This window comes from Clavelina lepadiformis, chromosome 1 (genome assembly GCF_947623445.1).
Source record: "Clavelina lepadiformis chromosome 1, kaClaLepa1.1, whole genome shotgun sequence".
NCBI lineage: Eukaryota > Metazoa > Chordata > Ascidiacea > Aplousobranchia > Clavelinidae > Clavelina > Clavelina lepadiformis.
The window spans coordinates 20,537,365-20,673,814 of NC_135240.1; the positions used below are offsets into that span (position 1 = coordinate 20,537,365).

Consider the following 136,450-nt stretch of genomic DNA (forward strand, 5'->3'; position numbering starts at 1 on the left):
AACAGTTCCCTGTATGCATTTCACCTAAGGTTGATTTGTGATTAGGCGATCATACCATTAGCTTTTGAAAGAACGCAACTCCGTAATTTTGTTTCAAGATTTAAGGGACTTCTTTGACGCTTGGATAGTTTGAACTGAAACTCCTATTTAACTTGTTCTCGTGCGAAAGAGAAGTGCCTTGTGGGAACCTTGCATTGGAAATTAGTAAAATATTTGCAGGGTTTGATTTAAAGCGGTATTAGCTGCATCCCAATTCGTCAAGGACCTTTGTGTTTGCGTCGGAAGCGGTCTCGCTGGTTGGCAGTGTGTAGGATCGGGCAGCACTCCGATCGAAACCCGATATCCCTTCGGTCGATTGCTGGTGCCTATTCGATTTTCACACACAATTAATGGAACAGCAAGAATGCCGAAATGACATATTTACATAGTGTATCGACACTGTAGCTTAAAATTTAATATTACAATAGTTAATAGAGCAATACAATACAAAGTAACACCATAAGAAATGCGGCAGTTTTTCATTGAAAACAAATGCATATAATAATACAAACATTAGGCATTTATAGAACAACTCTCGTTAGAATTTATGGCGTATACGGTTCTTAGGTATGGTGCGTTGGAAATATTTGCCATTGTGTGTTTAGGCGAGATGCTTTCAAGGCTGCTACCAGTTGTGCTTAAATCCACGACAGTTTCCTGATGGGCTTCAGGGGCAAGATAGTTTTCTTCTAAATATAATAAAAAACAATTAGCCGCTGTCTGATCAAAACTGTTTTGCCTTGATAAATATAAAAATTAGAATTCGACATTTCCGTTTTAAATTAGTATGTAATATAATTTACACACTTTTGGTGCCAACTGCCAATGTATATTGAAACGATATCACGAAAAAGACACGTTACAATGAAAATCAAAAACTATCAAAATGGGTAAACAAAGTTCAAGCGACTGCGTTAAACAAGTCAAAAGGGTTTGTTTTATTGGAGTAGCGAAACATGACATGCTAATCACTTCTCGGCTGCACGGTTCATTTGAACTCAAAGCATGAGGTGAAATGATAACGGTCATGATATCACTTGATGACGTAATTTAATTTGACCGCAAGCGTAATAAGAGTTAGATATATCTCGAATTCAACCTTCCATTGTCACAGTTTCCGTTAAGACCACACAACTTATTTCAATACTTATACGTAATCAATGGAGAAAGGTTTATCGTTTTATTTGCAACGCTTTTTTAAAAGTTAGTATGTTGTAAAAGTCTTGTTTTTTGTATTGTTAAAATAAGACACATATATTTACTCATATAGGTTATATTATAAATTCATATGTATAAATGTTTTACAGAAACTGAGGCAAAGTGTTATTTTTGTATAACTTAAAAATACACACGGTTTATCGAATATATCTATATGAAGTACGCTTGTGCAATTGTTTATATAAGGTTAGACATCCAAGCATATAATTATTTAAAGGCCGAATCTCTTGTGTCTGATGCAGGTGTCAATTTGGATGGCAAAAGTACCAACGAATCAACAACTTGACCGCAACACCCAACCCCATGTACAATAGTGGATTTATAGCGACAGGCGGTATAATTCGAAAAAACATACCTGTGCCTGACAGCCGCGATCCTTCTTTTTCAGGATACGTCATCCACATTGAACAACTTTCTGGGTTGTATATTGTATATTGCTCAGATGACAAAATGTTGTTGGATCCTTGAGGAGAATGCTGCCGACCAAAATCGGAGGAGTATGACTCGGAAAACTTGCAAGAGTAGCCGGCAGGAAGACTCTAAAGGAAATGGGAAGTTTGAAATTGAACTGCTATATGTCAGCGAGGAAAAAGCACTTGATATGCTGCCAATGCTTCCAGTACAAGACAATTGTTGTTGTCGTAAGTTTAACCTTCAGTATTTATGTTATTTTAGGATGTTGATTTGGCAGACAGTTAGTCTCGACGTTTGTCTGTGATTGGCGAAGTAACCGTACAGGATTAGACGGATGATTAAAGGGAGACGTTTCTCCGTCAACAATAGATTTCATATACCTGTTCTTGTGAGGAGAAATGACATGGATTGCTGTAATTTTCTGTCGATTTCGTTTTCGGTTTAGTGCATCGTCGGTTAACATGAAATCTAAATAAAGTCATAAAACATTGTACAATGCACCACTACATGCTTTTTCGTTTCTTTTATTTTTTGTCAAATAATCTTGCTTACCGACTTTAAAATAACTTAGTACAAACCTTTTATGCGTAATTGGAACTTTCAACCTGTCTTCAAGGTCAAATACGAACGGACATTCGGTCACAGATTGGCGGGAATGCGAATGACCATTTGCGGCCATACATTCGATGTCAGGAATGCCACCAGTAGCTTCCAAAAGATGTTCTAGTTGATGTATGTAATCTATTGCTCCTTGCAGTGTGTCTACTTTGCTTGGTTTTCTGTTTGGTGGCACCTATTCATTACGATATTACATTAACACTAAAAAAAATCGACATTGAAGTCATTAAACTAATCACTTAATTATAGTACCTACATGTGTTAGTTGTATATTAAATTAAATTATAGGTACACAGACAGATTGCATCTTTAAACCATTTTCTTTATGCTCTGTACTAAAAAGACTATCATATAAATGCGCACTCGTGTTTAAATAACCTACTGTCGGCAGAATTCTTCGAAGTTTTGCAAATCCTGAATTCAAATTTCGCACCCGTAATCGCTCCCTGGCGTTTGCCTCTCTTCGCTTCGACAAAGATTCAACGACATTGTTACGACATGAAGATGATCCAGGATCCATAATATCGCTGTCTTCGATTGGCAGCATGCGATGTGAGAAATCAAAAGCTAACGGTGGGATATCTGCTTGTAGAAATTCTCTTATGTAAGTATGCTGTGGGAAAAGAGGGCCGTACGGCGTACATAGAACAGACAAAATTAGCAGCAGTATTTCATTATAATGTGAAAAAGCATGTAGCCCTTGTTATTACCATGTAAACAAGGGTATTAGTCACAGTGATTTTCTTATAAATCTTTTGATTTTATGTTTAATAAAATATGTTAATAAAAAAACATGCCGTTTTCAATTGATCAATAACCAAGTAAAGGAAAGCAAACTAAAACAAAAATAAATAAGAAAAATGTTAAGATTATTTCTTATTGCAATTAAAATATTACTACTGTATATTATCTTATATCATACCCTTGAAACTGATCGGGAGTAAGTTTGTACTTATACCTGGAGTATTGCCATAAAATCCTCTTGCTTGTTCTCGTAACTTTGCTTGTCGCCTCCTTTTTCTCGAAAGTTGTAAACTGGTCAAAGAACTGGACGGTGTTTGTGTTTCGTTTAAGTCCTGCGTCATTCCAGATACATTGCCATTGCAAATGTCGCCTTTTGATCCAGTTAACTTACTCATTTGAATTTGTTTAAATAAGTAAAAACAACGGTTTTGTCATACCTGTTTGGTACATGCATGTATTTATTACAAAGTAGAATTACTAAATTTACTATATATTGTACAAAATTTCTAAACTAACCTAAATACTTTAATATGTAAAACAATATTCATTTAACACCTACGTTAGGTTTTAACCGCTTCAATTTTGGTTACATTTTCCCTGCGGTTCTTTGCTGACGTTCTTATATACTAGCCAGGGTACTGGCTGAAGAAATGGGAAGTGTTCACTGAAGTTTCAGGTTGCGTCCCAAACCTTTTTTCCGTCATTGCCTACCTGGTGATACAGCACTGCACGTAAACTGCCTTTGCGTGAAAATGGCGCGCAGCAGGTGAACCTTGTTAGATGATATAACTGTAAATTATAATTAAACTTACAAATAACTTCAACACTCAGTTACCAAAAGATCAACAACAATCATTAGACAACCAATAATCTTAAATAAAGAGAAAACGTATGATCAAATTGCAAACTTCAAACTCACGAATAAACTTTACAAATATTCATATGCAGCCGACAGATTAAAACTATATCATTTTGCTTCACTGAGACGAGTTATTATGTCCTATCATTCATGTAAAGTTGTACACTTCTACATATTTTTAGCAATACGGTTTAAGGTTAAATTTATTAATTGTGCTCTTTACAATTTACAGTTTCAATGCTTGTCGTCTTCCAGCAACGTCCTTTTCCTTTTTTGATTATTTTTAATTTAGGCTAAGATTGCAGCAACCATGAAATTAAATCCATAACTCAACAGAAACTTTTTTATTTAACTTTTAATTTAACTTTTTTATTTAACTATTAAATCCATAACTCGACAGAAACAAGCTATATTATGATGTCGTTGTGCAAAACAGGTCATGCAAAGTATGTTCGGCACTGGATAAAGCTGGATATAGGATGTAGTGCGCAGTATAAAGTGCCAACTGGCTGCCAAACCCGTTATAACTTACCTTGCAACTTTGGTTTTTAATTTATGCCGGTCGTTGTCCCAATTACAGTACGTTTTCCTAAAGCTATAGTTTTATGATATACAGTACCTTTAAATTGTTTAAATAATATATATACTCATTATACAGCTAATATGTAAGTAAATTCTGCATAGATTTTTAGTAGCTTACTTCAAAAGTTTTGTTGGCAACACTTACTAGCCTCTCTGAACTTCGTGCAAAACTGTTGTGAAGACCGGCGTGAAGCTGACGAGGCCTGCTCTTTATGTTTTTGTTTATTCATTTACGACTCTAATTTGCAGATAAAGTTGATGAAACAGTGCGTATGAAAAATATTTCAACTTTGCTATCCCGGCTAGGGGCTCAGTTTCACTAATCTTTTTGCGCTTTATTTAACACGTTTGAAATTTCCTAGAGCGGTAAATGCTATGTTTTGTTAAATCTACTTCATTCTTTAAAAAATACTATAAAGGGCCAAAAAAATATTCATCAACTTTCAATTTTATTCCTATATATTTTAACTCGTTTTCGACCAGACCTCATAGCGCATCTCGTAAATTGTAATTTAACAAAAGAGCAAGGCGCGTTGGCATCGCAAAAGCAACCGATCTGATGGGGCACTATTATAGTCATGCTTGCAACATGTCATTAACCTGCATTTAGACTATACTGTAGTAGGCTGAGGAAAACAACACGAGTTTCAAGTATTTTTTTTGGCCACATATGTATAACCTGTTATCTGACCAAGTTATCTTTAACGTAAACGCAAGATTGCTGAAATCGAAGAAAGAATTACAGAGATAATAGAAATTTCCAAATTTATTGCTCTTACTATCAAAGGGGATAATTCAGTTCCAGTTTTATTGCTGTCACTGCTGACGTTCATAGGAATAATTTTGGTCATTCATGACAATGATGATTTCAATCGAACATAATCAAGGCACACTTATCAGACATGCTGGCAAAATACACGAGAAGGCATCAGTGTTATATATAGAAGAATATGCTTCAATAGAAAAAAAATGGGCGGGTGAATATATCCACAATTTACGTATTTTATATAGGAATCCGTTGATTACCAATGTCGAGTATTTCTTATCACTAAGAAACGCTTGAGAAAGAAAACGAAACTAAAATGAAGAGCAAATGCGCTTAATTTAAGGCACAATAGAATACATTTACCTGTATGAATATTTACAGAGAATTTACTGATATAAAGATCGGGCTCGTATCAACGTATGTTGAACGAAAGTATATTTACTGGGCACAATTCCCTTAAAAGGCAAGTCATTTGCTGAAGTCACAAGTTAGCAAAAACAACGTAGTAAGTCGAATGCACAAACACGATGGTTAAGTATTTAAGTTTGCATTAATACTGGGGAAGAAAATGAATAGACCATTAAAAGAAGTAACAGGATAAAAACAAGATATTGAAAAGGAAATACAGTACATTAATAAAAAAGATATACGGAAAGCAACGCAAATTGAGTTTTTGCATGCTTAACATACTGATGTGTGGTGCATGTATGAAGAAAAAAATTGCGCACAATTGCAAAAATAGGACATATAGGCAATTTAAAAAGAAAAAAGAAGATTGCACCATGACGTTAAACAGTGCAGATATATGTAAAACAAATAAACAGGATTGAGAAAACATTCCCGTGCATAACGCGGGAATGTTTTACTTTGAAACAGATCTACAAATCTTCATCACCGATCCCCTCAAATGATCTTCCCGTTGTCATGGAAACGACAGGTGTCGCCAAAGTGCTATCCTGACTAATCTCGTTGAGAGGAGGTTGAACCTCCGTGGATGAGGAAGTTTTGGGCATTATTGACACGCTGGAGAGCTTTTCCTGTTTGGAAAAAAACAAAGTTTATGCAAACTCAATTATTTGAAATTTAATACAGAGCTATTTTGTTTAACAAGTTGCCATTTTTTAATTTTTCCATGTTGTTTGTTGATTCCAATGTTCATTGATTGGGGAAAAGTAAAATAACAATACGCATTCAAGTCATCGTATACGTTAGTTGATATACGTTACAACTGCTGCAGTAAGTGTTTCACAATGCAAGATTATAAAACGTCTACTGGCAATCGTTGATTGATGAATTAAATTATTTTATCAATATAATACAACATATACTATAGCGTAAAATGTAGACAATGTTTTCGCAGCAAAAAATCAACAATAGAGATGAATGCATCTAACATAGTTGGAAAACTCACGGAAATCTTCTTCACAGACTCTTTTGCTTTTTGAATTCCAGAAATATCAGTGCTTTCAATCTGAAAACGTAAACGTCCATTTAAAACTAAATGTTTATCACGCAGTTATAAACAGCTCAAAGTGGACGGTAAGTGTACAGCGCTTGACAAGAACGTTCAAAATTACTTTCGTTTATGCTAACACATGTCATACGCACCTCTACGTCTGTGGCATCAAACAAGGCTTCTGTTGTTTTATCACGAGGTTTGTAGGTTGGTCGCACGCCAGTAGAATCTCGATCTGCGGGCTGAAAAACAAAGTTCGCTACACATTATCAAGTGTGGTGACACTGCATGTACGATAGATTGCATTTTTTCCGCAATATCGCGTATCTAACGTAATATGGCTATAACATAGTCTTCCAATTCGTTCGGCGATTACGATTGAGGTCAATAATAATTAATTATAATTAATGAAAATATAGGTATTTCGAATAAAGCAATCGGCTGGCTGCAGACATGGTACACTGTACAACTGGTAACAGTTACCTTTCGTATGCGTTCTCCTTTTCTTTTTCTTATGAGTTCATCCACCATAGACTTGATGCACATGCTTATCACGATTGCCTAAAACATAGTACTGTAGTAACAGATTTAGTTAGCTGTACAATAAAAAATAGATTCTAAATCACTTGAAGATAATACTACGTATGTATAGAAAGCAGGTAGACTCAACATCACTTATTACCTGGTCACTAAGCAAGCTAACCCAGCGCAGATTGCCCTTGCTTACTAAATACTCGAAATTTAACTGCAAAAGTGGGTTATCAGACTTTTCACTAGAACTTTTCAGGCCATGATTAATATGAGATGATATCTGAAAATAAAGCAATAATATAATCAAACAGTATGAATGTTAGGTAGCTTTTAGCAGTGTTACCGTTAGGTTAGCAGTTGGCACTACACTGCCGTTTCATGCTCTAGTTTTGAGCATTTTCTGGTAAAATCTGAATTATTTTACATATTCCTGCTGGTACTACTGTACAGTTATCACTGTTAAAGACACCGCAAATAGATGCAACAATTTACTTGTTTATTGATGAAACCAGCAGAAGTACAGTTACATAACAGTTATATTATACATTACCTTCCAGCATTTTATCCTTGTTACTAAAAAAGCTTTCTCTTTAGTTTCGTTGTTGTTTGACAGAATTCTATAAAAAGAATATGTAAATTCATGTAGCCAATGCACAGCGTTTGTAGAAAACAAGAATACTGGACTATATAATGGTGGTACTTTTTAACAAACAAAATCATTCACCTAAACTTTAATTCATAATTTCCAGCACTGATAACAGCTCGGCTACCTTGACTTGGAAAATCAGTAAGGCAAGGATGAAACTGAAGGTAGCCATAGTTTTGCAATGTTTGACACAAATGGAGGCACTGCAAAAATATACAAATTTTTAAACATACAAAAATTGGTACAGTACCGCAGAGTTTTCTGGTTTAATTAAGAGGACAGAAGATCAACCTCCAATTTTGAACCTTTGTTATACAATCTTTTCAATCTTTGTTTTGCCTCATCAGGACACTTTGTCCACCCCGTGGCAACATCACTTTGTGCCTAAAAAATTATACCCAAGACAAAAATGTAATGTCTGAATTTATCGCAGCAATATCTCCAAATTCATATCACATAAAGGTTAATGCGATATACTACAGTTTATACCTGTACTACAAGAAGGTTTAGACCAATATGATTCTTTGCAACTGTTTCATCAATGCTTTGGTCCCAGTAAGTTTTCCTAACAAGAACTTTGTAGGAACGTCTATCTTGCAGACTTTTCAGTGATATGTATGGACATTCAAACTCTTGCAATTTGCGAACGACTGTATAATAAAATAAAATTTATAATAGCATAAAGTACTAAATGTCCGATGATTATAGTAAACATATTTATTAAGTTCATGATGGCATAGTATGTACATTCGCTAGTTGGGCCTATACTTCTATTTTACATAACGGTAAATTGAATTAAAATAAAAAGTGAGAGATGTTTCTCATATATTTCCAAAGACACTAAAACAACATTAAAATAATCCAGTTGGGACCTGAATAATTGCCGTCCAAGTCACCCTTAATTAAAAACAGCCCAAAATAATAAGTGAGTTCTTCGGATAAGCCCATCACTGACATCACATTCTGGTAAAATTCAACAACAAATAAATTTATTACAAGGGAGGAAGAGGATATACACACACAAACGTTTTAATAATCCAACTGAGTGAAAATAAGCTAGACCTTTTAATGCAGTTATAAGTTAACTTTTAAAATCAGTTGCAGTAAATTTTACAACCTAAAAGCAAATAGTATTTGACATCAATAACGTTACGATAAAATAAAAAAGCTACAGTAATTGATTGTTAGAGCCAATGGCTAAAGGCTCATTGAATGTATCTTGCTCAAACATATAAAAATGCAATACCACAGATTTTGACAAAAACACAAAACGTTGTCAATGGCAAGGTAATAAAAACACAACACATGGATGATAATTCTTGAATAAGCAGCATGCTTAAGTGCTAGCAGAATAACCTGAACATTTCAACTGAAAGTTGTTTTTCACCAGTTAAAGAACACCAGCCTATTACATAGCAATATGCATGTCATGAATGAAAGAGTTCTAAAGTTTGATTTCATTATTTAAATTATATCACATACAAACCTCAAGTACGTCGTCTGTTTTATCAGTGGAGTTAATATTCACTTTAAGCTTAGAACCATTCATCAAGGATACTTCAAAAGATACTGGAATTGATTCTTCCTGCTGTGTTTCCTAAAAGTAAAAGTGCATTACATGCAATACAATCAGGTGGTTTATTTATACCGTGTTTGTGAAACATCATTGAATTAAAATATTTATCACGAAGCTGCAACTTCAGCTTAAACCAGCTAGGTCTATATAAGTAATATACGAGTAAATTTGTCATAGCCTATGCAATCAGTAATAGCATACCTGTTGTGCACGACAAAGAAATGTGACAAAGCTTTCACTGGAAGACAAATTTGAATCCTGGCTTACTATAAAATGAAAATTGAAAGAAATTGGTTGGAGTCATCACATGTCCATTAGAATTGTAACGAAAGTTACTGAGATTTAAAACTACTTGCAGTGTAATTAAAAGTACCTTCCTGAATATATTTTTCAAGCTTTAATTTTCTATCTTCTAGATCTATGCCTTTCAATGAAAAAAAATGTTTTGGTGGAAAGGGAGGGATGTTAGCCATTCCACACTCTTGCTTCAGCTAAATGTTGTAAATGGCTCTTATTATTACACCAAATGTTACAAATCCTTGAGTTTGATCCAATGCCACACAAATATTATGTTATACTACTTTGCCGGAAACAATCGACACACTTACCTGCTCGTTGAGAGCATGCAACTGGCTGTATCGCACAACACAATGCAGACCTCCATTGACATACAAGTTGAATGCCTACAAATATTAATCAGACCGAGAGTAACAATCAATTATTTAGGTTTAAGATGATATACATTTGCATAGAAAGAATTAACAATTAGTCCAGATCTGTGTTTTTAAACTCAACTAACTAAGATTTACTACCAACAGCCATCACAATGCCCAATTATCTGTATTCATGAGTATAAAATACAGAGCAAAATAAAACATTACCATATTTTAAAAAATTGTGAAAAGCATATGTAACCTTGTAAGTTGTGCCAGATTCATTTTTCAGTTCTTGAGTGTCAGGGATTGAAAAATGCATGCTGTTTAGTAAAGTTTTAATCTATTTACCTTATAGAAAAAAAAATAGGCTATATGTTTCCAAATCCAAACTTATTGCTCTTCCATTACGTTACATATTTTAGCACTGCAAACAACACTGCTCTTACAAATGCCTAGTATTAAGAAACATAAAATCTGATATTATCAAACTAGAAAAAAAAAATTGTATTACTTTCAAGTTTCAAACGAGGCTGTGCCTAACTGAAGAAGATTCAGATTTGTGAGAACACATAAATAGGTTTTGAGATTTGCGTAAATCCAAATCTGGTGAATCTCATTTCACTTTTTCAAAATAATTAGATTAGGGGAATCATGGCTAAACTTGTCACTTAGTTGGTTTTGGTAGTCTATACAAAAATCAACATATATATACAAATAAAACTAAAAATTCCCTGACATTCCCGTGTTTTTACAGTCAGTCATACAATTGAAAACTTAAATGTTTTGCTGGTAGTTTTTTACTATAGATGCAAAATAAAGGTTTTGGCCCCAGTCTGTTCGTAAGATTCAGATCCATAAAAATAACAAATTTCGTGATAAATTGTGAGTATAATTCAGAATCGTGTTCGATTTGGTGGACGTAGAACTTGCTGCTGTTTACTTAACGGTCGCTTTTTGTCATCTGTTCTGTGAGTCCTTTGCTGTTACTAGCCAGCCGTATATTTGTAAAGAAGTTTTCTGTCATTACGTTGTAGCCTCGCTTATCATGGGTGTTATTTGTAAGCCTCGTGACAACATCTTCAGCTAGCGGTTTGCCATTTCTTTGTTCTTTCTCCAGGGCTCCGAGGTATGGAAAAATGTTGTAGACATACTTTGAACCAACTTCTGTCAATATCCAAAACTTCATTCCAAATTAATCTGGTATATTAGGCACATAGACAATATACGGCGCCTGTTTTTCATAAGAAATAATTGCTCATCAATTGTTAGGCTCCATTCTGGGATATAGTTGAATAAGCAATTGGCCACAAATGTTTCAAAAATTTCACGAATGTGTAAAAAAGTGTCCTCTGTGAGCCTTTGCCTTGTCTATCCTTATTATAAACCTAATAAACTTGTTGATTTCAAAGAAATTGTCTCTAGGCATGGCTTCGTGGAATATGCTTGGTCCATATGTTTTATTCCACAGGAAATGTACAGAGTGGTGCTTTCCATAAATTCCTCTGGCGTACTGAAGTGTAATGAAAGTCTCTAGCATGTCCATTGTAAGGCTAAAACTGGGATTGGTTTTACTTGCTTCTAGGTTGGTGTGTATAGTAATGAATTTCAGTATGTTATTACCGATGAAGAGCTTCCAACATTCGTATGAGCTAACACCTGCTCTTCGGCGTATAGAAGGGCAAACACCAGCTCTGATGTGGAAAATATTAGCTGTTGATAGGATAACTGTCATGCAACTGAAACACTAATGTCGAAATCGACACCTTCGGAGTTCTAGGTATAACTCAAAAAAACTTGCTACGTAAATTTTATATCCTAATTATTGAGCTGAAACTAAACTGAACAGAAATTTGTTCGACAGCGTAAAATCTGAGAATCGCGAGCAAATAGCAATTGTTAAAAATTGCATATTGAACTTATAAAAATGTTGAAATCGAGATTGCTGGAGTTCTAGCGTTAATATGACATAAACTCAGCAATAAATCCTCACTCATCTCCTAAAATCTAAATAAATTGTCCTACTATTGAAAGGCCGATGGATGTATTATTATTCAATAAAAATTTACCAGGCTATTGAATTTTTTTTACAGACCTAAAATCACATGTATTGAAAATATAGAGGCCCTTTGGAGTTGGAATAAATATAACAGTTACACTCCATTTTATCTAAAATGGCTATCCAGCATGGATGAATACATTTTTATAACCTTTGTGCATTATTACAGTTTTCAACCGCAAGCTGCTGCAAAACTTATTCCATCTAATTATAATTGAAAGTGACTATTTTGCAGCAGTGAGTAGGTCTTTAAAGCTTTTCCATTTACCCCAACTTAAGAATCCCTGGGATAGGAAAATGGGCATGCAAAACGTTGGTTTTAGCAATTTTGGGTTAGGTTTCTTGAAGGTAGATTTAGTTTACAATATTATAGAATTTAAACAAATGTATGTAGCGGCCGTTGGGTGTTTTGTTTTTTTGTCGCTGGCTTTCGCCCTCACAATGCTCCCAGCACATGTTGATTTAAGCACTGCTAGTTCGTTTTACCGACTTTTTCCGTTTTGCACCGCTTGTGCACAGGACGCAAGATTGAGTAAAGGTTAAACTCAGAACCTCGTGTTCATTTATTTTAATATATGAGCGAAGGACACAGAGAACAGAAATAGCAACCTTATGAGACAAGGAGTCAACAACGCCGCATCGTAACAGCACGCAACAACGACCTACCTTCGTCATAGGCTAACATTAACAAAAAATGTGAAAAATAGCTTCAAACGTTTGATTTTCAAAAAGCCTATACTGAGTACTGAAATTTAATTTATTTTATTATAGGCTATTACTTACAGTTTCATTTGTTATCTGTTTTTACAGCCCGAATGTAATAACAGATGGAATAATAACACAAGCACGGTACTGAAGACAAAAATTAATGGCTAGCAGACCTAAAGCGGGTTTCTTTTCACCATCCAGCTGCACTAATCTTAACCAACTCATTGTGTGTTGTTGTTACCGTGTTACTTATGCGTATTTCTACTGTCAGCTTTCAATTACCACATTGCATCATTGACCAAATTTAACTGTAACATTTGCTTTTTTTCGTTTGTTTATTGGTAGGCCTATTTGCACGTTGGGTTTAGTGGTCATGTTAACCATTGATCGAATTTATCATATGTTAACATCATTCTTGCACGTTTTAAGCCCTTGGGCTTACTACTTTTTCCCACCATTGTCTGCTGGCTGAACTGTGATGTTTCTACTGTATAATGGTTAACATTTTATTTTCTGTTCTCCCACTGACGATGACGAAAAATAAATATCAATACCATACGATAACAGAGATTTTGGGCTATTGTATTAACATTGCTCAGAATAGATAAAAAAGCAACTCTTAAAGCACTTTGACCGTTTGGATCGTTTGGACCACTTGGATATTTTCCTTTTTCTGCTCGAGTGATTTTGAACACCTAGGCGAGCAAGATTGGTAATTGGTGGAGCTTTTTCCGACCATTCTGAGAAAGACTTTCTTTCTTTTTTTCATAGTCTGAATTGTATTGTTTATTTTTCGCCATTATCTGTGCGAAGCAAATGATACTAACCGTTGTAGTTATACAGCACAATTAAACACATGCTCACGAACAATTAACGAGTAGGAAGAGTGGCAAAGCCCAAGGGCTTAAAACATACAAGATAGCAATAATAGAATTGTGCTATAAGACGTTAGGTTAGTATGAGTAAAGGGTTCTATTGTATCTTTTTGGAATAGATCCTTTGCATCGGTTAATGATTATGAACGAATTCAAAATGGTTTACTGGTTTACAATGGTTTACAAAACCGAATTACTGTAACGGAATACTTTTTCAGTATCGATACCGGTAACGTCGGTACTTTTTGCAAAAAGTACCGAATCTCTGTACCGAATTCCTTTTTTCAAGAAATTTCAGTCGGTCCCGGTACTCGGTACTTTTCTCGTGATAATTTCAAAATTTTAACAAGTATGTTTTCAAAAATACATGTTAATTAAGCCTTAATACCAGTTTTAGCATCTGTTAACCTTTTTTAATCCAGAAATGTCAAGTAAAATTACAAGTGATTAACATCGCATATGTTTTGATCTGGAGTAACCTTTACCTGGTGCATAATAGCTGAAAAAATTGCATTTGCAGCAGCGTCTTTTACAAAAAAAGTACCGGTACCGGAACCGACAATATACCGAACTACTTTTTTAAAATAGTACCGAATACCGAAACCGTCAGTACATTTTTTTGCCAAGTACCCGTACCGTTATCGACGGTACTTTCAAAGTAATGACTGCCCACCTCTGGCTATAAGCCTTGCCTGTAGCTGTTTGACATGCGCCGCTCTAATTTTCGGTTAGAATTGTTCGTTTGTAGTGATTTTTCTGTTGTAATAGTGAACTAAGCCAAAATTTATGTTGATAAAAGCTATTACATAAAAAGCTATCTCATAAAAAGCTATTACTGAATTCTATGTTCTAATTTTTGTATTAAGTTATTCATTTTTCACCGTTGACCTTGAGAGCGAAGAGTATGGTGCTAATCTCGTTGTAAACTCCGTATTAGTGTGCATCCGTATTAGGGCATGCCAAAAACAACTGGCTTGATTTTTTCTTCTCCGCCGCGCTTTTGACGAAAAAAAAACAGCTTAATTGAATGATCAATAAAGAAAGCAGCTGACTCGTTACGGCAAGTAAAAGGCAAACGGAATAACAGTAAAAAGAGGAACAAAACTTGTGTTTGACTATTGATAAGAAAACAACCTTAGGGCAAATTGATAAATGTAACTGATTGCACGCCATCACAAAGCAGAAGTAATTAATCAACAGAGAGAACGTGGAATATGTCAATAGAGTTTATTGTTTACGCGACATAGAGGCTGAGATGCTAAGTTTAAATTGGACTAAAATTTGCATTGTAGTAACAGTAATAAGCTTACTATGTTAATCTTATATGTAATAGGCCTAGCTTATGTAAAAAAACACAAAGAATTGTATTATACAGCTATTGTTTAAATTAAAGAGAGTTTAATCGAACACGACACCATAAAATTATCATCACTATTATAACTATAACAAATAAATTCAGGGAATAGGTAACTTATAAGCAACCAAAGCGCGAATAAACGCCATGTTTTTGCATGAGCAAACGCCGAAAACCAAAGTTGTAATCAAGAAACTGCCGAATGGGAATAAAATCAAACCTTTTAGTATATAAGTGAATAGTATAAATTAATTGAAACAGACCAATTTTATGGGAACTTCTCTAACAACAGGAGGATCGATCTCCTTCTCTAAGTCACATTCGTGAATATGCCCTTTGCGCCGGTTTAAAAGAATGTTAGTTTTGTTAATTGCACAAGTTACCATCGTCACGAGGAATCTTAAAATCAGCCATTAAAAACTTGTTTAATGAACCAAAAAAATACGCAGAATTCATCAAAGGCAAAATCTTTTTCCTGTTAGTCTGCATAAATCCAAAAAAACGCCACATAAGCGAAATTATCTGGCGCGGTTCTGGTACTTGTTTTGAAAACCGCTTTAGCTGTTTCTTAACATTTACCACAGAAACTTTTGCTGAAACAGCAATTTTTTTGCAGAAAGCGTTAGTCCCCTAGCGTGACAAGGGGTTAGACAGGCCTGGACATGGGGGATTTGCGTTGTTGCACGTACGGGAAAGGTTAAATTTACCTATACCGGAATAATTCCACAACACAAAAGTTAGCAAAGTAACACTTTAAATATTACGTGTCGACAATTTTAATATGTTTCAATTCTGATGGTTTGGGATTAGTTTGAGCAGCAGCGGTAAAAAAAATTAAAAAAATTGCCAAAAATATATTTGGTAAGGATTCCTATATAAAACTAGGTACGTTAATTTGGATTAATGTAGGATTGGGTTAGGATTAAGACATTGGTACCTGTATATACACTAGAGATCTTGTGTTGACGTTTGTGAACTGCATCTAAGTTGTCTTCGCGAATCAGGTAGACGGATCAAGACGTATATTGTATTGAGCACAGCATTAATTCCAGATGGAACATTGCAAAGAAAATTATCGACAAGTTTCTTCAGTAAGCGCGACATTTCCGTTTTGCTTTTTTTCTAAGTAGGCCTATGTAAAATAGTACTTTTTTTTCTCTAAATGAAGCATGACGGCCTTTATCGCATTGGCACTGAGCGGCCTATGTAAGCTAGAGACAAAGAGTTCAGAACGCAGATAATTATTATTACCCTTCAAAACAAAAAAGTAAACAGAAGCCCACATTATTTTCCTTAAGGTAATAAAATCAGCACATAGGAAGAGATATAAAACTATTGAAATGAGATTATAACTGAATGGAATAAGATTAAGACCGTAAAATTAAGTATGCAGAAAAGATAGAAAAACTTATTGCTTTGATGGACTTATTTAAAGCCATTTCTTTTGAACGTAGCCCAATGTGGATGTTATTTTTCTGTTAATGATATAAAAACGAGTCCCAGCATAAAAGGTAGTGTGAAGATATTTAAATCTTATCAATACAATGCGAATCAGCTGCCTATGGTATAAACGATGTTACTTGTTATTTGAGAAGCGATAAAATATAGCGTAATTTGTAGAATGCAAAATTACCATAAGTGTTCTCACCTGACAACACTTCATGAAATCATAAATCAATAATATTACCAACTTTCACGATAAGCCTATTGCATAAATTATATTATTTTAAAATTATTGTTATTATTGTCAAAACGTAATAAGTAAGTTTTCAGTCGGACGCAGATTTGAAATAATTGTATAGCAGAAGTTTTACACGTTAACTAACCAAAGCTGCAGCCATGGAACAGGAGAGCGTGGCATCGGTAACCGCAGAGGACAAAGCTTGGGAAACTCATGATGGTGAGTGTTGGCAACAAAATAGAAATCTAGAGCAGCGGAAACTTTTAATGGTTTCTTTTTCATTTCCCCAGGCTTATTGCCTATGGTTTTAAGACTTAATTTATCTGCATTAAGTTTGACTTGCCACATTCATTCTTACATTTATTTTGTGATGCAGTGGTAAAATTAATATTACCGTAAACTCATTCACTTTTAAGAGAAATTTCTTGTTACACTCATATCTAATGCTGAATAATGCTTTGTTGTGTTTACAAAATGACTCTCCGAATGATTGACTTTTATAACGAAAAGTATAATATTGCTCTCTAGACTTGAATAATTGTATTCCCAAAGTATTTTTCCAACAAACTGACAGTCAATGGTGTAAATTAAAAATTCGAGAACTTAGATGGTGGTCAAACTAAGCAGTGAGCAAAAAGGATTTGTCCATAAACAAGTGAAGTTTATTTTTTGTGCTAAATCGTTTGCAAAATAAGTTAACATCATTATTTAGTTCGCATCTATGAATCATGTCAGTAATAAAACGTGTTAATTCAGCAAAAAGTGTTTGTTTGTTACTGGCAAGCTGCTTTATGATTGACCTTTTATCTTTACTGACCTCAAACAATACCTGTAATTAAATGTGGAATTCGAACTTCTTTTCAATTGCTTTCTTACTAAATTTATCAGTCATTTCAAAACAAAATTTGCCGTTGGGCAAAAAACTGTTTAGTTGTCATAAATGTATGTCAAATTTCTGTAATGCCTGCTTAAAATGCCTCAAGGTTTTGGCCATTCTCCAATCCACCGATGTGCCATATACCGCTTAATCACAACATCTGAACATTTTGATCCAATATACCATTCCCACACGACACAAAATTGCGGTGAAAAACAGTGCAAACTGTGTTTCGAATAATGGTCAAATATCCATTTGTAACCTGCATTCAATGTATTAATAAGTTATCCAAAGGACTCTTTTCTAAACTTTTCATCATCAATAGTCTACAAGAGCAAATGTAGAATTTCATGAAACAAAGCGACATTGGTCTTCATGCTTCTACGTTGATTCCGATATTGCGTGGGGACAAAAACACTGGCTTGACGCCAAGATTTGGCCAACAAAAGATATCACATTTGCCGACTTAGTCGTTGAGCCTTGTAGTTAATTTGCTCGCTATATCCAACGAAGCCATGCCCCCTGTTTGAAAACATAATAAGCTGAAAGGCAAAAAAGTTAGGCTACTTGCCCGACGGGCAAGTAATAGCCTTTAGTTTACTTGCGAGCCACAAAATCTAGTCTTCTCGGAAGACCGAACAAATGCAAAAGTCGATCTTGATCTATATAGAGCTTTTCGGTGACCTGTGATTAATCGCAGAGTCGTGTCGTCGTATTGTTTAGTTATGAGATATTGAGCACTAAATACTGTCTACAAAAAATACCATAAAATATATAAACAAAGCTTTCATTAAAAACCAGAACAATTTAGTATGTAGCATATGATCGTTATTTATTCCTTTTTTATGCCAGAAATTACATCAGACCTAAAAAACTTTTGCAGTAAAATGTAAATATACAGTAGGCTACTTCTGTTTTGGCAAACGTATTATAGGATATAAAACCTTGAAATATAAATTAAATTCAAGATTTTTACTGCCATAATAACAACCACATATAGCTAGTTTTGATTTTGTAAGGTAACCGGTGTGTCATTTTTATATAAAATGGCTTTTTAGCATTAGGCATAGACTATATATAGAACTATTGAATGGCGATCAATGAAAGGAGTTTTTTTCAGCAATACCCGTTTTGCTTACATTGCAATTTTGCGGTAATAATCTACAAGACGTAGGTCTGCAAAATTTTGCTTTTTCAGCAAATTGGTGTCCTTTAGCTTAAGATAATAAAATGAATAGAACAAGCCAGGGTAAGAAGTGAACCGAAAATTCTGACAGTCACTAAGCCGAGTATACTCTTCTATTTAAAACGGTGATTCACTAAAACGGAATTTTGTGACTTGTTGTACTGCTTTGCATGCTATAAGATGCACAATTTGGGCTATTTATGCAAATTATGTAGATTTGTGTTGTATACTGCAGTTATTAACGCGTTCTTCCAAAAAGTTTGAAATCAAAACAATTTTGCATGAATAGCTATATTTGAGTATCAGCGTAAACAAACTGTGATTTTGTTATACATAAATTTTATTTTTAAAGATAACTATATTCCATGGAAGAAGAAAACTACTAAAGAAAAATTGAAAACAGTCTTGGTCGGACTTGCAAAGACAATTTTGTTACTGATATGCCTTTACTTGTTCATTTGCTCATTAGTGCTCATGGCAGAAGCATTGAATGTTCTCGGTTTGTTCCATAATATATATTTTCCTCCATACGAAAACCAAACGTATAGACAAAAAGTATAATGGCCCTTGAATGTTGTGAACAGCTGGACGCGTTGCTGTAAATATTTTCACAAGTGACGTGTTTTTGAGCAATCCTGCGACCGGTCTCATCATAGGCATCTTGGTCACCGTAATCATTCAAAGTTCTTCAACAACTACGTCAATCATCATTGCTATGGTGGCAACAGAGGGTAAGTATTTGTATTACAGATTGTTATATACTCATAAGAAAGCACCGATGATAAACAATGTAAGAAATAACCGTTAAATATTTGACTGTGGCACGGTAATATTACTTCGTGATTATATAAGTTTCTTAAAATTCATCTAGAATAATTTGGGCAACCCTACAGCATATCAGTGCGAACGAGTTTAGCAATTTACTATAACCATTGTTTTTGCAGTTATTTCGGTGGCAAAAGCTATACCAATCGTTATGGGGGCTAACATTGGAACTTCTGTGACTAACACAGCTGTCGCTTTGACGCTTTCCATGAAAAGAGAACAATTTAGGAAGTAAATGACATACCAAGGCTTACAATAAATTTTCATAACTTACATAAAATCATTTTTAAGTATCGTTTCAAAATAACAAAGTTAAAGCTTTGCCTGTACAACAGAGCTTTCGCTGGGGCAACAGTGCATGACTGCTTCAACATTTTGTCGGTTGCAGTTTTTTTGCCCATAGAAGCAGCAACTGGCTACTTGGAGGCGTTGACCAAAGCAATTATTTCCTCAATCGGGAAAATTGAAGGAACTGGGGCTCCAAGATTTCTTCGAGTACGAGTTACTAATGCCACACTGTTAACTATTCTGCTTTGAAGCAAGCGATTCGTTGTAAAACATCCTGATGTTATTCAAATGTCATTTTAACGAATAAATGTTTTGCCAATCTGACAGACCCTTACCGAGCCCATTGTAGATCATCTCATTCATGTTAACAGAACTGTGCAAATAAGAAGTTCACGAGGTCAATATCTTGAAGATGACAACAGTTTGGTTTCGGTTGGTTATGCTGCATATCTGTGTTTGGTTTTACATAGTTTATTTCTCATATTATTTTTTTGTTTAATAAATTAATCAATTTAGATATGGTGTGAAAGAAGCGAAGAAATGAATAAGACATTTATCGTCAACACAACTTCTTCGATGGCTGTATCAAATAATACCGTTACAGCTACTGCCGTTGCCGCCAATTTCACTGGACAAGTGACAACAGAGAATAGAACTGTAATAGTCGGGATTAGAAAATGTAAGATCGAACTTCTTATGGAGGGGTTATGTTATAACATGTACAGTATACAACAAAGTTGTTTTGACAAATAACTAACGTTATTTTGGCAAAAGAAAATATAAAGAATGATTATGGATGATGCGCGGCAATGCATTGACAATTGCCGTCTTGTACGAAAATGTTTTGTTGATGTTTTAACGGAGTGTAAAAAGTGTTGTCAGAGTGTACAAGTACTGTATTAGCTTTATGGGATGACGATGTACAGTTTCCATGTATGAATAAAATTAATTAAACTAAAGCGTCTTTGACATCGCCAGCAAAATTAACCAGTGTTTAAGTAAAGTTAAAAACGATTTTGATTTAGGCGACACAAGCGATTTTTTGTTTGCCGCTACCGGTATGTCGGAAGCTGCGGTTGGAACAATCCTTTTCATCATATCATTGGTGGTGCTGATTGGATGCTTGCTAGGAATGGTGAAGATTCTAACATCTTTGTTGCAGGGTGCCTTCAAACAAGTGATTCGAAAGGCTGTTAATACTAACTTTCCAAAACCATTTGGATGGCTTTCGAGTAAGTAAACGTGGAAACGAGAGGTTACGTGTGAAAACAGACTGTAAACTTGAACAGTTCAGACTTTTTTGTTTATTTTTAGCATTTACCCTTTTGCAGGTTACGTTGCTGTGCTTGTTGGGGGAGGTGTGACCATGCTTATACAGAGTAGTTCGGTGGTAACCTCTACATTAACACCATTAGTTGGATTAGACGTTGTTAAGCTGAAACGTATGTATGCAGTTACTGTCGGTGCTAATATGGGAACAACAACCACTGCAGTTTTGGCTGCTCTTGCTACTGGAAGTTCAAATGCTTTGCAAACTGCATTTTGTCACTTTTTCTTTAATGTTTCCGGATTTATTATATGGTATATTCTTCCATTTATGCGGAAGGTTCCATTGGAAGCAGCCACCGGTCTAGGTAATATAACGGCTAAGTATCGTTGGTTTTCGGTGTTTTATATTATTACGTTATTCTTCATTATCCCTGCGATAATCCTCGGCCTTTCTTTTGCCCCTCTCTGGTTCCTGGCTACAGTTTTGATAACCGCTGCCGTTATTATTGTCTTTATTATTGTAATTAATGTGCTACAACGCAAACGACCCTCTCTACTACCCGCTAAACTAAGGACATGGGATTTTCTTCCTCTCTTTTTGCACTCATTCAAGCCCATGGATCGCTTCATCCAAAGGTATTTTGGATGGTGCCGATGCTGCAGATGTTGCTATCGAAAGGAGGAGCAACTGATGGAAGGAAGAGATAATCCTGTATACGAGAACGGTGACACGAAAGTTTAAAACACTATGCTTATATATGGTTTGCTAACATAACGCCAATAACTTTCATTTCACCAAAACAATTAAGAATTAGGCAATTTGTAAATTATCATTTTGCAAGCTCATTATAACGCTGCTACACATTTAAAATAACCAAGCAGAAAGTATTCAAGGTGTATTAGAGGAAGATTGCCAGGCTTATGTTTTTGCATGTCTATACTTTCACAGTAACCAGAATTTGCTGCCTTTTTGCAAACTTGTATAATATGACTTAAATCAAAACGTAGATGATTTTAATATTCAAACAGTAAAAATACATACACAGGTTATTAAAAAACAGACGTGTAACTTCTATATTTTGCACATTAAAGCAATGGTTTACAAATCGTCCGCTTTCAAACAGAGTTTTGCACGATTCCATTAACCCGATGCCTTATTTTTGTCGTTCAAGGGTTATTTCAAAAGGCAAAAATTTACTTTTTTGAGAAATAGTTCTAAAGAGTGAAACAGAGAAACAACGGATCGCGATCTTCAAATGTACTGATTTGTTGTTTTCCTTTTTACGGCAAAATTCTTGCGTAATAGCTTGCCTTGTAGTTGTTATGTCGATGGTTGGATATTGCGCCGCTGTAACTACATAAACTAACTGATTAATAAACTTGTAGAAAAGCTGGCTGACCTTTAAGTTTTGTCTGTCTGTCATCGAAAACGAATATGTACGTTTAAAGAAAGAAAAAACTTTAATTCAGAAAAGATGCCTTAATGAAGAACGAAATAGTACAAAAAGCATTTGAAAAAGGCAGACAGTGGCAGTGAAATAGCAACGAGTCATGTATGTTGCAACAAAAAACTAATGTTAACATAAAAGCAGAAATCACATTAAGCAGTGGTTTAACCACAATGCAGTTGGTACCTTAAACGGTTACAAAGTACAGGTATAAATCGTGTATACAACATTGAGCTAAACTGAACGACAGACATGAAAACACGGCTTTAAGACGGCTGAATCGCTTGCGCGTAAAAGGTAACGTTTTAGAGTGAACATAAAACTATTAAAAAACTGAAAGGCAATATGTAACCACATGATCAAATATCCACAGAGGTAATACTCGGAATCATCAGTTTCGCTCAAACATCTTCTTGCACATATCACGTTCGGCGGCCAACCAACGCGTTTCATCATGGTCTAAGATTTGCAGCTCTTTGAGGACATCTCTTGAGGAAGGCATGGTGGCATTGGCACGCATTAGATAAGTACTAAATTACATAAAGTAAATGAATTTTAGCCGAAGTGCTTATCAAATATGATATGATTTTGGTTAATAATACATGCCAAAAAGTATAAAGCCAAAGTAATAAAGTATAAATAATACATGCCAAAAAGTGCATGCAAAACTATTACAAAGAAAGTGTCAGCCACTATAATGAACATATCTGACCATAACAACTATGTCACATTTATGAAAGAAAAATTAAATGAACAAAATATTTTGCAAATTACATTAAAGATCGTTCTCAGCATACTCTGAAAGTATACATGCGTTTACCGTGCAGACTTAAATTCACCAAGGTGATGTAAAGCTTTTCCACAAATATACAAGGCTTTAGGGTGCTCAACTTCCCACTGGAGAACTTTCTTTCCAGCTGCAATTGCCTTCCCGAAATGGGCAGCTTTTAAATGACATAGAGCCATGTTCAGATATGCTTTTATGCAAATGTGAACCACATCCCTTTCCTGCTCTTCATTTTGCAGCGTCACACTTTCCAGGGTATTGATAGTACTCATGTATCTAAATGTGCCACGGTTAAATCAGTTAAGCAACTGAAAGGGCTAACATTATAAGTTGCAAGCTTCAATCAAAGACCTGTGTAACCATTACACACGGCTGTTTTGTGTACTACTACTACTGCATGAGCGCACGCGCAAAAATACAGCCTCCGAATTCAGATGGCTTACTTTCTTGTTGCTTTTCCGTACTGCTGCCTCTTGTAAAAATCATTTCCTTCAACATTGTGTAATTTTGCCACTTCAAGTATACTGCAATAAAACATAAAAAGGTAAAGAACATACTTTAACATGCAGTGAAATACACATCTTTCCAGATTTAATACTTGTCTGGAGAAAGGACAAACCTTTGAAATGGGAGACCCCTTTTTTCTTCTTCTGATAACTCCTGATAGTCATCTAACAAAGCCGAGTCAGTAAATCCTAACAACTCCACTTCAAACAAAATTGTAGCATTTCCTGGAATTCGTGGTGGACATCCCATTCTCCCATAACCATACGAAGGTTGGATGAGAAATCTAAAGCAGATGATTGTAGATTACACAACTCATAACTTTATCTATTATTGAATTAATTAAACATATGATTTTTGCACAACTCAGACAGATAATTTCATAAATTGGTTGTTAAAACATCAACCATTTACTATTACCAAGACATAACGTACAATAAACTATAAAAATTGCATTTACTAGCTATACACAATTACTCATATATATATTTTACTGTATTACACAAAACGAAATGCTAACTTTATTTGCATACAGTTGAGAGAAAGTCATTGAAACACAGGTTCTTATCACACTGAATACATACCGAGCCACTTCTTCCTTTCGCATGGATGCTATTCCAATATCCAATCCGAGCACAATTTCACTTTTGCCCAATGTTACCTGCACATTTAAAGAAATTTTCATGTAGGTTCGTTTCCTGATGTATACTATGCCTCAGTTTGTAACCACCTTTAACTCAGTGCTGCACCAGGTTAATAGCTTTGACCGGTAATACTATACACATGTGACAGTAAACTACAAATAATAAAATAATCTAACGGTGTGTATTTAATATTTACATGTGGCATCAGTTTTATTAAATGTCAAACCTGCAACTCTTTGTTTCTCAGTCGACTTGAATCAAAAGGTTCATCTAAATCTTCCAAATACCTAAACAAGACAGTTTAACACACAAGTCCTATCAAAATACACCCATGCACCAGGCATATTTTGTTTCAGAGCAACTGCGTTTATGTGCAAATTAGTATTTGTTCGAGCAATTGCTACTATGCCTTTAATTTTGTATGTTTGCATTTAATATCATGTGTGTAGCAGTGCCTTAAATGTTATCGTAGTGAAAAGCAGCATACATTGCCTCACCTTCCAGTGATTTACTCATATTGATAACACGGATGTAATGTTTTGTTTAAATACAGGAAACTTGAAATACGAGTGGCATTTATAAAATTAGGTGTGGAGACATGACTATGACGAAATATGCTATATGCACTGGTACTTCAAAAACTTAATTTACAAAACATTCGTTAAGATCTTTAATTATCAAAATTCTATATAGTAACAACTGCAAGTGGCACAATAGCATCGTCAGTACGCTACAATTAAGATATAGATATAGGCAAACACAGATAGTCTGTAGCTGTAGGTTTCATACATACGCACTTTTTGATTTATGTAGTGACATTACAAAGTGAATATAAAGTTACACATATTTCTATAGTATTTTAGCATAATCCAAAATTATCCATTCACTGAATGACAGCATCGCGTGAATTACTTTTTGCTGATTTGACAGTTGTATTCAGCATTCATTTTAAAATGTACAATAATGTCAAAAAACACACCCATTGTAGTGGGCTCGAATTTTACAATTTGCAGGAACAACACTTCCGATTCCTTCCTTCTTAATCATCTTTCTCACTCCACCATCTTGAGTAAGATTCTGCACATTGGTAACATTTATAATTAGGGCAATTAGTATTTCCGAGAAGAATTTCAGCCCAAAGTAATGAGACAACTAAGCCACTTCACTTTAGATTACATAGCAAAAACTCCTGAAAAAATAAATCTTTTACGCACACCTTACACAAGTTTGCATAAATCTACGTGAGTGTCCACTGCAACTTTTCCAAACAGGGAAAAAATTTCAAATTAATGCCAAATTGAAAACTGTCAGCTGTAACATTATAAAAGTATGTACCTCATTTGAGTTTCTAGAAGGTGCCAGATGCCAATGTAACAAGCATCTTCGCACAAACATTTCATGAAAAAGAACTTACACGCATTTTTAAACCAATACGCTCAAACCACGACAAAGAACTGTTGCCTTCTGCTTCATTATCAGAGTCTTGATCAAATAAGTATGAAAACTTGTCCACTCCCTCTGCAATATAACGATCATGCCAGAAATGTTAAGTTATGAAAACATAAAAAAGCAGCCACATCTAACCAAAGTAAATTTTGTTGCTTTCTATTTGCATATCTTTTAACTCATCCTCCAAATGATCTGTCATAAATTCAAGTTCAGTTCCTGAAAACAAAGTGGTATGTAAAACAAGGATAACAGAGGCTGGCTTTTATTACAGTTTGCAATAACCACATCTGAACATACTAAGTCAAATTATAAACTGAACATACTGAGTCAGACTTAAGGATATATTTATTTTGATTGACGAATTAAGTTTAATTACTAAATGTTTTACAGAAGTAAATGTATGACAATCTTCCGGTAACCTACGCAATGCAATTCTAAACAGCTGGTGTTAACTTATCTTATAGGACGTAGGTGAATACTTAGCGATTGTTAACATGATTGTTTGTGGTGTTACACGTCGCAACAACAATAACAAATCAATATTCGAAAACAACATTTTGCTCTGTAACAGTTAGAGTATGTCATCTAAAACCAACACTATATTTGGTGAAAAATAAGAAAATTGTAAATAAAATTCAGTTCAAGAGGTTTCTGTTGTTGTCGCGTGTTGTCCGGCAAAAAAAAGTCTAAGGTTTCCAATGCATTGCCTAATTTGTTAACTATAGTAAATACCGCTTAATACATCCACGGTTAACACAACCAACCGCTTATTACATCCAAATTGCTTGGAACGGAATATTCCTATACCTTTCCCATTATAAAAACCTCGTTTTATACATCCGGCCACTGCTTAACCCTTATTAGCACATGTGTTGACATTTTGTCAAAATCGATTTTTTGTGTGACATTGCTCTCGTAGCTTATGCACTAGCTCAGCAAGATCCTGTGACGATGGAGAACTTCTGAATAGCTTACTGCTGTAGCGATTTCAAAACGTTAAATTGTTTCCACTATGAGTTATTTGCGTTTTAACTTAATCGGCAAATCGACAAAATGTCAACAATCAGAAACAATAGGAGTTTGGAATGTAAAGTCACTACATAGTAGTTAGCTATTATCACAATGTGATAACCGGGGACTTACAGGAGAGTTGCACGTGTATTTAGTCAATCACTGTCTGACTAGAAGGAGTTAGATTGCCAGTTGATAACTTGATCGTCTAAGCAGTTGTGTCGGAAACGTTTGCCTTAGCTCTAACTAGCTCTTACAAGCTCTGCGCAACGTCTACATTCCTAGGGAATCCTTGAATGTGGATGAACAACTCATCGGATATCGAGGCAAAAATGCTGGAAGAACATTCATGCCATCGAAACCAAGGAAATATGGTGTATAATTCTTTTGGCTGTGTGAAGCCACATCCGGTTTTGCTCTAAATGGCATTATTTATTCCGGAAAAGAAACCGACTCGGCTCCTGACAGAAATCTTGCAAATGATATAGTGATGAACTTGTGTTTTGTTTACTTTGGTACTGGTCGTGACATATACATTGACAGATATTTTACATCTCTTGGTCTTGTTTACAGTCTCTTGCTTCAAAAGCTTACATTGGTAGGAACAGTAATGGCTAATCGCCGTGAAGTTCCATCGCAGCTCAAGTCAGCAATGAGAAGAGAGGTGGAAAGTACTGAAGCATTGTATGACCATTTGAACAACATTTTGCTATTGTCATATGTACCAAAACGAAACAGGAATGTTCTCATGATGTCTTCTTCACACTCTTCTTTTTCCATAACTGAAACTCACAGGAAACCTACAGTTATCATGGATTACAACAAATATAAAGGTGGAGTTGACAGTCTTGATGAAAACTGTGAAGAATTCAATTGCTTGAGGAAAACAAATTGTTGGCCAATGGTTAATAATTACAATTTGATAAATGTTGCCAGTAACAATGCATTTCTCATAATAAGAGGCAATGGGAAAAGTAACAAAAAACAGATTTTCTAAAAAACCTTAGCTTTCAGCTTGCTCAACCATATGTCATCCAAAGAAAATTGGCGGTAGAAACTAAACTACTTTCCGAAAAGTTGAGGTTCGTTGATGCTGCTACTTCAAGCACTTTCAATGGCGCAGTTCAAGGTATCAAACGGGGAAGATGCTACAGATGTGCAGAGCATAATCGATCTGCATGTGTAACTTGTAGCCGACGGGTTTACCCACGAAACAGAAAACTTCAGAAGAACAAATAATGCTGGGAATGCTGAACAATTTGTTGTAGTGCTCCACGTTTCTTCGTTTTTGTGTTTGAAAAACATGTGGCAAAATTTTTCTCGTTAAGATTTTCTTGCATTTTATCTGAGAACTAGTAAGCTAAAACTATGTACTGGGAAGACAGCGGACCTCCCAATTAGGATTAATAATTTTTTTGTTAAAGTTTTATCAACATCAAATCATCTAAAACAACAACTTCACTTTGAGACCAGCGCATTTGTATCGAAAAACACAAGGAAATACCATGTTGACAATTTGTCAACAAATGTGCCGATTAAGTTACCTAAAATCCCTGTGCTAATAAGGGTTAATGCATCCACTTTCGATTCCCCATGCAGGCCAATTTTTTTTACTGTGTACAAATAATGGGTTATGGCATGTTGTGATGAAACAATAGCCGATCTTGGACTGTATCTATTCAAACCGATGCTTAGTGCTACGAAAGCAGAAGTAGATCGTCATTTGAGGAAGACATTCCCTTCTAGACAAACCTCGTTGCACAAGCTTTTTCTGTGCTGAATAAATACAGAAAATTCAATGATAGCATTTTACAACCAGAATGTTGTTTAGTAGCATTGTTTGTTTATTCGGTTATTACAACCACCGCTTATTTCATTCAAAATCAGCTGGCCCAAAGTGGATACATTAACCAGTGTCTACTGTATTTGCACTTCAAGCTACTAACTAATAAATTGCTGACAAACTTAAATTCAGGATTTGTGACAATTTCTTTGCATATTTATATAAGATGTGATCAAAAACTTTAGCAGGAGGTTACTGTACATCGTTAATTCCTGCACTTTGCAACATCACAATACAAATTCCAGTATGTAAAACTCAGTACTGTACACACCTTCTTCAATCTTCCGCATATCAAGTCCATCTTTTAAAGGCAAAGTTGGTCCACATAAACCAAAAGATGACAACTTTTTTAATCCTTGTCGAGTAGACTGCATCTTGTATTCATAAAATGCTAATCAGGACGCAGACCTGAACATTAAATTAACACCGTTTTCTATCTATGCAAACCGTTTCTTAGATATAAACTTGGTAGTAATTCCTCCCAACTAGGATATCAATTACGAGCTTGTTGTATTTTTGACAAAATCATTTTTTCTTCAATATATTAGTTTTTCGTCAGATGGTTCGCTAAACTGTGGTTTAACCATTACACTACAAACCGGATCAAGTTTGTAAATACTATACATGCCAGTTTAATCATCATGTTTTTTATCACGCTAATCTTCAAAGATTGTATCCAAATGTCTATTTTATAGCTTTCAAGAACTGGGAGATATCATTGCATTATTGCATCATCAAATATCTTGAACTCAAATTTAGTTATGTATATAATATAAGAACTCAAGAATTAAACTAGCAATTTTGCTGTATTTAGTAATTTAAACCTTATACACAAGATACAGCCATATTCGTAGATTTTGAAAAATATCGTAATATTCGGACATAGGTTTCAAAACAAATTCAAATCACTTTTGTAAATAAAGTTTTAGCTGTTATTTTGTCTGGACATGCAGGCGTGAGATAGCACAGCACAACAGCGATTTCAGTAACTTTAATTGCAATCAAAATGGATTAGTAAATATAAATTTTTAAGAAACTGATTATGGTTATTAAACTGTGAAAATAAAATATAAGCGGTGTTGAACTGGTTAACAATAATCTTAATTAGATTTTGAAAAATTTTTCTGGTTTTAATGATATACAAATTATTAAAAGTAGGTGATATTTTGCTGTCTTTTTTTAAGGTAGCGACAAATTAAGAACAGTTTATTTCAACAGTGAGAAAACAACACTTTGAGCATAATGTTATAAATTCAATAAAATTGAGGGGTAGAAAGCTGGAAGATTATAATGATATAAAAGTTAACAAACTTCTTTACACCGACAGTATTATACAGTTTCTGGTGCAAAAACAATTATCTTAAAAAAGGAACAAACTCGGTATTTCATTTTTCACAAACACATCACATCACTTTCACATTTCCTTTCTTCCTCCAAATATTGAGACGCACAAAACAACAACACCGTTTATTTCAGATTGTTTTCAGAAAGTATATATCAAAGCTATAGTTTTAATATTTTATACCGATTATTTATTATAGGAATAATTCTCTTCTTTCCTCAATGCTTCTACTTTATATTTTGAATGATATTGAAATTGTCTTACCCCACAGGATAAAATGTCGAAATTTTCAAAACAAAATTAATGTAGGAAATTCTAAGACTGATATTGGAATAAAGAGGTGAAAAAAATGATGTTTGCAAATGAGTACTTCACGCTGCAAATACTGGACGACGACAACCAGACCAACTGAGGATTGTTTTTCAACAGGATGGAACTGCATCACACATCAGCCGTGTCAATCACAGCTATCAAGAAGCTTCAAGAAGAATTTTAAGCTTCATTAACAAAGATGAATTGCCTTTCCAACCTTCGATAGTTTGCAGTGATGGAGACGTACTTTAAGAGAAAGTTTATGGTGGAAGGATGATCGTTTTTAAAGAAGCGACACTAAAAAACGCAATCACACATAACTGGAGAGATATGCTAAAGAAACTGTGAAAATTAGCTTTGAAAACACAATTTTTTCCGGTGAAATAATGGCTGCCAAAACTTTATTAGCAGAACAATACAATGTCAACTCATTCGAACGGATAGTTGTATGAAATGTAGACTAATGCTGTGTTGTTAAAAACGCAACCCTTATAAAGGGAGGTAATCAACAAAAGAATTTAAATTAAATGAGAAAAGGAAAAGTATAAAGTAAAATTTTCCAATGGGGTGGAGCGGCCGCCCCAAATGTATTAAAAACAATTTATTCTTTGGGGGTTCCTGTTTTCTTTATTTTTTCAAATAGCCTGTGACGATATTATAATGTTTTGTTTACGGAAACCGCCTTCATGAAACGTGACATAACAATTGCGCATGCCTATATTACGTGAGTCAGTCGCAGTCATTCAATCAATTTGTGTGTTAAGTTATTAGCTGCAACATATTTGCAGCTACAGCAGCCTTGTGCTGTAGCTGCTGAGTCAATGTTTTATTTAAATGTAATCGTTCAAAGAAGCTTCAATATAATCAGAATATGCCGTTGTCATTCCTGTGTAACCATTCTTGAATTCAATTTTAAGAAGTTCAGTGTCTTGTTAGACAAATTTGTTGTCACCTTCACAAGACAATAATTCGTTAAGGTGAACAATTAATTCTAAGATTGAGAAAAGCAGAAAAAGACCTTTGAAACTCATATACCATCGAGCGCAATAAACAATTCTACTAACAAACATTGTAGTGAAATGGCATAACCTTACAGGTTAAGGTACAATAAACAACCATTTCATTACAAGCCTACACATCAGTGGCTGTAAACCGAGGTTGGCATCAGATCAAACCCAATCCAGCCAAAATTCATAACCACACCCTCGAAATTTCAAAACCTAACTTACACTGAACTTAAAAACGAAATCCATGGAAATGGGTTTTGAAATGCTGTGGGTTCCGTCGTAAAAGCTATAATATAAGAATGCTCCAGAACATTGTGGAAACCGTTCACTTCTAGAGACAAGCCAAGAGGAAAACCACATGACAGCCAAGGCGCGCAGAAAACCCCCCAATTTAAAAATGTGTTTTAAATCATTTTCACATGGACTACTTCTACAACTACCAGTACTAAAGAAAAGGAGAATTTTTTAATAACCATGTCTTGTATACCACGATAATTTCATAAATAATAATTTTACAGTTTCAAACAAAAAATTTTGACTACACAAACTTTACGAATTGCTGTTACCATTTTTAACAAAATTATCTTAATATGTGATAAATCTCTGCTGCTTGTAGCGGCATTGTGAGGTAGCTATGACAACTGAATGGGATCTTCCTAATGAAACTCAATAGGTTATGGAATATGCTTTTGTGGAAGGAATGATACCAAGAACATGCCTGGACTGTTATAAAAAGAACTAGGGAATACGATCAAATGAACTAAGAATGTATTCAAATTTTTAAAGAATCAAACCCTTGTTATGCCGTTTGGCAAAGCATGAACGACTCTTGCTGCTGTTCAGTCGTTAGTCTAGGCTAGAGAAAACACAGAACAGTTCCAAATTCGGTCAATAATTAATAGAAATTAAAAAAAATAACTACTAAAATGTGTGTACGGTTATCGGGGCTTGCACAAAGACAAGCTCGGCTTGAACCATGGCTTGAACGATAAAGTCAATGGCGAAAAATAACCATTGATACAAAAACAGAATCATATAGGGAAGATTAATTTTTGCCAAAACTTCGCTCAGTTGGCATGCCTATACTTTTACTATGATACTAGCTGTGCCAGCCTATACCTTATGCTTATGCATTGCAACCATTGATGATACGATTTATCGACTCGGTAGCCGAGTGGTTTGAGTACTGGCCTGGCAATAAATGCGGCTCGTGTTCCGTGTTTGATACTGTACCCGCTTTTCTTAGGGGCGCTATACTGTTGTAATGACTGTAAATTAAGATTGACAACTTGCAGTTTCAAATGCAATGCCTTCACATCGTGACGTCACCAGACGCGCTGAAAGGCCTTCCCTCTCTTTGTGGCTTTGGTTCTAAGTATAATTTGGGGCACTGAAATTGTTTGCGGTACAAGAAAAGAGAAAAACGGAAGAATAATATTACAAAATTACAAGTTTAATAGATTTTGACCTAAAAAGAAGACCTAAAGAAACAATTTGACCGTATTTTGACCTAACGTACCATTTTGACTTTATTTGACCTAATAACTTCTATACCACACGTCGTACAAAGCTGAAATTTGTTTTGTGCTTGTTTGATAGCATTCTGAGCAGGTTAAAAAAAAATTGACCATATTGACTTTTGGTTGCCCTAGTGATGAGGAATCATTGCTTGGTTTAAGTTGTGCAAATGAATGAACTCATCATCAATTAATCTTATATTTGATGCTCTTATCTGTTTTTATATTTTTTGTGCAAACTACTTGGTGTGTATATAGTTCAATATATTACATCAATGTACTTAAAAGCTATCGCTATATCTTTTTCCACAAAGTTGATGTTGACTGAACCGTGTTAACCAGATTTTAAAGTAAAATAAAAAACAGGTTATAGTTTGGCACTCTGAACGTTAACTGTATATTTTTCTTGAGACAACTTTATATCTTTTTCATGATACAAATTTGAATTTTCTCCAGACTGCAAATTTCCAATTATGCACAGAGATTGCAATTTCCAAAAATAAAAAAATGTGCTTCAAGTAAAAGCTAACTGTGTATTAGTTTTACTAAAACAGGTATGTAGGGATTAGCATTGTATTTTTTTTAACAGCATAGAAACAGAAGTTTATTGACAACAGTAGACTGCTCATGTTTGCTTGTTTAGTGCTTCTGAAAAAGGTAACAGATGTCCAGGCAAACTGCATCAAGATCACGCACAGAGAAGGGTGCTAGTCGTGGTGGTGCTGGTTCGCAGTCTGTCACTGCACCAGCAGTAACAAATGATGTTGTGCCAGGTCGATTAAGCTATGAAGACTGGACACAGCTTATGCAAGATGAGGAAGACACAGGTTTTGTTTGTTCACTTGTGGAGGAAATTGTGGACCAAGCATTAGAAGGATGCTATCAGAAATACATATGGGAACAAGTGAGCCTTTAAAGTTTTGACTTAGTTTGAACACACCTATGTGTTCCTTTGTAGTTCTCTTTGCTTATATGTCAGTACTAATGATAATGTACTGATGCAGATGTTGCCCTTCACTGTGCATCAAGCAAAAGATGCATTGCTTCAAATAGTCCAGTGGCATTTTCTGAGCAGGGATAGCGGAGAAGTTAATATTGTCAATGATCCTGGCTGGAAAGAAGACTCGGTATGGTTACAGGAACTGCATCCAGTAGATTATTAAACCTAGCTACGTGCACTTTATAACATATTGAGTGCAATAATTGCATCAGAAGCTAAACAAATCTATATTATTTAGTCTGATTTTTAATCAGACCTTCTTGTTTGCAAAAGGAACCTGAAGCTGGAGTCATTGATTCCTGGGCTCAAGGCTCAGTGCCAGTGGTAGTTCGGCGTCAGTCATCATCGGTCCCATCTGTTAGTATGATAAGTGAAGAGCAAACATACTTACAAGGTGTTATTCCTATATTTAATTAGGGTGATATACAAACAATATTTGTTTTGAAATCAAATCAGCCTTTTAAATAGTCGCCAAGATTACCACTATTAAGGTAAGCCATTTAAAAAGTGTGTTTACATTGTCTCTGCTTGTCAGTCAAACTGCTGCACATTATGAAAGTAAAAAATACAGACCTAAAGTTCAACTTTTTCTCATCTTTACAGGTCAAGGTGATGATCCAAATTTCATTGCTGACTCACTTGTGTCAGGGACAGAACCTACAGCAACCACAATATCGGATGAGCACACTGATAGCACAGAAAAAACTGTCGAAAAGGAACCAACTGGTTTGTAGCTGGTCATTGTAGTGTGATATTGGTTTGCAATTATGGTAGTTAGTTTTAAATGTTACGCCTTTCTGTGCAGTGGCCTATGTTAGTCCACAACCACAAAATGATGAAAAAAATACAGTGGAGCCAGATTTGGACAGCGTTAAAGTAATTAAAAAGAAAAGACCTTCTTACAAGGTTTGCAACGAAATTTATCCTTAGGAATTATTTAAAGGAATTGTATTATACATAAAAACAAATAAGAATCATAGTTTGTTTATGATATAAAAAAATTGTTCAATCCCGCTTTACTATTGACTTTATTCAGTGGTGGTTAAAATTTAATAAACGCGAAAAGTTTATCATCCTCTAACTTTAAGAACTAATGAAATAATTGATATTTAAATCTTTTCAGAAACATACAGGACGTCTTCCACCACCTCAAGTTACTGATTTTGAAACTGTTCCTAAACCACGGCCAACATCTGATAAATCAGAGAGCAGAAATAAATCAGGTAATGTAGACGCTTTATTCATTAAAATCTATTGAAATTGCATTCTTAAGAGTAATTTAAAGTGAAAACCAAGCGCTAAAATGAGACAAAATTAAACATCTCATGTAGTTGACCAGAAATAAGGACAATTTTGTTGTCCTAAGACTTAAGTGCATAACAGGAATATCTTGCATTCGTTAGGCTTAATATTACTTACAGTTGATATCTACTGGTTGAAGACAGATGCTAAGTAACTATATGTCAGTGACCTCAGTCTTGGGATTGGCTGTTGGTGGTGTCCTAGTATGATACCTTTACCTGCCAGCATTGCCTTTGTAGGTACATGTCACATCTGATCTTTCTATGTCGAAAATAAACAACTCCTGCAGCTAATCCCCTATATGCGAGAATAGCAAGGTCATATGCAATTTAAATGCAAGCTGTAACATCCACCTACATCCATAGTTGATACAATTGCCAACCGTAGCTTATGTTGATATCACATTGTAACATTTACTTCAAATTTGTGATACATTTTTGGCAGCATTTGCTTTACTACTAAATGTTGTTGAAAAATTTGTTGTGCGGTGTACAACTTACTCACAACATTTCTTTGGCTTGAGGTGTTTTTTGGCACTTGCCCTCACCGGAAGATTGATGTTTTTAAAGTGTGGTGTGCTTTAACACTTTAACGCTCTTTTATGGGTAATTTGTCTTTTTAAGCACCTCTGAACAAAATGCTTTTTATTTGATAGATGCTCACCTATCACCATCACAAAAGACACTTCTCAAGGTACAAGCAGGTCGGCCGCCAGGAAACAGAGAAGTTACATTTGATGAGCGTGGAAATGTTGTTGGTGTAATGAAGTTGAATGCTCACACTTTGCCGATGCATCGGGTAATGCAGTAATCGATGCAATACAGTAGTCTGAAATATTTCAATCCTTGAAAATTTATGAAATGACAGTAAAGAAATGTGAAATGAAACATCAAGCCAGATGTCTGTTCACAAAAGACAAAAAATGTTGTAATATTGAGTATGATACTGCACTTGTTACAGGTTCGTGTTCAATACAGCATAATAGATCCTGAAGCAGAGGCAAATGCACAGCGCTTAGCTGCCATGAGAACTGGTCGAATTCGAAGGGTTACAAAATCAAAGTGGAAATCAGATGATTCATCTATTATTACAAGGTAACATTCTGTATTATTATTTTAGGGTGTTTTATAGTTATGTTTTTTTTTCTATGAATAAAGCAAACAGCATCTAAAGTTTACATAATCCTATCAACATAGCCAAAAATATTAGTGAAATCATGTAATTAATTCCAATTTAAATTCTTTACGCAGTAATAATTTATACATAAAAGTAATAACGTTTTACAGAAGCTCAGAGGTGGATTCACATAAACCTATGCCACCTGGAGTTTCAGCAACAACTACTTCATATTTTGCCAAAAACACAGTTATCCATCAACAGACGTCAGGTATGCCGTATGTTTAGCAAATATAAAATAGAAAACATCGAAGGCTTAGAAGTAGGTATCCTCGGACTAACTGAAGTCTTTGCCCGACCTAACCTTAGCAATGATTCTTTACCACTTGAGCCACAATTGAAGTTTTTTTTTGTGGTTTGCTTTGGAACTGTTCACTGTGCTAATTGTCATAATTAGCCCTTATTCCTACGAAATTCTCTTGCACATCTGATGATATTATAATGTTATTTGTGTTCTATTTCGTGTGTTTATCAACAAGCGTTGTACTATAGTTTGACCGTGTTTAGTATACACGACCCGGTTTTGACTACTTCCGAATTACGTCATTTGTACTACAGCGCTTAACGCGTTAGTTCTGATATTGTCAGTCTGATATTAGAGTCTGTGATTTTACAGTCTACCGAACGCAGCTCTATTCTGTACTCTGAAAGCAGTAACTCGTTCGTCGAAAGTCAACATATGTCAATATTCAAATAATTGACAGTTTAGCATTTGGCATTGATGCGAAAACGTCTCTGTTATGAGTTCTGTCAACCAGTAGACGCTCAGTTAGCACACTGTCACCACTCTTTAAGTCACTGACAGCAATGGATACAACTCAGACTAGTTCAGAGTCTGAAGGAGATGAGGAAGACGATGGTGATGATGATTTGTAATTAAATTGATTAATGGATCACTGAACTTTCACGAACCAACCAGGAGTTTAACGTGGGAACGGAAAGACTGGAAGTGTCACATACACTGCAAACGCGTCAACCTGATTTCCGACAAGCTGTGTACTACTCATACCAAGATGGATTTTTGCCAAATTATCGTTAAAACACTCGTTTTCCTGTTCATTGAGGGACTATCTGTCCCTATGTCGTGCCATCAGGCAATGACATTATGCTTCAGTTTTTAAATGACGCAGGACAGATCTACCGCCTAGTAGAACTTCTTCTCTGCTAACTGAGCGTATTGTTAAGAACTGTTGAGAATTATTGCTTGATTGATTGTTTGCTAATCTGACTCTATAAATATCGCGTTCATTTACCCCTGATAGTGTAGTACAAATGACGTAATTCGGAAGTAGTCAAAACTGGGTCGTGTATACTAAACACGGTCAAAATATAGTACAACGCTTGTTGATAAACACAGGAAATAGAACACAAAAAACATTATAATACCATCAGATCTGCACGATAATTCCGTAGGAAAAAAATATGCTCGCGGTAGAACCCCATGTGACATTACTTTAGGCATCACACAAAAATAGCATGCTTGGGTAAATAGATTACTAATATTTAGTGTGGTAGTGAAGGTACTAGGTTATATATAAAAGTTAAAAGTAAGGCATCACAAAAAGACACATATATCATCACGAACGCATTTAAGAGTAACAAGAGGAATCAATTTTTTTCGATAGATTGAGGTGTTGCTCGTTTCCGAATGTTTGTCGCTGATAGCGAATGTGGCCTAGTTAGGTTATGGTGAGGATTGCTTGGCGAGCGACGTCTTTAAAAGATTAGTAGGTGGCGTCCTTGTCGTCCGACGCTTGTCTGGGAAGGCTTTGTTATCCACCCGCTCGCATGGTGTGCTCTATAGAGAGAAGTATAGTGTCTCGTAAATGCGGTTTGTAGATTCTGCAAGCGAAGTTTGTCAACAGGGGGGAGGCCATTTCCTCTGTGATTGTGCTTAGCAGAGTTGTTGGTGAGTTTGTTGCATCGTTGCATTTTGATTACGAATTGCATCACACTATGACATTTTGTCAACGTAGTCCGACAAACAGCTTCTCAATACACAAACACATAGCATTTAGTAGGACGCGCCCACACGTAATACGAACATGCTACTTGTTGAAGGGCCAGAATGACCACAGAATGCCTTACATGAGCAAGGGTCGCTTATGCATTGCCCACAAGCATTATAACAATAGAGTAGCACTGACCACAGTTTATGTACCTCTGAGTCCTAAACTCTAACCACTGGGTTACACTCTCATTTTTTTAATTCATCTGTTAGGTGTTTATAATACCACTCATATAGGTGGGCAGTACCGAATTACTGTACCGCGTTACTTTTTCAGTACCGATACCGTCGGCACTTTTGGAAAAAAGTACCGAATCTTTGTACCAAATTCCTTTTTTCAAGAAATTTTAGTCGATCCCGGTACTCGGTACTTTTCACGTGATAATTTAAAAATTTTAAGATATATGTTTTCAAAAATACATGTTAATTAATCCTTAATACTAATTATGGCATTAGTTGATCTTTTTTAATCTAAAAATGTCAAGTAAAATTGCAAGCGATTAACATCACATATGTTTTGACCTGGGCTAATCTTTACCGGGGGCATAGTTGCGGCAAACATTGCATTTGCAGCAGCATCTTTTACACAAAAAGTACCAGTATCGAACTACTTTTTTATAATAGTACCAAATACCGGTACCATCGGTACATTTTTTGCCAACTACCAGTACCGACGGCTCTTTCAAAATACCGACTGACCACCCATTATGCTGATGATGGTTACTATTTTTGGATTATTAAATTTCTTTACAGAGTCTGTTAAATTTTCAAGGTGTGTTTACAAATTATCAGCAGGTCATCATTTATACTGTGTCGTTTCTAACATTTGGCTTCAATTTATTGGCCTATTAGCACCAATTTTTTATGTCAACATCAAATGATAAATCAATACACAAACACATAGCTTTTAGTACGACGCCCCCGCATGTAATACCAACATACTACTTGTTGTAGGGCCAGAATCATCTCCAAGGAATATTCCTTCTGCAAGTCAAATCAAAAAATCTCGAGAAGCCCGAATTGATCCGTTACCACCCTCTCTTATTGACACGATCGATGCATCACCCGGGGTCATCATCAGAGAAGGAGATCACGTCAAAGAAGGTCCAGATGAGAAGACTGCAATGAGAATAGGTCCTGCCGATTACCACTTAAAGGAATGCAAGCAGCCAGTCCTCCGATTGCTTGGCAGGAAATCAGCAGCATTGCGTCCTACTATAGACCCACAAGATGTTGTACAAAATGTGACGACCTCAAATACAGTTTCGACATTAGCTATAAAACATCCCCTTCCACCTATTGGGACTTCTCAAACAGCAGGAAATTAAAGTGTTTGCCAGCGAATGAAAATTTCTTGGCGATACTGTTGTGTTGTATTGAATAAGTCATACACATCAGCTTTTATTGTTATTTTTATATGTGTAACCTGGAAGATAGCATATATGACTTATTACTATTACGTTGCCTGATTTATTGTTTACACTTTTGCACAATGCAAATTAATTGCATACGACATCGCATTTATAAAAAAATAAGTAAACCATAAGTTATATAAATAAACCGAGATGTACTGTTATTGTATTGTGAGGTTGGATGCCATTTTTTTATCTTCAAAATCATAAAATATAATTTTGTATAATTGACATAAAAACATAGTCAACAAAAAACGTCGCTTTTAAGCTTTTGTAATGACTGCTACCCTACAGGTGTAACCGTAATGGCAAAGGTGGGTAGTACCACGGTATTATAGTACCGAATGACTGTACTGTGGTACTTTATGGAAAAATTACCAAATTCACTTTTTCAAGAAATAGAAGTCGGTCTTGGTACTTTTAAATTGATTACTTCAAATTTTTGCGAAGTATGTTTGTCTAAACTTCTTAAAGCCAATTTTACCACTTTTTGTTCTTTTCTAATCTACAAATAACTAATAACCTCGCAAGGAGTGGGTTCACATCTTTTTTGACTTAAAATAACCTCGCTGGGTCTTAATAGTGGAAAAAATGCACTTGCAACAGGATCTGCTGTACAAAAAGTACAGGAACCTAACTACCTTTTTGAAATAGTACCGAAAACCAGAACCTTCGGTACATTTTTTGCTAAGTTCTGGTACTTGGTACCAACGGTACTTTTAAAGTACTGACTGCCCACCTGTGCTAAATGGAAAGTACAAATACCAAAATGATGAATTTTTTTTGATGTACAGTAAATGAGTAAAGTAATACAAATAGATTATGGTACTACATTAGACATAATTCCTTGGCAATCTAATGTGCAGAAGAAGGGCAAGTAGGTAATTTAAAAAAAATATTAGTTGAAATGCCATCTTTCCATAAATTTTAAAGTTACCAATTAAACATGCAATTGGTTCTGAAGAATAGTAGGTTAGCTATTTGCATACATCGCTTGTTCTGTATGCCATGAAAGCATTAAAATCGAGAAAAAGGATTCGTTTTGAACCTCAAACTTCAATTTCTAATACAAGGGTGGGCAAATATTTTTGACTCTAAATCCCAGAAAAGTAGAGTTACAAAAATATCACATGGTGTAAAGACAAATTAAATATAGCAACGAAGAAAAATTCTCAATTTCTGTAAAATAAAGCCACAGTATTTCCCTTACACAACATAGTGCACCAAGCTAATGTAAAAATATTTAACGGTAGCATAAAATAAAAGTGGCCATTTAATAAAATGGTTTATAAGTCCAATGATCTGCTATGCTTGAAAATAAATGCAAAACATACTATTTCAAAAGTGCAAATTACTGTTCTTTGCTTGAAAATGGCTTTACCAAGAACTCAACCTAAAACGAGCTAGAATACTTAAATATTCAGGAGCAAACTTAACCTGATCCCAGCAGTTAAGAAACATTTCATTACAAACACAACAACAGAAAAATATACACAGAAAACACAGGTCCAATTTGAAAAAATAGCAAAATGATAAAAAAGTGAGTGATAAAACAATGCTATAAACTTATTGCACCGAACGAGAGGCGACATTAATTGAAGATTCTTCCATTTCTTCATATCGGACAGATGTTAAGTTTGTGGATGTTTTTTTCCTATTCATATGAGATGAAGCGTCTGTTACATCCTTCGTGTTGCTAACATCCTTTGCCTCAATTGTACAACTTGCATCTCCATTCTTTACGTCTTTCAAGACAGGTTTTGGATCTTCCAGCATTGCATTCCTGATCTGATGCTGGATTAATGGCTCATTAAAATCAAAATAACATGGCTCTTGTAAAATAGAGGATGGTTCTACGTAACGATAATCTTCAACTACAAAGTGAGGGACTTCATTGCTTTCAACAGCTTCTACATGAAACAAAAATTGGGCATCAAGGAGTTTTGTATAGTGAAGGCTAGGTTACTTGCTAAAAGAACAAATTAAAATAAAACTGATATCGTTATAAGTATTTCCTGGAACCTATTAGGTTAACAAGCTATCACTGTATTTTGTGTAAAGATAAACCTTTTTACCTAATGAAGTCATAGTTACATGCAAGAATAGTGTAAGCAAACTGTCACAAAGATTTTAATTATATCAGAGTTTGGAAGATTAAAAATTAGTGTTTCACAGTACTTGTATAGAATTTTTGTCATACATTGCTGTTGTTGCAAGTTGCATTGCATTGTACTAATTTGCAATCAATGTTATTAATAGTTGAACTCACCAGGCATGAGTTGGCTGGCATCCAACTTGTTATTTAATTCTTTCACTTCAAAGAGCAATGCTTCATTGTCATCACGTAATGACCTTTAATTTATTAATTACGGAAATAAAATGATGATGATGGCTGAACCGTATAAACCCAGCATAATCAGTACATAGTAAAAAAATTATAGGATGGCACTCTAGGATTAACTTTAACTTTTAATGCCTCTACACAAGCTTTTGCAAATATAAGATTGCTTCATCAGATGTACTGATCTTGCTTTTTTATTTTACTATATACAAATAAAATGGTATCTGTTAGTAGTAGAAATTTATGTTAATGGTAATTTTACCCTTTAAAATTACGACGAAAAATGCAGAAAAACTCAACTCAAGATAGCTGAAACCTAGGCAACATACCGATTCTCTTTTTCAAGCCGTTCCTTGTCTTTTTGAATGTCTAAAACAATTCTTTTGAGCTGTTCATTTTGAACTTTTAATTCCTCAATCCTGTCTACATCTGCTTTGGGATATTTTTTGCGATGCTTATTATATACAGCCTCTTTTGGTGATCCATTCAAAAACTGTAAAGAGTATACGGGATAAAAAATATGTAGCTTAATGCAGATAACTGCAAATACCCACCTAATCATAAAGGTAATAGTAAAATAAGATAAGAAACAATAAATGCATTAAATTTTTAAATCAGCCATAATACAAGAATGAAGTGTAATAATATAAAAAGGAGTAAAATACATAGAAAAATAGAATACAAAAATGCAGTGTGATAATATGTTAAAAATTTCATTAAATTTTTGGATTTCATACTCCGATCAGGAACTAAAGTGATTGTCTGACACATGTTGATTATGTACATACTCCAAAAAAAATTTATCCCTTTGTTGTATTAATTACAATAGTTTGGCAAAGCAAAACTAATTCAACACTTCCCATGTCAAATCAGAAACTTTTGCTAGAAGTACAGTATTAAATATGAAAAATTCGTTTAAACAAATGGCATCTTCAATGTCATGGATGATATCAAACATTGTTATTATGCCCACCTAAATCCACCGACAGAATTTCCAAGCTACCCTGAGTTTAGTTACTTCCATGGCACTGATGGAGAAAAAAACCAACTTAGCTTTCCTCAAATTATTTAAAACGTCTTTAATGATCACAGTGTGATTTTGCCTTTACAAATTAAAACACTTAGAAAGCATTTGTATATTATTCCACCAGTTAAAAAATTTCATTCTCTGTTTACTAGCTAGCTAGCTTTTAGCAAAGTTATTTCTACAGAGAATACAAGCTTTTGTTCACTGCTAAAATTGAGCAGCAAGGCAAATTAGTAAAGCCTATAAAAAACTTAATGTTTTTGTGAAATTACAATTTTGGTGAGTTGTCACTGAGTGTTCTTAAATAGCCAGACTGGATGATATTAATACCTGTTACAGTACAAGTCTTACTTGCAACAATGAATCTGGTTCTCTTTCTGTGAATTCATGTGAAAAATTATGATCTGGCTTAGATTTTTCCTTCAGATCTGTCAGTGTCTGTGAATTGAGTTGTACTTCAATGAACTCTTCCTTTGCAATATTTTGGTTTAAAGCCGTACCAATTACTTCTGTGAAAAAGGCAGATAACAACAAAGTTGAACTGTATATGTAAAACTCACACATACAAGAAACACTACAATACAATCCCATCATTCCTATTACCTTGCTCTATTCTGTTTAGTTCTACTTGACGACCACAATGGTTTAAAAAGTAATCATATTGAAGTTGCAGACACTGTAGACTCTAAAATCATGTAAAATCAAATTAGAATGTTGAATGAGAATGATTGCACAATTATTAAACTTTCTTAAGGCGAGGGGCAGTCACAAAAAGAATTTAACTTCAAATCAAAAACAATTTCTGTAATAGTCTACTATGCAAACATTTTTAATAATATTTAATTATTAATTACCTATTACCAAGACATTGTCGCAAACTATGACGAAAATGATGGTAGTCACAGTAAGTCACTACACAATTATGATGTCACAATGTAAAATTCATATTTATGAAAGGGATACATAAACTTCCCACAATATGTCATAATTTCTTTATCCCTGGACTTAGGAAAGCCTTTTACATGACTTAAACTCAGTGATGATTCCTCATTGCTCGAGTTCCAGATACCGAGCTAACCTTGGGCAAGTTCTGATAGACACCCACACACAGCGGGTAAAATTAGATGTTAGGCTTCATCTCACTGAGATCAATCTTCGCTATTGCTGATAGCCTCGACAGGTAATGAAATTTTCCATAAGGATGAAAAAGTTTCAATAATAACACTCATATGCGAACTGCTATCTCCTACTGTATGACCGTTCTATGTTAAACGTACAAATCGCCTGCAATTAATCATCTATATGTGAGATCATATTCAATCCAAATGCAATAGCTAAAACTTACACATTACAACACGTCCACGATTCAAACAGCAGTCAGCACTAATATTAATTTCACATTGAAACGTCATAATAAGTGGAAAATTTGCAACACGTTTTTGAAAATTATTGCTTATTGTAGATACTACTATATATACATACTGACAATTTTTCTTTCATTTAAGGTTAAATTGCTTTAGTACTTAGCCTCCCTTAAAAACATAAGTGCAGCAAACTAGTAGCGTATCCTAAAGAGTTTTATTTTACTATCGCATTTTAAAAACAACTTATCATAAGCTTCAGCTTAAGCTTCGTTGTGAGTAAATGATTATGCACTGTGTTTTTCAAAATAAATAAGCAAGGGTTTATGAAGAGTGTTCAAATTCAGCAAGTGAAATTAATATAAACTAAAAAGATTAAGAAAATTCTATCAATCATGGTGCAATCACTTTGACACAAGATGTTGTTTCCATTGCCTTTGATATAAAATCACGTGCAAGTTGATAATACTTCAAAGCTCCATCCCAGTCGCCACTTTCAAGACACTTTTGTGCTTTTCTTTCATTCAAGTGTGCCTAATTAAAGCAGCACAGTTAACGAAATAAATAAAAAATGTTGATGACTACAATGGATAAACTTCTAATTTTTATAGCTGGTATGAATGTAAGAGAAAATTAACACTGCCTAGTCCAATCAGATGACTGGGGATGGGAAACTAAAGACTTCAAACCATGATTATAAAACTAAAATGTGAACTTTACTAAACTTTTAAATGAACCGTAGTAGAAAGTACATGGGATATAACATGAGTCTTTTCAATGTGTCCAAAGCACATTGATTGACAATGCACAAACAAATATAAAATCAGTTTAATTTGATTTTAAAACAAGATTTTAAAAGTTTGCACAAAGAGTTTAACACTCAGTACAGCATTAAATGTTAACATTTGCTTGTATAGCTTCCAGAAAAAAACTGTTCCGTAGACTGTAAACCATACCAGGCCGGATAATTGTGTATAGAACCTTACCTTATTCAAAGGCATTTCCTGAAATTCATTCATGACAAAAATATAAGCAGTTTTACTGGTTATACATTTCAAATCTGCAAGCCATTCAAAAGTCGTAAGTGTAGTTCAAACAATGGCAATAAAATTTGGTGTACAATCTATTTCCAAAATTAAAACCATGGGCAGTTTATAACAAACTGCAAGTGTACTGACAGATTTGTCACTAACTTTTTGGTGACAAATCCAAACAGTAAACTGATACACTGTATTTCTTTTGAGATAGAAACGAAAAAGTATATGCCTATAAAATTATATTAGTGGCAAATAATGGAATCTTCAAAGAAGCTGGCCCAAATACGATCGGACATCTGCTTCTTAATTCAACATAAGAAACTTGACGTCATTTCGAAAGGACTTAAAATCAAGAATCCTTTACAATCTACACATCACACTAAACAATCTGATAACCTTTGTCGAAAGCTTTATATTAAACTAAGAAGCCATTTGCTCAGCACCATGTGATACAAAACAAAAGGTAACAGTTAAGAAACTTACGGAATAAACAATTTAACTGACCCCAGAAACTCAAGCTTTTCGGGAAACTGCTACTAAACTTTATGAAAAGAAATATAGGGCGCTTAAAAAAGAAAAACAAACTCTCAAAAACAAAGTCTCTGACTGCTTTGAGAGACGACTCTCCTGATGAGATGAAGACTATCAACTCCAATAGCGCTGCCATAAAAAAAGTTGTTAATTTATCTACTTTAAACCTCAGTTTGACCGAACTATCAGCTCTATTCAAGGGTCTAAGTTTCTGGCAAGCTAAAAAGGTCAATGAAGTAGGATTCTGTGTTGATTTGGAAACTTTCTTCTGACGACTAACACTCAAGGAATTCTTCGTTGATAAAGAAACACCTGATGACACATCTTCCTCTTCGGCAAGTCTAAATCTTAACAAACAATCCAGTACTTTCAACTCTCCTGAACAACACAGCCCATACCAAGATTAATAAATAGAATGTTTTGAATGTATTGAATGTATGTAGAATAGAATGTATTGAATGGAAGCGGGCGTATTTAGAAATTAACAAAAAGATACATAATATCCAATGTTCCCACTAATTTTTCACGATTCTGAGCAAACACACTAACTCCCTGAGCAGTCTCTTGGACCACTGTGAGCAACATCAGACGTGCGCACTGTGGCCATTATTATGCGTTTAATTTATTTTCAATTCAGGTTGGATTTTTTTCTTGTGCGCGGAGACCATGTCAGCAGTGTACATTTGCGCACGCGCGAAGCTTAGAGGGAACATTGATAATATCCCATCTGATTTTTTACGCCAAACGGTCAGCCTTTAAGAAATTGAAATCCAACTGTAATGCAGTGCGCAAACCGCAAGCCTGCAAATGAAGAAGGAGCTGTAGTTATACTCAATTGAGATGATTGCATTAAAGACCTTATATCTTAAGATAAACTTGTTAATGATCCACTGACGTTTCCAAAAAAGTACTGAAAACATTTCTTCGTAGTTTACAAAGCACAGCCGTTACACCTGGTCACTTGGATTTGAATATAGGCTACCCAGTAGTGTATACTGTATAGTGACCAGTGCACTTTGACATTATGGTTGTGCACTTCCAAACCAAAGCTTGAACTCGTTTTAGACAAATCTATTGTGTGATTTGATTTCACTCAACATTGTTATCGCTATTAGGCCCTATCTTCATTTGTAAATCTATGTTTCTTAAATATATTTACTCGCCAATACTCCTGCATAACGCCGTATTATCCATATCCATACCGGTATTCTTGTAACCCGCAGTCCTATTCACCTCACTCCCGCGAAGCCTCCTTATCTTTAACTGCTGATTTTTCCTTATACAGTACTTCCATCTGATCGTTTCTTTTTGCAAGTTCATTCGTGGTTGCCACCACAAGCTTTGCATGACGTCAGAAAAACACAAAAATGTTGAAAATAGTAGTTTTGGCAGGTTTCCATTTGACCAATCCAAAAAGATTTAAACACTTAAATCTGTGTTTAAATCTCTTTGATTAACGCAATACAACCAAAACCTGCTCATTGTATGTTAAGCTGTCAATATTTCATCGGAAAAAATCGTATGCTCAAAGCTATTTTTTAGGGTTTCTTGTCATCTTAATTTAATGTTATAAGTTATAACACAGCAACCTAAACCAAACCTTCCTTCCTAAATCCTCCTTCTAATTTAAATTTAACTTCAATTAAACCCTAAATAGCTTAAATCGACTATTGCAAGCCCATTCTCTAAACCTAACCGTCTATAGATAGACTCTATCTTTAACTATCTGCTTCGTGATCTACTTACGGTGAAATAATCACGCTGTTTATTTAAACAAGCCGAAATAATGATGGCATTTTGTAATGAACAATTTTGAAAAACCTTACACAACAAGTTTGTAGCCCTGTTTAATATTCTGCTGACTCTTGTATGTGTTTTGCAAAAATCAGTCAAGTGTTTCGAACTCCCATAAAACATAAGCACTAAATGTTAATTAATAAGTTAATGGCGAAATATAAACAATACAATACAATAAGTAGCTATGTAGCTTGTATTGGGTAGTAACTACATTCATGATATAACGAGCTCTGTAATTTCTTTTCAACAATCAACATCTGTCTTAGACAAAATAAACAACTCTACTGCACCTCAACAACTACATATGCGATTTATTTTAGGAATTGAAACAAGAAAATGCAACGAACAAAAAGAAATAAAGATGCAAAACACCTGTGGGTGGCCACAAGGAATTGAGTTCGGAGGGGCTCTGTCAGCCCTTATTTCTTACAGATGGCGTTTAAAACATCTTCTTCTTGTGTTTGAGACGGCAAATAACACGTATTTCCGTCCAGTATCAACAGCCATTGGAATATCTATTTTTGGGGAACGCTGTTAGCCTTCTTTGGTCCACATATCCATCTCAAGGTCATTACATAGAGCAGCGTGGTCCAACTGCAGGCCCGCGAGCACCGATTTTTGGCCCGTCAACTGATAGTAAGCTTTGATTCAATCTGGCAACATAACTTCAATTTTTGTTTCTTTGTTATTGTGTAATAATATTGTTATTGACAAAAACTTTGTGAATGATCCTTTGTAATGCGTAACAATACCACTTTGTCCAAAAAGTTCTCTTAGGTTTTAGTTACACGCCTTGTTGTCCTAGCCCAGCTTGGTCCAACTACAGCAGGCCCGCGGGCCGCAAGTTTGTCTCAAAGGAGAGGTTTCCCCTTTTAAAAGATGCTGCTATGAAGCTGTACTCTATGTTTGGAAGTAGGTACATACATTTGTGAATGTACGTTTTCAGCAATGAACAATATTAAAACAAAAAATCGAAATAAACTTGGAAACGAGGCTCTTCAGGCTTGCCTTCGCATGGCCACAACTACGATTCCCGTGGATACCAACGCTATTGTCGACGAAGAACCTCGACCGCAGATGTCACATTGATCAGCATTTAATAGCTAAATTTTGAACTATTCTAATTTCAGTTTTAATAAAAAAAGAGAACTTTTTTCAGTTCTAATATTAATGTCACATTGTTCTTCAGTTCTAATTTAAAAACATTGGCCCGCAAGATAAAAAAAATTTCTGATTTTGGCCCGCGATGAAAAGAAGTTGGACCACGCTGATATAGAGCATTGATAGTCTATTAATTTTTATAGTTAATTTGTTGTCGCATAATTATTATTAACCTTTCTCAAATAGGTTTATCAAACTATAGGCTATCGGCTAAAGGTATTTTGGCTGACCGAAAGGTTTATATTATAACAACGTGTCCATAAATTGCATGCACGCTAAACTATCGCGTAAAACATAGCTCTGTTAGCCGAACGGGTCATTATTATACGCAGTTATAAATTGTGAAGGTGTTCGTAATTTGTGTACGCGTTCACAAAAGCAGTGTTCATTGATTGTCAACACGATTGCAATTTACAAGCGTGTATAGTGAGACCATAGTGAACTGTTTGGCCAACACAGCTTAATTTTTATGCACGACAATTGAGGGTGCTCGCAATTTGTGAACGCGTTAGTATATGACCCTTTTGACCAAGGAAAAAATAAAACCTACGCGTGCGTAAATTGCGATTATGAACCTTTCAACTAGGCAAAATATCTTACTTAGGCTAGGTGTTCCTAAATTGTGAACGTGTTTGCAACTTACGAACGCGTTCATCGAAGCGAATTCTGATACATATGGATAACCATACATGACTTTCACCTTCCTTTGGATAAACAAAGATTGCAATATTTCAACTCCGTTAATGTTTGAAACATTTCCGCTTTCTTACTACCTTGGTCTAAGACTGCGTCCATTTTATTTTAACTTCTGTGGTACAAAATGCTTGGTTGAGTAATGATTTTATGTGCCTCGTGTAATTGTTTGCATAAACAAGCTACAGCCAGGATAAGCCAGCTGTCTTTCATTATACAGGGATCAAAGATGTTTTAATACATACTGTAATATTGGTCTTTTCCTAGCTAGCTGAAGAAACAGAATTAAACAGGAAAATTGCTGACAAAATGCTTGAAACTGTTAAGGCATGCTACAGGTGCGGTACATAATCTTACTTTACAAACATATAGAAAAGATCTGAAGAAGATAAAAAGATATTGTGTTAATACCAAATACAATAATAGTCATACTTCAGTCTTCCATAACGTAAATAATTATGATTAGTTGCAAAGTGGAAATGACAGAAATCAGTCCTGGCATACTCTTGCAAATTAATGCGATTTGGAGATAAAAAATTGATAATTGCACTCCGGCATAATCTCAATGGGCTATTAATTTCTAAGTTGCATCACAACTGATGCAATGACGTGATGTAATGAAGTTACAGTACAAAGGCAAAAGCATTAAGACGTAATATGGCGGTACATATTCCAACGGCTTTGATAAGACAAGACTGTCGTGTAAGAAAAACCATTTTGGTCAGGGTATGGACGTAACAAAACGGCATACAATTCACAATGAGAATCTGTTAAGTGCACACAATATATCATTCTAAGATAATTCATGTAAAACTTAAATATTTCCGTTTTCACACAATGATGCAACACTGAAATTACTGGTCATCAGTGAAGAAAATTGAAGTCACTTATTGCACATTCATACACAAAAGCCGAAGATTTGGGTAGAATTAAATATATAAAAATTGAAGAAAGATTTTAATAAAACTGGTGCTACGTTTCCAGTTGGAAATACACCATGTAAGCGTGTATATCCATCAAAAGGACTTATAATTGGCCGTTAGTTACTTTTTATGTAATAAAATCACAGAAAATCGAATAGGCACAAGGCGAAAATAATGCAAACTGTTGCTGGACGTACACTGTACATCATTGAAAAAAATGGTGATGGGCTATCGCGCAGTAAAAATGAATCTTTAGTCAATGTAAACTATGCGAAAAAGCAACCTTTTACTATGTATGCACGAGCAATTGAGCATACATACAGGTGTATGTATACACTTTTCCATGCAACTTATAAATCACAAACACCACACACACAAAAAGATTGTACTAACAACAGATCATAGTTGGCAATACTCATGCAAAAGAGTTTATCTGATCAAGGCAATGTTACTTGGTTATTTAAGTTTTACCTGACTTTCACTAAAAAGTTTGTTCTGCTTAAAAGTATCCATGCTAAAGGAAAAGTGGTGTGGCTTAGACTCATACAATCCACAACAAAACGTGGAAGATAAGCCATTGGCAATCGATGGTTTAATTACGCTGTACATGATCATACACCGCATCTTCTGCAGGGTTTCCGTCATACCTTAAAATGCATATGTTGAAATTAGGATATAAAATAAAAATATACCTTCCTAAAAATACACATCCAAATTCATGTCTAAACAACGAACATGTTTAAACTATGTGATTAGTACCAACGTTGTAGAAACTCAGGCTTGGATTGTTCTACTGCTAACAAACCTTGAAAAGTCGCCGGTGGTGGCGTAGGTTGCATCTTGTCCAGGTGCTCCAGTACTCCACTGATCACAATGCGATAAAGAGTCATAGTCAGCCTCATTGTTCATTCCACCAATATTGAGATGGCTGTATTCTGATGCCAAATCTTCACCAATTTTCTTTCCATTTGTATTTGGAAAGGATAAAGCTTCAGAGTAGGTTGCCTCTGACACCATAGGGTTTATCTGGCGTGGGGGTTTCTTTGGACCTTCAACCGGTTTCTCAAATTTGCTGGCTCCTTTTGGTTTCTTCTTGCCATCTCGAACTAAATATACACATTAGCAAACTAAATATACATATCAGCAAAATTTTAAATACATTTTGCTACCATGGGCAAAAAAGTGTCAGCATCACAAAAGAGTATTATCATTTAACACAACTTACTTATCAATGACCTCGACGATGTTGGTGGAGGTTGTTTGTTCACTGGTTCATTGTACATGTAATTGTCATCTGCAGTGCTATGAGATGGCGTTTTCTCTCTTCTTGCATCCAGTGGATCAGCATAAACATTTGTATCAGGAGAAAAATGTCGTGGTGAAGCTGGTCGTATAGGATCAGGTGACTGGGCATGTGGCATTACAGGATAACCTTTTGCTTGGTTTGATAAACTTGAGGTACCTTCACAATAAACACAAATCACATATTTTCAGATTGTTTAACAATGATAAATGTTGAAAGTGTGGCCAATAAAGAATAAAGACAATACCAAGACATACCTAAAATTTAAAGTACATCATATTGCATTAACACTAGTATTATAAAATCTTACCATATTTTCAAATAATAAGGGGCTTATACATATTTTTTGAAAGGGGTAGACTGCTAGGGAATATACAGTATGTTGGAAAGAGCTTATTGCTCCCATCTGTCTCATGCAGTATATCATAGGTAAATGCAATTTAGTTTATCCAGGATCTTCAGACTACCTAGAACAGGGTTTCTCAACCAGGGCCCCATGTCAATGGTGAGCCTCTGGGAAAATCAGTTAAAAGATAACGATTGCATGCATTTTCCCACATTGAAAAAAACACAATCCGACTTCTTGTACTCAATATGCTTTGGAATGTTCAAGTCTCTTGGAAAATTTTAAAGCTAGATTTCAAGATATCAAAAGCAAATAGCTGGAGCTTGATGTCTTTTCTATCCCCTTCAATGTTACACCTGCTTCTGCACCCCCTGAGCTTCAACTCGTACTCATAAAACTACAGAGTGATGAGATGCTGAAAACGATGTATCTGAACAAGCTGTTATTTGAATTTTATCGTGTTTATGTATCAAGCAAGAGTTTCCAAACTTGAGAGCTTACGCTCTCAAATGGTCATCTGTTTTTGGAAGCACGCACCTATGCAAACAATTCTATTCTAAAACGAACATCACAAAAAGTCGTTACAGGTCAAGGCTGACAGACGAAAATCTTGGTATGCAGTTGAGAGTTGCCACATCATCAGTTCGACCTAATACTAAGCACTTAGTAAAGCAAAAATGTTTCCAAAAATCACACTACGCAAAAAATTTCATTAAATGCTTCTTTGTTATTTTTTAGTATTTTATGCTTCAATACTGCATTAAATGACTTCAACTGTATGGTTCGCATGGGTTTTTATTACTTTCGTTTGTTGTTCATTACTGTTGATGAACAATTTCATTTTTCATTTGTAAAAGATTTCATAATATGACTAAAAAGTTGTGCGGCCTGCTCACTCAGCTGTAACTGACAAAGTGTCTCGCGACAGCGGATAGGTTCGTCACCCCTGACTTAGAGTAAAGGATTGATCAGATGATCAGCATACCGCTGTTATTAAAAACAATTGAGCTAAGTTCACAAATTAATAAGATAGTTTTTTTTACAGTATATCATATTAACTAAATTGCAACCTGATTTTTTATTTATTTTTTTGATAAAAAAGATGGCAAAAAAAGTATGGTACATAATATAGCAAATTCCATAGCAAAGTGATGGCTAAAAGGTATGATACAAGACTGTACTGAGACTTCAAATTGCTACTTGCTGCCTTCCACTATGATGTAGGGCTTATTTTTGAGGGCAAGACTTACATTACAGAACCCTGCAAGGGTTCACGTTCAAAGTCAGTCTTATAATACAAAAGTATATTACCTTATTATTAGGTTTGATCTGCATTATTTATGGCTATGACTAACTAATTTAAAAATAAAAACAGCTCAAACATACTTGCTGCTCTACCCCTTGACGACGCAAGACTTTTTACATTGTTTTCAACTTCTTTAAATATAGCATTATAGTCATTTGTAATGAAATAGAACATGCCTGGAACATAAAAAACTATGCGTTACGCATACCAGTATAACACATACATTTATAATCACAATCATCATTAATGTACGTTACCAAAGTAAAATAAAATGTTCATTGCCAACAAACTAGGTGTGTACCGAATCCTGTTTTTTGAATGCAGTCCGAAACCGAATTTTTTATAAAGAAAGAAACCAAGCTATTTTGGCCGAATCATGCAATCTAGGACTGTAAATATTCATATTATATAAGTGAACAAAAGAGTACCTACAACTTACAAGTCACGGCTTATATAATTGTGTTATTACGATAGCTTTCTAACACAAGATTCTTAGTTATATCGTGCAACAGAAAGGTGAGTAAATGACATAATTAGATTTCCTGTTACGTGCAACAACATTTATATCCGTGGTTGTTATAGTTTTCCTGCATTCCTGCAGTGAAGGAGTTTTAAAGAAGTTTTTAGAAGTATTTCAAATATTCGGTTATCGTCCAAATCACTTCAGCCTGCGAAAATTTCGGTGCACCTCTACCAACAACAACAAATTGAATAATATGGTAAAGAACACACCAGGTCCAGAAGGGCATCTTCGACCAGCTTCTAATGAAAATTCTTGTTTGTCTCGACCGTATCTAAGTGTATAGAATTGTTATAATTATACAGTAAGTAAGTGAACTGCTTAAATTGTAAAAGTATGTTTTGTATAGTCAGTGGTATACATAAAAGTCGAGTGAAGTTTTTTTTCATTAAAGCAGAGAAATATATCAAAAGTATAAAGTTCTATGTATTGTGGCCATGCTTCTTGATATATAATTAACTCATCCTGTCAAAATAAGCTGCACAGCATTTTCAATAAAAGAAATGAGTGTTGGCATTTTCCTGTTTTGTCATGATGATTTACTTGTTCTAAATAGAGGTGCCCCCACATTAACTGTCAGATCTATGTAGTGACTATTTTTAGCATGCTGTTGTAGCATTAAACACCTGCGTGATTCAACTGTGAAGAAATTTGTTGAAATGCTGAAGCAAAGAAAATAATGAAAGTTGTAGCTAGGGGCTCTGATTACATATAGTGGTACTATGTTAAAATGAATTTCATTGCATTTTAATCACTATATTTACTATTATGTTAAAAGCTAAATCTTGTAACTTAAGTAAAAGTTAATGTTTTTAGAAAGTAAGTTGAAACATATATTAAAAGGAATTATACATATCCATCGAAATGCATCCTGACATATGCATCACACGCTACATGTATGCTGACATATACATGAGGTCATGAAAGTGTATGCTGCTTGAAAGGCTAACAAGATTGTTTCCTTTTATGGAGCAAACTGTTCTAAGTGTACCTTGCAAAAGGAAGTCTACATGAATCACTATCGCTGACATAATGAAGTGACCATTTCATAGCACAACTAGATCCAGTAAAGAAAGCTTTTCATACTAGTTTGGCCTTAGTGCTCTGATTAGCCAAAATTTAGTCCATTTCACCAGACAAAAACATATTACTTACCATAATGTCTAAAGGCGATGTTAATTTTTTGTACAGTGACTTCAAAAAACTAAGTACCAACCAAAGACTTTAAAATTCAAGCAGATTTGAAGTCCATGCAATGCCTTACTTGCGCAAGTAGTGTAATGGCCACCGAATGATAACTTTTCTAGTGCTTTTATCCAACAAGTGGATGTTTTCGGCCGAAACTGCTAGGAAATAAGATCCATGCAGATCAAGCTTATCTGTCACATCTGTTTGTTTTATCTGAACGTCGAAAACCACTATAGAACAAAGCAAAAACAATGTCAAAAACAAAGCCAACAGGATGTTAAACACTAAACGCAAGTAAAAAGTAAATCAAAATGCCACCACCTTCATCAGACATATGCTCCGTTCCTGAATTCACTTTAAACACAACTGAGCTAATAGCAGCACACCATTTTTCGCGGTCATCTTGTGCATCAAATGATAATATCTAACATACATAATCATACTACACTCAAAATGCACTTTCACAAATAGTTCACAATTAATGCATAAGCACATTATTTAAATTGGTCAGCTTATAAACACTTACTGTAGTGCATTTGGTCCTACTATTAATTACCGCTTTTTCTGATTAATGACTTGACTAGATTTACAAATAGAAACTTAATTTGGCAAACATTATTCAAGTAAATACAATAGCTACTACACAGTAATAAAATTCGTAAATGCAGTGTTTGTTATATTTAACCTGTTGCTTTTCGTCCATAAAATTAATCCGAATTAGATATTCAGTTTTTTTCCCGTCATTGGTTTGGTCTGTTGTGATATTTGCACATTTTTCCAAACTAACCGTATGCTAGAAAATGGTAAGACAAATAGCATGATGTTAACAAGATATCAGACTTTATTTGTTTTTGCTAAACTAAATCACTCATAATATGTCATCTATTGTCTCCACATGTAAGAAATAAAAACATCTACTTTAAAACCTAAATTGCAATGGTATAGTAGCGGTGCAGCAGAAAAGTCCCATTTGCAACCATGGATATGTTTATAAGAACACTCATAAGTTAAGCGCACTGATGTGACTCAAAATGGGAGAGTACATAATCTTATCTTTGCGTAAGCCAGGCAATATGAAAACTGTTGAGTAGGCTTTGTTATTGTGATATAATGAAAGTGCAGTGAGGCGGTTGTCACACTAATTCTAAGGCTTAACTGTTGTGTTATGAACTTACAGAACTGCGTTTTATGCTAGGGTATATAGTAGATAAGTCATACAGTAAATTGCAAAATTTGAAAACTGTCACAACAGAGGAATGGTTAAAATGTTCATAAATACCAAACCAAACAATCTTGGTTTTTATAAAGGAGTTAAGAATTTTGCTGAAAAACAAATGTTGTGTTGATTTAAATATGAAAGTCAATGGGTTTGTTAGCTTATCACTGGTTTCTGAGTTCATATACATATCACATGCAATGGTCTACACTCTACATCCTGATAATATTCCATTCTCTATGTATTCCACTGCAATTCTGTAATGGCCGATTCAATAATAAATGCCATACAAGGTTGTCACTGCCATTTTTGTTACCTTTGTCAATGATAGCATTTGCTTATAGTGACACTTTCTCAGAAGCCACTTCCGTTGTCACTATAGATGATTTTTACTGTATTAGATTGGTGAATTCAGTGTTTCACTAGTGTTTCCCAACTTTTTTTGGCGCTCATCCCAATTTTATTTGTTACAGTATATACGTGTATATACTGTAACAAATGCATATATATATATATATACGTGTATATACACATCACAATACAGTGCCTATTGTCCATGATTCGCATAGGTCGGAGGTGTTAATGAATATGGGGGCAATGGTGATAACAAAATGTTTAATTCAGTCTGGTATTCATGAACATAAGCTGACTTCGCATATTCAAACTTTGGTTAACTCAATGTAGCTTTCTTAAGCTAGGAGTTAATAAGTTTTACTTTGTTAGTAAAAACTTAGTTAACTGCTAAGTGACATCACCTTTTTGCCACTTCTATCTCTCTTATCAAAGCTGTCTTTAGAATCAAATAGATCAAGTCGAGGTAATCCATGCATTGACCTTTTGTACAAAGCAGCCCATCGCTTTGGCTTTGTCTGCAATATAAATATGACTTGCAAAACACAAATTTCTCTGTATATTAACTTATGTACAAATACATACTTATATATATAAGTATATACACATACTTGTATTAACAATAAGTATTTAGTTTTATCACAATATTTCTCAAGATACTCTGGTCTTTCCAACTCTGACTACTTTTAAATAGGAAATTATAATGCATGCAACCACAAATGATCACATCAAGAACATTTGCGGTTTACTTTTACTAATCCTGTTGACTTGCGGTGAATCACAGGGCCATTAAGGATTTCATCCTCCATCCTGGAGCAAGGACTGAACTTTCAGATGAGTTTTTACTTACATTTAATTAAGTCACATATGCTATGCAGTAGTTACTTAAATCATGGCAGTTAAACTAAAAGCAACTTTCTGCAAAATAAAAAATGAAGTTCATCATAATTGTTGTTATTTCAATGTTAAAAACCAAATGGCATTTTTAAGCTGCTGTAAACAAATTTTATACAGTATAATGCCATAGCCTCTCATCAAACGGACTAGCTATAACAAAGCATTCCACAAAGAAATCCTGACAACAACTATTACTGACATGCGACACCAATCAACATACATTACAGCTAAGGAAGTATAATAATATATTAATACCATTTTATACTGATGGTCTGCAAATTCAACTCACGGACGATTAAACCCAGGACATTTTAAACCAAGAACTATTCAAACCACAGACATTGGTTGGGTCGTCTTGGGTTTAATGTCATTGTAATGGGTTGAATCGACCTGAAACCGTGTATAATAAATGCCCTGTTATCAGGGAGCAATTTAAAATTTTCACTCATAATAACTCCTAAAAAGGCAATAAAAGTACAAAATACACCAATCAAAACAAAAACAAAACACAGCAAATAAAAACACTGTCATAAATTTAAAGGAATCACAGGCCAATAATTTGGATGATAGTTTAATAAGTTTCTATCAAATTGTGCCTGGAGTTTTGTTTCCAGTGATAATATCGTGCCAGCCCCATTGCCATATAGTTCTTCCATATCAGCTTCTCGAACTTGTCCGGGATGCTTATTTGGGGCATGGTGTGTTCTTGGCAGATCTTCAGCAGGACCTACATGTTGTAATGCAGTACAAATATTCACAGATATTTACAATATAAGTACATCATACGATTAGAAAGTCAGCCAATATCAAAAACAAATAGTAGCCATCAATGAAGTTTTGTGTAACCTTGTGTATCCATAATATATTTGTTTTCTTCTTCTTTTCTCTTCTGTTTTATTTTTTCTGTACATCAAGGAAAAGTAATTTTCGATAGAAAGTATAGACAATGGTGAGACAAGCAAATTAATTGTCACTGATATTGTGAATATTGTGATTCATCACCACAACACACACAAAGTGTAAATGTCTATACAATAACACAACACACTTCAAAAACAGATAGTACTTATTCAAAATATAAGTCAGTGTTTCTCAACCAGGTTTCCGAAAGACTTCGATAAAGGGTCCGCGATAAAAGGGTGACATGTGACAGCAGCATAGTATATTACAACCTGGCAATTGATACAATTATTCACTTTTTGAGATCTGTTGTTGTGTTCATCTTCATGTCTGTTTCAATGGGTGCAATTTTAAGTTGGTTTGGTTTGTTTTTTGTTGTTTTATCTGATTTGAGTACTGTTCACCAATATCCATAAACGTTAGACAATGCTTTGCTTTGGAGCATTGCCGTGATAGGATAGCTCTGCAAAGAAATCATGTAGCTTCAATACAGTAAAAGCAATAACGTTCAATTGTTTGAAAACTAAAGTGCATTCTTAACACAATGTACTGTTTACATTTTCCACTCACATAAGTTGAAAGTCAGGAAGTGCTTAAGCGTAAAGCTCATTTAGGTCAAATAAATCAACCAAGTGCTGTATTTTGTAGAATGCGCACCCTACATAAATGTTCGGAACAAAATAAAAGTATTTCTTTACCAAACTTTGGTGAAATGTGTGTGCATGTTTATATGCCTGAGGTATGCATATTGCAATAACTTATGTTTTGTTACTTGTAACATAAACATTAAACCTTAAGTTAACTATGTTCCATTTTGCTTGTACCTTAATCCCTTTGCTGGAATGTTTAAAACAACATGCAACCTAATTAGAAAATTTAAAGTAATTCCATGGAATTATCAACAAAGTATATATTTTTGAAGCTGATAAAAACTTGAAGCCGAACTTTTATATCTGGCTTATGCTAGGGTTGGTTTACTGGTAGTTATAAAAAATGGTGATGTTTCGAATGTTTTTTTTAAGCAAATGTCACCGTTTTATAAGATACGATACTCATTCCATGTAACAGCAGAAGCACTTTGGACAAAATACATAGAAAGCACCAGGCTAAGACCACTTAATCTTTTCATTTTTTGTTTGTTCGTGAAACTTTGGCGGTTAGTCGTAGACTTTTAAATATGAATGAATACGGTAGTGTACCGATAATTATGAAAGGTTTAGTGATCGGAAAAAAATTAATGCAGCTGTTCCCTGAAAATGAGAATGACATGTAGGCTTCTTATGGGTAATGAGATTGAGATACACTGACATAAGTGGTTGTTCCTAGACACATGTTAAAACGGCTTATTACTGTATAGTGATATGCAACATAATCCTTATAAAAATCTAACCGAGCTCTCTTTGATGCTGAAGGCTCTTGGTAAGAAACTCTTCCATAGCACTGTCTTTTTCTCCGCCATCTTCAGTGGATGTTTCATCTTTACAATCATGTACACAGTATTATTGATCATATACATTAAACTTTAATTGAATTAGTATATTATACTGATATACAATATTGCAGTATGGGCGGTGTCCATTGCTACCTACATGGCTAAATTTGAGCTGAGGTATTAAATTATAACAGGCTGCAAAAAATTCATTTGGCTGGAAGGAAATCTTACATAAATTCTGGCTTCAATTTTAAATTAGCAAAACTAATTGAAAATATTTTCTCTTTTATGGTGCATAAAATGTAAGTTGAAGGACTAGGTTTATTGTTGGCTATAAATGTGTAACTACCTGAAATGCAAAGCCTGAAAGTTTTTCTATGGCTGGATAGAGATTTCAAATTTATGTTTCAAATCATGCTGACCATGACTCGAGTTTATGGTCCCAATCAGGACATAATTTGTAGCAATCTTGCAAAGATTACAGATTAGCATCTAGTAAGCATAAATAAAAACATGGGGAAAGAGATATGATTCCAACAAATGATCTTTCCCATACAACTATGCTATTTTAAATATTGTTAATAAATTTCTAATAGTCTAATAACGATTCTAAAGTAACTTGAAATAAATTGGAAAAGATATTCAATAAAATAATTGGTTCCTTTTGTGTAATAAATGAATTCTGAGCAAAATCTTGTCATCACTAAATCGTTTAAAAAAATTCTGTGGACATAAAATGTAAACACTGTAATATCTAAGAATTTTATATGCAATACAATGATCACCTCTGGATGGCACCAAGTTTTCCAACTGTGTGTTTTGATTGCCAATTTTTGCTGGTTTGTCCAACAAATCAATGTCTGGGCAGTGACGTGAAACTTTTTTTTTATTTCTGAAGTGTTTATCTGGTTTTGAAGCTTTGCATCTTAATTGCTTTTGCACCTTGGCTTCACACTCAAGCATTGTGGGAAAAAGTACTTTTTGAAACCAAAGATGCATTGATTGACATTCATCAGAATAAGGTTGATTGCAATACCTTACACTCTCACTCATTACTTAAAAATATATAGGCATTTACTAATTTAATCACTTCTGCGATCCAACTTGTGGCCTCAGAGATCTGTAACCTGTTACCTGAAAGCATATGGCTAAAAGATCAGGGCAATTAGTCTTTTAAAATAAAACTATGCACCAATAATGGTACTGTTATTGATTACATCACAACTTACATCCAAAAAATTAACCCAGTGCATGAACACTGAGTATTTGGAGAAAAAGATTTACTATGTTGATATTACACTCAAACATAGCCAATGCATTGCCAATTATACTAATATTTTAGTTATGGTTTGAGCACACAACCGTGTCGAAAGGTAGTAAAATACCAAATGACCTAACTGTGACATCACGAAGTAACTTTTTTGTGATTTTGCGCTTGCATAGCAACACCAATTCTCTATAGATCATAGTGTATGCCATATAGTATTGCTCACGCACGTGCAAGACTTATAAACATGCATGCCAAACATTTACATATTCACGTCAATTTACAGTTTAATAAATAAAAGATTAAGGCTTCAGTGCATGCCATCAAAAATTTGTGTCTTTGCACACACAATTTGAACGCTGGCATAGATTCTATTCAAGTCTATAAGATGGCAATAGGCAAGTGGTTGATAATCTGATTAACTAACTGATAACATTTTCTGGAGAGCATCATAAGCATGTTGTAAGTTACCGATACAAGTGGTTAGATGAAGGACAGTGAAACAAAAAGGTGGGAAAAGATAGACTTTTTGTTTGTTTTTATAATGATGGATACAAATCTTTAACACTCAGACTGTTATCCAAAAATTTTAGCCTTTTAGATTAAATTAAGACTAGACTATAATAATGAAAATGAACAAAACAAATGTTTCCAAAATGAGAACATACTGTATATAACGGCGTGTAAGCCCCCTTTTTTGACAAAATATTAGGCCAAAACAACGAGAAGGGGCTTATACGCCTGACCAAAAATTTGTAAAAAAATTTACGTCTTATCGGCCAAATTCCATTCTTACCTTAAATAGGCGACATCTGATCATCTTTAAACAACAAAATTAAGGAAATTTACATGTATAGTAATAGTTCAAGTCTGTTGACTTGTTGTTAAAAATCATGAGTGTGGATGTACCGGAAATTGAGATTTTTTTGGCTGACCTTCAACTTTTGTTATTAACGCCATTGCATTTGTAGCCTACTTTCAGGTTAGGTTTTATCATGTTTTGATTCCTGATGAAAGTCATTGCAACTACACCATTTGACATCAATATCTTTAAATGAGAGGAATAAGATGAATGTTATGGTTTATCATTGACACTTCAAAGTGTTTCAATTATTGATTTATCGACCATGTTTAAAAATAAATGCTTTAAAATATAAACAATATCTCATGGTCAACGCACACAATTTGGATGATGTTCGATGGAAGTAGTGGTAAACAGTCGCCTTCTCTACGATGCATAACGTTTGTCAAAGAAGAAAAATTCGAGGGGGTCTTCTACGCCAGGTATACGTTAAAAACATATTATGGGCTTGAAAACTGAGAGGGGGGTTATACACCAGTATTTACGAATAACCACACTCGCAGTTAGCTTTTACAGTGCTGTAACTAAGTCATTTTTTTAGGAATCGAGTAAAGTCAAGTCATTTGAGAAGTTGACTTAAGTGAAGTCGAGTCAAATTACTGATTGGATCAAGTCAATTTAAAATCTAATGCAAGTCAAATCAAGTCATTTCATTGGCTATACCTTTAAACGATCGTTCGCAATGAAATCAAATGTCTGTAACTCAGATGGTCAATAAATTAACAGCCAAGATTTAATGACTTGGTCAACTTACTTTCCGATACTCGAGTCAAGTCAAGTCATTTTAAGCATTGACTCAAGTCAAGTCAAGTAATTTAAAAACGTGACTCGAGTCAAGTCAAGTAATTTAAAAACTTGACTCGAGTCATTACAACACTGGCTTTGAACATGATTTGTTATTATAAACAGGGCTGTATTGGACAGGGATCGCCTTCCCCCACTTTTTTGATCAGGATTGCGATCCCTTACTTCTGCTTGCTTTGTTTCATTTTATCCTTATTTCTATATACATTTGGATACAATACCATAACTGCTTGACAGCGAACCCGCACTTCCTTATTTAGGAATACACCACTGATTATAAGCTTTAGTCTGGGCTAAAGTCCATAAATAAGTCTGGTCTGGCACTTGTCGGCGAGATCTCGATGGTGCTGGCTGACCAAAATTGGGGTAACTGAAATATGGTGCAACAAGTGCATTTTGCAGTTGGGTATAGGCTAGCCTACACGCAAAGCCTGTGGACGCTGTTTTTCGGCAGAAGGTGAAAAAATTTGAAATATGGAGACATTTGGCTCCTTTTTTCTAATAACGAGAAGAACGGTGGATCCAAAGTCTCCTTTTTTATTTAGAGGTCGCACCTTTACCCCATAGTGTAAAGTGTGGTAACTTTACAATAGAATTGAAAAGCAAATACCAAATGGTGCAGACAGTAGCTAGACTATACGTATTCATCCCTACTCTTACTGGCATGGGCAATTGGCTAGGGTTATGGTTATTAACTTATTACTACTGGCTACTGCAATTTAGTTGTAGCTACCAATTATCCTGATTTACCATCAACTTTGGCACCGACAATGTACGACATGGTTCGACCTGGTACGACATTGCATGGCAATACACCACTAGGGATTGCATTGTGTAAACATGAAAAACCAATAAAATACAGTACAGTAAAACGCACCAAAAATTATATTGTTTCAATAAAAGCTTTTAGTAATTCTCAAAGCCTAAAATCGATTTGTTTATCTTCAAATTTCTGTGGAAACTTGGGCAAAAAAAATTACCAAATGAAAAAATATCTCTTGAAAGGCGCCATTTTGGCTTTGTAACACTCAAGCAAAAATGTTAATACAAAGTGTACAATCAATACGGAGTATGTTTTAGTTCCGAATTTGTTCTTTTTTTATTAATGATGTAGGCCTAGTCCTAGATCTGTACGCATACCAGAAAACTGCAAAGCTTGAGAACCGATAGCATTATATACCTAGGGTCTGGGCCAAGCAACGAAACGTGTGTGGCGCTGATTCGCGCTTTTTTTCTGCCTGCTGACGAATGACTACCGTAACTGTTTTCATAACCGTAATGAATTGCTCTAATTCACCATTGAGAATAGTAGTAAGCGCATAATCTTACATTATTAATCGCAGCTGTTTATGGGAACGTTGAGGTGTGCTGTTTTGGTTTGTTTCATTCGTTTTCATGTTTTGAAGCTCCAATATCATGCCCTGGCCACAGAAACGGGATTTTATCTCTGGTATGGTGTTTCTTTTGGTTGGGTTTCATTTTCACCATCCAACGTTCACAATTATAACTCCTAAGCATGCCCTTGCCGTTTCCCTTAATTTATTGTTTTTGGTGTAAATATTTTGTGTTTTCGGGTTTCCTTTGGTTTCGTTTAATTTTAGTATAATCGCATTCTGGGTTTGCTGGCCATGCTAATTTGCCATTGTTGTAGCACCACTGTAATTAATAAATTGCACTTATTAAGCCTGCGGCTTTTTCCCTGCTGATTGATTGCCTGTGATCGTATTTCTTGTTTTCCCCACAATCAACGACAAAAATTAAGCAATGCATAAAAGTGATATATTGAAGAGGCAAGCTTACAAGCATAGGCCCGTTGAACGGCAGTACGGTAACTTTTTGTGCCTACAATAAAAAGTTTGTGCAGTGAATAGAAAAATTGCAATTCATTATTTCGGCATAGCCTATCAATATAGTTATCTGTTATGGTAACAAAGGCTCTTTGTATGAAAATTAAATCGTTCAGCCTGAATTTGAACGATTGGTTTCAGCTTATACATGATAAATAGCCTAAATTCATAATGCCTGTCAGATAGTCTGCAACTTTGACCAGTTTTTCCCAATCTACGGCCCAGTTAAAGCTTTTTGTTGTAATGCATATTGACAATAGACCCTTTCCAAATTATGGCCGCCATCTTGTTTTGCGTGGCAAGATTTTTTTGATCGCCTATACTTAACAATGCATTTCTTCGCCCCTTTTTTGTTCTTTTTTAAACTGCAAAGGTTTCGCTCAGGTGGGTAGTATATGAATTCCTTTGCACAGTAAAGAAAAAATATTGAATAAAAGTTGTCTATAGAGTTTTTTATTTTACAGTACTTTGGATCCTTCACATTGGTTTTGTTCCACATGAGGTTACGACACTTGGTCAGCCTAGCATGTAATGTGAAATGCACAAAAGCTTGTGTGGTAACTGCGACGCGTTACACATGTAATCTGCCTTGCGTTTCAAACAAAGTTTAAAATATCTATTAGCAGTAAAGAAAATCTGAAATATAATACATTGCAAGTTCCAAAGATACCTCACAAACTCTAATACATTTCATGTAGTATGCTTTGCAGACCATGTACCTAGCCATCATATCAACCAAGTTCAGTGCATAGGATTGAAATCGCTGTAAAATAAGAACCAGGAAACATATTTTTTCTTGATTGTGTAAAGGAATTCATATGATGTTTACCTTAGTGAAATCTTTATAATCCGATGCCTTTTATTTCTAATTGAAAAAAGAATCTAAGTGGATCGACAAGTTCAATTGTTAAGTATAGACAATCGGAAAAAATACCCAAACAGTAACTCGGAAAAGGTTCATTGTGCAACTGATGGTCCCGATATGGCGACCTCACGCTGGCCTCAGTAATTGCATTTTAATCTAGGCTGGGGTTTTATTTTAAGCATCCATAAGATATGCACACAGTAACAACAACTTTAGCATAAGAATGCCTATGACACTTTCCCCAACTGGAAAGTATTACAGTTTTAACGAGAAATCGTGCATGCAAAGATGCAAATTCGTCTGGGTACAACAGTACTGGAGCCTCAATTCTTTATTTATTATAAACTGGTGTTCAAACAACCAGCTCTTCTTTATATATTATAAATCGATCTGAACCTGAAAAAGTTTGGCGTGCATGTTGATAAACCTCGTGTGTGTAGCTGCAATACTTTTCAATATGGAGAGTTCTCCAAACATTTTGCTTGGTGTAAATATTTATACATAATGTCTTTTTGTAAGCGTATACTTGATGGTTGAAGATTAGCTTGATTTTTTTGTGATGTTGTAAGCATATATGCTATGCATAGTAGTTAGCCATGTTTATTCACACGTTGGTTAATAACTTCTTTTTCTAAGCCCTTTCTCCAGCAAGCACAAAGTTTTGTCTGATGTATCAATCACTTTTATACCTGTTTTCTGTAAACTTGCGTTGAATAGTTGGCTCGGTGGCCGAGTGGTTAGAGCGCTTTCAATAACACGACTTATGTTCCGTGCTTGATACCCAGTGGGTACTACCTTTGTAATGCCTTTTGGCAAAGCATTAAAGAGGCTTGGTTTGCTCCTGCTCAGCGGACTTGGTAATCAGTTCCACATTCATGAAATATTATATGAAAAATAAAACAAATAAAATATGTGTCTTAGTGTTTAAGTTGTGCAGAGACTTTTCTCAGCACAAGGATGAAGATTATCATACCAACTTAATCATGTGTAGTACTTAGCAAATTTATGCAGGCAATTCTTTTTTAACAAGTGATGCCTTTTTACCCCCAGAAAGGCTTTTTCCTGGACAGAGTTTGCAAATTTTGATACATACTTGGTTAAGCTCTTATTTCTTTCCTATGTCAATGTTTTATATTGCATATATTCTTGTAGTCCACAAGAAACTAAAATTAATGTCTTTTTTTCGTTGCTGTCTTTTCTCGCTAAGCCACAGCACGATTTTTGCTCTTATTTTGGGATAGAAGTTAGTTAGTTAAACATTGAAAACAGCATATCATCTTCAAAAAACGTTGTAATGTCATGTTAGTTCCATACAAGTAATTATATTCGAATGAAATATATGCAGTAGCGATAGTGAAAGTGTGGCACACAACATACACAATTTAAGATTTATAAAACAAGATCAATGGTTGTTTGAAAACCAATTCATGATATGTACATAAACAAGACATTGGGGTTTCAAAGCACACTTTTATGCCAAAGTTTCTTCATGATTTCTGTTCGAAATCTCTCATATTGTCCAGACTGGCGCAGTTGTTATTGTTCCACTGAAGCTAGATGATGGGATAGGAGTTGGGCATCTACTTGATTTTGCAGTCATCCAAAGCTCGCAAACCATGAGTTCCCTGGAGGACATGATGAGTAGGATAATCTCTATTCTCCACTTTCAATACCTTGAGTATGCCACTGCCTCGTTGTGGAGGGTTGAGCAGAATCAAGAGATGCCAGTTCGCAAACAGTTAAGTCGTACCCAGGCAGACCATTACCATTTTGGGCAGCAATTGTCCGATGGTGTGGAAGTCAGCAGTGGTGACAAAATCGTGAAGTCTGACAAGGCCTTTTTTCACTCCGATTTTCATTTATGTTTTGACCACATGGATTTACGTTTTCATTTATGGCTCGAATGAGCCAAACTAATGCCTGAGTTCTGGATGTGTTATTTGCTGCATGGCAGGAACAAATGAATGTTTCGAATCTCAATATTAGTTATTGTTCCTGATTATTTGCTAGGACAAAGAGCTTTGAGCTAAGCATGATTTCGTTGCGCAATGGGCAAGAAAAAGAGAGGCTTTATTGCAATAAATCCCAGCAGGTTGAATGTTTGTGGAGATGGGCCGGTTGTCCAGTGGTGTACACCACCTGTTGCGAAACCCCTTTTATGAAAGTGTGAATTTGATGATTCATGTGATCACACCAGGTGGTGCACAATACTTAGCAATGAAGAAGACTTGGTCCAGAGCTTTTATCTGAATCAGTAGCAGCCTGAACCCTATAGTCTCATCAAGGCTACAAGAGATGTAAGCTTCTTGCAGAGTGCCGAAAGGTGTCAGGCTGTCGGTGCTACATGAGTAACATGTCTAGAGAAATGGCAAAATCTCTATGAGGTATGACTAAACATCCTTTCAAATCCAAGCTGGACAGTCTGGTGCTGTCGGTTGTCAAATATTTGGTTCCCAAAAAGCAGCTACATCCTTCCCATTGATGAAAGTTATAGGCAAATAAATTGTTGTTCTGTTTAATGTTTTTTGATTTTGTAATAGGGTGGGGCATGAGATTTTTGGCATCTCCAATCTCAAAAAGTTTAAGAATCCTTGGTCTAGAGTTATTCCAAAGTATTTGTGGGCAGGACGTAAGAGCACAGATGCATCCAGCACCCATTAATATTGGTTATCTTACGCATACAAATTGCCTCCTTGCTGTTAAAATAAAAGGCACCTCGTTTTTTCGTAGAGTTTCCATCTCCATTTCTGGAGATAAACCAATAATGTATTCGTATCATGTCAAAAAGTCCCTTCTACTGTTTTCCATTTCTTTGCTGAATATGCAATCGCCAAGTCATACCATATGCATACTTGGACGACTTCGTGTTCACTAAGTTATGGTCACAGGTATAGATATGTAATGTCGTTCATATTCATTCCTATGGATTGTCATACTTGAGGCACCTGAACCTGCTTTCTTGCATTAACTGGTGATAAGAGTAAAGATGTGGTTGTGGAAGAAGATGTTGACATGCTCCACTTTTTAGACATGCGTTATTATCCAATACATACTTGTAAAAATTGTCATGTCTTTTATTATAACTTCAGAGAATTTGTAACCTTATGTATGATAAGACTAGTGTGTGACTAAACTGACATTTTATCTTTTAAATAACTCTTACAAAGCATTTTGATGCTGTGTAAATTGACATGCTTATTTTCATTTATGCAGAAAAATCTGTTATCTGTTAAAATATGGAAAATCAAAGTAATGCTAACGATTTTCAAAGTTCCAATATAACTTTCTCCCCACCAGTTTACATCCAGAGATATAGCAAAGTTCTTGAAATGCTTGGCAAAGAAACACCCAGAAAGGTACAACACATATTGCAAAAACTGATACCAGTACATGGTAATGATTAAACAATTATTTATGTGTATGGGTAACATGGCAAATTTAAGATTGTGGAATTTTTTATTTGTGGTTAGTAAAAGTTTTTTTTGTTATATAACGCTACCATAGTGGAAAGTGTGGCACCTTCTAGGGATGGGACAAAATCGAAATTACTTGGATTTGTCGAGTCTGAATACTCGATGATGACATCATAAGTAAATTACATACGTAACGAATTGCTTAAGGCACCCAAGTTACTGTTTTCTGTTCCAAAAAATTTCAACATTATATAATGCGCTGAGATCTTCACACGTTTTATTGTTCTGCTAAGGCATCAAAAAACCATTTGCGCGAGAGATTAGAACTCCCACACAAGATATTTCTTGTCTTTCATTCATCGTATTGGTACAAGGCCATGCACTATTACTGCCTTGACGCTTTATGAATGTTGGATATTACCAAAACATGTAAGTTAATATTTCCTAAAAGAAGGTACACTACTTCCTAAATTAAAGCCAAAAAATATCGTAAACATTCTTTACTATTTAGTAAAATCGTGTAATTGAAGCTATTTTTCACAGTTTCTTTTTAATCTAATTTGAATTTTGTAACATAATAACCAAAATCTGACTCAAAATAAAACATCAAATGCAACTAAAAATCAACTTTTTGCATAGCCTTTCTCCTCACTGCCTATCTTTAATAAAATTGGTAACAATGATGTTTATCGCCAAACCGTACATTTTAAAGAGAAAAAAGAAATTTTTTTTAGTTGCACAATTAACTGAAATTGCCTTCGTAGAAATACTTCGTTTGCAAGAATACTTCGTCTAAGTCCAGCATTTGATAGCTTGGTTATGTGTGCCGCTTATTGACATGATATTCTCAACTATCAACTAAGTAATAAATACGTGGTGCTGATCTTACCCTGCAAAATCAACGATGATACCTTTTATCTTTTTCACAAAAGCGAACATCGATACACCATTAAATTGCCCCCAAAAACACACGCAGCAAACAGTTGTGTGAACGATACTTCTTTGAATGAAATACTTAAATGCGAAAACTAAACTTGAGTGACATCAACAAGTACTAAGAAATACTCGATCAAGTCTGAGTGTGAAAACATGCCAATTCTCGACTGAGAAATTGGACTCGGATTCAACTCGGCCCATCCCTATCACCTTCACACATAAAACTCATCAACATGCAAGTCAAACTGTTTATCTTTAGTCTTACGAACATGTTCTTGCCTGCATGTAATATTTTAATCATAATTCAGTCATATTTCTATTATTTTTTTCATGTGTAGGTGGTTGACTTTGGGTGTGCTGAATGTAAATTGCTTCAGCTTATAGCAAGAGAAGAGTATGTTGAAGAACTCTGTGGTGTTGATATAAATTCAACGCTCTTAGAAATGTCAACACGAAAGATTGAACCTCTTATAGCATCTTATTTGAACCCTCGCCCACAACCTTTAACCATTAGCTTATTTCAAGTAAGTAGAAACTTTACAAATTCATTGGTTTAACAGAATTGGTGTTCGTAGTAATTGCAATATCATTTATTGACTGTTTTGCAATAACTTTTAACAGGGTTCGGTTTTGCAGTCTGACAAGCGGTTTGAGGATTTTGATGCTGTTACTTGTGTTGAATTGGTTGAGCATCTTCTTCCAAATGACTTAAACGCTTTTATTGTTAATATATTTAACTTTATTCAACCAAAACTTGTTATAATTTCAACTCCAAATGCAGACTTCAATGTTCTTTTTAATGAAAGCAAAGCTTTTCGACATCCAGACCATAAATTTGAATGGAGTCAGTTACAGTTTCAGAAGTGGTGTTTAGAGATTTGTGACATTTACAATTATTCAGTTCGATTTGATGGTGTTGGTACAGCTCCCAATGGATCAAAAAATCTCGGCTTTTGCTCTCAGTTTGGGATATTTTCAAAGAATGCTGATAACAACTCCAGAAAAACTCTTTCTGGGAGTACAAACAGTACAGTATACAATTTAATTGCAAAGTCAGTTCATCCTTTTAAAACAAAGGACCAACACCGAAGTGAAATGATGTTCAAATTGACAACTTATCTGAAACAGATTAACTTTGCTTGTTTTATTGCTCTTCAAAGAATTGTTGACCATTTTTCTGAGGAGAAGGTTACACACACACCACTACCAACATTTGAAGATAACTACAAATTTATGTTTAGAAAAAAGATTTTTTCTTGTGAGGAAGGACAATTTTTAAATGATGATGACAAAACAGAGCTGGCTTGTCAGGACTATAACACATATAATCAAAGTAAATATCCAGTCAAAGTTGTTCCTCTGCATTTAACCAAAGCCATTCTGTATAAGCTCCATGAAAAATTTTCTTCTCCATCTCATCACGTACAAGGAGGCCAGTTTGATAACGCAGATGAACCAAACCATACGAACATCCGTTATTGGATTTCTATGTGGCAAACAACCGTAGATGGTGAAGCAACAGTAGATCTTTCCGTGCACAATTCAGGTCTGCCTTTTTGTGTTTGCTTCACCTTGCAAGATGTAACTGATGATGAATTTATATGCAATCCCACATTTGTGCATACAAATGATACTTTTTTGAGAATTCCCATTGAATGCCTGCGGAAGTTGCATGGATTAGTAAATATCACCAGTTGTGATTTGAAGTATGTTTATTCATTTCTTTTTCTTTCTTTCGTGGAATTGAATGAGGTTAGGTAGTGTGTTGAAAAATTTTAATATCTTATTGATTTTACATTATAGAGAAATCGTTTCACAAAATTCTGAGTATATCATTCATGATGTTAAAGTTAAAAGCATTATGATGAAATTCAATTCAGACTGCACCAATTCTGATTGGTAAGTGTCATTCATGATTTTGCATGCTGATCTTAGTCTATGAACTTTACTATTTGTTATCAAGCTTTGCTCTTTCCCATTTAAATCCTATGTACATGACAGGAGTGCTTCGTTAATAAGGGTAGAAACAAAATTAAAATTCGACCGAGTCCGAATATATATAATTAAGATTCATCTAGGGCAGTGGTTCTCAAACTTTTTAAAAGAAAGTACGCAACGGTCTCCTAGCAATTTTTTAAACGCTTCACGGTCCCTTAAAAAATCAACACAAAACAACACGTTGGTTATTATGGTATCATTGTGACGGGTGTACCTGTTTCTTTGCAACCAGATCGGCTACGTTTGGTTCCGTTTTGGACAACGCAACCCTAATATCGTGAATCACATTCAATCGGTTTCGAGCTTTTGGCTTGATGGCAAGTAGTACCTTTTTTGGAAGGTGCTTCGCGGTCCCAGAAACTTGTCTCGCGGACCCCAGTTTGAGAACCACTGATCTAGGGAGTCTGGACTCGCACGTGATCACGTGACCTGGTATCTTGGGCATTACAACGTTGAAGTTCATTTATATGAGCAACAACACTTAATTCATTTTTGCATTATAAATCAATACATTACTGTTTAGGTATAATTACCTACATTTACGTAAAAAATTATCGGTTTGCTTTCATAACCTGCATGCCGTGTAAACTCCCTTACGTTTTTCGTCATAGACAAGGCGACGGTTTATCACTACTTGAACGTTATCCAAATTTTGGGCTTTGACGTTCACGTGTGGTTCCATGTAATTGCAGATTACCAATGTTTGTTCATTCAACAGGAAAAACAAAATGCCCACAAAGTGTCTAATTTTACCAATCTTTTTTCTTTCGCTAATAGCTAAAGAAAACAAAGTAGCTGTTTAGCATTATCCTAGAGATCATTGCGCAAAGTTTACGGTTAACTAAAACAATTGAATTTTTGCACGTGGATGCATCTCCATCAATGAAATATAGACAATAGGCTATATTTGCAGGTCATCTTAATGGAGCTGACACACGTTGACATGTAGTATCATAATTAAAATAGAGTGGCTATTTTACCGAGAGTAAGTCACGCATCCCTTAGTTAAAGATAGCTGGTTAGGTTAGGAGAAATGATATGGAAAAACTTGATTTTAGTTATCCTCAAAACCTCTAAGAAAATATACAGTATTTATAATTTGCCTCTGGACAAGCTAAAATCATTGGCAAACAATATTGTTGAAGATAATTTGATTTTGCAAGGGGAATTACAATCCGTCGTTTTAATGTGAATAGTGAATACAAATTGCATGCTCGTTCAGAAAAAATAAATCATTGATCATTGAACTGTTTACACCAAGTCCTTTGCATTGCAGTTCAGCAACATCCTCAGAAGACTCTTGTTCTGACAATTCATCTGATACCGAAAATTTGCTTTTTGATGTTGGAACGTTTAATGAAAAAAATTGGGATAGCGATTAATACATCACACAAATTTAAAAGTATGTCTATATTTTACTGAACACAAATGTTTTTTTTTCGAAAATTGTTTCACTTTCGGTTCTTGTATTTTGTTTTTGGCATTTAGTTTCTATATAGGCCGTATGTATGTAACTTTCATTTCTAATAAAAAATTCTCTATAGTTTAGGAGTACAGATCTGCCGATTTAGAACCCGAACTCGAGTTTTCCTCTTGGATTCATCCGAACGTTTGCTTTTTCCACAAAAAAATATTGATTATTCCAGTACTTACCACCGGAGGTAGTACTGTAACACATTAGGAATTAGGATGTGTACTGTGCTACTGGAACTATAGCAGTAACACCCGTCTTTTGTCACTTGGCAGTTTCTGTCATTCATTCCGGTAGTGGTGCTGGACGAACGGAAAAGTTTGATGATGTTTCACGCCAATTCCTCGATACTAAGCAGTCTCATCTCAAGTTATCTCTTACTGATTAGTTATTATCCTAGGAACGCATATGACCAGCGGTAGGATTCAAATATTTTAACATCTGGTTCACTCACTGGCAGCATCCCATACTGACCCGGTGCCGAAATATACACAGGCCTGTACATACGCTTGTTAACACCCGTTCCTCGGAGGTTATTAAAATTCCAACAACCGGTTCGTACGAACCGACTGAATCCCACCATTGCATATGGTCAGATAAACGCATATTAATTTTCTAGTTGTTTTATTGGTTCAACCGTCGAAGACATATCATAGGCTCAACATAAAAACGTGGTTAATCGAGTACTACAGTTTGAGTTGACTTTATAATAAAGAATTTGTGTCTCGAAGGAGATACGCTACGCAAAAAGTCGTAAAAACCACCAACAGATAAATGTTAAGCTTACATCACGATAACATTTCCAACTAAATATGGGCATCGTCATTTGATTAAAGCAGTTGCTGTGACGTAACCTTAACATTACCTATCGCTAGGCTCAGCAGTAAATTTAACAAATTAATGCATAATAAGTCACCCATTTGTAAATGCTGTCACTGCAATGTTTCTTTTTATTAAAAAAGTAAATGCAAGTAGTTATTATGTCGCCTATATAAAATATAGCCTGGTAGTGATTTTAGAAAGAAATTTTGTGAAATAGCTTATAATTTTTATTACATGAAGTAAGTGTATAGTATATACGATACGTACATCAAGAACATAGGAATCTTTTTTTAATCTTAATGAAATAAATCATTTTAATTTATTGCAATTGATTTAACATTTGTCCAATAAAATCTTAAATTTTGCTGTCCAACGCCCTCTGCGTTTCATGGAAATGTTGTCGTCTGCGATGGTTGCGTGATGTTGAAATGATATGACGTACGCTATAAGCAGGGTTGCCATACCGTCCTTATTTCTAAGATTTGTCCTTATTTTAAAGGTCCGTGTCTTAGAAAATATGTTTGTCCTTTTTTCTAAGAAATGTCCTTATTTTCACTTTCGTCCTTATTTTTAGGGCGGAGGTGGGCACTTTTGTCCTTATTTTGGGCATTTTGTCACCTTAACAATACCATTTTGTACCGAAGAGATACCAAAATTATGAACATGCAGATAGTGTCTTGTTTTTTTTTTTTTTTTTTTTTTTAGGAACATTGGTTGCTTTCTCTTGTTGTACACTGTTTAAGGTGGTATTCCTCGTTCATTTTCTAGTCGTCCTTATTTTTGAGTTGAGACTGATGGCAACCCTGGCTATAAGCCTATAACTGACTCCACATGATGTTGAAAGCTGCGTGAACATCTCGGCATTACACGTACTACCAGTAGAACGGCCACCAGATGAAAAACTTTAGGTATAGTAAACTTAATCGAACTGATAATTTAATAGGTTAATCGTGAAGTAATAAAATGACATTTGGTCAAATACGCAAACACTTACAAAGGAAGGTAATCAACGAAATGTTAAACAAAATTGTAGAATGGGGTGGACCGACCGCCGCACCACTCCCCCGTAGATGAGGTTTAGGGAGTAACGAAAACAAACTGAAATCGACAAAATGCAATTAAAAGTAAATACACAAGTAGGGGAATGCTTGCCTACAAAGTCCCGTGAAATACAAACCGAGTCCAAGTCAGACTGTAACGACACCGGTGAAATCTAAGCCTAAAAATGCAATTCCATGTCGGACTGAGACGATACCGGCAGAGCAGGAGGTGTTCCAACTTGGACCTGAATAAGTGGAACTAATTCTGGACCGCCTACGATTATCACTGGAACCTGCTTATATGTAAAATTGATTCTGAACCTTCTACGACCATCACTCGGATTTGTATTTGTAGAAATTATATCTGCAGCAGCAACCAATAGCACAGCTCGTGCTATCACAGTGTGCTAATCATTACTTCACCAACAACATCCTGTCAATTACAGAGCAGCAATCAACAACAGCGTACTACTTGAGCATTGACAGTCTGTTGTTCATTACGTCATGAACAGCAGACTGTCAAATTCTGATCAGTCAACAGTAAGAGGGTGCTTTATGAAAACAGCAGATCGCTATAAAACAATAGCAGTCGTTCATGAATTAAGTGTATTTTTACAAGGTTGTTTTATCGGCGTATTTGTTACCTAGTTACCGCACTGCCTCGAACTTTATTGGACTTAATATTATTACGTATGGTTGTGTTCGTGAGCGTTGTATGCCGTAGTAATTTTTTTGTAAATAATTTTTTGCATGTTGGATTTAACGGCCATGTTAACCATTATTCATGTTTTCATTTCATTTGCCGTCGCAAACATATAAAGAATTACAATGATAGTCACCACAAATAACAACGGCAAATACAGTCGAATCCGCTTAATTCGGACACCGGATAACCCGGACAACCGCTTTATTCGGCCAAAATGCTCGGGAACGGAACAAAAGTAAAAATTGAACGTAAAAAACTCCTGTTAATTCGGACAATTCTCCGCTTAATTCGGACACAGGTTCGCAATTCCATCGTTAGGTTATGACACAATAAACAGTACTTCGTTCGTTTTAAGACAAGATTCAATTGCATTATGAGTGATTATGGTGAAACAATGACAATCGATGCAGTAACAATCGACAATGAACTCATATAACGCCGTGCCAGCTTCATAGTCGCTTTTACTTCGGTACAATTGCGTCCATCTTGTAGGACAAAGTTGTACAGGAAAGTTTAGCACAAAAAGTGAAATTGCTCACTAAAGTAAACGAAGACGTTTTATGCGATCAGTGCCAGTTACTGTAGTATAGCGCAGCTGCAATTCATTTATTACGCAACACTACACTATTTTAAATGCGTTTTTTGCCTTTATGCATGACCATGAAACGAACAATTGATTTTCCGCTTAATTCGGACAAAGCCGTTTCTCCGCTTAATTCGGCCAAAAGTGAGCGGAACCAAAGTATCCGAATTAAGCGGAGTCGACTGTATGTGCATCACAATAATATAATGGAAAAGAATAAATTTTTTAGCGTCAGCACGGCCACCAGATCTAATATCCTATTATACTTCACCCCATTCGTCTACTTTCCGTCCATTAAAATGGTCCAGAGTACGGGAATTTTTTCCCATTGTAATGGTTGAAAGTATGCCTTTCTTACCCTAGAGTAAAATATATGCCTTTGGAATGGGGAGAATTTTACTTCGGCACAAGTAGGGTTTGTGAACCCCATTCGTCTATTTTTCCGCCCATTAAAATTGACCTGTTTTCAGCAATGAGGTTTCACACAAACCATATTTCTGCCGAAGTAAACATCTCCCCATTCCAAATGCATATTTCTTACTCTAGCTAGGGTAAGAATGGCATACTTTCTGCCATTCGAATGGGAAAATATTACCGCAATTCCACCCATTTCAATGGGCGGAAAGCAGACGAATCGGGTGTATACTTTATCATTATTTTTTACCATATGGTTGCATTATTCTTGCACATTTTAAGCTTTGCTGCTTTTTCCCACTCATTGTTTGCTGGTGGAACTGGTAATTGTTATCTTATTACGCTATAATGGTTGGCATTATATTTTTCGTTCTCCTACAGACAATGACAAAAAATAAACAGTGCAATACGACCTTGTCTCTTTAAATCACTGATCCAAATTGAAGCAGTACACAAATATAACACTAGTGACTAGATCATCACAGGACAACTTATTCTTGCCCCGAACCAAAATAGTAAAAGGCAAAAAGAGTTAACATTTCGAAAATCTAATTTTTGGAATAAACTACCACACAACATAAAAAAATCAAGTCTCATAAATATTTCTCATATCAATTTAGAAGTGGACTTGTGCAAGGAAAGTGCTGTTTGGATAATTGTGAATAGGTTGATGGATGTATGGTTGTGGATTTCTTTTGCATCATATTGCTATTGATTTGGTTGAAATAAAATGTTCTGCTGTTGATTCTGTAGTGTGTCTTTGTTTTTTTTGCAGCTTTGTTGTAATTAATTGAGTTTCATTTTCTTTTCTAGCCGTTCCCATTGTACTTTTTTGCAATAGAAACTGGGGCAACTGACCTGGATGACTGCGAGGTCTTTTCGCTGCCCCATCTCAATCAATTTTGTTGAATTGTATTGTGATATTTTAGTTTTACTTTGAACAAAAAGATTTATACACAATCAACGTGTTTAAATCTCTTTGCTTTGGATGGTGAAATAAATTTTTTCTCTCTCTTTCTCTCTCTCAGCAACATCGTGACGTCGCCAATAGCAGGGTTAAAGATCACAGAGAGACTTTACAAATCAGCAACAACGCCTGGGCCTGTGTCCTGTATACGGTATTTTGTTTGCCGGTATACATGCATTTACAAAAGTTAAGGTATCGTACTATTCAGCCGCTGAATAAGGGGACTTTTTTTTTGCTGAGTCAAATCCTTTATGAAACAATGGATTTATTATGTCACAGAGGGGAGTCAATATTTCGCACACCACCAGACCGTCTTTTAATGAGCGCAGTTTTTGGCGTCCTGTTGAACAGAAAGAAAGAATTTATTTTTCACTATTCAAATAATAAATAAATTACACAAATTAACAAAAATTAGTAGTTGCATCTTGCATGGCGTAGGGCAGCGAATGATCTAGTGATCATCGAAGTCTGCCCCTCCAGATTCTATGATAAATCAAACGAAAAGCAAGGATACCGATGCGGCAAAAATGAAGGCAGCGTCTTGGCCTATATCACCCGCTATGCCGGTTACCGAATTTGGTAAAGGCTAATTCAGTTAACGGCATTCCGGTTACGCAATTAGTATTTTTTTACTTCAGTAACTTACTCACTTATGCGAAATCGTTACAACCCGATACCTAAAACGTTTGTGATTTAAAAAAACTTAAAAGCTAATTAAGTCCGGCGCAAATACCAAGTAACTCTACTGCGTTTGTTTTTAGATTTCTCTTAGCTTTTAAAAATTTTGCCGTGTTGAACTACATTTTTGTAAATTTTTCTTTGAAGCCGCTCTATTTTCTTGTTCCTGACAAGTGTTTATGTCATGGGCCTCACCATGTATAAGTAAAACGGCGTTTTTCTTGGTCCCTTTCGTTCAAACGATGATGCCCCATCATAATTCAATGTCACTGTATGTTTGAATTGCCATCGAATATACTTTGAAAAGATGAATGCACTCCTAATCCAGACTGCAGAGTATAGGAAGAGCTCACCCAATATATCTTTTCTAAAACGGCATAGCAAGCCAAGGCAAAACTGGTGTCTCCAAAAAAGGAGAGGCTAACTTCTGCTCCGACTTATTCTGCAAAACTAGTGTATTTTTTCCCTAATTTTAATCGTATAGGGCAGAAACTTGCCTCCACAAACACCGGGCAGCCTTGGGCCACGATTGCAGTGTACACCAGCTGTTTCCTTGCACACCAGAATTTTGCTTAGCACCGGATAATCTGCTTTCCTGTGAGGATTACGCAACACAAGACAATTTATTTAGGTTTGGGAACATAATTTTGGCAACAAAGCAGCGAATCGCCCTCTTTTTTCTTGTCAGGCGGGCAATTGTTATATTGTTTTTGTTTTCATGCCAAACGGGTAATCTGCTTTCCTGTGAAGATTACGAAACACATGGCTAGAGTATTTTATTTAGGTTTGGAAATATAATTTTTGGCATCAGAGCAGCGAATCTCCCTCTTTGTTTTTGTCAGTAAGGCAATTATTATATTGTTTTCAAACCAAAAATTTACTATAAAGTTAAAAACAGCTTTGACTGTCACTTGCAAAAAACAAACAAAAAGATTTATTATTGTTTTAAACAAAAGGTTTTTGAAGATGTTTGCAAAGTTGCAAGCTGTAAAGCACACAGAACGTCTAACATGATGTCACCTGCAAGCCGACATTTTGGCCATCATTTGACTTCCGTTATCTACATAGTAGTATTCCTATTTCCTAGCTTGTTAATATTTAAGATTGGTTTCTTGTGAACACTAATGGAAGTCATTTCAACTACTCCATTTGTCTAATGTAATGATAACTTGTGTAATGCTATGGTTTACTTACGACGTTTATAAATGCCTTGCATATTTATTTTTTGATCTTGTTTCAAAACATGCCTCTGAAGGAATGTAGTTAAAGTTTTTCTAAATAAAAGTGTCAGTGCTGCCTATGTTGGCTACTAAGCATGCTAAAGATTTTGAAAAAAGTACACACAATACAATGCATAACACTTATGAACAACTTACATCACTGTAGCATGTGTATTGTATATACTATATTGACAGTTACCACAAATGCAAGTGGACACCATTTAGACATGTCCAATTTAAAGATCTCCACATATTTCTGTTTGTGCTACACTTACTACCGAATAGTTTTTAGTCTCACTTTAAAATCAAGGGTGTCATGATCGAAAATTAACTCCCAAGATTGCAACACTGCATAGGCTATAAGCAATATTTGGCGAAAATATTGGGTAATATATATATATATACTGTATATGAGAGAATATGGTAATATTTACGTCATTCTTATGAACCTGAGATCCAGTTTCAACACTTGAAAGGTCCAGATGTGTATTGTGTATCGCAATTCCCTAGTTGAGTAGCTTTTACTTTAGCCTATACACCACAGTAATTTTAGACTGCAACTCTGAACTGTTAACCTAACATTAGCTGCTTGGTAAGCAAAGTCGTCTGGGTGCCTAATGAACCAGTAATCTGTACCTCTTTCTTCTCCCTCTCACTTTTAATTACAATACAGTACCTAATTTTCAAGCTAATAATAATTAAGCTATATTTTTATGGTTGTACTGTTCATTTAGGACAAAGTTGAAGGTATGAATATAATTCTTGTCACAGCAGGTTTCAGTGAAGATCTGTATCATGTTAGTTGTGATGCAATAATTTTACATTATAACTCAGCAGTGGGCATTATTTTATTTGTTTCAGTTTTTCTTTATAGTTATTATAGTTTCTGTTGCTATTCTTCAGTTTGCTGTTGTTGGCACATTTAAGACTAATTTTGCTTTAAATGCACCTGAGAAAATAAGTCACTCATTGAAGTAAGTTTTTATAGCCTCCTGTGTAAGTCTCCGTAGCACATCAAACTGTGAATTTCTATTCTAAATAGGTCCTTATCAGGTCAATTTGTCCAGTTGGAGTATCCCAAATCTTGAAAAATCCACATTTAAATTTGATATTACAATGGTTGTCTTTGCGAATGACGGCTTCCTTTTCAAACTTTTGTTTTATTTCTCAGATTTTCAAAGAATTTTGGTGTAATATATAATTGCTGCCACGAAAATGGAAGACTGGGGAATAGAAGAAGACAAAATGGGAATGACAACTATGTCAGGCACAGTCACCCTCACAAAAGATAGTCAAAATCTTATTGGGATTAGCATAGGTGGTGGTGCACCTTTGTGTCCATGTCTGTATATTGTTCAAGTCTTTGATAATACTCCAGCCTCCAAAGATGGGTCACTAGCAGCAGGGGACGAAATTGTTACCATAAATGGACAGTCGGTAAAAGGTCTTACCAAAGTTCAGTTGGCTAAAACTATCCAAGCTATTAAAGGAGATGTCAAAATTAACTACAACAAGCTGCATGCTGATCCAAAACAAGGCAAAACCCTTGACATTATCCTTAAAAAGCTAAAGCACAGGTTAGTGGAGCAAATGGATACTGGAACTGCTGATGCATTAGGTCTCAGTCGTGCCATATTATGTAATGATGTTCTAATTAAAAGGCTGCAGGACATGGAAAGAACAGCTACCATTTATAGGGGTTTGATGTGTTATTGCAAAAAGCTTCTCAAAGCTTATTTCAACCTGTGCAAAACACACCGAGAGTTTGGTGACATCTTCTCTGTGATTGGAATACGTGAACCTCACAAGAACAGCAGTTTGGCTTTTTCAAAATTTAGTGATGCTCATCGCGACTTTGAGAAATCTGGATTCAAACTTTTAAAGACCCTTAAGCCAATGTTAACTGATCTAAATACTTACCTGAACAAAGCAATACCTGACACCAAGCTTACCATAAAAAAGTATGCCGATGTGAAGTTTGAGTACTTGTCATATTGCCTAAAGGTAAAAGAAATGGATGACGAAGAATACAGCTATGCTGCTCTTCAGGAACCTTTGTATCGGGTTGAAACCGGTAATTACGAATATCGCCTGGTCTTAAGATGCAGGCAAGAAGCCCGATCCTATTTTGCAAAGTTACGAAAAGATGTTATGGAGAAACTTGAGCTACTCGACAACAAACATGTGCAGGACATAGTTTTTCAACTTCAGAAATTTGTGTCGGCCGTTTCTGAATACCATGCTGCCTGCCATGATCAGATGAAAGGTGCAGATGTTTTTCCTATAGAGGTTGATCTTGCAACCTCGACATTTGAGTACGACAAAAAAGAAAAATTTAATGATCCTGAGTATGAGGAAGACATAGAAAACAAATGGTAGACATGCAAACAATTCCTTGTAAATTTATGGTGCAGTAAGTCAAGGTTTAAGTGCAGTAAAAACAAACTGGTGCAGTTGCTTATTATGCTCTGTTGGTTGTTTAATTTAAATACTTCAAAGTGTTTTTTGAATGGCAACAGTGCTTGTTTTTAGTTATAACCTGATTGTTATTCATTGTGTGCATTATGAAGAAATTTTGTTTAGTATTTATCCAGTTGCATGCGTTTGCTTATTTCCTTTAATTTTTATGTCAACCTAATAATGGTTATTTAGTTGGATTTTTTAACTTTGTTTATACTTCAAGAACCAGATACCAGGCAATGTACATTGTTAGTGATTTTTATATGATGAGTCACCATATCAGCTCCCCACAATCGCAACACTCCACTTAAGAACACATTTTTAAACAAGGTTATTCAAACCTAGTTTATGAGTGATAGGGTTTGAAAACAGATCAATTATGTACTAAGGTTTTGGCGGTTAGTCTCCCTTTGGTTGAGTGCCATATTCACACAGTGAGGTCAACATTGAAACTAAATTCATCTGGTCCAAACACGTTTGCTGATCATGCACTGTATATATCGAGCAAATCTATTTATAAAGTTAGTAGACAACCAGAATAGATTAATAATAAGTTTCATGTTTTGGCGTGTTGTAAAACAATATCTAGAAAAGCATGTCATCACTTATTTAAACAGTATTTCTGTTAATTATTTGCTAGTGATATCACTGCTTTATTGTGTCATGCATTCACTACAGCCTGGTGCAGACAGTGTAGGCTACTTATGGGTTGGGCTTACTTGGGCCAGGTTTAAGTAACTGGTCATTGTTGTGTTAATGTCATATTGTTTCTATAACCATAATTTGTATGCAATTGAGAACTGTTAGCACAAGTCATTTCAAAGAAAAACATAGGTTCAGGGAGCAAATTAATTAACTTTGTTATATTATGTATAAAACAATTTTTAACGGGATTAATTTTGATTATAAATTCTATGTTTTGAACTGTAAGTATTTTCACAATGGCAGCAAACCCAATATATCACTGGTACTCATACTAAAATTGGCTTGCATTGCAGTGTAATGTTTTTTCAGTTTTGTTTAAACATTTCTAGATTTATTGATTAAGTATGTACACATACGGTAGTACATGTTCTGCCTGTATCTCCATATTCTTTTTTATTGTGGTGAATTCTGTCTAGGTACCTGTCCAGAAATATTGTCTTATGAAATTTTTAATCTAATATGTCTGGCAAGCGATTAGGTTGTTTATCATTTGTGACAGCATCTATTCCTCACAATGAATGTGGTAGCAATGGACTCCCATTAACACCCTATTCCATAAAAGTGCTTGGTCTGGCTCAAGAACTTATAGCTCTGAAGCATGAAAACCTCTGTGTGTATATAGACTTTTGTTGTGGCAAACATGATCGCATATTTGCAGTCACAGAATACTATATTGATAGTATAGAATCTTTGATAAATAATCCACCAGCATTGCTTCAATCGGATTGGAACAAACTATGCTTTAAACTCACCTACAATATTTTATGTGGATTAAAATATTTGAATGACTTCGGTATCTTTCATCTTGGTTTAGAGCCACGAAACATTCTCCTAACTTCAAATAAGTTAGCTAAGCTTTCGAACTATGGAATGCATCACATGACTGATGGAGGAAAACTAGTTTTGTTTCCACTTGGAAATAGCAAGTATTCTTCACCTGAGCAGATAATTAGCACGTTCTTTCCAGATGTTGGTCACAATGCTGTAAGCTCTAAATCAGATGTATGGTCTGTTGCCATTATTCTCTTGGAGTTAATTCACAAAAATTTATTGTGGAAAGATGAACCTAATGCTGTAATCATTGCTAATGTACTGCAAATGTTCAAATTCACAAGCTCCTACAGCGTACTCCAACATTTTAGTGAAAATTTTAAAAATCCGGAGTTTCACATTTCTCCCTCAGAGGACTTCATGGGTTTAAGATTTGTGTTAGAAAATAGCCTTTCTCCAGAAATAAAACACAGATTGAAACCTGCAGATTTTATCAACCATAGCATATTTTCTCAGTTTTCTATTCCTGGAAACCAAGCCAATGGTATGCACAGTTTGAAATCCTACAGTGAAATAAATTATAATGCTGATGTATCTCCAATTGAAGATTTAAACTGTAGTGAGCTATGGTATTTATGGAATTTAGCAGGAGGTGATATGATCTCAGACGTGATGAAATCTGTTACAACCACATCTTCCATAACTAAAGCTCCTTTGCTGGTTTCATCAGTTGGTGATTTGAAGGGCTTGCAACCATCACCTGAAACACTGTTCGATACTAATGTAACTTTACTTTCCTTGGAAACCTTGCAGAAAAGATTGACAATAAATTGTGATAACTTGAAGTTTTTCTATCCATTGTTGGAAGAGGAAGTTGGGGATGAAGTAGTACATGAGGCATCAAAGCTACCACTGCTGATTAGAGAGAATGACTTTGGTTACCAGGTCTATCGCATTGCTCTTTTTAAGCGACTGCTTCTTGCTTATCCTTATTTACGTGACCGACTCTGGAAAGAAGCAAGAGTTGACATTCCTCCATTTTGCAGAGGTAGAGTCTGGGCAGGTCTTTTGGATGTTATGGGAAATATTGAGGAGCAATACCTCAATTATGACAAAGAAACTCCAGTTCCAGCTGATAGGCAGATTGCTGTTGATGTTCCTCGTTGTCATCAATATAATTCTGTACTTTCATCCCCAGTCGCTCACCAAAAGCTCAAACGTGTATTGAAGGCTTGGCTAATGGCTCATCCCAATTTGACATACTGGCAAGGATTGGATTCATTATGTGCTGTGTTTGTTCATCTCAACTTCAACGATGAACCCCTATCTTGGGCTTCTTTATCCAAGTTCATTGACAAATACTTGCATAAGTTTTTCTTAAAGGACAATTCAGATATCATTCAGGAATACCTGGCTGTGTTCTCCCACCTAATAGCTTTTCATGATCCTCTACTGGCTTGTCATTTAAATGAAATTAACTTTATTCCAGATTTGTATGCAATCCCTTGGTTTCTAACAATGTTTGCCCATGTGTTCCCACTGCACAAAATAGTTCATTTATGGGATACTTTGCTTTTAGGAAATTCATCATTTCCATTGTGCATTGGTGTTGCAATTTTGCAGCAACTGAGAAGTCAGCTTTTGCAAAGTGACTTCAATGAGTGTATTCTGCTATTTTCAGATCTGCCTGAAATAGACATCGATGGTGTTGTTCAGAAATCTATTCAGATATTTTGTCATACACCAAAAAGTTCTACTTTTCGTGTTCATGCCAGGAAGGATGTGAAAATGACTCGTGAATCATATTCATATTACTCTGAAGATTATAATTGTATGCCCAAAAATGAACTTTCAATTACTGCCATACCTTTACAGGAACTAAAAAATGAACTGTGCTGTCGAATATCAGGAGATGATTTAATACAGCTATGTGAGCTACAGGGAACCAATGATTCAAAAACTCCAGCAAAAAGTAACAAATCTGCTAAACCAAAAATTGCTGTAATTGATATTCGCCCAACTGATGAGTTTGCACGTGGTTCAATTCCATCAAGCTTCAGCTTCCCTATGCGTGGCAATAAATCATCTTCAAATTTTATTCAGACACTAAGTCAGCAGAAGTTCAAGGTGATTGTTGTTGTTGGCAGTCAATCTAATCATGAAGATAATAAGGGTTTTGCTACTGAGCTATTAAAAGCTGGTTTAAAGGGTGTGTGTGTTCTTCATGGAGGGATAGATGTTTTAAAACCTGCTGGTATCCTTACAGTGCCATAAAAACATTGCTGAAATAAATTTTTAGTATTAGCGCAATTTATGTGCATGTTGATGAACTTATGATTTGTAACATTGTGATTAAAGTAACAGAATGATATAACCTAGTTATATTGTCTTGTTAGTCACATGTCGTGCATTCTTCAGATGTGAAATTGTTTTGAAGTTATTTGCTGCTTGTATACACAGCAATATTTATTAATAGAAATTATTGATACTATAAAAATCATTGCTTAATACAAGTAAAACCAAATATGATGCTTTATTTATAACCACTTCTTAACGAAATGTAGCACATCACAGAGAATGAACAGATATTATTGTATGTTTAATTGTAAACATGCTTAAAATTATGATGTTATTCTTATCATTAAGTGTAGTTGGCAATAATTTTTTATAATATTTAAATATCATTTGCAATATATATGTCAGCATTTTTTATGCAGGTAGTAATGTGAGTGTGCAGAGCACTGTTAATTGAGAACCCTGCTTAACAAACGATGTTGTCTACCATCCCCAAAGTGGAACAGCTAACCTGCAGGATAGTCAGAGTGCTAGGATGTAATCCGGGACCAATGACTTTACAAGGCACTAACACATACCTTGTTGGAACAGGACCTAAACGTATGCTCATTGACACTGGGAATCCTGATGTGCCTGAGTACATTGAAAACTTAAAAGAGTGTTTAAATGACAAAAATGTATCCATAGAAGCAGTTGTTTTGACTCACTGGCACCATGATCATGTGGGAGGTATCAAAGATCTGTTTAAAAACAAGCTTATAAGTCTAGATACACCCTTGTATAAATTCCCTCTTCGTATAGATGAGAAGCCAAATAACAACGAACTAAAATATTCCTATCTAAAAGACATGCAAGTACTTCAGACAGAAGGTGCAACAATGAAAGTAATTTTCAGTCCTGGACACACCAAAGATCACATAGCCTTGCTTATGGAGGAAGATAATGCCATATTCTCAGGAGATTGTGTCTTAGGTGAAGGAACAGCAGTTTTTGAGGATCTGCATGATTACATGAAGTCTTTACAATTATTGGTTGACCTAAAGCCTGGTCGTGTTTACCCTGGACATGGAAAGGTTGTAAATGAACCTGTTGAGTTCATGCAGTACTATATAAAACACAGAAATGAAAGGGAAGAACAAATTGTTGCATGTTTGAAAGAGTGTCACCCTATTCCTGTCGAAAGCATGGAAATTGTAAAAAGGGTATACAAAGACGTACCGGTGGTACTTCACTTGCCTGCAAACACCAACGTTAATAATCACTTGAACAAGATGAAAAAGGAAGGCAGGGTGACTGAAGAAAATGGAAAGTGGATACTGTCTAAATTGTGAAGGCTTTGTCTACTAACTATAATTTAGCTATGCAATATATGTCACATATAACAGATGAGTCACAATACGTAAATATCACTTATTTCGTATATCAATTTTGTAATCAGTTTAACACCACAAATACACTTTAAATTGATTGCATGCCATTCAATCATTCTTTGGTTATCTACCTGCTATTAATTTTTCCTTATTTTACATACAGCAGAGTTGTTATGCTGTTTCATAAAGTTCTGTTTATAAGGTAATATCATCAATTATTTTATGTGGAAAACAAACTCGATACGTAACCAATTAAACAAATATATTTTGTATAGTGAACATGCCACCTTCTCATCGGCTTAACTTCGCTTTTTCAACTTATGATTTATTGGATTTGACTAATTGTGGTTTTAGTGGCCATGCCAGTCATTACCAGCAATTATAGACTTTTTGGCTTTGTCACTTTTTCCCATTCACGTGCTAGCAGCAACTGGCTTGATTTTTTGTCCCAACCACGCTTCAGACAAAAAATAAAATGGTAGAATGATTGATTGTACAAGAGCATCTTCAACGGTACTTCAATTTGACAGGGCATTTTTGAAAATAGCTTTCTGACCCAAAAATTTGGATACCCCTTGCTTTACATGAAATTTACCAAAAGCAAGTTGTCGTGGTGAAGCACCTAGAGTTGTCCTGTCAAAACTTGCGCACTGAACGAATCAAACGCCGCAGTATCTCTTATAGACATGCTGGTTGATTTTCTGGCCTTGTGGCAAGAACCCGCAGTGGACGATATCCCTCACATCGAAGAATGCAATCAACGTGAGTTGTGGCAGGGCAGCTCGTAGGTGCTTTACCACGACAATGCACCTGCCCACACTGCCCTGAGTATCCGAGACTTCCTCCCTACTCGACCAACCTGGCTCGATGTGATTTTTTTCCATTTCCCGTGGTCAAGCGGGCCATCAAGGGAACCCGTTTTAAGAATGTGCATGGCATCGCTTTTGTGAGATGAATAGTCGCTTAATATTCAGCATAAAGCTATTTGATGAATAATAATTAATTAATCGGAGGTGGGCAGTCGGCACCGGTAGGCTACTTTGCGAAAAATGTAGCGACGGTTTCGATGTTCGGTACTATTTTAAAAAACTAGTTCGGTAATTGGGTACTCAGTACTTTTTGTGTAAAAGATGTTGCTGCAAATACAATGTTTGCCGCGGTGGTCGGACGATTCAACCCACGGACGATTCAACCCCGGACGATTCAACCCACGGACGATTCAACCCAGGACGATTCAACCCCGGACGATTCAACCCACGGACGATTCAACCCGCGGACGATTCAACCCGCGGACCATTCAACCCGCGGACCATTCAACCCACGGACGATTCAACCCGCGGACGATTCAACCCACGGACCTTTCAACCCACGGACGATTCAACCCACGGACGATTCAACCCAGGACGATTCAACCCCGGACGATTCAACCCACGGACCTTTCAACCCACGGACGATTCAATCCAGGACGATTCAACCCCGGACTATTCAACCCGCGGACGATTCAACCCACGGACGATTCAACCTCGGACGATTCAACTCCGGACGATTCAACCCGCGGACGATTCAACCCACGGACGATTCAACCCAGGACGATTCAACCCAGGACTATTCAACCCACGGACGATTCAACCCCAGACGATTCAACCCGTTTATAAAAACGTCTACGCAGTTCGTTATCAGGCACGGATGCCGCTTTTACCACTATACCAATACACATCTTGTGTTGAAATAAAAACAAGTTTATGTACCGTGTTGTAACTAGTAGGCCTGCTTAGCGAAAAATAAAGCCTACACGTCGATTAAAAGTCAAACCTTAGAAACAACTGTTTGTTGATTGGAATGAAGATTGCACGCCAAAAAAGTCTATATGGTCAATTTTTTTTAACCTGCTCAGAATGCTATCACAAACCGCAAACAATGTTGGACACACAAACATTGTACCGCAAACAATTCCAGTGCCCCAAATTAGAGGCCTACTTAGAACCAAAGCCACCAAGAGAGGGAAGGCCTTTCAGCGCGTCTGGTGACGTCACGATGTGAAGGCATTGCATTTGAAACTGCAAGTTGTCAATCTTAATACGCAGAAACGAAAATAGTCAACACTAGAAAAGCGTTTCGTCAATTTTAAATGCAGTTTTAGATTAGAAAGTTGCTGTAGACAGTGTAGAGACTATCAGTATAGCGTTTTTCAGTTAGCAACATGCAAGATTTTTGATTTTAAAATGTAATAACAATCATAGCCGTTTGAGCTTTACAATACACAAGTTATTACTTCTCTAGGTGGCATTGGTAGATCTCTAAGTTGCCGACAATTTCTTTCATGTATTATGTCACAATCGCAGACGGAACTTTCGACGTCGTTCCTGGCATCTTCTTCCAGCTGTACACAATTCACTGCAAGGTTGGACACAGTTATCGACCTATAGTTTACTTTCTCTTGCCCAACAAGTCTCAAGAAACGTATACAAAGATGTTGCAAGCCCTCAGGATTATACGTCCAATGGCACAGCCCTATAAAATTCTTTTGGATTTTGAAATCGCTGCTAGAAATGCATTTAGGTCTGAATATCCTTCAGCAACCGTTTCCGGTTGCTATTTTCATTTGGCTCAGTCCGTTTTAAGAAAAGTAAACGAACTCGGTCTGAAAACCAGGTATGAAACCGACGGCATCTTCCAAATGTTAGTGAAGTCGCTGTCTGCATTGTCTTTTGTTGCAGTCGCTGACCGGGAGAGTATTTTTGAACAACTTGCCAGCACATTTCCAGACGAGGTAGCCTGCAACGATCTTTTAGTTTACTTTGAAAGCAATTATATCCGTGGTCCAAGAACAGGACGCCATCAACGACAGGCTAGATTTCCCCCTTCGTTGTGGAATCATTACGACGACGCGGTACTTTGCGAGCCCAAAACAACAAATTGCACAGAAGGGTTTCACAATGCCCTCAAATCACTATTACTGTGTTCTCATCCGAACATTTGGTCATTTCTGGACGGTATAAAACGCGATATCGCGATACAAAGGCTCGGTGCTCAAAACGCAGCAGTTGTTAATTTGGACCAACCACGAAGCAAATACACGCACCTGGCTCACAGACTTTCGGCAAAGGTTTGCACTTATGCAAATGAGCCAGATAAATTGATGTATCTGCGTGCAATCGCTCATATGTGCTAATTAATTACCGTTTGTAGTACCCTTTTCAGCTTTGTGTTTTATACGTGCTGTGTTTGTGTTCAGGTTCATGTTCTTAAGCTTGCCTGTAAATAAAACAACTTTCTTTCTAATTAATCGATGTATAAACAGGTATCTATAAAAATATCTGTAATTTGTGTACATGCAAAAAAATAAATAACTTACACACATTTACGTACGTGAGTCGAAAGCTAACTAAATCATGCATTTTGTCTTTTCAAAAACTTCAAAAATGTTAACTTAATGCTAAAAGGAGAACATTTTATATACTAACCGATCTACAATGGTCAATACAAAAAATAATAGCAGGCGTAGACAGAAATATACGCAAAGTACTGTATAGGGCAAAATAACAATATTCAAGGTTTTACTGGAAAGCAGAAAACAATAAGTGTTTTGATGTACAACCAATGCTAACAAGAAGTGGTAAAAGAAAAAAAAGGAAACACAAAAAGCTTTATATTAGCTTAGGCCTATATATTAGCTTTATTTAGCTTACATAATATTGGCTACAAAGTAACTTGGTGATAACCTAAGCCAATAGTACGTGAAAGGTCCGTGGGTTGAATCGTCCGCGGGTTGAATCGTCCGTGGGTTGAATCGTCCGTGGGTTGAATCGTCAGTGGGTTGAATCGTCCTGGGTTGAAAAGTCCTGGGTTGAATCGTCCGTGGGTTGAAAGGTCCGTGGGTTGAATCGTCCTGGGTTGAATCGTCCGGGGTTGAATCGTCCGTGGGTTGAATCGTCCGCGGGTTGAATCGTCCGCGGGTTGAATCGTCCGCGGGTTGAATCGTCCGTGGGTTGAATCGTCCGCGGGTTGAATGGTCCGCGGGTTGAATCGTCCGCGGGTTGAATCGTCCGTGGGTTGAATCGTCCGGGGTTGAATGGTCCTGGGTTGAATCGTCCGTGGGTTGAATCGTCCGGGGTTGAATCGTCCGTGGGTTGAATCGACCTGGAACCGTTTGCCGCTATTAAAAGGTTACTCCACGTTAAAACATATGTGACGTTAATCGTTTGCAATTTTACTTGATATTTCCATATTAAAAAAGATCAACAGTTGTTAAAATTAGTATTAAGAATAAAGTAACACGTATTTCTGAAAATATACTTGTTCAAATTTTAAAATTATTACATGAAAAATACCGAGTGTCGGGACCGACTGAAATTTCTTAAAAAAAGTAATTCGGTACAGAGATTCAGTATTTTTTTCCAAAAGTGCCGCGGTACTACCCACCTATCTAAATAATGATATCCTACTGATGTCATGGTATCTATGTAAATGATGACATCTTAGATCCTACTGATGTGATATCCTACTGCGACAGGAAAATTTAACGTAATAACAAAATACTTTATTTTCATAGTTTTGTTATTGTGAAGTAAACAAAAAATTATAGCTGATGTCATTGTACTCAGCAGAAGTTAACGAAATCATCACCGTATAGACTATAGATAAAGCCTGTAGCTTCTTCGCAGCACTCCTTGTATGCCCAAACCATTGCTAATATCTGCCAAAACATCAAGTGGCCTATTACTGTTACGTTGGCGACATCCAACTTTATGTGGTAGTTATTGACTGTGACGTTGTCTGGAGGAAGTTAACATCTGTTGAGGCTTGCCACAACGAACTTAAGTCCTGGATGACTTATAATGCTCAAGTTGAACTCTGACAAGACCGCGCTTATAGAAGGGAAAACCTACTTATAGAATCCTGCTTTTCCATTCCAAGCGCTCGTCCAAACCAAAATTTTTATGATCACAAGATAGAGCTTTGCGAAACCTTATTCCGTCTCCATACATCAAGAGCCTCAGAGTTTTTCTTGCTTGCTCTTTATCTATGTCCAAACGAGTTGAGAGCATTGCCAAATCTTGCTACCACCACATCAGAAACATTGGTAGAATTCGTCCTTGGTTATCGGCAAAATCCTGTGAGACCCTTGTTCCTTGTGAGACCCTGCGTTGGTATGTCGCTACTCAACTATTGCAACGCTCTACTGTGTAGCCTATTACATCATATGCTAAGACGATTGCAGCACGTCCAAAATTCTGCTGCACGGCTGATCTGTCGCTTGAAGAAGACCAATCACATTAAACCGGTCATGTCACTTTAAATTCCGAAGTATTGCCTTTTTAAAGCTTTGAGCGGCCTGGGGTCCAAATATCTCCGAAGACGTTTGTACCAGGGTCGACGTAGGGCCTACAAGATCTCTGTGGACCTAATCCAACAATTTTATGCAAATTTCACCGTGTCGGACCAATGATACTATATAAAAAATGAATAATTAATTGGTCGGACCGTGTTGTATGGTCACAAAATATTTTCCGTAGCTGCTGTGGAAAGATCTGCCGCAGGCTGTCCGTGACGCAGAAAGCTTGAACACGTTCAAGAAACTATTGAAGTCACATTTCTTTCGTGCTCTAAATTTCCAGATCTGTTCATATGTTATTGTTGATTGTTTTATTGTGAAAATTATGCTCTTTTAATATATTTTGATTTTATGCTCTAACAATTAGAGTTAGAATCTAATTTGTTATTTTTATTTTTTGTGTGCCTTTATAACAAACATTAGCTCTGTCCTTGTTATTTTATACTTCATTTGTCGCTGTTCTTTGTATATATGATTATGCTGTATTTTATATGTGATTGTTAAGCGTTTTAGAGTTTTTTTTTCTTATCGCAAATCTTTTCTTAGGGCGCTACAAAAAATATTATCATTATTTTAAATAGGCTATTGTAAACGAAGTTTAAATCACTAAATTTTTTTAAATGTTTTTTCTTTGTAAACCTAATATTTCTTTTACGTTTAGCTTTGTTGAGAAGTTTTTGAGATTTTAAATATTTTGCTTTCCATTGACAAGGGAGTTTCCGTGTTGAATCTTCTTATTTATAGGATTTCTATAACACTGGGTATTTATCGCGGGAGAGCCAAATTCAAAAACGGATAAAACTGCTTGTTAAGTTGTTTGGCATCAAGCTTGGCTGTTTGGCACTTTGCTAACTTAGCTTATTAGTTTTAAGTCACGGTAGGATGGGGTCTCTTGCTGTCCCACCCACTGACTCACACTGCTGCACTGTGCGATGTATTACTTTTTATAAATTTTGTATTAGGAAGATATTGTAATAAAATGAAATCTTCCTCCTACCAAACTTAGGTTATAGCCTATGGCTAAAATAGCATAGTGGTATAAGAAGAAAGGCCAGAGCATTTGCCTAGCCCTATAGACCAGTATGGAATGAAAGTTTTTTGGGCTCCGGACAGCGTAATTTTTAAAGATTGACGTGCACCAGTAGGCAACAAAAAGTGTGCACCTCGTTGTTTGGGAATTATTTAGCTTACAAAGATGCTTTTTTGCCCACACCTGCTGACAAAAATTATAACCCGTATCCTCTATTTGAGTAGTTCTTGCCCATGTATCCTGAATCCCAACTCAGATAAAAACTAACAACCTAATTCCCTCTGATCCAAACTCTCACTTCTTATGATTAAATTACTTAGCCTAGTTAAGCTAGGCTGCGAATTAAAATAAACAATATTTTCCAACTGAAATTCACATTTTTTCCCAAAGTCTAAATAGATTTTGAACCTAAACCCCTCCGACCCAAACTCTCACCTCTCATGATTTTATTGCATCAAAGTATCATAAATTTGGACAAAAAAAACAAGTCAAACAAAAGCAAGATTCGAATTGAAGACCTCCGTCATACGAGCCCCATGGTTAACCATTTCGCCACCGCAGTGCTTTCTGTATTTTTTATAACAATATATTTGGTTTGAATTTGGCATGGCACAGAACAAATACAGGTCTTGGCGTAACAATATTTAAATCATGTAGCACTGCAATTTTACTTAGATTTTCCGTTTTTCTATTTTTTTTGACGAAACAGAGCACAGTCTCTCCGTTTTCTGAGATTACGTTTGGCGTACTGTTGATGTACGCCAAATTGATATTTGGTGTATGCAAAACATGGAATGCACCCTACGCTGTGAGCCTATGTTTCTAACAGTTTCTCATTTTTGCCTTTTCTGACTGTTAATGTGCACTCGTTATATGTAGGCTTTGCCATAGCTTTAAAACATTTGCTATTTAAATATTGTTGCAGAATGAGTATTCTAGATTTAGGCCAAGAAATTATTGTTGATACAGTTGAGTGCATTTAAGTCTTTATGAAAAAGTAGCTTTGAGAAGTAGACAATAGTAAATTTCATAATGCCGCTCTATGGAAAAGTAATTGTAATTCGTCGAAATGGGACAGACGGATCACAATATCCCATCACCACTGAAACATGCATGTTTGGAAGGTATGATTTTTCTGCTCTATAGATAGCCATGTTATATTTTGAAGTTTGTTATTACAGCAGTGATGTCATAGCGGACCAGACTGCATGTTGCTATGTTACTTGGATGAGATGTTCAAAAACCTATAGTAAACAACTGAAACTAGTAGTTTTGCATGAATTAGATGTTCTTCAAAATTAACACCAAGTGCAGTCTGAATTGTGCAGAGCTTGCTATGTGTGGCTGATTTCTAAGCTACTCATTGACATGTTGAAGCTAAATTCACACTATCTTAAGTAAGGATGTGCCTAGTTGAAAAGTAAAAAATTGAAGTAAAAGTGAAGTGAAGTAAAAAAATTATTTACATATAAATATAAATTATTTGACCGGAATCTGTCTGTAAGATTCTGATTCGTTCTCCGAATAATAAAAATGGTTCCTATTTGTGCGTAATTTTCGGATTTGTTTTTGATATGGGACATCGTGCGTAATTGTAGCTCTTACCATTCTGTTGATTTATTCCAGGGGTGGGCAAACTGCGGCTCGCAAGCCGCATGCGGCTCTCCGGCATGTTTTTTGTGGCTCTTCTAGTCGAATCATAAAATTCCAAAAAAATTGTAAAGGCTACCAAGAGTACCGTTTATGAACGTTTCTGTCTATTTTTTTCTTTATTTAGGCCAGCATTTCGTTTATGACGTAACACTAGACATAGAATCCGACATTGTTTTCAGGTATAGATTCTATACTCTATGGCAAAGGTTGTCAAAGTGCGCCTCGCCGACATGTTTTTTATGGGTCTTCTAGCTAAAAAGTAATATCCCTAAATGACTACTAATAATATAATAACCAAATTGACAATCATTACTGAATTTGCGGCTCGCTGGTGTTTATATTTTTCCGCAAGTGACTCTTTCATTGAACAAGTTTGCCCACCCCTGATTTATTCCATGTTTATCGTAAGTTTATCTGTTTTAGATCTTGCCTTACAGAATTCAGCAGTTTTATATTATAATATTATTTTTATTTTTAGTGAATTACCTCATTAGAGAAATGGCTGTGTTTAAAACATGTGTTACACAATTTAACTTCATGACAAGTATATTTTGCAGGAGCGCTGATTGCGATATTCGTGTTCAACTTCCATACGTCTCTAATGAGCAATGTAAACTGATATTGGGAGAAAATGGACAGTTTACACTTCACAATATTAGTGAGGTTGGTTTGAAGAAATTTGTTATAGACATTTTATGATAAGCTTAGTTGGTAATGATCATTTTCTATCATTTTATGTAGTGGAAAAATTCTAAGTTTTACAATCTGTAGAGTTGTGATAAACTTGGTATAGGCTGAATCCAGATGATATGACTGACTTTTGCGTTTTTGTTTAGTATGGGTCCTTTGTTAGACAAAATTCCAGCAAGGTTTTTTTAAACTTTGGGCGTAATTATAACGATAATGGACTGAATATGCTTAATTATAATGTTAACGGAGTGATTATGCCATAAAAACAGCTTTTCATTAATTTATTAGGAAGTCAGATGTTGTGCTTCAACTAAAATTCAATTGGATGTATCCAATTGTGCTGAAAATCTCACTTTCTCTATACATTTCAATTTTTTCAGTCAAATAAAACTGTTGTCAATGGGAAACCTATGCATGGAATGCTCTCAGTGCGCAATAAAGATGTTTTGACCATTGTTGATAGATCTTTCAGGTATGTAAAGATGTTCTTTTTCAATCTCACTGAAAAGAATTTATGTATATATATTATACATGTGTTGTATTACAAACTTGCAATCACCAACTGAATTTATTCAATAGACTATAATTGATTTAATCTAACTTAGATTTGAATACCCTGAGAAAGTGTTTGCCAAATCCCCGGCTTTGACTCCAAAAGGTTCTTCAGCGAAAACTCCTCTACGTAAGCTTGGTTGCCTATTTCTTTTTTCATTTGCTTATTAGGTATTATCGAATTAACTTGTTAACATAGTATTTGAATATACATACAATGGGCAACGACCCACTGTGGCACAGTACGGGCCTGAAAATAGCATGCGGACTCTTTCAAAATAAAAAAGGACTTGACTTGGACTGAGAACAAGCCAAGAATTTCAAACTCGTGAATTTTTGTAGGGAATAGGAAAATGTTTAAAATTACTTCTCACATATGTAAAGCCAAGAAAATCCTTACTTGTGTTGCATACAATTACCAAATCGATGTATGTGTGCTTCAAACTGCGAGTATACATTGTTTATAATGTAGAGATAAACAACAAGGTCTGCGGTGAAACTCGAAGTTAACTCAACTCTTGATTAAGGCTGGTAGATAATAGTTCACAAGTTGTTCAAAAGTGTTTAGCAAATTGCAAAAAGGAACATTTGCAGACTAGCAGCTTTGCGTTATTATGATTTTTATGTTGTATTGTTATCATTGCTAAATTTTTTAAGGAAACCTATTCTGCTCGATGTGACTGAGATCAGATAACTCTCTACAGAGTTGTGATTGTGTAATTAGCTAAAGCTGCTAAATATAGACACTTGAAATTTTGACTGTTTTTAAAATATATCTTATTGGGAAACCCATCAAAAACGGTTTTTGTTTAATGCAATTTAGTCTTCATCCAAAAACAACTGAAAATCGTCTTTCCTTCAATAAATCCTGTTTCTAGTGGTTAAGTTATTTTTTGAATAAAGATGCATAAATACTTTGGCCATGGACAAAGCCCTTGTGAATATCTTATGGTTAAATTTTTTTTTGCTTTTGTGAGGAATGTACCAATAACCAACAACCAAGACAGAAAAAAGCAAACTTTTTTCCAAAAAATAATTTTTGTTATTTCATTAATTTCTGAAGTGTCTTCCTAAAGAGAAGTTTTTGCTGTTTTGATCAACTGTTACAGACTGTTAGAGAAATTGTCAGTTTAAAAATACAAAACAGTTTTTTGCTTGTTTGTATTAATTCAATTTTTATTTATTGAATCAAACTTGTTAAGACCAGAGCTGGACAACCACTCTTCTAACAAGAGCGTGCCTCTCCCTCCTCGATGAAAAAAGAGTGTTGCTCAATCTTTCGCTCTTTTATACGAATAAGAAGGCACACTCGTTTTGATGCTCTCGCTTGAAGAACTTGCATCTAACTGAAGCCTAATATGTTATGAATGTTCTTATGTTGAAGAGTTTGTTTTTGTCACACAGGCCACATATGATTAACAGAGGAGTTTTAAGAACCCTCTACAATTGTTGATGTCCACATTCATTCATTAATTAAATATTATTCACTTTAAAAGCATATCTGGCTTACGTTATAAAAATAACGTACGCTAGTAAAATGTTTAATGATCGTTATAACAAATGAAACTAATTGCAAACCACTATCTAACCGCTTTTATTTCGCATTTGCAGCGTTGTTTGTGTGTAAAAAGGGCGATGAGCGGATAACCCTTAGATAAGAGCATGCTTGTGGTTCCGCTCCGAAAAAAGAAGTGCGCTTGTGCCCAGCTCTGGTTAAGACGTAAAAAAATCCGTGTTGAAGATACAATTGTGTTCAAACTGACTAATTCAATTAAAAGAATTTAGTCAATTGGTCAATTACTTCATGTAAAGTACAGATTAAAGTGTGACAAGTTCGACAACTTTACGTAAAAATATGTAACAAGTGACTTAATCTGGATTAGCATTATATCTATTGATTTAACATATCTGTTTCTAAATTGTCGTGTCGGAATTGGACAACGAGGTTTTAGGGTTATAAAAGAGTGAAATACAAAAGAAGAAATCCATTCCGAGCAGTTTAATGTCAAATAACGGGGATTCCACTTTGTTTTGGTTTCATGCAAACAAGGCTTATTTGTATATGTAATTGTGGTTTTGCTTGTGAAAAGAAGGACTGCAATAGCTCTATACTTTTCTCTAGGTACTTGGCAAAGTTGGTTATCGGGTGTTGGAACTCTTACTAGAAAGTTTCATTTCCATATTCCTTTGGCCAGGATAAGGCTAAGGAAGCATGAAAATTATCATTTTTTTTTTAAATTAACAGAAATGATTTAAAGTTTTTGGCTCATGAATAGAATTAGAAATATACTAAGTCAAATGCTTCTGTGTTAACTCCCTGGCTATGTGTGTTTTAAAAAGTATTAGCCAAGCTCAAATTTTGCAATGAATATATGTATCATATCAGAAATAAATCTTGGAATTTAAGTCTATTATTATTGAGAAGTATGATTTCTAAAATTTGTAGGAGAAAGACAAATAGCTTCAGTTAATGAAGACAAGAAAGATTCACCATTTGGTCTTCTAGTTAAAGATATGAAAAACATTCTTCAAAATTCTACACCACGTCGAAAGAAGACAATGCAAGAACTAATTCAAGTATTTATGATGCTTTTCTGTAATAAACATGTTAATATTCATTCATGAATATTGGTAGTTTATATCTTTACAATTTACTTATGGTGTTTTAGAGAAAAGTTGTTACACCTTTGCCATCCTCTACAAAATCGAATCGGCGCTCATCTTCACTGCCAACTCCTAAAAAGTAACTGCTTTAATAAATATATTTGATGTGCTGGTTGAATGATTTATTACTTTTTATACTTTTTCCGATATTCATGAATCAGGATTTCATGAATTTACCATTGTGCTAAAAGTGTGCAAAATTTGTTTTAATTTACAGTCGCAGACGATCGTTCCAAACAGATAAACAAACAAAGAAAATTGCGAAAGATAATTCACCAAAACATCAAATTTCTGAAGAAAATTGTGCAGAAAATCTTATTGATGGCAAACTTGTTCATCAGCCTGATTCAAATTTGACACAGTGTCAGACAGCAAAAGCACTAGAAAGTGAAATTAAAGAACCAATCAAAGTTGTAGAAAGTGAACAAACAAATCCAGATATTACAAAAAACAAAGATATGGTGCCACAGTTTTCACCTTCAGGAAATGAAAGCTCTCCAATTCCATTGGAATCAAGTAACTCGGATGCAACAGCATTGATGTCAAGCTCCATTGATTCTGTTATGACATCTGTAACCAACCCTGCAAGAAATTCCTTGAATAAGGCAATGATTGATGAAAGCCTTTCCGATATTTCATCTCCAGTTTGCAAAGTGGCAGAAATCAGTCCTGCTCTTTCAAACGCACCAACAAGTTCATCTAGAAGAGAAAGCTCATGTTCATTGATTGAAAGTGAAACCTTGCAGCAAGATATTTCTTCCATTATATTAGATAAAACTCCAGTGGAAAACGTTGGTTCTTTTGCTGATTCAAGTTCTAGCTCCCTCAATAAAGGAATAATTGTTGAGAGCTTTGCTGATGGTTCTTCTGCAGACAATAGTGATATCGCTGTTGAAAATTCAGGAGAAAAGCCAAAGAGAAATCATAGAAGGTCATCAAAGATCCGTCCTAGTTTACTAAAATTGCAGGAAGTTGCAGCTATTGCTGAAAATACTGAAACAGTTTCAGTTGATATTGGAGCTGACAAAGAAGATGAATGTAAATCACTACCAGTAACTACTGAACATAATTTATCAAATGCTGAATGTACAAATGATGAGATCCCAAGTAATACAACCAAAGTGGAGCCAATAAAAAAAATTTTGTCCGATATTCTTTCCGTGGAAAATCAAGCATCTGTCTTAAATATAGATCAAGGGTTACAGAAAAGTGACATAAGGCCATCAAGGAAGTGTTGTAATGTATTTACATCACAAGAGATAACAACTGTTGGTGAAGGAGCTGATAATATTTCCATCAATGATGAGTCTGCAGTGGTATGCGAGGAAAAAAGTGAACATGCTCCAGCAAATGTTTCCAATGAAATGCAAGAGCTCGAGAGTCTATCTAACAGCTTGTCTAATGTGAATTCTTCGTATATGGAAGTGGGGAATGAAAGCACTACTGCTGCTTCTTCTCCAGGAAGTGATGTTCTTGCCTTAAGCTCGCAAAAGCAGGCAAAGGGAAGTCAAAGAAGATCATCAAGGAGGCGATCAAGCTTGTTCTTATCGCAAGAGGTGTTGTTAAATAATCTTGGGATTACTGAAAGTAGTGAATCTTTGGCAGTTGATGGGGATAAAAATTGTAACTCAGCTGAAGAGTCCTCTACAGACCAAAGTCTTACAGACACAACCATTGATGAGCTAGATAACAGTTTGTCAGGTCAGAAATCTGTTGGAAAAAGATCTTCAAGGCAAAGATCCAGTTTGTTTGCAGATCAACAAGATAGTTCTTCATCTCCGGAGACAAAATCTGCTGCAAGATCGTCTTCAGACAATGAGGATGATCGAGTCAACGAAACTGTTATCTCTGTTCCATCCATATCTCTCACTGGTAACAGTTCATTTGTCTCAGATAGTAAAATTGATCCTTATGAGTTTGTGGATAGATCTATTGGTGCCAAAATGAAGAAATCCAGGCGACGATCACATGGAGACTGCATTGGAATGAACCGAAAACAAGAGTTGCTACTGTTTGGAAGTCCGCGTGTACGCAAAACTGTTTCTCTTCGAGCAAGCTTGGGAAATCTAAAGCGAAGATCTGAACCACTATTGGAAGATGATGCAGAAGAAGATGTGACAGCTACATCTAGAAGCAACATTAACCAAAAATGGGATCCCCTTCCAGAGACAGTTGAGGTTGAAAACAACTCCTCCCCGATCAAAAGACCAAGGTTGTTTCACACTTCTTCGATGGTGCATGATTCATACTCTCAATCATCAAAAATGAAGACACGTCGTGTTTCTTTTGGCCCTAATCTAAGTCCTGAGCAGTTTTGCAATCATTTTCCTCCAAATACACCAGTTAAAAAAGGTGCTACTCCAACTAAGCTTGATGTTAGGAAATCTGGCCGCAAATCGCTCATTGCAAGTGGCATGACCAGTCTGGACACTCTTGAAGAAGACACGACACTAGAAGAAGACACTGACATAACACCTGATTTAAAACATAAAGTAATCCGTACACCAACACCTTTCAAGCCAAACACAGAGAAAATGAAATCAAAATCACTTTTGCACCAGGTCCTGCATGCTTCTATTGATTGCACAAGGTGTGTATTTGATTGGCGTAACATTTTAATAATTTGTTTAATTTTTAAAAAAAATATTCGGCTATAGCAAGGAGTATTTTGACTATATAAGTAATCAAGCTCTTATGTATGAAATTTGCCTTTTACAGTCAGTCAATGCTTGGTAGTTCCCCGATACTAAATGACAAAAAACAAGCTCGTCTCTTGGAGAGGTCTGATTTTGTTTTGTTATCTAATGTAAATTTGTAAAATACTGGTAAAGAATTCAAGTTCCTATAACAGTTTTAGTTGCTAATCTCAACTCATTAACATCTTAATTCATTTCAGCTCACAGAAATCAACAGACAAACAGTCAACCAAATCTGAAAATAAGGTATTTTTTGTATTATTATCCTCAGCATATTTTTTAGAAGTGTGTATGTTTTTAATCAAAGTCTAATTAATTTTTAACATACAACTTCTTTCCTAGAAGTTTCTAAAGAGAAGATCCAGTGGAAATATAGCAATTGTCAATGTCCACAAAACTGCCACAAACTTGTAAGTGGAACACTTAATAACATTGAGAACAATGCTTCAATATTTAGCAACCATATATTCAAGGTGGGTTGAACTGTTTTTTGCAAAATGAAACATTTTTCTTCAAAACAGGCAAAAACGAAAAAGTCTGCGTTGCCATAAGCCCTTGTGGTCTGAAATTGTGAAGAAAGCACCAACAGTGCAAGCAAGAGCAACCAGCACCAAGGGTTCTAAACTGGTATGTCATGTTGGTAAAAATTATATGTTAATATGTTTAATAAATAATATGTTAGGTTTAGTTGGAAAGAATTTTATCAGGTGTAAACTTCTTTAACAGAGGGCCACATAAAGGAGGGATAGACTAAGCGTGGGACCTACATACTGCACAAACTACAAATGTTATGGAAAAATTTTTCCCATCAACGTAAACTTCAATAACATTAAAAGTCATGGAAGCTCAAAGTCCAGATTTTTAAACAGACGAAACACCAATCACTTGAAAATGAAAAACAGTCAAAAATGACCGCTTAAAGCATTTCATGTTATAATGCCTAGCATAGCATGTCGTACATAGCAAGAAAGAAAAAAGTTAACAAAAATGTGTATCTTCTTTAAAATTTATCAAGAAAAGGACATTACAATCAATTCAATCATTAAAAATGTTATAAATATTTCAAGTATATGGGAACATATTTTTGGTGTTAAATTTATACAAGCCGTAAGCCGTAAGTCAGAGTGATATGCAATATCTTTCCAGAACCTCTGTTTTATTTTTTTCTCGATTCATTCGTACTGTATTTTTTTTATTTTCTGTAGCGGTTCTTCTGAAAACACATCATAACAACATTGTAGCTTCAGCTTTCATTACATCTTTTTAAGGATGACTTAGTTAACATTCAAGTAACTAAATAAGACGATCATAATCATAATGTCAAAAGTTAAAACTTGTTTTTAAACTTGCCCCTCATTTTAAGAATTGATGATTGTTGTTTTCAAGAAAGATTTACCCTAGTATTTGCCTAGTTTATTGTTTGCGTTTAACCAAGAGCTCATTAGAACAACAAAATATGTCTTGGCTTCCAGCCAGTTGTGTGTATTTCCCACTTCAGGCACATGCACAATTTTGACACACAATCAACATGTGTGCAGTTTTAAAGCTCTTTGTATAAAATTGTGCATACTTCTCAGAAAAAAGTAATAAATCACATAATGAACAACAGGGACCTTAACTATAGGCAAAAGCAGAGAGTAGTGAGAATATCACACACCCAACAGGCTTCAGCCATGCGATCCAACATTATATGCGAAAGTTTTGCTTTTACTACAACGTGCCTCTCTTTCATTGATTGCTTGAAAGAGAAGTGAACTGGAGGCCAAATGAGAACATCTCAAGGATCGTGGATAGAGATCCTTGCTTTAAAACATAAACAGTTAATTTCGATGAAATGAAAATAACGATTTTTTTTCCAGGAAATAATATCCAAGCAGAGAACAAAAAACTTTGGAACACCTGTGTCAGATAGAGCAGGTCATCATGTTGAGTCCCCTGCAACATTGTATATTGGGAGATCAAGGCGTCATTATAATCCGACACGCACTCCTCGCCCAGAAAAGTCAAGTCTTCAAATGGTAAGCAGCGTGCTCATCTGTAAATTGCCATGCACAAATAACGTTAAGTTTAACTTAACGCTATAAAAAATGGATATTTAGACAATAAGCTGTTTTAACACAATATAAAACACATTATAAATACAACTCTGTGAAAGTACTGATCGTACACTTTTATAGAAAGCCAACATACCTCTTGATGAAAGCTTTACTGGAATAGGCGATATGTTTACGACTCCTATGAAAAACGAGCATGATGATGAGTATGATCTATACAGTGACTTGCAAACTCCTGACCTCAGTGGCGATATGGTTGTTTCACCATTGTCTACATGTTCATCACAAAGATGCAGCAGAAGAGCATCGGGTGTGGAAGAAAACAATGTAACAGCTCCCAATCTAAGTCAAACAAAAGCAGCAAAATATTCTGATACTCTGGAAGAAGATGGTGCCACTCTCAGTATTAGAAAGCTCTTTACTCAAACTAATTCTGATGAGGAGGAAAGTTTGGATGAGCTCTTCAAAGATGATGTGGTTATAGAAAGTAATGCAAGCAATGAGCAATTAAATATTGAAAATGAATCTATGGTTCTTCGCAAGTCAAAACGAATAAAAGAAAAAACAAAATCAGTGGAAGAGCACTTTGGCACAAAGAGAATCTTCAAAACACCAAAAGATAAGAAATCTGAACCAGTGGAAGAGCACTTTGGCACAAAGAGAATCTTCAAAACACCTAGAGATAAAAAATCAGAATCAGTGGAAGAGCACTTTGGCACAAAGAGAATCTTTAAAACACCAAAAGATAAGAAATCTGTACCAGTGGAAGAGCACATTGGCACAAAGAGAATCTTCAAAACACCAAAAGATAAGAAATCTGAATCAGTGGAAGAGAACTTTGGCACAAAGAGAATCTTCAAAACACCAAGAGATAAAAAGTCTGAACCAGTGGAAGAGCACTTTGGCACAAAGAGAATCTTCAAAACACCTAGAGATAAAAAATCGGAATCAGTGGAAGAGCACTTAGGTACAAAGAGGATTTTCAGAACACCAAGAGATAAAAAGTCTGAACCAGTGGAAGAGCACTTTGGCACAAAGAGAATCTTCAGAACACCTAGAGATAAAAAGTCTGAACCAGTGGAAGAGCACTTTGGCACAAAACGTTTATTTACAACACCTAAAGAAGCAAAGTTGCAACTCGATGAAGGTTGTTTGGGTCTAAGTCGCTTATTTGCATTACCGAGACATAAAAAAAATTCTGAGGATGACCAGGAATTGGAAGGAATGGAACAGCTCTTTTCAAGTTCTCATTCCAGCCTTGCTTCACAGGATGCAGCAGCAGAAAAACATCCATTGCTTGAGTCTAAAAATTTATCTAAAAAGTCTACTAGACGTACAAGAAAAGAAATTGCTTGCCATGCAATAAAGGAAGAATACAGTCTGGAGCACCCAGTAAAGCACCACCGTGCAACTGAATTAAAAAGCGGCAGCACTACTGTAGCTGATGCATCAGTACCTACGGCAACAAAAGTGACTAGAGGCAGAAGAGCTCCCGTCAAACAAGCCCGTACTCGAGTTACTAGAAACACCAAAGCAGAAGCGGAATCATTGCCACGAGTGATCAATACGTCGGATGCTACCTTTTCAAATGCTGACTCAAACAGCAGTCAAATGCAAAAAGGAATAGTAACAAAATGTTTTACCAAAAAGGCAGGAAAAGCAGTTAGTTTTCACTCTTCGGTGAAACCAGACAATGATGGCAGCAGTTCAACCATTACAGGCACTAAAATTAAGAACCAGACCAGCTGCACTTCGACAAAATCAATTACAAGACATTCTCCTAGAAGGGGTCAGAAGAAAACAAAAGAAAATGTGGTTTTGGCAGGTACATTATTAAGCCACAATCTAATGTAGCTTTTTTTGTTCAACAAAGCTAATTAGACTATTTTGTTTTTGCAGATATCAAAAATATCCCGGAAGTGTCACCCACTGCTGTTGCACCAAACAATAACAGTTTTAGTATGTGTTTTTAATCTTACATTTTTGTTTCATAAATAAAATCCTAAAGATGCTATTCTTGCCAGAGCATGTTACTGTAAAATAGCCATATCCCTCTTTAAAGCTTTGGTTGCAATTGTTAGATGAAACTGCAACGATGCAAGCTGTTAAGCCATTTGCTGGCAAAAGAAGAAGGAATGCAACTGATGTGAATTCATCTGGTATGTTCCGATTGCGACCTTTTCAATGTTCATCATCTTTGCAAGGAATGTAGTTGGAATGACTTAATTTCAGAGCAATACTGCTATCTTTTTTGTTTGTAGTTGAAAGGCCTACAAAGAAAAGTAAACAAACGTCATCTGATAATGCTAAAGGTGAGTGCTGGCAATGAATTTTTTTTCCAATGTTGTAAAACTTGAAAATGAATTTGCTGTAAATTTTGTAAAAGTTAAAAAAGTTGATGCGCTAGCTTCAAACAATATTACAAGAAGTTTCTGTTGCAGAACACTTAGCAAGGGTTACCTAAAACACTTGCTGGAATTTTCAAATAAATGTTGCTAAATTTATAGATAAAAAACAAATACTTAAAAATATAGTTAAGTTACACAAAAGCAATTACTACGGTACATAAAACTCGCATGAAGCTTCACAAAGTTTGGTCATAGATTTAGCTTGCCTTGGCTATAATTTTATCTGATGTGAACAAAATCACATCAATTAAATCAATCCTGCTTTTGTATGGGATCTTCTAAGACAAGGCTGAAAATTTTGGTTGAAAAATTCACATTTGAGCAAATCTTCCAAATCTATTTTTACCAACATTTTCTTGCAGCTTGGAACTTTTATGCATGCCTTATTGCCATATGGTAGTTGTACTAAATGATGCCGTCATGCTTAGCTTAATTAAATGTAGAACCATTCATCTGAAATAATAGAATAAGGATATGCAAAGCAACATAACCTCACACCTCAAAAGATGTTCGTTTTTCACAATGCAAACCGTGAAGTAGTCGCAGTCTACAATGAAGAAAAACAAACTTGCCCGAAGCAGAAACAAAACTCCTGATTCAGGCCCTGAATCACTGTTGTCGAGTTCATATTTGGACACCGCACAGCGAACGGAAATCGCGAGGACTCGTCGATTATGGTTAAGATATACTTGTTCTTAGACGATGAAGGTATCGGTCCTAAAGTCGATGCTAATTCGTTCCGTTGGCTTTGTAGCATTTATTAACGCCGTCTGGGGAGTTCTGTAAAATCTTGGTTTATTTTCAGCGCATATTTTATAGTTCGAACATATATTTCGTATTTCGTCGGTTGAAAAGGGTAAGTTCTTCATGCGAATAAAGTGCAACATTCTGGTGACTCCAGGATGGCCCAGGTTATTATGGATGTCTTCTAGTTGACTTGTTTGATTGATAGAGGCGCTAGTTGATCTTGAGAGACAGTCTGCGACCGGGTTCATTTTGCCAGGATGGTAGCGAATTGAGTAATTAAGAGAGGCAAGCTCCAAACGCCAAGTTTGGATTTTATTGTTTTTGGTTTTCGTGCGACGACGATTGTCAAGCATGCAAGCTACAGATCGTTGGTCAGTTACTAGTTCGAAGCTTTGGCGTTGTAATAGATCTTTCCATTTTTGAGTAGCTTCTTTTTCCATAGCTGGATACTTCAATTTACTTCCGCGCAACATACGTGACATGAAAGCGACCTGTCGTCCACCTTGATTTAGAGATGCTAATTCAGCAACATCTGAAGCGTCGCACTCAACAACAAATGGCGTAGTCTCATCAATGGATTGTAATGAGGTGGTGGCCAGTTCCGTTATAAGCTGGTGAAACGTTTGCTCGGAATCTTCACTGAGGGGAAAGGACTGTTGTTAGTGGTTTCACCTTGTCGGAAAACCGTGGAATCCACTTCGAATAATAAGACAGGAAGCCAAGAAGGCGTTGTAGAGCCTTTTTGTTCTGTGGGAGAGGATATTCTTGAAGTGGCTGTAGTCGGTCAGGATCTGGTTTGATTTATTTGTGTTGGACTTGGTAACCAAGAACGTTGATTTGACAAACCGATTTGACAGTCAAGCTTTCATTGAATGTTAAGTTTCGGCATTTGAATACGCTAAGCAGTTTTTGGACATTATCGTCATGTTCTTGTTGTGTCCTGCCGCAGACCGTGACGTTATCTTGGTATGCGAAAATGTCATTCAGATTTTCTTCAATGATACGGTCAATTGCTCTCCGGAAGTTGATCCCTCCGTTTGTGACGCCATACGGAATTCTTTTGTTAACTTGCCATCAGCTTCGAACGCTGTGTAGACACGGTCGGTTTCTAATATCGGGAACTGATGATATGCGGATTTCAAGTCGAATTTTGAGAAGACGGAGTACTTTGCAAGTTCAGGTCATCTATTCTTGGAAATGGATATGCATCTACGTGAGTATAAAGGTTAATCGTTTGTGAGTAGTCCACCCAATTCGTGTTTTTCCTTCAGTGCGAACAACTACTATCTGTGCTCGCCACGGAGACCGGCTGGGTTCAATTACATCATCATCTTGCATTTTTTTGATTTCTACTCGAATAAATTGTTCGTCAGGTTTGCTATATCGTCGTGATTTAACTGCAATAGGTTTGCAAAATTTTGGTAACTGTGGAAATAAGGTTTCGGTTGCAATTAAAAGATGTTCGTTTGTCACAATGCAATCGGTGAATTAGTCGTAGGCTACAATGAAGAAAAACACACTTGCCCGAAGCAGAAACAAAACACAAGAAATAATTAACATAAAATGAGGCGAGTTAACGAAGGAGTTTTCATTACAGTAGTATAATTCCCAACTAAAAAACAACACCAGCTTGCTTTTAATTGGTGTTCTTTTTTTTTAAAGAAAAGTTTGATGTAAGAGTTCAGAATTTTCAGAGAATTCAAGTTTTAAGGTGTTTGCTGCCTCTTTGAACTAATGTTTAACATTATTACCAATGCAGCTTCGTTATTTGGTGAATGAAGTAGCTTAGATAAGCTGTATTCATTTTTGCAGAAAAGCCTAATTCAGCAAAAATTGCCACAAGGAAATCATCGAGAGGAAAAACAATGATTGAGAATTGTGAGCCAATCCAGCTAGAAGGTGATTTTACCGGCAATTATTGATAAAATTTTGAAAAATAGGCCTACTTTTGATCATCGTGGAATCAGGATTAAGAAGTACTGTAGTAATTTGATATTTAGTTGCCATTAACATGTATCATTTTATAGCCACTGTATGTGTGATTGCTCTTCACATAAATTGAAAATTACCCATTGGTCAAAGTTATGTTACCAATTGTTTTTGTAATAGAATATTACTTTGATTTTTTTATTTTGTGGTTTTATTAAATCATTAATTTCTTTATAGACGAAGTCAGGCCAGTTGCGAAAAGGAGTAGTAGCAGAAAAACTCCAACACCAAAAAAGACCAAATTGCGTAAATTTGCATTATATATAATAGAGAGCACAGACTTTAAACAAACAAACTTAATCACAAACAGCTCACGTAAATTATCATATCTAAAATCCCACGGTTTGTATAGAAACAGCAAGTAATAAAGAAGATATCAAAAAAGTAAATATTGACAATGAACATATTAGTGAAGGTAAAATGCAGTTATATTTCAAATTATTTTCACCACTCGATATTGATCTTAATTTTTTTAGTTATTTGTATTAAAAAGCACAGAACCACTATTTTATTTGCTTAGCTTGCTATCATTTCTTTTACAAAACACTATACAGCAGATAAACCACACACTAAGCGATTGGGTAGAAAACCAGGTCATCTAAACAACAAGTCCACTTCACATACTTTTGCAGTTTCAGGTAAGTTATAGCATGTATGTTTAATTGTTTAGTAAACATTGTTTATCTTTAGTTAAGTCTTAAAAGCGCAGCTGTCTGTGAAGTAATATAAATGTTTTGTTCTGTTAGTGACTAAGTGTTGTTATTTTTTTAACATCAAGCGTTATATGATTTGTAGGAGAAAAGGAGGAGGAAGTAGAAATTAAACCTACAAATACAAGAAGAGCTGCAACTTCCAAAAAGGCCCTGAAATCTGGTATTGAATTTTAAATTGATGGTTAATTTGGTTAAAATAACTACCGGTACTAATTTTTATGCTTTTTGTAATTTTGACAGATGTAGATGTGAAAAACATTAACACAGCTGAGATCGTTGAAGAAAAGAAGGGAAAAGTGGAAATTAAACCTAAAACAACGAATTCCATTAATGCCTCAAAATCCGGTATTAATTTTTAAAATGATTTGTGGTTATTTTAGTTAAAATTTTTACAGACATAGACATGAAAAACATTAACACAGATGAATTTTCAGAAGAAAAAATGGAGGAAATAAAAGTTAAACCTAGAAGTAGAAAAGCTACAGTTTCCAAAAATGTCCCAAAATCAGGTATCGAGTTTTAAATTAATAATTAATTTAGTTAGAATAACTAGTAATTTTGACTATTTTTGGATGTCTGATAGACAAAGACAGGAAAGACATTAACACAGATGAATTTTTAGAACAAAAAGAGGATGAAATAAAAGTTAAACCTAGAAGCACTAGGAGAAAAGCGACCATTACCGAAAAAGTCCAAAAATTAGGTACTGTTTTTAAAATAAATAGTTGATTAAACTAGAGGGAACTAGCAATTACGATTATTTTGTTTTGTATTTTTGACAAATGTACACATAAAAGACATCAACACAGATGAATCCTTATCTTCCAAATATCAGGGTAAGATACTTGAAAAATTTTAAGATTTTTCGTACATCATATTTCATCTTGAATTCTCTTCCAGCATCTGAGGAACCCTGTGGCAAACTGAGAACAAGCTCAAACTCTGCCACTTCATCAACTCTTCGAGGTACGCATTACAAATCTTTTCCGCTCTTACACCACTTCGTAAAAGGAAATTCTTTATGCTTGTTGTTTTGGCAGAAAAAACGATTACCTCAAGAACTCGATCAAGTCACTCAAAAATTGCCACCAAAGCAGCACCTCACAATGGTAATTAGATGGATAAAATATTTCATTTTGTAATAGGACAAATGATAATTGACAGAAATATGCTAGACAGTTTATTCGTTATATGTGCTATTGGTTTTTTGTTATGCATCAGTAATTAGTATGAGAACCAATAAAATAGAAATATATTTCTTATGTTTAATTTACCTACAACAGCTGAAGAACCTGTGTTGCGCAGAAGTTGCAGAAGAAAATAAGACACTTCTTTACGCTGGACTTGCTCGTTTTAATCTATTCTTGTACAGGATCTAATATCAGCCTTAACCCATCAACTTAAGATGTGGTCTTGTATTTATAGACGCACTGTATATACAATTGTACATCTACTTGATTTTGTAGTTGTAGCGTGATTAAGTGTAAATATGGTGTATGAAGCCAACATTCCAATCATCAAGATATTTGCTTATTGCCTTAACTTCAATATAATCTAATTCTTTTTACCCTTTTGGTCTTATAATCCAAACTATTTGTATACATATTTCTTACAAGGTGTTTTAATGCAGGAACTTTTATCATTGCCTTTACTGCCAACCCATTTTTAAAACATTGCTATATTACTACTAGCAGCAGAAAGCAAGCATTTTATTTGTGACTGTAATCTGTTTTTAATAGCAGTTAGGTAGATACAATACACTTCTTGTAAATATTGTGGTCATCTTATATTACTCGCGTACCTTACTTTATAACAGATGTGGGTAGAATACTGACGTTGGCATGTACCATTCCAAACAACACATGATCAAAGCAACAAGGAAATGTGCAATTTGCTTGAGTTGGAGTAGATGCAGGCAATAGCACCTTATAAGTAGTGCATAACATTGATACAAACAATACAGTTAAATAAATTTTGCAACAGAAAATGAGAAAATTTGTACATTGCTTCCATCAATTTAAAGTTTCACCCATAGTCACACGGGCTTCAATATATTCAATTCTCCTTTCCAGAGCAGTCAGTTTTTCATTGAGGGAGGCAATTCTTGAGCGACAAGAGAGATCAAATCCATTTAGAAAGTCTGATATCTTCTTAATGCTGCTTGTTATAACTTCAATGTATTCTCGATTAGCCCAGTCATCTTGTATTTGCTTCTGAATCTCATTTGTGCGTGATGCCATTTTTATAGGAACTAATTAATTGCTCACTGGTTTCTACATAACACACTGCACCACATAAGCAAATCTACAGTACATAGATCAGCAAAAAATACAAATTAATAAGCCAGATGTGACCTTGGTAAACACACATGTGCAATAGAATAATGTTATTGCCAGTTGCTGTTTTAATGTGGTAATTCATGGGAACTGCAGCATAAAATTTGCTCATTACTAGGGCCATTTTTATTTTGACCTAAAAAAATTTTTGTCAAATTTTGACTTTATTTTGACCTAACGAAATTGCTTATTTGTAGAGGCCACAGTTCTTCCTCCAGTTACCCAAACATAATATTTTGTCGATTTCAGACCCAAACGTAATATTTTGTCGAAAAGTCAAGGTGTTTTATGGATTATAAAAAGTGCGTCGTGTTTTTCGGCGATAGATTTAGGCAGCTTGTGTTATTTTGTCCTTGTGAAAAGGGCACTTTACCTCGATTTTCTCCGCATGGTAAATTCTAATAAACAGCAAATTAAACAGGGAATGCTTGTTGTTGCTCCAATCCAGCTTGATGGCGTTTACTTTTCCTGTGGCTTTCAACAAAATACTTTTTATCGCACTTCACTATAACCTCGCAAAAATTGCACCTTAAATCACCCCCGGGAGTTGCATTAAATTCATCAGAAAAATCTTGACAAATCTGTCTAACTTTTGCTGAAGACGATTTAGCTTGCTTGGGCATTTTTGTATTACAGGATGTCAGTAGGCTATTCCTAAAATCCAAACTGTTGATCTTCGAAAATACCACGTTTATAAAGAGGAAGTGTTTTATAAGAATTATTTAAATACGTAACAATGAATAAACAATGGACAATTTGCGATAAAAGTTACTGCTGATCCAAGTGGGCATTGTGACTTATTTCCTGCTTTTATGGGTTAATATGGTTTAATTGTGTCGCAGTTCCTGATTTACAATGCTTCCACGAGGATTTTTACAAGAATTACTCTCAAGAAACACAAAAACTTTGTAAAAAGCCATATTTTGACTTTATTGAAAATTTTGACTTTATTGTAAATTTTGACTTTATTTTGACCTATAAACTTCTTAGAAACAATCCCCTAGGTCCTGAAAACAACTTTATTCTTTGATTCGTGGTCAGACGAGGTCCTTAAAAATTTTTGACTTTATTGACTTTTGCGGGCCCTACTCATTACCAATATTTGCACATTGGGGGCACATACTTACATCAATGACCATCACCATAAAAAGTTCAAAATGAACAAGAATGATTTTGATTTTTCGTGTAGAATAAATTCATGTGTAAGGGCATTGATGACTCCCAGCATGTCTGCCTGACTTCACACAGAATTGATTGACCATATCGGAAGGTGCTTGTTTGATCAAGTTGAGATTATTTGCCAAGCTAAATTTAGTGGGGCGATTCACAATTGTTTTGAACTGTTTCTTTTTCAACTGTTTGCTTCAATTAATAAAACCTTGTATTATGCAAATACAGAAACTAATATGCACAAAACACACTGGCTGAATATATTATATACCAGTACCATATTTCAAGCTTTTGTATTTAATGCTTACTCAAAAAGATAAATGCATTTATTCTCAATCATTTTTGCTAAACATCTTACGTAAAACTTGTCAAGAAACTACATATAATAAATGTAAGGTCATGCCGTCCAATAAAGAATTTTATAAAAATGAAAGCTAGCTATTCTACTACAAGAAAAGAACAGGAATTTTATTAAAAATATTAAGTAATAACACCCTAACTGAACCTAATTTTTAGACCTAGGTTTGATTACAGCCATATCATCAATTTTAGAAGTAAGGACTCTATTTTGTTATATGAGGCTTTAACACACAGCTTACTTTAGGATGCAAAACACAAGCACGTAACTTTGAAAACTGTTAAAGAATGGTGAAAAAGATCATCAAATCCAGAACGTTTTTGGAATATACCCATTCTGAGTTACCACCGCCATATTCTTGGGTGGCAAGATTTTTTCGACCACCTATACTTAACAAAGGAATTTTTTGACCCACTTTGATGCTTCTTTACATTACAAGCGTTTTGGCATTGGATTGTAAAGATATGGCTCAGGTGAGTTGCCTATGAATTCTTTTACACGATAAAAAAGTTTGAAAATATGTTATCTGGTTTTTGTTTCAGAGAATTTTAAATCCTACGCACTGGACTTGTTTGATATGACGTCTAGATATGTGTTCAGTGAAGCACGTGATGTAAAATGCATAGGAGTTTGTGTATTATCTGTGGTGCGGTACATAGGCTAGCTTTGTATTGCATGTCAAGCAAAGTTTGAAATAATCAACTAGTAGTAAATGCGCCATAGATACCATGCAAATTGATACGCAGTTTACGTTACATGCTGCGCTGACCACATAATGTGGCTTCGTATTGTATGAAAAGTAATTAAGTTTCATCCTATTAGAGCAGGAACTTTCGTAAACTCTAGCTTGCTTTGTCAGATTTAAAACGTAGACAAAAGTATTTTTGGAATAACTACGCAAGTGTCTGTTAGGTAACGTCAAAATCCATGCTGTTAGCTGTGCGAAGTTACGCAATTCAACATTGAGGATACCTAAAAAATTGAAAAATCTAAGTACATCAAAGATACAGGCTTGATCAAACATATAATTTGGTTCGAACAGGAGGAAAATTGTATGATAAATATAATAGTAGTGAACACAAGGCGAAAGAAATTATGCAGTAAATACAAAAAAGTTACCCTGGTTGTAAACGTGCGAAACTACTTAAAAAATTTAGCAATAAACGGGGGGGGGGTTAACCCCAAAACCAATTTTTTTCCAGTGAAATGTGGCCGCCTATATAAAAGCAAGTGCTCGCTGTGCTGGCACCATTAACTATAATTATATATAATATATATACCATTAATATAATGTTGTTATGATAATCTTCATCCTCGGACTGAGTAAAGTCTGCATAACTTAAACCCTGTGATCAACGATTCTTCATGACACAAACCCTGGTTACCAAGCTAACCGTTTGGCAAATTACGATTGTCACACTTTGAATTTTCACACAATTTGGAACTCATCGAAATGTGTTGCGTATACTAAACATGGTCAAAATGTAGCACTAATATCAGATCTGCACAAGAATTCTGTAGGAATAAAAGCTAATTATGACAACTAGCACAGTCCAAGGGCATTATAGTGGTAGCGCCACTACCATCGAACAATGCAGCAATCCAGACAAAAATCTGCTAGTGAATTGTATTCTTTCTAAAAACTCTTGGGTATAGGGTAGAGTCTGTCAACTGGCGACTGACAGATTTCCTCAACCTAATTTAGAAGTTATAGAATTGTAGAACCATATAAACAAATAGATACTGTTTGTTGACTTGTCAGTCAAAAATAGTCAAGCGTGTATACAGACCTCAGACCGCTAAATATGAAAAATACTATTTTTAAAAATGTGTGCGCCTAAAAATGTAAAAATGCGTATATAGCCTATACCGGCAATATTTTGTGTCTCTGTGACAAAGTTAAAACTGTGCTTTATTTTATTTGCCTATATTAACACTGAAAGACCAAAATTAGTAGTGCGCCTATCCTATAGCTGTATAGCCTACCAGTACTTTTGTACTAATCTGTAACTAAACCCGAATCATAAGCGAAACAAACCATTTTCAACAAAAATGACACACTCCTGAACTTGAACAGTCTGGCGAAAGTTTACTGGTCTGACTGTAGGCCAATGAATTCATTACGATTTTGTTTGCATTAATTATTTTATGGAAAGTGCAGACAACCGGCCACTTTTCCTCAACCTGCTTGGTAAATTCGCTGTACAGCACGCAAAAAAGAAATGTGTACGTAACAAACAAGCCAACAAAATTCGCTTAAATTGTGGTACTTTAGAAAGCTAACGAAGAACAAAAGGTGAGTTTCTAAATCCTAAGCTAACTTCCAGAGAATAAATGCTGTCGTAAGTTGCAGAATGGTATAGGCTATAGTTTTACAATTACTAATCACAAGCTCTATGACAGATTTCATAGCTAGGAAGTAAGTTACGTCAACACTAATGACAAATACCTCGATGTCTATAACACACTCCAGTTAAATACCTTATATTACGCTTCAAGCATTTATAATTAGCTGTCACTATTTCACAGGAAAAATAGTGCGTTTGCAGCTATTTTTCACAGCATCTAGTTAACTTAAATGTTATAACACAGTAACCTAAATTAAATCTATTTTCTAATCTAACTCCAATAAAACCTTAAACAGTAAAAATAAAATTTTTGCATGCATATTCTCCTAACCGAATCGCCTACCTTTAACAGCAATAGGTTGCAAGATCTACAGTACAAACGGTGAAATATAGTCATTCTCTTATAATTTTGTGTCACCACCACTGATTGGGTTTTAGCATATACAGTAATAGATTATTCGTTTACGTGTATTACCTGCGAGTTTTTCACTCATAGTTAAGCCAATGAAGTATAACATTGCATTGGTATTATACTGCATATCATTGGTTAGACTAAATATTGAGCTCTTCGTTATCATTCACAAATATCTTATTCTTTTTTTGACCTCTGGGAGACAAATTTGTAAACGCACTCGCTGCATTATAACTCTGTTGTCAACAGGTCTTTCATAGCATATCATCCCACGGCCACATGTCTATTCCAAATATTTCATTCAAATGCAATTACTCTCCCAAAATGTCTCAATAACAATCCTTTCTTTAGCAATATAACTTATGCGTCCATTTTACAATTACAGTATTGCTTTTCTTCAAATACACGTCGCTCTCGAAAATAAACGGCACCAACAATTAATATTCACAGGTAGCCTATATTGAGGTGCAAAGAGGCAAATACAAAAAAAATTTGTAGGTAAAACAATAAAGAGTTATCAGTAAGTACACCTGGGAAAAAACTTTTAATGACTAAGGTCTACTGTAAATAAAATTTAGTGGTTAAGCCTTAGCGGATAATGTAGCCAATCATATTCATGATCTTCGTCACAGTTGAGTCTTGCTATAGCCTTTAGAGAACTTTCCGTTTTTACTGGCTCTTTATAAACAGTCCTGCTGCAAGTTGCAACTTCCCTAAAAAAATATGATTGTTTTTGAAACGGTTATTGCTAAAAACGTTATGTTGTAAATTGTATATTGTTGAGAATAAATTTTCATTAACGTTGATGGCTTTACTGTGTTGTCATATAGTTATTTTGTAAGATTAAGAAGTCAAACTTGTAGTAGGCCTATCTTTGTTCAAATTTTTTTTTCCTTTGTTGATATATTGTTCATCATCTTATGGTCTGGTAATTTAAGTAAAATAGTAATTGTTGTGTTGTTAAACTTACGTATAGCCTACCAGTTAAGAAACATCGTGTTAACGAAGTGCTAATTCAACGACAACGAATCCAAAGATGAATTTCTTCTCAGAATGTCTCAAACCACATCAGCACTTTCTGGTTTGAGAAACCTCTGGAAGAACTTAGACAGATCAATTAAGTCTGACTGGTGCGCTTCCTTGCTATTTCTATACTATTATATGGATGTGAATTCTGGACACTCACTGCATGCATTCAAAGGAGAATATAGGCAATGGAAATGAGATGCTCTCGCAGATTGCTGGATATCTTGTACAAAGACCACATAACGAATTCAGAAGTTAAAAGCCGAATTTTCCACAGAACGTCAGGTTGTTATGAAGACATTCTGGCCACTATAAAAAGAAGAAAACTACAATGGTATCGTCATGTAACACGATCAACTGGATTCTCAAAGACAATCTTGCAAGGGACGGTAAGTGGAGGGAGAAGGAGAGACAAACAACCAAATCGATAGGAGGATAACATATCTAAGTGGACAAGACTGAGTTGTATGGGCACTAAAGAAAGCAGAGAATCGAGAAGAATGGATGAAGGTTGCAGCAAGATTTTCTCTGGCGCCCCCGCGGTCTAGAAGACTACATTGGCTAGAGCCGCTAGATGATGAAGATGATGGTGGTAAAAATTCTCCTTGCGGTTATGTCTTCTGTCATGATTTGTTATAATTATAATTGGTGCAGGCAAACAGGGTCGATATTTAGTAACTGGGATTGTTGAAACTGCCTGATCAGTCGCTATAAAATTTTTGTTGCTTTATTAATTGGTCGCTGTTTCATATAGGCCTATTTAAGCAATTCTATATAATTATGTGTAGGTATTGCCGATTTCACTATCAGTTTTTGTGTTAAGCAATCATAATGGATTTCTGGCCGATCAGGTTTTCTGAAAACGATGATGAGGCTTCATCTGTCCCAGGAGTAAATAAGTTGCGTGTTCTTCTCGGGTATTATACTTTTTCACAGAAACATGTTGGCCAACAAATAAAAAAACTGGTAAGACTTCATTTAAAAACTGATAACCGTAATGTAAATTAAGGTACTACACAAAGTTGAAAACGCAAGGATATATAGGCCTATAAAGAAAAGTAATTAACGAAAGAATGTAAATTAAGGAGGAAAAGGAGTACTTAAAAGAAAATGTCCGGAGCTTTGCGCTTGCCGCCACAGATTCATGTGCTTTCGGTAGCTATGTATCACGCAGAGCTATTTGGAGCCGACACTATATTGTGAAATCGTAACGAACGTTACGTAGGCTATATGTTATGCCATGTATTCACGAGCTACGGAACCTATGCTGTATGTTTACATTACTGGTTTTAGACATTTGTACTGTGTAATCGTTGTGTTACTGAGTTAAATTGTGTTGGTTGTTTTGTCCGCTTTTCTGCTAATTATTATACAAAATTATCGCAGAAGCATGATCAATAACGTCACATAAGTCAGCTCAACGTATGATGCAGAATCGCAACAGGTAAGAATGAATCATGTACAACCGGCCCATCACTTAATCACGGAACATGCGACGACCATATAGCCTATAGGCCTACGATAAAACAGTTGATTAACCATTTTACCTGGTTTAACTTGTACACATGTAAGGCATAATACCGCCGTCAGATATCCAACAACTAACAGAAAAGAGAAAGAATAGGTAAATCTATCAGAATTTATATGCTTTTTTAATGGTTTTGAAATAGTTTAGTATTATCCACGAATTAAGCTTTTAGTGTTTTCGAAATCTGAGCACCTGTTTGAATTTTGTGCGATATTAACAATGAACATGATCGAAACAATGCAGGTTACATTTTGCAACTGCACAGCTAAAATGTAACCAAGTAGGCCTACACGGTCTAACAAAACAAAAAGATTTTATATATTAGTTCGTTTTACTATTTTGTCAAAATTTTGATATATTTGAGTACGCATTTATTTTTATACAAAATTTAAATGTTTCTGGGTTTCATTGAAACTTGTAACAGTTACGAAGTCATGTAGATGGAGACAATGGTCATCTTTCTTCATTTGTGCCTAAAAATTAAGTTTCAACAGCCGATAGCGAGAAGATGTCAGGAACTCATAACATAACCGCATCAGTATAAAATCCTCGTAAACAAATCCATACTTATCAACATAAAGTAATCTCTCCCTTCGCCTCTTTTGACGTAATCGCGGAAGCATTCAAGTTTCTCCCCACTAAATACGGCGTGATCAATGTGATCATAAACAAGTGTTCACGAGGCTCTGACCATCGGAGCATCATATGTAGTTTAAATTCGTTAAGATAAAAACGCCTTGGGCAAAACACTTGAAAATGTGTAGGCATACAGTTAGAGCTATAACTGATAGTCTTGAGAAGCATGATGTTATAGTGGCATGTTGCTTGCTGTCGAGTACATGGTGTTTCTTTCAGCCTTATTTGAAATAAGAGGCGTTGTGACCCGTGATTAAGCGTCAACCATTCTCGCTGTAACTCGATCACAACACTAATGTATTTAATGCAGTTTAGGTTTAATCGAAGCCGTGCTGAGCTTTTCTCGTGAGGATAAAGTATTAATAATGAAATTAATTTCAGTAAATGTCATGGATTAGTGTCATAATTATAGAAACCTTTAAGTTGTTAGTATTTTGGTGGTTTTATCTGTTGCAGTGAACAAAAATTATAATAATAAATACGTTGTGTTGCGAGTTGATACATAACCGAATGAGTACGGTTTCGAATCTGGTGGTATGGGATGATGCCTCGACAGACAGTGGTTTCTGTTCTGACGTGGAACGAAGGCCGTGCCAGCCTACGTCGTCCAGAAGACAGAAGACAAAATCGCTTTATGGAAACGACGAACGTTGTCTGAATCAGGGGAATGATGAAAAAGACAAAACGAAAGACAGTTCAAAATCACTTCCATCTCGATTTCGCAAAACAAACGACTGTTCCATTATTTGGAATGAGATTACGTTGAATGACTTTGATTATGTCCGTAATTTAGGGGGTGGCGGATATGCCAGGGTAGACCTTGTTCGTTTAACCAGGTAAACTTCTTACGTAACAACATAGCAACACTTATAGCACAACCACGCTTATAAGCCTATAGTTGACATCTAAAAAATAATGATTTAATTTTTGGCAATATGTTTTTAGACACAAAAATGAAGAATGCTTCGCCTTAAAAAAGATCAACAAAAAATTAGTTCTTGAAGCGAAACAACAGCGGCAGTTTGAAGCAGAAAAAGATGTTTTGATGGCTGCTAAATCAAGGTACGGGAGTTTGTGAACATGTTAACATGTCTCTTAATATAGTGATTATTCGGTAATGAACACTTCTTTCGTAAAATTTACTGCTTCGGGCCATGGTCACAGGAAAGCAACACATAAACCTGTCACTCATTATCTTAATGTGCTTGGAATAAAAGACCATAGGCTATTTGCAGCATGCATTTGGAGTATCTTATTAGATGTTCAACCAAGGTCTGAATTTAATTGAAATCATAACTGATACGGTGAAGTGACCTATTTTCAATTTACGTAAATACATGTATTGCATGGTTAGTCATGTAGTTTGTTTGTACGATAGTTGGGTTACGAGAACTCTGACGTACATTCGCACACTCATTTCGACTTCACTACGCGGTTGCAATTTCCAACACACGTATGCTGTGTATTACGTGTACCAACGTTTGCAAATTTACCTGTAATAATGTCAGTGATTTATGAGCGCACTCTCTGAAAATCATTGCTGTGTGCTTCTGAATCACCAACTCTATGACTTTCGGCTCCAGCTATAATATAATCATCTGTAGCCTACTCGCATTTATTTGAACTTTCATGCAATTCGGCAATGAGTTACGTTAAACGCATTTACTGTTTCTCTAGCACACCCTATGCTTTTGTCATTGTAGCAGAAAATTATAGAACATTTAAGTTGTATCATTAAAGCGATTAATAAGTAAGCCGCCTATGTTTCATAATTTCACAAAGATACAGTAACATGGGCTGTGAAATTTTCCACAACAGTCCAACTGAGAAAATGTTTATGCGCTAAACAAGAATGGTTGATGCTCTGTTCTAAGATTGATTTTATAACAAGTAGCATTGTAGACATTTAATGAGGTCATTCGAGAATTTGTTCCGGTTTTGTTTTGTAACATGTTTAGCTTAATTTTTCACCTTTATGTGGCCTTTAAAACTGCTTTCTAACCATGTTGTATGTAGTTGCGGTGCCATGAGATATATACTGCATCTTGTTTAGATTTATTCCCATGCTTTACAAGACATTTTCTTCTTCAAACCACGTGTATCTCCTCACGGAAGCCTGTCTGGGGGGCGATCTCTTCTCCTACCTGGAACGTTTTGGACCAATGCATTGTAGCATGGCTCGCTTTGTTATCGCTTGCGCCGTTGAAGCGCTCGATTACCTTCATCATGCTCTACATGTCATTCATCGTGACGTAAAAACGGAAAACCTTTTAATAGGAGAACATGGTAAGCAATTAACTATGATGTGAAGGCTTGCAGTTGCTTTACGGTACATGATATTACGATAAGGTATATTTATAGCCAACATTCATTATAAACGTTATAGGCGATATGTAGTTGTATATAGGTGACATGCTAGGTTGTTTCGTCTATACTCTATAGTCTATACTCTATACTCTATAGCATACGTGTGGTATAACGTTTACAGACGGATAATGTTGGTTGTTATTATTTTAGGAATACTTAAATTAGCGGATCTTGGCTTTTGTAAGACTGTTGATCCTTCTCATTCTTCAACATACACTTTCTGTGGAACACCAGGGTAAGTCATTTCATTAATTCTTGCTTAAATAATTCAGTTTTTCTTGTTTCCTGTAAAATTTAAAACTATGAACGCAAACCTTATCTTTGTACAGATATATTGCCCCAGAAGTACTTCTTGACAAAGGTCACTCGTTCAGTGCTGACTATTTCTCTCTTGGCGTCGTTGCATATGAAATATTAACTTGCCGTTCGCCATTTCGTAGGCTTGCAATCATCGACACATATAAGGCCACTATTCGCGGCATAACAGGTGAGCAATGTAAACAAGCACACCTAATCAGGAAAACAGTTGTACTAAATTAATCTTACGACCGAAAGTAACGTTGTTTGTGAATGGTGTCGTCATAGTGTTGCTTGTTCTTATCTAGACCAGGGCTTCCCAAACTTTTTTGCTCGCGACCCCTTTCAAACTTCTAAAGTTTTCCGCGACCCTTCACGTTTAAATTGATTAAATTAGCAGTGCGAAACATACATTAGTCATTAGTGACATTTATTGAGATGCAAAGAGTAAAGACTGAATTCAAGCAACCAGTACTCAAAGTCTATTTACTACTTTACACATATATAGGCTACTGGAAACAAAAAATCACACACATTTATTCAGTGTGATTGGTGCGACTGCTTTCTGCTATACAAAGCAAGTCCAGCCGTGGCTCAATATCTGTTAATGCTGGTCTCAAGGCGGTTTCAATGTTGATTAGGCTGGAACGATATTTTGTTTCGATTGTATTTTGTACTTCGTGTAAAATTGGTATACGCTCTGCGACCCCTGAAGTTCGTTACGCGACCCCTTGCGGGGTCGCGACCCCCAGTTTGGGAAGCCCTGATCTAGACTATTGATGATGAAGTAGAAGTAGTGTATTTCAAAAGACATGTTCAGAGTCAAATTTTATTACATTTTCATATTGAAATACAGATGTGGCCTTTCCAAACAATCTTGACCACGTGACACGCTCTTTCGTTCGCGGTTTATGTTACCGTGAGCCAGAAAGGAGACTCGGCCCCGAGGCAAGATATAGTTTATTATTGCAGTATCACTCATCAAAATGCTGCAGTAATTGCCCTTTCTCAAAACGCCACGTCATATAGAAACAAATATGAGTAACAGATTAGTGGTTATGTAATTGTTGTCGTGTGCTTAACATCACGTGCTTTGTTGTTGCAGATTCATTCCCACGAGTGGTTTTACGGCTTCAGTTGGTTGCAACTACGTGCTGGCAATATGGTTTCACCGCTGTGTTTATCTTAAGTAACGAGTTTTTTTTTTGATGGAATTGGTTTTGTTCTTTTCACTGTTGGTTTATATTATGTCATCTACACGACACAGCTAGTCTCTTGCTTTGCAGTGTATTTTACAAACCTAAAAAAGTTAACCTCTGTTATGAAACGCTGTGAGTAAGCAAAACCATCGATAATATTTCACAGATAACACGGCTTGACTGACTATAAGGTGTTACAAAATCCTATATTTAGCACCGTATTCATAACGTTTGTGACTTTTTATATTATTAACTTGGTATATTACTTTTATATTCATATAAACAAATTAAAAACAATAAAAAAATATTTCTCATCTAATGCACATTTTGGTAATAATCAAATGCATTCTTATTTTGTATAAGCCAATAGCCTATGTAATAAAAAGGTTTCATGTTTTCTTGTGATGGCCAGTCAAACGTATAAGAGTTTGTATCTAGATTTCAATTGCGCTATGACCTTTTACAGCAAATTTATGTCTTGCTTAGCGGGTAATTTGCAAAATATCCTTCTTACGCCCCAAGGCATCATCTGAAAAGATTATCATGCTAACCCATATAAGTAAAAAAAACACCTCCATGAAATTCCGCGAAGATTTAGCTTTTCTTTATAAGCCAAATAGGAAAATGTTACAAAACATTTCAATCGCAAAATTCTTTGACTACGCCCCCTTTCTCAAATCTCATACATTGTTCGCACGGTGGCGCTATAAGCAAAAGCAGAATCGTCTTCAATTTTATCTAACGGAAGAAAGCTAGGATGACTATATGAGTGAGCATCACAAAATTAAATACTTCCAATATTGTAATAAAGTGTATAACAAGCCCCCCTCTTTTATTTGTTTTAGGTAAAAACTTGCAGAAAATCATGACCATAATTTGTTTTTTATGAGGGAAACCATATTAGTCTCATGGAATAATTAAATAGTATTATTATAGCTCCGGAAATTTTGTAGTTATTAGTAACATATGCTAAAAGAGTGTTTACATTAGTTACATTGAATCTAAATTCGCGTCTACAATAACGTTTGTTGCCATTTATCCATAAGAAATTAAACATTTATGTCATCAATTCTGGCGAACCCGGAATCCAAAATAACTTAAAATTTGACAGGGACCGAGATTTATAACAGAAATTGTTGTTAAGATGTCGATAATTGATTTGAATCTAGTAATTTATAAAGCAAATATTATTTCATTCTACGTTAGCCCTGTTGGCCTTTTAAAACATGATTTGACGAAACAAACTCGGTATAATGAACGTAATGTTACGGATAAGACCAAGAATACGAATGAACATATGGTTTGTAATTATACATTATCTCAAAGGGTCAACACCGAGGTGAATGTTATATTTCCTTAATAAAACTATGCTCAGATACGTTGAAATTTTTCCTTTTATCCAAATAAACCTAGTATACGGCAATGCGACATATGGGCTCGAACGCTTTAGTCTTGTGAAGGTATTTGCGACAGTCATTGGACTTTCTAAAGAAACAACTGTTGTGTGAGTTATGGTTGGTATGTTAAAAAACTTATCTTTAAATAGCATCATTCCAGGATGATTCTGGTGATGGTCGCGCGTTTGTGGTTTGTTTGGAAATTCGCTGGTTGTTGAACTGTCACTTTTTTATCCGACACATGCAGGTCACTTTTCTGTTTCTTAATGGTGCGTTAGACCGTGTCTGAAAGTGCACAGATTGACTTCGTGGCCTGCGATACGTGTCATGTCATGCAAATATCTCTATTAGGGGTTTATAATAAGTTCACAAACTTTTCCTTCAATTTTCGTATCAAATACTCCCTTTCAGGCTACTGGTGACGTTCATAATGTTTCAATCTTCACAAGAATGACAGAGTGTAGCAGATATTGCCTTTTTGAACTTGTAAATTAGGTTGAAAATGGTGAAATTTGTCCTTCAAAATCACGCAAAGATATGCGTAACTTTCATAACACCATTTGATCCTGAGCGACCTTTTGACGTCAGCCGCCTGGGTGGCAAGGGAACTCAACACGAAGCAATCTGGGTGGGATAGAAAAACAAGTCCGATGTTATACTTATACATTTTGCTGGTTGAAATGAAGTCTTTGAACTTGTAGCAACGATCTTTTAGCTGCCTTTGCTTTGTAATATCAAGTGTTTTAGAAACTTTTTACCGCAACTATTTGGGTAGTGATAAATCACAGAGACTTTTTACACAGGTATTACGCAGCACCTAATATAAACCAGCGAGCTACCGATTACCTTTTTGGTTGTTTTACCATGACAAATTTACGCTTCTTATCTTTGTTCAGCAAATACAAGCAAGTGCGCATTTTCTCTTACGAAGTTGAACATGTTAATTATAGACAAGCTCTTCAAAAATATTTCTCTTCTGATTGGTGATGTTTAATTAACCGTCGAGATGGGCTGTGTGAACCACACATGTGTGTCGAGTGATTCCCTGCTGAGCAGTGGCTTTTATTTACAAAGATTGCGATAACTGCGGCATATTTATCACAGTTTCAGCCAACGGGTAAGCTCTACACAATCTTTACCAACTTTTCTGCATTTGATTTGTGTTTGGTCGACAATAGACCTTGATTTACGTCATAAACACACCCAATATGAAAATGCATTAAAACAAGACAAAAATAGTATACGTTTGAATGGTATTAACAGCAGTGGGCCATCTAACTACAGCCTTATACGGTTTTATTGGATTTTAATTAGTTTGTTCAGAGTTAGCTATACACAGGTGTAATCTGGCGTAAAATAGGAAGTCCTGTCAAACACTTACGCTGTGTTTTTGCTTAAAGTGTTCCATAAACGTCAAGCGGAATTCATTGACGTCTGGCACATGTGACTAACTGACGGAGCTCATAGGTCGATTACACGAACCGATTTTTCGGTCCTTGACGACTGTGATTAATATCCATCCGTATCGGTAGCTTGTTTTACACAAAAACAAACGCCGGCCAGTCTCTGGCCATATACAAATGAATTTCTTATACAAAATCTCTGTTTATCCGAAACAAACAGTCAAGATTTATAGAGACATGCTATAAATTCATTCCTAAACAAAGATTTTAAGGCTTGCTCCACGTGTAGATCACGCCTTGTTAAAAATATTTTAAGTGCTTTTTGTTTCTTGACTTGAAAACGCTCATGCATAATTTATTGTTTCACACAACATGCATGCTCTTTTTAAAAGACAAATATGAAAAAGCAAACAAAGAATTTTGATTATTCTTGAAGTCCGGGCAAAATTCCTCATCACCAGTACATGTTTATAGGCTTATATCATTTTTATTTCATTGTTGATATCTATTTGTAAAAATTAGTCACGGCCTTTCAAAAGCACTCGGTAATATTAATGTCGTATTTAACTTTTCATAAATTATTTAACCGATCAAATCCATACCATGTTTTGGCAGCGCGATTATAATTTGGTGTTTTCATGTAATTTGGATGATTGAATTCTTCGGTACCATAAGCTTTTATATCACTGTGATGGCGTGGTGCGATTAAATTTATTCGGTATTCTCAACAAAAAGTAATTCAAGTCTGACGTGCAATTTAAACGATCCGGTACAATGGACGCCTCATAAATTGTTTATCGCCATTGAATGTCCTGTCCTCGATTTTCCATTTACTCGACAAAACCAATTTCTATGTTGCTTGAACACAAAGCCAAAGAATTTTGCTTGATTATGGAGCGAACAATATCTCTGGCCATTCACCCAAAGAAATCATTAATAATTGAACCCATGATCGTGCCTGGGCGATTATGATTGCAGCTTGCCGATTTTACCTGATTATAGCGGGTCACCTGCGATATGTGACATCAAAAAGACCGGATTACGGGCTCCTTTTCTTGTTATTCTATACTGGCTATATTCGGAAGGTTAAACTTTTCGAAAGGGCTTTTGAGCTATATAGTTTCTATGGATTCCGAAATAATAAAGCTGAGGCGTATTAAGGAGGACTTTTTCAATCAGCTGCTGACCGTCCATTGAAGATATTTAATATACTCGTTAAGATTTGGAACATTAGAGCGCTTTGCTGTAAAAGTTTTCCTTACATTGGTGAAACCATAAATAATCACCTTATACACATATAAGGGGGTCGGCTCTTGTTATACGTCAGTCTGTTCACTTGGCCAAAGAGCATTAAAAATTAAATGACATAACAAACAGGCTGAGATATGGAATTGTTTTAAACGCGATATTCTTGGCAACTACAAATTAACACGGTAACTCATTAAAATTACATTTGCCACAGGCTCGTTGCGCAGCCTCAGTATGTAGCTTCACAAGAAAATTTACGAAAGGATTTGAAATATTAATGCGAGCGTGAAAATTACCTATGCGGTGTATGTTGAGAGTGGAGCGTCAGTGATTTCCTTCAAAGATTTGCCGAAGACCAACTGTCGCTGATCGAATGACTTCAGGGATCCACGGTTTTAGCGCGACGACCAGAGGTATGCAGAAGTGTTACGTTACACGCTTCTTTTGTGATGTCGTAATCAAGACTGTTAAAATTGCAACCTGTATTATAGTTGTACCCATAAGTTTGAAAAGTTTGTTTAACCCTGGGAAAACAATTGGATATGCTCTTGTTCAAACATTTGTAATCTTTCCCGAGCATCGTGGGAGTTAGACATTATGTCAGGGTCTTTGACGTAGCAGATTAGGGTTAACTCGAATTCAACGAATTTACTCTGAAACTTCGATCTTTATACTGTATAATCAGTTACTAAGATTTAATAAAAACTCTAATTTGTTTGCTTTGTATTTATTTATTTATTTATTTGTTGATCAATTATTAATTTACCAGAAATCCTTTATACAACCTTACAAAACAACAAACGTTTGCAAAATATTTATACCAATGGGTAAAAACATTTTGTGGCAAATACACAGTTTATTTTAGGCCCTGATACAAATTTTAAAGTCTTAAATTAGGTAAATCATCTAAAGTTTTCCCACAATTACCATCTACAACCGGCTGGTGTATTTTGCGAAATTCGATACGGTATGATGTACAGCGGATCATACAACAAACGTGATAAAAGGCAAGATTTGTAGCCATAAATCTGTCCAAAATCAGTTTGTTTTTATCTTAATTATAAATAATAAAGAAACTTAAAAATGTGTATACAGTATAACGGTAAGGTATAAAATTCAAAAAACGGCAAAATGCTTACAAAATATTGCCTACTTTTGTTGTGCATTAAACATACGAAGCTACCACTAAAACTCTAATGCACACACAAACACACACGCGCACGTGCACATATATACATATACAATATACATATATATATTATACATTTGTATACATTTAACATACACTTCTGTTGGTTTCTATTCCTGAAAATGACTTGCAGTTGACGTCGTCTTATTTTGAGTAAGGCATAAATCCTTTAAAAAATTCAATTGTTTTAAATTACATGAAAACAAGTGAGTTTAGAAAAGGTCATGTTACCTTAAAATAATGATGCCATCCAAGATCATAGTGAAAACCACCATATTTTAAGGCATTTTCTTACATGGTCAGTAACAACAGGGCACATTTTTGTAAGCCTATACACTTATACAGCAAAGTTTACAAAAATACACCAATCAAAACGTATATTTGGTATACCCGAAATCGTTTCAAAATGGCTGCGCTTTGATATTAATTTAATGAAAGATCTATCTTCTTAACATATTAAAACGTCGATTTGGTGATCTGGAAGAAAAATTCATTTGTTCTCATTAAAATTTAATGAAAATCGCAATTTCATAGATATCCCATCAACAGTATTTTTAATTTTATTTTAGAATATATATCGCAGCAAAATTTAATCAAAATGTACGAGGAATTTAATTTTATAAAGTGGATTTATATGCTACCCAGACTGAATAATGGATGTATAGCTTATGGGTAAGGACTGTTTCCAAAAAGACTCCTATCAGTATAAGCTCAATTTCGGAATTTCGCTTTTACCTATAGAGGTAGCAGTATTATGAGCAATTTAGCAACTTGAATCATTTATATTGCAAAAGTTGCACGTCAACTCGAAGGTTAATTAAGTGGCCGCCGTTTATTTGACACACGATTAATTTTGAAGAACACTCAGCATTAACAGCAAAATTTAATTTTCAGACCTGAAAATGAACCTTTCAACAATTTTTGAAAGAAGTTAGCCATTCGATAAGTTAAGTGCGTTTGATGAGATAAAACTAATTTAAAATTCAAATGAATTTGTGGCTCATTTTATCTCAATTTCGCACTACATGCGTCTACTATATCATCAACATTACTCAATACACGTTCGAATGTATTTGTCACAACATTGTCCACATTACCTGGCCGTTAACACAAGTCAAAGCGAAAGCTCCAAATCCTGCAAACCTATATCTTCTGAATTAATGCTGCTTTATTTTAATTGTTACACCCAGAAATCATTATTTATCCTTTGATAATTATTGTCTGCAACTTAAAACGCGTAATGTTTTCGTTATACTTCCTTGAACATATTTGTCGTATAGCTCTAACGACTCGGAACAAAATTATGTTATTTCATAAAAATTCAATAAAATCTGTTTATTTATTAGAACGAGATCTCGTTTAAAAATTTTCAAGTCATAACTAAACACAGTAAAAACAAAAATAAAAATCGACTTTTGATATTTCTTGCTTAAGAAAGTACCGCTTTTTACAGTGCATCAAATATCTTTGAAGAAAGTTTCAAAGGCAATTGGGGCAACTTTCCAGCTAAACGACAAATCAAGATTGCTATGAACCGAAACAAGTTTAAACCTACTTTTAAATCACAGTGCTCAGGTGGAAGGGCCAAATATGTTTATTGGAAAGCGAAGACATGAAGTTATGTCGCAACTTATAGGATAAGACTGACATGATTACATACATAAACCAATTCATGTTCATCGATAATGGCTGCTCAATTTTTCAAAGAAAAAGCTTTTGTGCATATAGTTTGCGCTTAGTCGGTCACAACATTGACCGCTTACCCATCATCAAAGTTTATGACTACACAAGAATAAATTTGGGTTTTATTTTTTAACATCATGCTGGGATTCTTTGTGACGTCTCAAGTCTACTTTTCTCTGAAAGGCACGATCACAGCAGTCGCAGGCAAAAGGCTTGTAACCAGTGTGCTTGCGCATGTGGGTAATCAAATTGGAACTTTGACTGAAGGCTTTTCCACAGATTCGGCACTTGTGTGGCTTTTCTCCTAATATAAAGTATATTTAAACGGTAAGTAGTGAACCAAAAACCTAAACAGCGTTTGCCACAAAGGAGAAATTCGAGAGAATGGGCATGGATTTTATCTTCGAACAAAAGCGGTTTCGCCAAGTTTTTAGCAAGTAATAACTATAGACCACCTCTTTTTATACAAACCTGTATGGATAAATGTATGTTTTTTCATGTCCGACTTTTGATGGAAGCGCTTTCCACAATAAGGACACGGAAACGGTCTCGTATCGCTGTGTATTAGAAGATGCGTTGAAAGTGTTGACGACCTTTTAAATGTCTTGTGGCAAATTTGACATTCAAAAACCTATGAAAAATCTGAATTAACAAGGGAATACTTATCGTTTACTTTAGACCGTTTAATAGCTGAAGACCAACGTAAATTGATAAACACAAGAAACCAGTGAACTTAATGGATGTAGCATACAAATGCATCTGCCTATTTTTACTTTTTCTTTTCCGTGAGCCATTTTGTGCTGGCCCAATGACACTGCATGTCCAAAACTTTTGTTGCAGACGTCACAGCTATAACTTCGTTCCTCACAATGAGCTCGCCTGGCATGAATCTTTCAATAAGAATAAGATAAAGCTTTGTTGTAAGTTTCGTTCAAGTAGTTTAAGGTTAATTTAAAATTTGCCTATATTTAAACGAAGTTGTAAAAAAGTTAATGCAAATCGGCAAACAGATAGAAATTAATCATACTAAATCCGTAGAATGTCTTTAGTATAATTCCAAATACAAAGCGCTTCCAGTTGTTACCTGTAAGCCGTGAAGGCTAGAGAACTCCTTGTTACACTGAGGGCACTTAAAGGAGGGTACGGCCGAAAGCATCTCCGGCCTCGGAAAAGAAAATGGCGTGAACCCGTTGCAAGAAAAAAGCGGACTGGGAAGGGCAAAACTTTGTAGTGCGGGTTTAGCTGCAGCTTGAAGTTTGAGCTGTTCACGAAAAGTTTCCAAAAAATTGGTGTCAAATTGGTTTGAGTCTTCCAGTAGTGCTCCCGATGACGTGGGTACAGATTTCAAAAGCGTCGAAAACCCTGGACACAGTTTTGATCAAGTTACTATACCAATTCATACAACATACGAAATAGCTGTGGATTTTATATCTCTGTTTTCACTTTATAAAACGAATATTCGTCTCATCGCTGCTTTAATTTTCATGATAGATATAACGGAAGATATGTACCAGAATAGAAGGGAAATGATCGCAGGAATGAGGTCACATTTCTTGCTCGAGCTGTTTGTTGAAAAGCATTCACATTTCGGTTATCCTCTGCAAAATGCGTCAAGCTAGATGTTACAACCCCTGCTTTAAGCTAAATTTTATAAACCGTCTCAGGAGGTTTTCGTCATAACAGCAAAGAAACACTAAAATGCTCTGCGGTTCTTTATCCGCTTCCTAATTTAATGCGATGCTTTACCTTTTAGAAAGAGTTTGCTTTCGCTTTGTACCAGCATTTGTTGATGCAATTGCGTCTGGGCTTGGAACCAAGTCGGCAAACGAAACATTTGAGATTTTGCTATATTATCCAAACAAATTAATTAATTAATAACATTCCATAAGCAGTTTAAATTTTTGGCAAGAAAAAGAAGCAAACGCAATTCGAAACTCATTATTGACCAGAAAACCCTCGTTTTCATATAAGGAATTTTTCAAACAGGTGTCTGCTTAGTGCTCACCTATAAAACGCTGCAATGCGTCATTGTTCCAATCTGGCACAGTGAAAGAGCATGATTCAGAAGAATGGGTTGTGGATTGATAGTCTGGTGATGATGGCTTGCTACCTGTAAACATACAGAATCAAATTTATTTTATATGAACCTCGCAAGAATGTATAATCGAAAAAGTAACGTTCAATTAACTGATACCATGGCAGAAACGCATACAAAAACTTGTCATTACTGACGGTATCTTATGCTGATATCAAGACCATAAACCATAAACCATTCAGTATTAATGCAATTACCAGTTGCACCGTCCGAGTTTAGAGCATCCACGGGGGGTCTCCATAAATCTCGGGGTGACGTAGCAGAGTCGGAAACTGTTGTGACAGAACTAGAATCTTCCCTGCAGCCGTTTTCGCATGCCGTTGTATTCACCGCTCTATCACGAGCGGAAGTCTGATATTTTACTTCCATCGACAGAAAACCCATATCTGATACAGCATATTGAAAAGTTATTAAGTAAACAAGTTCATTAATTGCTGAGATATTTATGTTAAAATCCGAACTATTGCAATATACTAACTTACTTGCGTTCTGCCGTTAAATAATTTGTTTATACCCATTACTGCCTACCTTGTGCGAACATACAGTATATACTGAGAATATCCCAAAATACGAGCGTAGGTTCTAGAACTACGTATATGCAAAACACCTTTCTAGGTTACCTGCTTTAAAAAATTTTCTTTGCTTTTCTTTAGGCCCCGATAAGTTGTTGCAGCAGGCTTGGCTGAAATCTTTGTTATGCACAGTTCGCCAAGTATGATTCGCCTCGGAAATCTTTGAACTCGAACCTTCTTCTGTAACGTGACACTTGGATTGTGCCAGTAAGGTAATATTGCTCAAGTTATGCGGCTTTTCTTCTGCCTGATTCAATACAAGGATTCCGTCGTTTCCACTCTGATTCACTTTGGTTAAATTTTTTTCAAGATTTTTCAAGTTTTCAACAAGCTTTTGGTGAGTCGAAGTTGATAAATTTAATTGCGCCTTGTCTGCCGTTTTCGTTGACAGGCAAAGTGGCTGAGTTTGTATATCTAGATCTACGGATGGTGCTATTTGCGTCCTTAACATTTTGTTTTCACAGTTTCCTGTAAAACAGAAGCTTTTCAAAATTATTTGACTTCAAACCGCATAAATAAAAAATCATCTGCGCTCCGTAAGCAAACCCAAGCTATGGCGAAGAATTTTCTCTCGTATTTGGCATTTCAAGCAGTCTGCGGGTTTTCTCATCACACGTTGAGTTACCGTGAATCGAAAAAATATTTTCCTTACCTGCTAATATAAAACTTTTCTGGGTAGGAAAGCGAAGAAGGCTCCACTCAATTTGCCCACGTGAGCCTCTTTAATTATTAATTTAATAATGTTTGTATTGCTCTATAACTGCGTTTAATGAAACAAGGTCGATGTTATCACCGTGTATGCGCTGTGAGAGATGTGAAAATTGACCTCGCCATTTAGAAGGCTTAACTATAGGAGATTATTTTACCCCTTTCTCTAAAATTCTGTTGTTTTTGTAAGAAAAAACAAAAATTTTAAATATTCCTAATCAACAAAAATATCGTAAATACCATTTTCAAAAAAATCAAATTCATTTTAAAGATTTCCTGTTAAAAATACAGAACAGAAGAAAAAGATCATTTGCAACAATCACGCTAGAATCACCTGCGACGATTAAGTGCTGGGCTCGCTGGCTTATTTCTTGTCTTTATACCAGCGAAGAAGGAAATTTATTTTCTGTTTCCATCTTAATGCTTTACATAGAATTAGCATCTATTTCCTGCGCTTGCTGCACTTTGTGATTAGCAGCGCGTGCTTACCGCTTCATCGTAAAGAAACGATTTCCTGATTTCGTTTATTCGACACCTCTGCTTTTCCAAAAACTGCTTCGGTTTTAGCGGTGCAAAGAAGCCCTGTATTGGTGAAAGATGACACAAACTGATAATAATTCGTAAAACGTATCTTACAACACATACTGATAACACAGTATTTCTTAATTCTACATTTGGTATCAATGGAATCAGTATGGTTTTGTAAAAGTTGTTGTTTTTAAGTGGGATATTTGGAAAAATAAGTTGGTATTGCGACAAATTTATATATTGGTCTAATAGGCATAGTATAGACTGATTTCAGTCAACTTAACCGATATTAAATACAAAATATACTAAAGATGCCAATTTATACGAAAAATGACATCTATAAATCAAATGGCCTAAAGTTAATTTATCCTTCTAAATAATGCAAGATTGTGTCTTATTATAAAACGTCAGGGCCTATAATGTGTAACGCTATTGGCATTGTGATGATATACTAAGCAAGTCACATTACTTAAAATTTTGTATTTTGGAAAACTATATTAAGTTATTCATTATGTGACAAAATACCATTGAATTGCCCTGTTAAAACAACAACCCAACAACACAATTCCTTTGTCTAAAATAAGCCCGATGTTATATCATAAAGCACTTTATATATATAGTGATAGTGAGGCATGCCACATGGTCCGCATCAAATAACGATGATACAAAGCATAAGGTAAAACCAGTGTCGGCTTTTACGACCTTAAAAAAGAAATGTATTTCGGACACATATACTAAATCCGATACCGATCATTTTTATGCCAGATACCTGAATGAAAATGGAATAGTTTTTTTTCAGTGCGCAAACTACCATAACGTTGTGGCACCTTACGAGGACTTTTATCTGTAAAGTCATACATGCGTAATTTTCCACCTCATATATTTGTGGATCGCGATAACCGACCGAAAACTCTTCAAAGTATAACCTATTTATTTTAAACCCATGCAGTGTCAATATAATTTAATTATATAATTTTCAAAATAAATATGTTTCTTGTTTTGATTTTCAATGTTTCACGTGCGTCAAACCTCGTGATAAAGTTTTGTGTTAAATTGATGTGTATATACCAATTTACAGTATTTATTAACGCAATGTGTGTATATCTCAATTTAAAATAAGTGTGAAGATTAATTGTTAATTAGTATAGTTGACAGTTAGTTTGAGTGTTAAGAAAAATTATTTCCACTAAATATTGTATGACAAGACCTAATTGGTTTTAATCTAGATGGAGTTTCGTCGAAATCCTTCCGTTTTGTGGTTTTTAGTGATCAGCAATATTTCCTTAGTTTCCTCGCCAGGCGCACACGTAAGCTTAAAGGAAAACTGTCCAAAACCGGTCGATCATTAGAAACCACTTCCTTTTTTGTGTTTGTTTTTGACAAGCAAAGGTACCTGGCATGTAATCCATCAGAGAAAACACGATTTACATACAAATTTTAATCTTACATCCATTCGATTTCGACGCATGGACCGGTTACTTTTAATTTAGGCTCAATTACAAAAAAAACAATCCTAGAGTACATTAATTAGGACGCAAGGCTGCACTTTCGAAGAAATAGATAATAAATTATCAGAATAGGGGTGGATAAGATGACATAAATTGTGTAA

General features: G+C 35.4%; 16 protein-coding genes across 29 annotated transcripts; 8 read left to right on the forward strand and 8 right to left on the reverse strand.

Moving 5' to 3' along the window:
- Positions 1-434: 434 nt before the first annotated feature.
- On the reverse strand, positions 435-3,464 carry LOC143461276 (uncharacterized). The gene is made up of 6 exons (XM_076959137.1): positions 3,248-3,464; positions 2,672-2,871; positions 2,250-2,464; positions 2,052-2,139; positions 1,613-1,796; positions 435-728 (listed from the first exon to the last, which is right to left on the reverse strand). The coding sequence occupies exons 1-6, from the start codon at positions 3,426-3,428 to the stop codon at positions 553-555; spliced, it is 1,044 nt and encodes a 347-aa protein (XP_076815252.1). The 5' UTR covers positions 3,429-3,464; the 3' UTR covers positions 435-552.
- A 1,758-nt stretch (positions 3,465-5,222) lies between these two features.
- On the reverse strand, positions 5,223-16,172 carry LOC143472554 (sorting nexin-17-like). 2 transcript variants are annotated; one of them, XM_076969987.1, is made up of 15 exons: positions 16,036-16,172; positions 10,058-10,132; positions 9,823-9,940; positions 9,651-9,715; positions 9,360-9,470; positions 8,746-8,836; positions 8,363-8,523; positions 8,165-8,257; positions 7,952-8,076; positions 7,778-7,844; positions 7,379-7,507; positions 7,180-7,257; positions 6,849-6,938; positions 6,652-6,711; positions 5,223-6,277 (listed from the first exon to the last, which is right to left on the reverse strand). In XM_076969987.1, the coding sequence occupies exons 1-15, from the start codon at positions 16,078-16,080 to the stop codon at positions 6,119-6,121; spliced, it is 1,467 nt and encodes a 488-aa protein (XP_076826102.1). In that variant the 5' UTR covers positions 16,081-16,172; the 3' UTR covers positions 5,223-6,118. The 2 variants fall into 2 exon arrangements, with proteins under 2 accessions (XP_076826102.1, XP_076826101.1); XM_076969986.1 differs by lacking the exon at positions 16,036-16,172 and adding an exon at positions 10,365-14,283.
- Positions 16,173-16,857: 685 nt separating this feature from the next.
- LOC143472538 (sodium-dependent phosphate transport protein 2B-like) lies at positions 16,858-22,618 on the forward strand. The gene is made up of 9 exons (XM_076969984.1): positions 16,858-16,998; positions 19,195-19,341; positions 19,427-19,573; positions 19,787-19,898; positions 20,003-20,162; positions 20,283-20,387; positions 20,472-20,634; positions 20,981-21,187; positions 21,287-22,618. The coding sequence occupies exons 1-9, from the start codon at positions 16,938-16,940 to the stop codon at positions 21,964-21,966; spliced, it is 1,782 nt and encodes a 593-aa protein (XP_076826099.1). The 5' UTR covers positions 16,858-16,937; the 3' UTR covers positions 21,967-22,618.
- Positions 22,619-22,662: 44 nt separating this feature from the next.
- LOC143472580 (inactive peptidyl-prolyl cis-trans isomerase FKBP6-like) lies at positions 22,663-31,812 on the reverse strand. Of its 2 annotated transcripts, XM_076969990.1 has the most exons (11): positions 31,794-31,812; positions 29,182-29,318; positions 26,192-26,272; positions 26,022-26,125; positions 25,587-25,684; positions 24,834-24,894; positions 24,548-24,624; positions 24,079-24,249; positions 23,903-23,983; positions 23,493-23,735; positions 22,663-23,202 (listed from the first exon to the last, which is right to left on the reverse strand). In XM_076969990.1, the coding sequence occupies exons 2-11, from the start codon at positions 29,282-29,284 to the stop codon at positions 23,064-23,066; spliced, it is 1,158 nt and encodes a 385-aa protein (XP_076826105.1). In that variant the 5' UTR covers positions 29,285-29,318; positions 31,794-31,812; the 3' UTR covers positions 22,663-23,063. The 2 variants fall into 2 exon arrangements, with proteins under 2 accessions (XP_076826105.1, XP_076826103.1); XM_076969988.1 differs by lacking the exon at positions 31,794-31,812 and having other exon boundaries at positions 29,182-29,364.
- A 1,796-nt stretch (positions 31,813-33,608) lies between these two features.
- LOC143450906 (uncharacterized protein C2orf81 homolog) lies at positions 33,609-40,150 on the forward strand. Its single transcript, XM_076951654.1, has 10 exons — positions 33,609-33,992; positions 34,093-34,215; positions 34,362-34,482; positions 34,692-34,814; positions 34,894-34,994; positions 35,212-35,311; positions 36,046-36,188; positions 36,351-36,484; positions 36,677-36,777; positions 39,529-40,150. Exons 1-10 carry the CDS (start codon positions 33,753-33,755, stop codon positions 39,900-39,902), a joined length of 1,560 nt encoding a protein of 519 aa, XP_076807769.1. The 5' UTR covers positions 33,609-33,752; the 3' UTR covers positions 39,903-40,150.
- A 598-nt stretch (positions 40,151-40,748) lies between these two features.
- LOC143450922 (nuclear receptor-binding factor 2-like) lies at positions 40,749-47,268 on the reverse strand. 3 transcript variants are annotated; one of them, XM_076951657.1, is made up of 7 exons: positions 45,702-47,268; positions 45,124-45,249; positions 43,958-44,039; positions 43,706-43,863; positions 42,657-42,820; positions 42,256-42,338; positions 40,749-41,893 (listed from the first exon to the last, which is right to left on the reverse strand). In XM_076951657.1, exons 1-7 carry the CDS (start codon positions 45,732-45,734, stop codon positions 41,553-41,555), a joined length of 987 nt encoding a protein of 328 aa, XP_076807772.1. In that variant the 5' UTR covers positions 45,735-47,268; the 3' UTR covers positions 40,749-41,552. The 3 variants fall into 3 exon arrangements, with proteins under 3 accessions (XP_076807772.1, XP_076807771.1, XP_076807770.1); XM_076951656.1 differs by having other exon boundaries at positions 40,749-41,896; positions 43,706-43,860; positions 45,702-47,266; XM_076951655.1 differs by having other exon boundaries at positions 40,749-41,896; positions 45,702-47,263.
- Positions 47,269-50,164: 2,896 nt separating this feature from the next.
- Positions 50,165-57,979, reverse strand: LOC143444181 (docking protein 1-like). Its single transcript, XM_076943322.1, has 10 exons — positions 57,837-57,979; positions 57,492-57,605; positions 56,206-56,313; positions 55,842-55,944; positions 55,597-55,750; positions 54,545-54,606; positions 53,893-53,988; positions 52,083-52,319; positions 51,663-51,963; positions 50,165-51,504 (listed from the first exon to the last, which is right to left on the reverse strand). Exons 1-10 carry the CDS (start codon positions 57,894-57,896, stop codon positions 51,450-51,452), a joined length of 1,290 nt encoding a protein of 429 aa, XP_076799437.1. The 5' UTR covers positions 57,897-57,979; the 3' UTR covers positions 50,165-51,449.
- Positions 57,980-58,002: 23 nt separating this feature from the next.
- On the reverse strand, positions 58,003-63,973 carry LOC143444182 (uncharacterized). Of its 2 annotated transcripts, XM_076943323.1 has the most exons (4): positions 61,102-63,966; positions 60,275-60,361; positions 58,831-58,887; positions 58,003-58,711 (listed from the first exon to the last, which is right to left on the reverse strand). In XM_076943323.1, the coding sequence occupies exons 1-4, from the start codon at positions 61,367-61,369 to the stop codon at positions 58,512-58,514; spliced, it is 612 nt and encodes a 203-aa protein (XP_076799438.1). In that variant the 5' UTR covers positions 61,370-63,966; the 3' UTR covers positions 58,003-58,511. The 2 variants fall into 2 exon arrangements, with proteins under 2 accessions (XP_076799438.1, XP_076799439.1); XM_076943324.1 differs by lacking the exons at positions 58,003-58,711; positions 58,831-58,887 and adding an exon at positions 58,894-59,347 and having other exon boundaries at positions 61,102-63,973.
- Positions 63,974-69,091: 5,118 nt separating this feature from the next.
- LOC143444179 (small RNA 2'-O-methyltransferase-like) lies at positions 69,092-75,010 on the forward strand. 3 transcript variants are annotated; one of them, XR_013113687.1, is made up of 7 exons: positions 69,092-69,317; positions 70,649-70,834; positions 70,932-72,016; positions 72,114-72,209; positions 73,585-73,710; positions 73,853-73,969; positions 74,055-75,001. XR_013113687.1 is itself a non-coding variant. In XM_076943321.1 (7 exons), the coding sequence occupies exons 3-6, from the start codon at positions 70,754-70,756 to the stop codon at positions 73,688-73,690; spliced, it is 1,368 nt and encodes a 455-aa protein (XP_076799436.1). In that variant the 5' UTR covers positions 69,184-69,317; positions 69,668-69,803; positions 70,649-70,753; the 3' UTR covers positions 73,691-73,710; positions 73,853-75,010. The 3 variants fall into 3 exon arrangements, 2 of the variants coding, with proteins under 2 accessions (XP_076799435.1, XP_076799436.1); XM_076943321.1 differs by adding an exon at positions 69,668-69,803 and having other exon boundaries at positions 69,184-69,317; positions 73,853-75,010; XM_076943320.1 differs by having other exon boundaries at positions 73,853-75,002.
- Positions 75,011-81,164: 6,154 nt separating this feature from the next.
- LOC143447270 (PRKCA-binding protein-like) lies at positions 81,165-82,913 on the forward strand. The gene is made up of 2 exons (XM_076947293.1): positions 81,165-81,183; positions 81,381-82,913. Exon 2 carries the CDS (start codon positions 81,425-81,427, stop codon positions 82,586-82,588), a length of 1,164 nt encoding a protein of 387 aa, XP_076803408.1. The 5' UTR covers positions 81,165-81,183; positions 81,381-81,424; the 3' UTR covers positions 82,589-82,913.
- A 134-nt stretch (positions 82,914-83,047) lies between these two features.
- LOC143447262 (TBC domain-containing protein kinase-like protein) lies at positions 83,048-86,862 on the forward strand. Its single transcript, XM_076947280.1, has one exon. It carries the CDS (start codon positions 83,834-83,836, stop codon positions 86,417-86,419), a length of 2,586 nt encoding a protein of 861 aa, XP_076803395.1. The 5' UTR covers positions 83,048-83,833; the 3' UTR covers positions 86,420-86,862.
- A 50-nt stretch (positions 86,863-86,912) lies between these two features.
- LOC143447280 (endoribonuclease LACTB2-like) lies at positions 86,913-88,297 on the forward strand. The gene has a single exon (XM_076947305.1). The coding sequence runs from the start codon at positions 86,917-86,919 to the stop codon at positions 87,769-87,771; it is 855 nt and encodes a 284-aa protein (XP_076803420.1). The 5' UTR covers positions 86,913-86,916; the 3' UTR covers positions 87,772-88,297.
- Positions 88,298-95,104: 6,807 nt separating this feature from the next.
- On the forward strand, positions 95,105-112,115 carry LOC143444194 (uncharacterized). 7 transcript variants are annotated; one of them, XM_076943342.1, is made up of 28 exons: positions 95,105-95,299; positions 96,386-96,491; positions 96,899-96,990; positions 97,124-97,200; positions 99,517-99,647; positions 99,740-99,813; positions 99,952-102,324; positions 102,453-102,515; positions 102,631-102,676; positions 102,773-102,840; positions 102,952-103,057; positions 104,290-104,448; positions 104,608-106,309; positions 106,384-106,443; positions 106,566-106,643; positions 106,746-106,796; positions 109,452-109,538; positions 109,806-109,874; positions 109,981-110,043; positions 110,183-110,266; positions 110,424-110,501; positions 110,582-110,686; positions 110,764-110,850; positions 110,964-111,044; positions 111,139-111,177; positions 111,242-111,307; positions 111,382-111,450; positions 111,625-112,115. In XM_076943342.1, exons 1-28 carry the CDS (start codon positions 95,208-95,210, stop codon positions 111,663-111,665), a joined length of 6,147 nt encoding a protein of 2,048 aa, XP_076799457.1. In that variant the 5' UTR covers positions 95,105-95,207; the 3' UTR covers positions 111,666-112,115. The 7 variants fall into 7 exon arrangements, with proteins under 7 accessions (XP_076799457.1, XP_076799462.1, XP_076799458.1 ...); XM_076943347.1 differs by having other exon boundaries at positions 110,776-110,850; XM_076943343.1 differs by having other exon boundaries at positions 110,582-110,656; positions 110,737-110,850.
- Positions 112,113-112,680, reverse strand: LOC143444195 (putative protein BRICK1-A). Its single transcript, XM_076943350.1, has one exon. It carries the CDS (start codon positions 112,579-112,581, stop codon positions 112,354-112,356), a length of 228 nt encoding a protein of 75 aa, XP_076799465.1. The 5' UTR covers positions 112,582-112,680; the 3' UTR covers positions 112,113-112,353.
- Positions 112,681-120,496: 7,816 nt separating this feature from the next.
- Positions 120,497-124,415, forward strand: LOC143466959 (cGMP-dependent protein kinase 1-like). Its single transcript, XM_076965002.1, has 7 exons — positions 120,497-120,991; positions 121,101-121,217; positions 122,209-122,441; positions 122,673-122,757; positions 122,852-123,009; positions 123,676-123,767; positions 123,925-124,415. The coding sequence occupies exons 1-7, from the start codon at positions 120,666-120,668 to the stop codon at positions 124,006-124,008; spliced, it is 1,095 nt and encodes a 364-aa protein (XP_076821117.1). The 5' UTR covers positions 120,497-120,665; the 3' UTR covers positions 124,009-124,415.
- A 6,160-nt stretch (positions 124,416-130,575) lies between these two features.
- On the reverse strand, positions 130,576-134,644 carry LOC143471148 (uncharacterized). The gene is made up of 10 exons (XM_076969529.1): positions 134,258-134,644; positions 133,654-134,073; positions 133,231-133,419; positions 132,944-133,048; positions 132,685-132,783; positions 132,450-132,536; positions 132,023-132,300; positions 131,712-131,828; positions 131,410-131,569; positions 130,576-131,242 (listed from the first exon to the last, which is right to left on the reverse strand). The coding sequence occupies exons 2-10, from the start codon at positions 134,054-134,056 to the stop codon at positions 131,061-131,063; spliced, it is 1,620 nt and encodes a 539-aa protein (XP_076825644.1). The 5' UTR covers positions 134,057-134,073; positions 134,258-134,644; the 3' UTR covers positions 130,576-131,060.
- Between the last annotated feature and the right edge of the window lie 1,806 nt (positions 134,645-136,450).

What these genes read in the sequence shown, in the direction of transcription:
- LOC143461276 (XM_076959137.1), bottom strand. Translation starts at nt 3,428, where the DNA reads ATGAGTAAGTTAACTGGATCAAAAGGCGACATTTGCAATGGCAATGTA. An exon ending in GTTCCAATTACGCATAAAAG is followed by an intron (nt 2,140 to 2,249) that starts GTTTGTACTAAG and finishes GACTTTATTTAG; the next exon opens with ATTTCATGTTAACCGACGAT. An exon ending in ATCGCGGCTGTCAGGCACAG is followed by an intron (nt 729 to 1,612) that starts GTATGTTTTTTC and finishes TATTATATTTAG; the next exon opens with AAGAAAACTATCTTGCCCCT.
- LOC143444179 (XM_076943320.1), top strand. Translation starts at nt 69,198, where the DNA reads ATGGAAAATCAAAGTAATGCTAACGATTTTCAAAGTTCCAATATAACT. An exon ending in GCAAAGAAACACCCAGAAAG is followed by an intron (nt 69,318 to 70,648) that starts GTACAACACATA and finishes TTTCATGTGTAG; the next exon opens with GTGGTTGACTTTGGGTGTGC. An exon ending in GACTGCACCAATTCTGATTG is followed by an intron (nt 72,210 to 73,584) that starts GTAAGTGTCATT and finishes TTTGCATTGCAG; the next exon opens with TTCAGCAACATCCTCAGAAG.
- LOC143447270 (XM_076947293.1), top strand. Translation starts at nt 81,425, where the DNA reads ATGGAAGACTGGGGAATAGAAGAAGACAAAATGGGAATGACAACTATG.
- LOC143466959 (XM_076965002.1), top strand. Translation starts at nt 120,666, where the DNA reads ATGAGTACGGTTTCGAATCTGGTGGTATGGGATGATGCCTCGACAGAC. An exon ending in TTGATGGCTGCTAAATCAAG is followed by an intron (nt 121,218 to 122,208) that starts GTACGGGAGTTT and finishes CATCTTGTTTAG; the next exon opens with ATTTATTCCCATGCTTTACA. An exon ending in CACTATTCGCGGCATAACAG is followed by an intron (nt 123,010 to 123,675) that starts GTGAGCAATGTA and finishes ATTGAAATACAG; the next exon opens with ATGTGGCCTTTCCAAACAAT.
- LOC143444181 (XM_076943322.1), bottom strand. Translation starts at nt 57,896, where the DNA reads ATGGAGGATGAAATCCTTAATGGCCCTGTGATTCACCGCAAGTCAACA. An exon ending in TTATGGACGAAAAGCAACAG is followed by an intron (nt 55,945 to 56,205) that starts GTTAAATATAAC and finishes TATGTATGTTAG; the next exon opens with ATATTATCATTTGATGCACA. An exon ending in ACCACCGGCGACTTTTCAAG is followed by an intron (nt 51,505 to 51,662) that starts GTTTGTTAGCAG and finishes ATGCATTTTAAG; the next exon opens with GTATGACGGAAACCCTGCAG.
- LOC143472580 (XM_076969990.1), bottom strand. Translation starts at nt 29,284, where the DNA reads ATGCAGTCTACTCGACAAGGATTAAAAAAGTTGTCATCTTTTGGTTTA. An exon ending in GTATTGGTTTAAAAATGCGT is followed by an intron (nt 25,685 to 26,021) that starts GTAAGTTCTTTT and finishes ACCAATGTGCAG; the next exon opens with AATCTTACTCAAGATGGTGG. An exon ending in TACGGAAAAGCAACAAGAAA is followed by an intron (nt 23,736 to 23,902) that starts GTAAGCCATCTG and finishes TGGCACATTTAG; the next exon opens with ATACATGAGTACTATCAATA.
- LOC143444182 (XM_076943323.1), bottom strand. Translation starts at nt 61,369, where the DNA reads ATGAGTGAGAGTGTAAGGTATTGCAATCAACCTTATTCTGATGAATGT. An exon ending in AAACTTGGTGCCATCCAGAG is followed by an intron (nt 60,362 to 61,101) that starts GTGATCATTGTA and finishes ATGATTGTAAAG; the next exon opens with ATGAAACATCCACTGAAGAT. An exon ending in ATATATTATGGATACACAAG is followed by an intron (nt 58,712 to 58,830) that starts GTTACACAAAAC and finishes TACAACATGTAG; the next exon opens with GTCCTGCTGAAGATCTGCCA.
- LOC143444195 (XM_076943350.1), bottom strand. Translation starts at nt 112,581, where the DNA reads ATGGCATCACGCACAAATGAGATTCAGAAGCAAATACAAGATGACTGG.
- LOC143450922 (XM_076951655.1), bottom strand. Translation starts at nt 45,734, where the DNA reads ATGAATGAATTTCAGGAAATGCCTTTGAATAAG. An exon ending in ACTAAACAGAATAGAGCAAG is followed by an intron (nt 43,864 to 43,957) that starts GTAATAGGAATG and finishes CCTTTTTCACAG; the next exon opens with AAGTAATTGGTACGGCTTTA. An exon ending in CGGCTTGAAAAAGAGAATCG is followed by an intron (nt 42,339 to 42,656) that starts GTATGTTGCCTA and finishes AATAAATTAAAG; the next exon opens with GTCATTACGTGATGACAATG.
- LOC143444194 (XM_076943342.1), top strand. Translation starts at nt 95,208, where the DNA reads ATGCCGCTCTATGGAAAAGTAATTGTAATTCGTCGAAATGGGACAGAC. An exon ending in ACCAAAAAAGACCAAATTGC is followed by an intron (nt 109,875 to 109,980) that starts GTAAATTTGCAT and finishes CGGTTTGTATAG; the next exon opens with AAACAGCAAGTAATAAAGAA. An exon ending in CGAAAAAGTCCAAAAATTAG is followed by an intron (nt 111,045 to 111,138) that starts GTACTGTTTTTA and finishes TACACATAAAAG; the next exon opens with ACATCAACACAGATGAATCC.
- LOC143472538 (XM_076969984.1), top strand. Translation starts at nt 16,938, where the DNA reads ATGGAACAGGAGAGCGTGGCATCGGTAACCGCAGAGGACAAAGCTTGG. An exon ending in GGGCTCCAAGATTTCTTCGA is followed by an intron (nt 20,163 to 20,282) that starts GTACGAGTTACT and finishes CCAATCTGACAG; the next exon opens with ACCCTTACCGAGCCCATTGT. An exon ending in ATGACAACAGTTTGGTTTCG is followed by an intron (nt 20,388 to 20,471) that starts GTTGGTTATGCT and finishes TAATCAATTTAG; the next exon opens with ATATGGTGTGAAAGAAGCGA.
- LOC143472554 (XM_076969986.1), bottom strand. Translation starts at nt 10,424, where the DNA reads ATGCATTTTTCAATCCCTGACACTCAAGAACTGAAAAATGAATCTGGC. An exon ending in AATCTGGCACAACTTACAAG is followed by an intron (nt 10,133 to 10,364) that starts GTTACATATGCT and finishes TAATATTTGTAG; the next exon opens with GCATTCAACTTGTATGTCAA. An exon ending in CAAGGATAAAATGCTGGAAG is followed by an intron (nt 7,508 to 7,777) that starts GTAATGTATAAT and finishes CTTTATTTTCAG; the next exon opens with ATATCATCTCATATTAATCA.
- LOC143450906 (XM_076951654.1), top strand. Translation starts at nt 33,753, where the DNA reads ATGTCCAGGCAAACTGCATCAAGATCACGCACAGAGAAGGGTGCTAGT. An exon ending in ACACTTTGCCGATGCATCGG is followed by an intron (nt 36,189 to 36,350) that starts GTAATGCAGTAA and finishes CACTTGTTACAG; the next exon opens with GTTCGTGTTCAATACAGCAT. An exon ending in GATTCATCTATTATTACAAG is followed by an intron (nt 36,485 to 36,676) that starts GTAACATTCTGT and finishes AACGTTTTACAG; the next exon opens with AAGCTCAGAGGTGGATTCAC.
- LOC143471148 (XM_076969529.1), bottom strand. Translation starts at nt 134,056, where the DNA reads ATGTTAAGGACGCAAATAGCACCATCCGTAGATCTAGATATACAAACT. An exon ending in AAACTCGGACGGTGCAACTG is followed by an intron (nt 133,049 to 133,230) that starts GTAATTGCATTA and finishes GTATGTTTACAG; the next exon opens with GTAGCAAGCCATCATCACCA. An exon ending in CGCATTGCAGCGTTTTATAG is followed by an intron (nt 132,784 to 132,943) that starts GTGAGCACTAAG and finishes TGGATAATATAG; the next exon opens with CAAAATCTCAAATGTTTCGT.
- LOC143447262 (XM_076947280.1), top strand. Translation starts at nt 83,834, where the DNA reads ATGTCTGGCAAGCGATTAGGTTGTTTATCATTTGTGACAGCATCTATT.
- LOC143447280 (XM_076947305.1), top strand. Translation starts at nt 86,917, where the DNA reads ATGTTGTCTACCATCCCCAAAGTGGAACAGCTAACCTGCAGGATAGTC.